Source organism: Alligator mississippiensis, chromosome 14, assembly GCF_030867095.1.
Source record: "Alligator mississippiensis isolate rAllMis1 chromosome 14, rAllMis1, whole genome shotgun sequence".
NCBI lineage: Eukaryota > Metazoa > Chordata > Crocodylia > Alligatoridae > Alligator > Alligator mississippiensis.
Genome location: NC_081837.1, coordinates 17,544,936 through 17,660,950, shown reverse-complemented (window position 1 = coordinate 17,660,950; position 116,015 = coordinate 17,544,936). Strand labels below are relative to the sequence as shown.

Sequence of the window (116,015 nt, the reverse complement as noted above, 5' to 3'; positions counted from 1 at the left end):
CTCGTAGGGCTTGGTCTGCAGGCCCTTGACCATATGAGTGGCCCTTCTCTGGACCCTCTCCAGGTTATCCGCATCCCTCTTGAATTGCGGCGCCCAGAATTGCACGCAGTACTCCAACTGCGGTCTGACCAGCGCCCGATAGAGGGGAAGTATCACCTCCTTGGACCTATTCGTCATGCATCTGCTGATGCACGATAAAGTGCCATTGGCTTTTTTGATGGCTTCGTCACACTGCCGGCTCATGTTCATCTTGGAGTCCACTAGGACTCCAAGATCCCTTTCCACTTCCGTGCCACCCAGCAGGTCATTCCCTAGGCTGTAGGTGTGCCGGACATTTTTCCTCCCTAGGTGCAGCACTTTGCATTTCTCCTTGTTGAACTGCATTCAGTTGTTTTCTGCCCACTTGTCCAACCTGTCCAGATCTGCTTGCAGCTGTTCCCTGCCCTCCGGCGTGTCTACATCTCCCCATAGCTTTGTGTCATCTGCAAACTTGGACAGAGTACATTTGACTCCCTCGTCCAAGTCACTGATGAAGACATTAAAGAGTATCGGTCCAAGGACCGAGCCCGGCGGGACCCCACTGCCCACACCCTTCCAGGTCGAAACCGACCCATCCACCACGACTCTCTGGGTGCGACCCTCCAGCCAATTCGCCACCCACCAGACTGTGTAGTCATCCAAGTCACAGCCTCTTAACTTGTTCACCAGTATGGGGTGGGATACCATATCGAAGGCCTTCCTGAAGTCTAAGTATACGACATCCACCCCTCCTCCTGTGTCCAGGCGTTTCGTAACCTGGTCATAAAAAGAAACTAGATTGGTCAGGCACGATCTGCCTGCCACGAACCCGTGCTGATTTCCCCTCAGCATAATTTGTCCTGCCAGGCTCTCACAAATGTGAGCCTTGATAATTTTTTCAAAGACTTTACCAAGGATGGAGGTGAGACTGACTGGCCTATAGTTGCGCGGGTCCTCCTTCCTCCCCTTTTTGAAAATGGGGACCACGTTGGCCCTTTTCCAGTCCTCCGGGACTTGGCCCGTGCGCCACGAGCGTTCAAATATTCCTGCCAGTGGCTCTGCAGTGATGTCGGCCAGTGCCTTCAGCACCCTCGGATGGAGCTCATCCGGGCCTGCCGACTTAAAGGCATCCAGTTCTTCCAAGTGACTCTGCACCATCTCAGGGTCTACGCATGGAAGTCTGGCGCCATGCTGCTGCCTCTCTACAACCCCAGTGAGAGACTTGTCGTGCCCCTCGCTTAGGAACACTGAGGCAAAGAACTCGTTGAGGAGTTCAGCCTTGTCCCCCCCGTCTACACATCCAGTCCATCCAAGTGACTCTGCACCACGTCAGCGTTGACAGTTGGTGGGCTGGTATCCCTCTGATCCCATCTAAGAGCCTGTTAGGAGACTGATCTTGACCCTTGTTCGAGAACACTGAGGCAAAAAACTCATTGAATAGCTCAGCCTTGTCCCCCCCGTCTGTCACTAATTGCTCCTGTTTCTTCAGTAGGGGTGCTGTGCTGCCCTGCGCCTTCCTTTTACTCCCTACATACCTAACAATAGACGTTTTGTTGTCTTTAATTTGTGTTGCCAGCCTCAGCTCTGTAGTTGCTTTGGCCTTTCTGCCTCCCTGCAAGTGCGGGCCAAGTAGATACACTCCTCCTTGGTAGCTTCCTCCTGCTTTCACCACCTATATGCCGCCTTTTTTTTTTTTTTTTTTTTTTTTCCCTTAGGCTCTTCTAGATGTCTGTGTTTAGCCAAGGAAGTTTTTTGGCCCCTTTCTCCCCTTTCCCTCGCACTGGGATCATCTCCCTCTGTGCCTGAAGGATCACTTCCTTTAGGAACGACCACCCTTCCTGGACTCCCATCTCGCCAATACTCCTATCCTGCAGTGCATCGCTGATTAAACTGAGCACGCTGAAGTTAGCCTTCCTAAAGTCAAGCACCTCCACCCTATTATTATCTTACCCACTCTACACCGTATGATGAATTTGATTGAGTGAGTGGTGGTCACTGTCCCCGAGGTGACCACGAATCTCTAGTTCCCCTTCCAGGTCATCCCCCATAGCCAACACCACGTCCAGTGGGACCATATACTTCCTGCGTTAGGTGAACGGTTGGATTTGGCTGACTGCTCTTCCCAGCAGATGTCAGGGTAGTTTAGGTCCCCCATGACAACCATGTCCCTAGACTGTACGGCCCCTGAGAGCTGCCTCAAGCATTCCCAGTCTAGCTCTCCTCCTTGATGTGGTGGTCTGTAGCAGACCCCCATCACCAGGTCCCTTTCCCCTTGACCTCCATGTGTCCTAACCCACAATGCTTTAACTTTCTCTTAAGACTCCCTTCTGTGCACTCACCTGGACACTGTCTGAAGCCAATGATGCTGATGCGCAGTTCAGACTCCTCCTGCTCTCCCCTCAACTAAACAGGGATGGGAGAAAACCCCTTCCCACTTCCCTGCAGCTGGCCCAGCTCAGCTTGCTGCTGCTGCTGGTTCCTTACCGCCGCACAGGAGCGAAGGGCGCACACATGCTTGCTTCAGCATCCCAACTAAAAGTCAAATGCTCTAGGTAAGGCTTGAACTCACAACCTTGGCATCACTTCCCCAGTGCTGTTTTATAAGTATCACATGCTAACCCACCGCACCACCAGAGCTGAGTTGAAAAGCTCTTTGTCACTATTTTAGAGCATTTGTTTAAAGTAATTGTATCTCTGCTATTGGCTTTTGGATTTAATAAAGACATTTGAACTGAATTACTGACACGCTCAATCAAATTCTAACACAACATACAGGGCGCATCTACATGTGTCACTATGGCAACTTTACTGTGCTGTATGTGTGGCACATGATTATTTTTAGCCGCTACTTCACCGTAGTGGCGCGCTATACCAGAGGAGCGTGTTGCAATGGGGACGTAGCTGCTGCTTGCGTGTAGATGCCCATGGATGCTACATCGCCAATTTTGTTTCTTATACGGCTGTTTTTCCAAATGTTTCTAATAACTCATAGAAAACTAGGGTTGAAAGGGGTTCCAGTAACTCATCTAGTCCAACCCCTTGCTAAAAGCAGGACCATCCTTAATTTGATCGTGCCAGAGATTTGTCGAGCCGGGCCTTAAAATATTCCGAGTCCACCACCCTCTAGATAAGCTGTCCCAGTACTTCACCAATCTCTTAGTCAGAAAGTTTTTCCTAATCTCCAGCTTGTTCACATCTCTTCTGTGGTAGGGGGTGTGGGCCACGATTCCCGGATGGTGCTTGGGAAGCGGCCGCAGTTGCGTGTCGAGTGGGGCACTGGGTAGCGACATCAACCCAGACACGCTCAGGGATGCCAGGTGTACGAGAGAGAGAGAGAATGAGCGCGACACTGAGACAAATGGTAGGTGAAGAAAAGTTATAAGTTTACTTACGAGCCAACAAGATGATTAACGAGTTGAAGTAACTTGGTGAATACAGGAACTAATTACAAGGACTATTTACAGTAGCAGGTGGATACAGACGATGTGGTGCGGGTAGAAAAGACGAGCAAATGATGGTGGCGGCGAGTGACAAGTAAGGTGTAGTCGTGGAGGTCGACTGCAGCCGAAAGTAATAGCAGTACAAGTAGGATGCCTGGCTGGGCAACACCCAGGGCGTTCCGGATTGCGTGTGGTCTAACTGTAAGCTGTAGCAGCCTACGCTAGAAATCTAGCTAGAAGCCGAGGGGTCTGTCCAGACCGCAAGACAGGTGATCAGGCTGTCTTTGAGATCTGATCCCAAGGACCGGAGTCTGGGAGCGTCTGGGGACCCCACGCCGAGGCGCGCAGTCCCCTTTATAAACTCCCTAGCCAATCAGGGTCCCCCCTTGATGGAACATTCTGGAGGCCTCAGCATGCTGGTCCAGCCAGCCACGCTCTAGGGGTAACTTCTGATTGGTTAGGCTATAAGCGATCACGCATTGTCCGCATGATGGTGCATATTAAGGTCACATTCCTCCGCCACTGCGTCACCGAATGTCACTCACAGGTAGCCATGTCACTTAATGTCTCAAACAGCAATCTGGTGGAGTCACATCACCTCCTGACATGCCCCCTTGACTACTGCCAGATTGTTATATGATTGAACACGAATACATCATTAATTTATCTAATACTGGTCATAGACACATACTCAAAGTCCTTGTCTTCGGAAGGATTAGGTATTTGAGCGTAGACTAAGGCTGATGGTGTTATGACTTTCTTTTTGACTGAATCAACGACACAACATCCTACGCAAACACACAATAAACAACTGAATAGAGGTATTCACAGGGTTAATAATGGGGCGAGTATGCACGTTGCTAACGAGGAAAAACTCCAACCAAAACTGGAAAAAAAGGTCCGCGAGCCAACCACTGCTTACTTTCGCTATGGCATTAGCACCTTTAGCGGCCTTTTTAATTAACTCCAGTTGAGCCGTTAGCGGTACGGTCACATTAGGAATTGAAATACAGCAATACTCATCAGATAAATTTAGGTATTTGCATGCTCCTCCATTATGAAGTAACATAGCATCGAGGGCAAGTCGATTTTGCATAGTCATCCTTGAGGTTTCTTGTAACTGCTTGTTTAGCAGGAATAGAGCTTCATTGGTGGCATTGAAGCCTATTTCTACTTCCTCTGCTAATTTTACAATGGCCTCCCGAGCTCTCATGATTCCTACATACCAAAGGAACAACCCTTCCATTGCCCATTCAAAACGTTTGCCTACTTGTTGGCTATAGGTCATTCTGGACCAAGTGGTAGCGGAGCGTTTTCCCCTGGCCTCAGTGTGTGCGAACCAGGGAGTGTATGGGTTGGAAGTGTTTGTAGCAAGAGGTGGGCGGAGTTCTACGCTGGCAATAAAGCAAGCCCCATCAAAGCGAGCAGGTAGAGCAGTATATAGTACATCGTTGTTACATGCCCACATGAGTCCTCGGGGTGCGTTGGTCGGTAGCCCCTTTCTACGACACCAAAGGGCCTGGATTTTAGGTGTGCAGTAGGGGTGTGTTAGGTTGCGGCTTTCTAAATGCCGCACTTCCGCTTGTCTCAATGGGAAGAAGGCACTTAACAGCTGATGTGTCCCGTGGAAAATAGTGAGATTTACCCCTCTGCTTACATTCCACCCTCCCTCTGGCATGGGAGTGCTATTAAGGAAAAGGAACCATGAAGGTTGGAGACTATGGGCTTGCCATGGTAGGAATTGCACTTGATCTTCATCGGTGCCCCACTTTCGAGCCCCCCAGGGGATACGATGACAATCAGTTGGCTCTGCTTTGTTACTCCCTAGTCCCCAACTCCTACAGTTTAGGCTAGAGATGTTTTTCTCCGTTATCTGACCTGACGGCCAGTAGTACGCCGCCATTTTATTCCCTCTTATGCGTGTATAGTCGGGAAAAGAAACTACTTGGCAACCTGGGCAAGGTATGGGACCATTGATTCTACAAATAGAGGTTCCGCACAATGGTCCTCGTACCTCTGAAAACCATTTTGCGATATTAAGGGGAGTAACATACGCCTCTAGAACATTGTCCTCGATTGCTGCAGGCTTCGGGATGCAAGCGGTGACCCCCTCTGGATGCGGGCCGGTGGCATTCGCCCAGATTTCAATCATCCGGAGCACAGAGTTCCGATGTAGTGGGTCCTCCTCAGCGCTCGGCTCTGGTGTTGCTTGAGTTAGGAGCAGGAACAGGTGGATGGTGGTGAAAGTTGTCACCATCCTTGCACTATTGGCGACCCCAGGCAGGCTGCTAGACGACAGGCTGGGGATGACTTGCCCATTAAAATAGGAGGTATCTGAAAAGAAAACATCACCTAATTAGTATAAATGTGTATATATATATATATATATATATATACACACAATGTTGCGCCCGATTATTAATTGGGAAACCCTCCCCCTAACTCCTTCGGCTCAACCAATTATGGTGGGCCAGGATGGTGCGTGGCGGTGTGGCTGCTGTTAGGGAAATAAAGTAAGTATTAGGATAACTTCCTGTTTTTTCAACTGTCCCAGGGAGAGGCGTCGGTCGCGTTGTTATGGCCGTGGGTACTGCTAGCCATACTCTTTCTTTTTCGTTGTAGCAAGGTTTCCAAGTAGGTGGTGTAACCGCTGGTCTTTCCTGCCATAAATCTTTGACTTTGTTTAGTGAGATTAGGACTTCATCATTGAATTTGATCCAATTTTTGTAACTACCATTGCCCCGTAGGCGTAGGTTCTCCTTATAGAGGCCGATATGCCTCTCAACTACCCCGTTGGATTGGGGATGGTATCGTAAATGGTGATGCCAACTGATATTATGTTTGGCCGCAAATTGCTCAATAACTTTAGAGGTGAAAGGCGGCCCTCCATCTGAATGTATTTCAGCTGGCACTTGCCAACGAGCGCGTGCATTTATTAAACTGTCTTGGACCTTTATTGCAGTTGTTTTTCTGAGCGGGAGGACAAGGAGCTGTCTTGTTCCTAGGTCTACTATAGCTAAGCCCTTGTTAGGTATTTTCGCCTCTGGTAGGGGGCCTAATATATCAATCTGCCAGGTTTTTCCCGGTGAGAAGTACTCGGTGTTGAAAGCTCCATATTTGTGTCTATGTTGTCTCGGTTTTTCTTTAGCGCAGGTGGGGCATGCCTGCACTATTTCTCGCCAACGTTTTGCATTAGGCCCCTTCTCCGCATCTAATTGCCATCGGATTCGGGCTCTGGCAGCACTGGGATGCCCCCAGAATTCATGAAGCCACTTTAAGAATAATTGGTCGTCCACTGTACCTTGACTATTCTTATTACTCATTTGGATTGATTGGACCGCTTCTGTACATCTCGATACTACTCTTTGTGCAAGAGCTTGATCAGTGACCTGATGTGCTGGGTCTGTGTCCCCCCGGTGCGACCGGGTGTGTTTTATCAGTGGTAATGTCTCGAGCTGTAGCAGGGTTTCTCTGATGTCCTCCCAGATTTGTAGATGCTCTGTAGCCCTAGCGGTTTTGGTCATGATTCTATAGATGTACTCGGAATCAATTGTAATTACAGGAACTGGCAAGGTGTTATCATGGCAGCCTCGAATGTGCTCGAGGGCTAGGTGGAATCCCCTCAGCTCCGTCGCCTGAACTGATTCACTGTTATGTGTGTTATAGATTTTAGTGAGTTGGCAGGGCTTACAATAAAATCCGTAAGCCCCGTTCTCTCTTGAGGTCCCATCTGATGCCACCCAACCTGGTTCCGTTGTCCCGTATAACTTAGGCATGAGGGACTCTTCGTCTTCACTCGGGGGTAAATCTCCCTCTAAAACTCTCTATCCTGACCAGTAGTAATGAAATCTCAGTACTACTGCGCACCATGTCTTCGCAGTCCCCGGATACTCTGGGATCTGCCAGACATACCCAGTGGAGCTATGATATCTGCCCCACTGGGAACAAATGTTCCCCTAGATACTGATGGTCACCCCTGATAAACTTGTAGGTGGCCATCAGATCACCCCTGAGCCTGCGCTTTTCCAGGCTAAAGAGCCCCAGGGGTCTCAGCCTGTCATCGTAGGGTCTGCTTCCCTGACCTCTGATCATGCGCGTGGCTCTTCTCTGGACTCTCTCAAGCTTCTCCACATCCTTTTTGAATTGTGGAGCCCAAAACTGGACGCAGTACTCCAGCTGCGGCCTCACTAAGGCCGAGTACAGGGGGAGAATGACGTCCCGGGATTTGCTTGAGAAGCATCTATGGATGCAAGCCAGCGTTTTGGTCGCTATACTAGCCGCAGCATCGCATTGCAGGCTCATGTTCATCTTGTGGTCAACGATGACCCCCAAGTCTCTTTCTTCCATAGTGCTAACCAACATAGCACTGCCGAGCCTATAAGGATGCTGCGGGTTTTTTTTCCCAAGGTGGAGAACCTTGCATTTATCGGCGTTGAACACCATCAGATTCTCATCCGCCCACTTGCTGAGCCTGTCCAGGTCAGCCTGGATCATCCGCCTGTCTTCTGGTGCGGATGCTTTGCCCCAAAGTTTTTTATGATAGACGTCGGGTTTAATAACATTAACTTGTGCGCCGGTGTCTAGTAAAAAGCGCACAGACGTTTCCTCTCGACTGCTTAATTTCTGTATAGTTAAAGTTATATACGGGCGCTCGTCGCTACTAAAGCGGCCGCCGGTGCCCGCCTCAGTGGCCGCTACTCGTTTTTTTGTTGGGTCCTCTTGTCTGGATCCAATTTTTTATATTTGAATCCCATGCGGGTAGCTAGTTCCTTTTGGCCTTGATCTTCTATTCTTCGTAGTTGCATCGGTGTGAGGCCAGTATTTTTAAGAAGGAACCCAAATCTAGCCTTTTCTTCCGGGGTTCTCTCCTTCCACTGAACGTTGGGGGACATCTTTAGAGATGACCTAGGGGATTGGCGTTTCTTTTCCTGCCCCTCTGCTACTTGTATGATTGGACTAGCCGTGGCCGCCTCCACTTTGCTGGTCCTTGTAAGGTCTGGTAATTCCGTAAGGATGTTCCCTATGGGGCTCCCTATCAAAGTGTGTAGCGTTACCTTTAGCAAGGGGGTTTGGTGTCCCCCGTACAGTTCTGCGCAGGCTTTCACCGCATCCGCCTCCACGGGAGCTCTGCCTGGTTCCCTGCACCAACGGTGCGGCCAGTACTCTCGCCGTTGTCGCTCATCTAGCGTCACTGGCCATACCTCTGTGTACCATATCAGGTAACTCGTGCCATCTATGGAATAAAGCAACTGCAGCGGCGTCGGATGAGATGGTGGGTTTGCATGCCGCTTGTGAATTTGTGCTAAAAGGGTCGGGACTACTACTGCGCTTATTGGTATCGGCCATACCCAGTTGTTAGCAATTTGGGTTTGGTCCGTGCGTGTTCCCCCGCTCCAGTCTCATCAGAGTAAAGGCCTCTTCCGTGTCGAGTAATTCGCCTCCATGATTTAATACGAGGCGCCCCACCCACACTACTGGGGTCTCCTCCGGGCTGATTTTTGTCTCCCTGATTAAATCTTGCATCTCCCCCCTTGTCCGGGTCCGGTAGACTGCAGCCGTCCGGGTTACCTCACCCTCCACCGTTGTTGTGACTGTGGCGATTGGATGTACTTGGAAGGTGGGGGCACTCGCGGTGTCGGCCTTCTGGGGAAGACTGGGGTATGCTGAGGGGATTTTGTATGGTGGCGGTGGGGGAGGTGGCGCTAGAGGGTCGGTGATTGATCCCTTTATTAACACCGTAGGGGGCGCCGAAGCATCATTCCCTACATTTCCCGGTAAGACGGTGGGGGGCGCTAGGGGGCCGGTGTTCTCCTCCCCTCCTGGGGTGATGTCACTTACCCCTCCCATCTTGTGAGCTGCGCCTTCCTTACCCGCTGCAACGTCCGTTAGGTTTTTTCGCGCCTTTTCTTCGCCAACCGTGTTTTTCTCCTCAGCGTCGCCGCCATTTTGAGACTTTAACCTTGCAAGTTTTGCATTCTTGTCGGCGACATCTTGGGCCAAGGCCTCGATGTCACCGGCTGGGTTCGCTGCAAGTCTTAAGAGCTCAGTTATTGTTCTAAACATTATATTGATAACTTTTCCTTTTTTCTGTTTTTCTCCTCCACATCTGCACCGGGAGGACTCTCGCCCCTGTTTCTCTAATTGTTCCCTGAGCTCCGTTAGGATTTCACTCTCTCTGCTCTCCTCACGGAGAGTGGGGCAATTGAATCTGTCCGACGGCGTGGCACGGCCGCTACTCTGTTTTACATATTTAATGCATCGCCCGTATTCTCGTCTGGGGTCTTTATCTTTGTTTTCGGCGATTTCTTTCCATGTTATAAAAGGAATTACGTCTTGTACTTTATCATAAGGTCGATACCTCACTGCTGGGCTCGGGTATTATTCCTCTCTCGCTCCTTCGGCGATCCCATCCTCGTCGCCACGTGGGCCACGATTCCCGGATGGTGCTTGGGAAGCGGCCGCAGTTGCGTGTCGAGTGGGGCACTGGGTAGCGACACCAACCCAGACACGCTCGGGGATGCCAGGTGTACGGGAGAGAGAGAGAATGAGCGCGACACTGAGACAAACGGTAGGTGAAGAAAAGTTATAAGTTTGCTTACAAGCCAACAAGACGATTAACGAGTTGAAGTAACTTGGTGAATACGGGAACTAACTACAAGGACTATTTACAGTAGCAGGTGGATACAGACGACGTGGTGCGGGTAGAAAAGACGAGCAAATGATGGTGGCGGCGAGTGACAAGTAAGGTGTAGTCGTGGAGGTCGACTGCAGCCGAAAGTAATAGCAGTACAAGTAGGATGCCTGGCTGGGCAACACCCAGGGCGTTCCGGATTGCGTGTGGTCTAACTGTAAGCTGTAGCAGCCTACGCTAGAAATCTAGCTAGAAGCCGAGGGGTCTGTCCAGACCGCAAGACAGGGGATCAGGCTGTCTTTGAGATCAGATCCCAAGGACCGGAGTCTGGGAGCGTCTGGGGACCCCACGCCGAGGCGCGCAGTCCCCTTTATAAACTCCCTAGCCAATCAGGGTCCCCCCTTGATGGAACATTCTGGAGGCCTCAGCATGCTGGTCCAGCCAGCCACGCTCTAGGGGTAACTTCTGATCGGTTAGGCTATAAGCGATCACGCATTGTCCGCATGATGGTGCCTCTTAAGGTCACATTCCTCCGCCACTGCGTCACCGAATGTCACTCACAGGTAGCCATGTCACTTAATGTCTCAAACAGCAATCTGGTGGAGTCACATCACCTCCTGACAGGGGGCACAAAACTGAACACAGCACTCCACATGTAACCTCACCAGTGCAGAAAAGTGGGGAATAGTGACTTCCCTCAGTGCTGACAACACTCCTACTAATGCAACCCAGTATGCTGTTAGCCTTCTTGGCAACAAGCGCACAGTGTTGGCACCTATTCAGCTTCTTGTCCACCGTAACCCCCAGGTCCTTTTCTGTGGAGCTGCTGCTTAGCCAGTTGGTCCCAAGCCCGTAGCGGTGCAAGAGACTGTTCTGTCCTACGTTCAGGCCTTTGCACTTCTTCTTATGGCGCTTTGCCTTCTTCCCCTGCGTGGCTGGTTTGGCGCCTGGCCATTCTTCCTTCCATGGGATTGCCATGGGGATGGGCACACCCCCAACCGGCCGCTGTGGTGGGGCCTTGTCAAGGCCCTTGGGCTCGGGTTGAGGCTGACAAAGCCCCCTGTCTGCGCCGTCTTGGGGCTGGCGTGCCCCCTGCCTCCCTCTGCACAGATGGATGGGGCCCTGGCGTGCCGTTGTTTAGAGTGATGTTTGAGCACCCCGTGGTTTGAGCACCCGTGTGTTTAGAGTTATGTTCTACCTGTGGTGATTCAGGAAGTATGCAAGAGGCAAGGATTTTTGGGTGTGATCACTTTTACTGGACCAACTGAATGGTTGGAAATAAGTTAGACAAGCTTTGAAACGCAAAACTTTCTTTGTCAGTGTTTTAGAGCATTTGCTTAAGGCAGGTGTTGCCTACCTCTGGAGGTAATTTGAAAGGTCCCAGGGAATATACAGGGGCGGGCGCAGTTGTAGCACACCTGCTGCCTCACAGGAGCACAGGGCCAGGGCAGCGTGAGAGCAGGGCCCACAGAAGCTGCACTGCCACTGCTCTGCCACTCACCGTGCCCCTGCTCTGTGTCTGGCCCTTGCCACCCCCCCGCCACGTCTGACCGCTCGCCACCCCCACCTGCTCTGCATCTGGCTGCTCCCACCCCCCTGGGGGTACACTTTTTAAAAAGGGGGCTGCCGGGGGTACACTTACTAAAAAAAAGGTTGAAAACTACCGGCTTGAAGTCACTATGTATTTGCTTTTGGCTTTTGGATTTAATAAAGACATTTTAGCTGAGTTCCTGACATACTCAATCAAACTCTAACACAACATGCAGTGTCGTTCTGGCTTTTGAAGGCTTTGCCCAGAAACTTGTGCTTTTTTATGAATTGCTGATCATTTTACAGCTTTTAGAGAAAAAGGAAATTAGTTAAGCTCTTTCTGAGTAGTAAGATACTCTTATGTTTATTAAAACCTTAGTGAAATTTGGGACAATAACCAAATACTACCTTTAAAATACTTTTTAAAAGTTATGAATTTATATTAGGGGCGCACCGATAGAGATTTCTGGGGCCGATATCGATAGCTGATATTTAAGGAGGCATATTGGCTGATACCGATCTGGTTTCCGATACAGCTACCTCCAGCTGGTTAAGTCCGGTCTGGTGGAAGGGGAAGTGGAAGGAGAAGGGGAAGGGGCGTGGCGGGGGTGCAGATCAACCCCGCCTGTGGTGAGGGAGGAGGCAGAGGGAGGTGCTGCCCAAGCAGGGTGGAGGGGACGGAGCCACAGCTTGTGATGGGGGGCCGGCTGTCACCGCTGCTTGCAACCCGGGAAGGCACCGGGGGGACATGTGCCCCCCTGGATCTGTGTGGGACGGGGCAGGCTGCAGCCAGGACCGCGTGGGGCTCTTCTCGGCAGGGGCTAGGCTTGGAGTGGGTGCCGGCAGCGCTGGGAGGATGCTGCATTCAGCCCAAATTTTGCCAGGGCTCTGCTTCCAGCGCCACCACCGCCAGCCACTCGGTGCAGCCCTGGCTCAACGCCCCACCTCCACCCACGCACCAGGAAAACCCGGGGCTGCGTTGGGCTGCTGGCAGCGGTGGCACTGGGAGCACAGCGGTGGTGAAATTTGGGGTGGATGCAGCATCCTCCCAATGCCACCGGCGCCCTCTCCGAGCCCAGCCTCCACCGAGAAGAGCTCCACGCAGCCCCGGCTGCAGCCCACCCTGCCGTGCACAGATCCAAGGGGCACCCCCTCCCCCCCGTGCCCTCCCAGAGTGCAAGTAGCAGTGGGAGCCACCTCCCCCCACCACAAGCTGCAGCTCCCCCTCTCCACCCCGCCTGGACAGCACCTGCCCCCGCCCCCTCCATCACCAGCGAGAGCCTTGATCTGCCCCCCACATGCCGCTTCCCTCCCCTTCCACCACACCGGACTTGCCAGCTGAAGGCAGCTCTCCACGCTGCCAGATGCGCTTCTTGCTTCCTGAGTGCTGTGCTGTGACTGCGCACAGCACAGGCATTTATCAGCCAAATTATCAGCCCCATTGGGCCCGATATCCGATACAGCGAATTTTCTTGGTACTGGTACCGATCCGATATGAGACCAAGGTATCAGTGCACCTCTAATTTATATGATCGCTCACAGTGCTGCTAAGTGGTGCAAATCACAAGGTCTCTTATTGTAGCTCTAGGCTTTCATATATGACTGCAAAGTTGCTAACTTTTCTTATATACAAAAAACTAGAACTCTGGGTTCCAAAATGATACCTTTTATTAGACCAACTGGAAAATGGCAAGAAAACTGTCCTTTTCTGCAGGCTTTCGGGATCAAAGTCCCTTCATTAGGCTCTGGGGAAAGTGTAGGTGGTACAAGACGGTAAAAAGTCCCCACGGGTAGGAAAGAAACTTCGTTTTTGCACAGAGGGAGCTGAAGATGGAAGGCCGTCCCTCTGGGTCCTTGTGCATGTCTTTGTGAGCTGTGCTGAGTAGCTCTTTGGTGTGTAGGAACTTTTCTTATAACCTTTCAAGTAAAAATGCGAATTAAACAGACGCTTGGCTTGCATGTTAACATCCTGTTTGTCAAAGTTGTAGTTCTTGTGCTGCTCTTTCTCCAAATTTTCCTCCTAAAGACTTTTCATAATCAGCTCTTAATTAGTACTGTGTTCCTCCGCTTTTTAGACTGAAGACCTGGCTTGGAAAATTCCAGGTCTTAGCTTCTACCTTTTTTTTTTTAACTACAGAAAAATAATGGCAATTTTTCTGTTGCAACCAACTCAGAAAAGCCAGGGCAGGTCAGAACGTCTTTAATATTGAATTCCTGCTTGAAATCTCTGACTTTACCTTATGAATGTGGGGCCTACCTCGTTCACAGGGGCTTCCCCCCGACTCTGCGATGCGAGTGCAGTGGCGGTCGCCATTTTCACGGTGGCACATGGCAGGCCCCCCCACACCTCTGGCTGAGGGGCCCTGGGAGTCCCAACCCATGGCCCTCTCTCAATCTCCAGCGAGGGGCAGGGCTTCCAGGGCCCCTCAGCCAACTGGAGACGTGGGAGGGGCCTGTCATGCTCTGCAGAGAAACTCTCAGTCCAGCCTGCCCCTGCTTCCCCCCTCACTCCCCCCAGGACCAGGGTGTCGCAGGGCACCTCGGTGCCTGCTCCTAGAGAGGGGAAACTGCCAGGGAGAGAGCCCTGGCAGAGCCAGTTGAGCACAGCTGCGGGTTGCCGGAGCAACTAAGGGGAGCCAGCTGGCCAGCAGGGGGCAGGGCCTGGCCCTTATAAAGCCCAGGGCCGAAGCCAGGCTAGCAGTTCTCTGCCAGCAGCCAGAGAGGCAGGAGCTCCCGAGGCTAACAGCAAGTACCGCTCGAGCGAAGGTTAAGCCACGATGTTAAGTTATAGCCGGGCGGCTTTGGGTTGTGTTTGGAGTTACAGCCGGACGGCTTGAGTTTGCGTTTGGGTTACAGCCTAGGGGCTTGTGGTTTTGCTTTGACGTTGTGATATTACACCCGGAGGCTTGGGTGAGGCTGTAGGGGTTGGAGGAGGCCTCAATACTAGGTACCGTATAGGTACCTCATATAGGGACCCCAGAGAGTGTGGGGAGCCCTAGCGCAGGAGGGTGCATTGCCCTCATAAGAGGGCGCAGTGTCCTCATAGGGACCCCAGAGAGTGTGGGGTGCCCTAGCGCCAAGAGGGCGCATTATTTTCACAGCGCCAGTGAAGAAGGCGCAGCTTGCACGCCAGTGCGGGAGCAACTGGCGGCGAGGAGCGCGGCCAGCGGGTCGCGGGCGCGACCAGTAGGTTGCAGACGGGGGACATAGACCCCGGATCGCGTGCGGGGTACATAGACCCCAGCCCCAGAGCGAGGGGCGATTTTCATTGAGAAGCCCCGTGGGGGCACGGCGAGCCCCAAAGAGGGGGAGCGCCATATTAGGGAGCCCAGGACAGGCACAGCGGAGGCCAGCAAGGGCATCACTTGCGGGGTGCATAGACCCCAGCCCTAGAGCGGGGCCGTAGTGAGGAGCCCGAGACGGGCATAGCGAGCCCGGCCGCAGGCTAGTGCGGCAACACCCCTCAGACAGAGGCAAGGCGCTGCGGTTGCCCCCGCGACGACGGGGAGTAGCAGCGCGGTGAGCCCGTATCGGAGAGGGTACCCGTGCGGTTGGCGGGAAGGACCGGGGGCCCGCTAGGGAGTCCCTGAGCGGGACCACGCCGTCAGGGGAGGCCCAGAGTGGGCTGGACGAGAGTCCCAGTGAGAGGCTGGGTACTAGAGAAAGCCCAGAGTGGGCTAGATCATAGAGGAGGCCCGGGAAGCGGGCCTGCAGACATACCGACGTCTATTACATCTGCGAGGCTTGGGGCGTGGTATTAGGGGCTGGTAGGAGCCACGCATAGCCCATAAGGCTGGGGTGCCTAGGAAGCACCCGTTGTATCAGGAGACCCCCAGGGGGTCCGGGAGAACCGCGGGGACAGAGGTCCCGAGTAGCTGTGCCCAGGGAGTCATAGGCAGCCTCCCTATTACATTTTCCAGCAAGATGTGGCGGGCGAGAATTAGAGGGTGCCTTGGGCCGGCCTGACACGGAGCGAGGGACCTTAAGGAGGTCACGGCCCTCCGCGAGGACCCCGCCGTGACACGGGGCTTCCAGCCCGTTTTCAGCTCCCTCCGTCCCCTCCCCACAGCCCTGCTTGCTGCCAGGTTTTCAGCTTGGGCTTTTTCACAAGACGCCTACCAGAGTCATGGTTTCTGCGAAAATCTTGAATTTGGTAGACCCCTACTTCTGAATCCTATTTTCCTGTCTGCCGGCACTAAGGGTGATTGTGTGGCACCCTATGGCTGCCTTCAGAGGAGCTCAAGTCACCTTGGTGGAGAGTCACTGAATTAGAAGTTTTGGTATTTTGGCTTGCTTTAGCTATGGAGCTGTTGGGTTTCTCCCCCACAAAGTAAAGCTGGCATAATGTATTTCAGGATCGCTGCACAGTTTACCACTGAACCATATTTTTGTTTCATAGTATTCCCCCCAACTAGAAACCTGAAATGGTATAGTATACCAAGATAATTCTGATCAGGAATCAAGGACATTTTTAGTGACGATTAGGGAATATTTTTAGGCCTTGTGTTTGGGGAAAGAAAAACAGTCTATCTTATAAGATGCAGTTTTTCATTGGGACCTGAAGTGTCAGTTGTGGAAGTTTTAATTGAAATAAAATGTTAACTGCCTTAATGTCCCCTTCGTATTTGCCAGTATAAGCTGATTACCCTTCTAATTGGCTATTGCAGCACATTGGCCAGTTCACTGCCTCTAATTCTCTGTCAGTCTCCTCATCTCAGACTGTAATTTAAAACTGGAAATAACATGTTCTGAGGCTGCGGTAATGTCTAATAGTTAACTGTTCTGTATTGGGTCTAATTCCTACCTTTGTCTTTATCACAGAAGGGAATGCAGTAATTGTCCTCTTCAGCCTGCTAGTGCTTTTGTCTTGTCTGGAAAAACTGTATTAAATAGAAGTTGGTACTTTTCATGTAGCCTGCAGTGTGCTAATGAACATCTTTTGATAGTGCTAGTGGGCCTATTCCCTCTGCAGAGGACTGTATATTTTACCATGTAGAACTATTTTGCGCTTTTGTTTGCCATGGCAATAAACTTGTGATTAGTAGGAACCAGGCTTTGGTGTTCATCTTTTGAGCTTCATATTCAAATAGCAGGTATTGCAGTATGTGAAAAATGTTGATGTCTCTGGGTAAGCCTGCATGGTGCTTGAACTATTTTACTGCATTTCTTGCATCCTATAATGATCATTCCTCTTCACACCTAGTTCACAGTTTTCCTCTGTGCCTCCAAGCAGACTGTTTGCATTTACATGGAGTCGGAGGCAAGGATTTCTTGTGCTCTCTTTAGTATAGTTGGGAGAGCTGTTGGGCAAGGTTTTTTGGACTTGAGGAAAGACACTTGATGTCTGAAAGCTTATCTAACAGCTCTCACAGCTATAGAGTTGGTCTGATGAAAGACATCACCAAAAAAATCATTGGTTCTCCTGCTGTTGGAATGATGTTGTAGCTGTGATGATCCAGGAGGTATGTGAGAGACAAGGGTTTTTGTGGGTGATATCTTGAAGGATGCATTGCATTTGAAAGCTTGACTAATCTATTCCAACCATGCCGTTGGTCTAATAAAAGATATCACCCACACCAATCCTTGCCTCTTGTACACTTCCTGGACCTCACAACTACCTTAAGTATATCGGGTTTGGGTGTGTCTGCTTACTCTTATGAAGACAAGAATGTATACCTACTAGTGTATGCTTAACTGTTAGTAATTAGTCACGTTCACTTTTGCTTTCAAGTAACAGTTCAAAAAAAAAATCAGAATGTATTAGCTGAGTGACTAGCTAAAAACAAGTCTGTTTTTTAGCTAGTCACTATGCGCCACACACCAACTACGTGGTGAGTGCATGCATAGTTTTGTCGTCGCGTGGCCTTTGAGCAGGGGAAGATGGACGGTGCAGTGGGAGGAAGGAGTGCCCTCCGTGGGCAGGGGAGATGCACAAACCCCACCTCCTGGCCAAAGGCTCATATTCAAGACTGCCCCCTACAACAGCGTGCCTGGCGCCTCATGGCTGGTGGCCATATGCAAAAGCGTTGTTCTAGTTGTTGGGTGTGAACTAGCTGTGAACAACTGAGAGGTGTTGTTGCCTGTGAAGGAGTCGAGGACAATTTAAATGGAGCCAAGCCTTTTCAGTTCCGGGTGTGGAGCCTCTCAGTTGTTCACACCCAACCACTAGAACAGTGCTTTTGGTGTGTAGCGCATAGTGCTCCAGAAGCCTCGCCTTGGTTTTGTGGCGGCCTCTGGCTCTTCCCAGGCCTTCCAGCTTTCAGTTCTGGCTCGCATCTGATCTCTGAGACGTACCGTACCGCCTGTGTTCAGTTTAGTTCGTTTTGCTTCATAACAGCGTGATGACAACATCCACAGCTTTCTGGCATCCTAAAGCCCACAATTTCTGCTGTGACAGAGGATTTCCGCTGCAACAGAGCTGTTCGCAGGGGGTCACCAAGCAGGCTGCCCCTGACACCCTCCTCAGCTGCACGCTGCTGCCCGCATTCTCCATCCAGGTACAGGCAGAGGGACCGCTTCCCTCCAGACAGACAGCCAACCCGCCCTCTTGAAAGCTTCGGACAAGTAGTAGCTCGCCTGCCAGACTACTAGGGGTCCCTGCCTAGCACCAGCCCCCCCCCAAACGTCTCTGAAGAAGCGACAAGATCTACTTTTTGACAGCAGCAAGTTCTCCCCGAGGGGAGGTGCACCGCTCCTGGAGGCACTGCAATACCAGGCCGATGCGTGGAGTGGATGGAGCAAGCTCCGAGTCCATCTCCCAATTCCAAAAATCCATTTAATATAAAGTCCTCACATCGAGGACATATCAGATATTAAACTGATAAGAACAGATTTTTTTTTTTTTTTTTTTTTTTTTTTTTTTTTTTTTTTATTAAAAGCATCCTTCGTTCACCACCACCAGGAAAAACCTCTCTCCTTCACATCACAGCACAACAAACCTTCCCGTACAAAACTGGAAAGCGCTTGTCTCTTTGTTACAGGTTCAGACTACAAAAACCATTTTAGCTCTCCCGTAAGTAACAACGCTGAACATAAAATAACATCACATAACATAACATCTATCCAAACAGTTGTTTACTCTACCTTTCCCACCCCTTTCCTGCCCTCTCACTCAAACAGTTTCTGCCACTCAATATCTTCCCACTCTCCTTCTCCTTTCCGTCGATAGTACCCCAACTCTGCGTACGCTAAATACACACATTCCCGTGGCGCGAAATAAAGCCCCTTCTGTACCAATAAACATCGCGTTTTCCACAGTGCCATCCTTGTACACAACAGTAAAACCCGAATCTCCCATTCCCACGCTTTATGCCTCGCCAGTCCGTACATCGCTCCCTCGTAGCTCACGCAGTCCCCCCACCCTATCTCTTTACAAAACTTCGCCACCTTCTGCCAAACCTTCTGTGCATATGAGCATTCCCATAGCACGTGGAACACCGTTTCCTCCCTGCTGCACAGTTCCCTCGGACACTCCCCTGACCTTAGCAGACCCCATTTCCGCTGCTCTGCCCTCACCGGTAGCACTTTCCTGACCGCTCGCCACGCAAAATCCTCGTGCTCCCCCTTCCATCTTTTCCCCACTATCCCCTTCCAGGCCCTTCCCACCTGCCCTTCTGACAACTCTCCTATATCAGCCATCTCATCCTTCGCTCTGATTCCTCTCAGCACCTTCTTTGCTTCTCTCAGTCCCTCGCACCCTAACTCCTCCAGCCCCTTCGCTCTCAAAAAGGCCCAGGCCCGTGCATACCACTTGGGCGGTCTCTCGGCCCACAAGCCCGTCCACCTCTCTCCGTATAATCCCAACCTCCTTAAAAACCTTCCCGCCCAATATCTGCACAACGCCGCCGCTTTCCTTCCCTCCAAACCCGCAATTCGCACCACCCCTTTCCAAAAGTGCACGTACAGGAACACCTCTAGTTCCGGCACGCCCCAGCCTCCCAAGTTCTCCCCCTTATATATCTCCCTCCTCGCCACCTTCTCCGTCTGCCCACCCCAGAAAAAGAGACATATCTCCCTTTGCACCCGCCTCACCTGCAACCAGGTAGGCGGGTATACCGTTGCCACAAACAAAATTGTTGGCAGCAGAAACTGTTTCATAATCCCCACCTTTCCCCGAAACGTCAACTTCCTCGTTCGCCATAGCCCTACCACCTTCCTCACCTGCCCTCGAAGCGCCTCCCACGCCCGTTCCCCCTTCCCCTTCACATCCATATAGACTCCCAACACCTTCAAACCCTCCTTCTCTACCTGCCACCCCACCTCCTCCAGCCCGGCCCATTCCCCCACCGCTAACAAACTGCTTTTCCCTGTGTTCACTCGTGGCCCCGCTGCTTCTCCATATTCCTTAATGCTTTCCACCACCCTCTCCAAGGACCCCCTATCCCGCACCATAAACATCACGTCATCCATATACAGAGTCACTCTCACTTCTCCTCCCCCCGGTACCGGTATTCCTCTCACTCTCCCATCTCTCCTCACTCTCTGTGCCAACGGCTCTATGCCGCACACAAACAGCTCCGGAGATAGGGGGCACCCCTGGCGCACCCCTCTCTCCACCCTGAATTCCTCTCCCAAACAGCCCTTCACCGAGATCCTGCTCCTCGCCCCTCTATACAGGGCTCTCACCCACCCCACAAATTTCCCAGGGAAGCCCATCCGGTCCAACACCTTAAACAGGAAACCGTGCTCCAAACTGTCATATGCCTTCTCTAGATCTACACTACCCAGCACCACTTTCCACCCCCTTTCTCCCACGTACTCCAAAGTATCTCTCCATACCCACTGCGTATCCCCCAGCCTCCTACCCTTCACTGCACACGTCTGGTCTTCCCCCACCACCTTTCCCATCACCTTCCCCATCCTTGTTGCCAGCACCTTTGAGAACAACTTGTAATCCACATTCAATAAAGTAATCGGTCTCCAGTTCTTCAACACTTCCTTGTCCCCTTTCTTATGCAACAACACCACCACCCCCACCGCAAAGCCCTCCCCGACCACCCCTGATTCCATTACCTCCCGAAACATCTCCACCACATCCTCCCCCACCACCCCCCAGAAACGCTCGTAAAATTCAGCCGGCAACCCATCCAAACCCGGCGTCTTCCCCTTCTTCATCTGCCCCAACACCTCCTTCACTTCTTCCTCCGTGACGTCCCTCTCCAAATCCACCCTCTCCCTTTCTTCTACCCTCTTTTCCAGCTCCCCCAAAAACCTCTCCCCCGCCATCCCATCCACCTCTCGCTTTTTATACAGCTCCGCGTAGAAACCTGTCACCTCCTTTAACACCTCCCTTTGCGACTCGACCCGCACTCCCTTCCCTGTCACCACCGCCCCCACTTCCTTGCTCCCTTTTCTAACTCTGCCTGCAAAATACTTCCCCCATTCCTCCCCCTCCCCCATCCACGGAGCCCGTGCTAAAAACATCCTTTCCTGTTCCTTCCCCCGAAACCATTCCTCTACCTCCCGTTTCGCCTCCCCCAGCTCCCGCTTCACTTCCTTTCCCCCCATCGCTTCTCGAATCAGCCCCTGAACCTTCCCCTGCAATCTCCCCAGCTCCTTCCTCTTCTCCCACGCTTGCCGTTTTCCAACTCTACTAAACCACCCCTTGATCTTCTCCTTCATAACCCTCCACCAATCCCAATGTGATTTAAACAGCACTCTTGTTGTTCTCCACCTCTCATATTCCCTCCCAAAGGCTTTACACACCCGTTCGTCGTCCAGCACCCTCGTGTTCAGCTTCCACACCCCCTTCCCTCTCCCTCCCCCGACCCGTAACTGTACCCTCAACATCTTGTGATCACTAAAACCCACTTCCACCACCTCCTTCCTTTCCACCCCCACTCCTTCCGAAACCAACACAAAATCAATTCTCGAAACCTTCTGTCCCCTGGGGTCAATCCTCGTTCCCACCCGCTCTCCCTTCCAGACATCCACCAGCCCCTCTTCCCGAATCCAATTCCCCAAACACCTCCCTGTACTATCCAAACTTCCCCCGCCAACCCCCCCTTCCCTATCTCCTCCCTCGAGAATGCAGTTGAAATCTCCGACAAAAACTTTCTTCCCTCCCCCTCCCCCACATATCGCCAATCTCCGAAAGAATTCCCTCCGTTCCTCCTTCACCGCCGGGGCGTAGACATTGAAAACCCCCACCTCCTCCCCCCCCACCTCCACCTTCATGTGTTGCAGGCGCCCCTCAACTAAGACCTCCACCCCGGTTACTGTTACCCGTGTTTCATCCACTAAGATTCCCACCCCCGCCGCTTTATTTCCACCCGCCCCCGCCCACCACGATCTTCCCTTGTCCCATCTTCTCCGTAGCACCCCGTAATCTTCTTCCCACCCGATCCCACACTCTTGTAAACAAATAATATCAGCCCTCACCGCCCTCAAAAACCCTCCCATCCTTTCCCACCGTTTCTTAGACGCTAGACTCCTCACATTTAAGGAGACAACACACAATGCCCCTGCCATGGCGAGTAGCAACAACAAAAACTTCCCCTTTTTCACACTTCTTCCCCACTCTCACTCTCCGATGTCTCCAGCACGGATTCCACCCCTTTCCGCCATTTCCCTGAAGTTTTCAAACGCTCCCCCACTGCTTTTGGGTTCAAAAATCCCAAAATGTCTGCCGTTTCCCTTTCCCCCTCTCCCTTTTCTTTCTTCTTCCCTTTCCCTCTTTCCTTTCCACCGTCGGTTTGTACCCCCGGCTTCTTCGTCTCCTTTTCCTCCCCGCCGGAGTTCTTCCTTTTCTTGAGACTCCCGTCTCGCCCTTGCTCAATGGCCTCCATCTCCTCCAGTTGTTCTACCCACGCTTTCTCTTTTATACGACTCGGCTTTTGTCCCTTTCCATGTTGCCTTTCCAAATCTGCTACCATACCCCTCAAGTGTTGCAATCCCTCAGCCTCCCTTCCTTCCTCCTCTGTTTTCTGTGTCCACTTCTCCACATTTTCCTCCTCCACCAGCTCTTTGGCTGCCTCTTCGATCCCCTCGTAAACCTTCTCCTCGTTCTCGAATCTTTCCTCAACCTGCGTTTCCTCCACGCACATCTCGTCCCCTTGCTCTGGCACCAACCTCTGTGCCTCCTCCTCCTCCTCCTCCAGTATTCTCGTTTCCTCCCGGGCCTCCTCACGACTCCCCGCCATCCGTACGCGGTTAGCGTAGGACGAGGGGCACGCCTGCTGCGTGTGTCCCTCCTGCCCGCACCCTGGACACACAATGCTCCCCTTACAGAATTGGGCTGTGTGCCCCAGGCCCCGACAGCGGTAACACACAGTAAGGCGACAGAACGCCGCCAAATGCCCCTCTTGCCCGCACCGGTTACACAACTTGGGCTGATCGTGATATACCACGTAACCTCTGCATGGCCCAATTTGCACCGCCGAAGCTAAGTGCTTGACTGCCCCGGGCTTTCCCACCACCTCGCAGAGCGTCACCTTTGCTTTCCATGCCCCGGTCCACACCCCCCAGCGATCACACTCTCTCTCGACAACAGCCACCCGTTCCACCCTCTGCTCCAGCCATCTTTTAACTTCTTCTTTTTGGTCCACCTCAGTAAACATCTTGATGTAGAGAATTCTCTCTCGTGCTCTCCGCCCCATGTCAAAAACCAGGCCCTCCAAATCCCCTCTGTTCTGGGCCTCCTCATGTGCCTTCCAAAATGCTGCATAACTGCTCCCATTTTCGAACGTGACATTCCAAACTTTTCTGTTATCGAAAGCAATTACACAGTACAAGTCTCTCGGGTTCACTTTGAGAAGCTTCAGGAGCACCTCTGCCATGAACTCCCCACGCCTCAGTGTCTTACTTCCTTTGTAGCCCTCAGGGCTGAGGGTTATTTTCACCCTCCATTTTGTGCCCTGGCCACCATTTCCTGCTTCTTCAGGCTCTGCTTCTGCTTCTGGCCCTGGTGTCTCCCGACGACTTCCTGCCGCCGGCGAGGCTCCTCCTCCATCTTCAGGGGTCTTCTGCCCCCCCGCTCCCACGTGGGCCTTCCCTTTCCGTTGAACGCGGGTCCACCCCTCCTCCTCCTTCTCCTCCTCCATCGCCATTTGCTCACCATCTCTGGTCTCCGCCCAGTCACCGATATGGTTCGCCAACCGACGTCTCTGCTCCCGGACTCTCTCCGCCTCGGTTCCTGCCTCCGCCGTAATCTGCATACTCATCTGCATATTCATCTGCATATCCGACCTCGCCTTCGAAGCAGCCATTCCACTCTGTGTCACTGTCTCCTCCGTCTCGTGCGCTGCGCTGCTCATGGGTGTCTAAAGACCCCGCATGCCTAGCACGTCAGTTTTTCCACTGAAAACAGCCGAGACTACACTTGATCTGAGCCTTCAAGAGGCCGAGAAGCGACAATACCAGGCCGATGCGTGGAGTGGATGGAGCAAGCTCCGAGTCCATCTCCCAATTCCAAAAATCCATTTAATATAAAGTCCTCACATCGAGGACATATCAGATATTAAACTGATAAGAACAGATTGACTTTTATCAGTAAATGGTAAGGATGGTAAATCCAAAAAAAGATGACAAAGCCGATAGGGAAATACAGAACGCCCGGGCGAGGGACTAACAATAGAAGGATGGGGGTGAGGTTGGGAACGCACCTAGGTTACATGCGATACAAAGTTAGCCAACTAAGCCCGGGGGTAAGGGGAGAGGGGAGTGGGGAGGGGACTACACTTGATCTTAGCCAAAAGGCCGAGAAGCGATACCCTGAACCCCGTGGAAACCTCGGGGCCCCCACGGGCAGCCTCCCCAAACACACCGCAAGCTGCCATGGAGGCCCCTCCGCTCACAAGCGTCACCTGCAGCTTCTGGCGCCACAAACCCACACGGAAAAGTCCTTCCGCAATATCTCGTGCCCAACAGGCCCGAAGCGCCCCCCTCCCACCCCCCCCCATAGCCCAAAGGCCCCCCCATTCATGCCCTCTCAACACTGCCCTGCCTCTCGCCTCTTCCTCGCTGGCCATGAGGTGAGAGATGATTTGCTCAAAGCCCGAGCGAGCGCGATGACGACAGCGTCTCGCTTTAACCCTCTCCTGTTTCGCGGGGCGTTCCTCCAGCCCTGCTCTTGCCAGCAGCAGCAACCCCCTGAGCAGACACGGGTACACTGGGAGCCCTTGTCAAAGGGGCAGGGATCAAAAGGGCAGCTGCTGATCCCTGAGGGGGAACAGGCTCTAATCCCTGAGGGGCAATGCGCTTCACTGGTCGGTGCCACCGTGCTTAGTGGATGTTCGTCACATTCATGCATCAGTGTGAATGTACTTCAGTTGTGGTTGAACACCCTTCATCACTGAGTGTGAGCCCACCCGGTTGTATTCGAACAGGAACACCCTTAATTGTTGCCTGTGAGAGTGTGAATGTCTGCAGTTGTGCTTGAACACCCGTTAATCACTGAGTGTGAGCCCACCCACTGGTATTTGAACAGGAACACCCTTAATTGTTGCCTGTGAGAGTGTGATTGTGCTTCAGTTGTGCTTGAACTCCCGTTAATCACTGAGTGTGAGCCCACCCGGTTGTATTTGAACAGGAACACCCTTAATTGTTGCCTGTGAGAGTGTGATGGTGCTTCAGTTGTGCTTGAACACCCGTTAATCACTGAGTGCGAGCCCACCCACCGGTATTTGAACAGGAACACCTTTAATCGTTGCCTGTGAAGGAGCTGCGGGCGACTGAAACAGACAGAGCAAAACTTTTCTTTCCAGTTTCGGCTGCGGCGCCTCTCCTTTGCTTCGTCTTAGTTGTTCTCAGCTAGCTTACAGCTAACAACAAGAACAGGGTTGCAAGTGATTGCGCTTCTCTGTTTCTGTGCACACACTGTGCGATTAAGTGCACTTGCACGCAACAGGGATGTCCACTGACACACAATTTGTGTCAGTGGACATCCCTGTTGCGTGCAAATGCACTTAATCGCACAGAGCGAGCGCTGAGCGAACACGCTTAACAGTTGTGCAGGCACGAGCCGAGAACAACTTGAAGGTGGCAGCTCCGTTCCAGTTTGGGGCGCGGAGCCTCTGCTTTGCCTCATTTGAGGCGTTCTCAGCATGCTCACACCCCACCGTCCCGACGGAGCTGCTGCTCCCCTTTGGAAAAGGCCCCTTGTCTCTCGGCTGTCACGAGCAGCCTCTGGGCCCAGCAACCTGGGGAGAAATCCCTCTCGCAACACCGCCCTCGGCACTGGCGTCTCCCTCGCTCGTGTATCCCAAAGATTCCTACCCCCTCAACGCTTCCCCGCCTCTCGCCTCCTGGCTGGCTGCGTGAGGAGAAGAGACGAGACGGAGACAGAGACACGGAGGATCTGAATGAAGGCAGCGCAACGCCCCAACGTGATGACGACATCCTGACTTGAACCCTCCCCTGGCAAGGGGACGTGCCTCTGGCCGCCCGCCCTCTCCTCTGCCCGGCCCTACTTCCTCCAGGAGCACGCGCGACTCGAGCAAGGGACCGACCCCACACAGGGACCCTGCGCTTGCTGGAAGGCGGTGTCAACAAAGTGCACGTTAAATACACGGCTGAAACTGACAGTCAGAAGTCTTCAACAGAACGCGAGCCTGTCAGTCTCCCTGTATGCTGCAAATACCGTAGCATTGCCAGCACGGTAAGCGGGGCCCGTGAAATGCTCAGCGCTGTCGGCGATAACGCCAGTTCAGAAACTGACTTTTGGGGGCCTCGAAGCTTCGCAGAACTCGTCAGTTCAGGACCTGCCAGCAAACGTCACAACCACAGCAACAAAAATAACAACAGTTCATAGATTCATAGATGTTCGGGTCGGAAGGGACCTCAATAGATCGAGTCCAACCCCCTGCATAGGCAGGAAAGCGTGCTGGGTTCAGATGACCCCAGCTAGATGCCCATCTAACCTCCTCTTGAAGACCCCCAGGGTAGGGGAGAGCACCACCTCCCTTGGGAGCCCGTTCCAGACCTTGGCCACTCGAACTGTGAAGAAATTCTTCCTGATGTCCAATCTAAATCTGCTCTCTGCTACCTTGTGGCCATTGTTTCTTGTAACCCCTGGGGGCGCCTTGGTGAATAAATCCTCACCAATTCCCTTCTGTGCCCCCGTGGTGAACTTACAGGCAGCCACAAGGTCGCCTCTCAACCTTCTCTTGCAGAGGCTGAAAAGGTCCAGGTTCTCTAGTCTCTCCTCGTAGGGCTTGGTCCGCAAGCCCTTAACCATACGAGTGGCCCATCTCTGGACTCTCCAGGTTATCCGCATCCCTCTTGAAGTGTGGCGCCCAGAATTGCACGCAGTACTCCAACTGCGGTCTGACCAGCGCCCGATAGAGGGGAAGTATCACCTCCTTGGACCTATTCGTCATGCATCTGCTGATGCACGATAAAGTGCCATTGGCTTTTCTAATGGCTCCGTCACACTGCCGACTCATGTTCATCTTGGAGTCTACTAGGACTCCGAGATCCCTTTCCGCTTCCGTGCCACCAAGCAGGTCATTTCCCAGGCAGTAGGTATGCTGGAGATTTTTCCTCCCTAGGCGCAGCACTTTGCATTTCCCCTTGTTGAACTGCATTCTGTTGTTTTCTGCCCATTTGTCCAACCTGTCCAGGTCTGCTTGTAGTTGTTCCCTGCCCTCCGGCGTGTCCACTCCTCCCCACAGTTTTGTGTTATCTGCAAACTTGGACAGAGTACACTTCACTCCCTCGTCCAAGTCGCTGATGAAGACATTGAAGAGTAATTTAATTCCAACCATGCAGTTGGTCCAGTAAAAGTCACCACACCCAAAAAATCCTTGCCTTTTGCATACTTCCTGGATCATCACAGCTAAAACACCACTCTTAACAAAGAGTGCTCAACCTTTTTGTCTGGTGAGACGGATGGACAGTGCCCAATCCATATGCAAGCAGTACGCAGGTATCATAGCTCCACAGGCTGCAATTGGCTCAAGGACCAGAGGTTGAGCACCCGTGCTCTAACGCTATCATCAAAACGCTATAACAATATTATGCTTGCAAGCATTGAATCCGAACACTTGCAGCAGGGCTAGCAGGAAGATTCTAGCTATCCCACGCTGCCTGACTCCCAGGAAAGCTCACTAGCAAAGAATCCACCTCTTCCCCTCCACCCCCGATCTCTCCCAACGTCATCTTCTTCCGAGCTAGCCCTTAATTCCACACACATCTAGCTTGTCATTCCCCATACACATAACCTTCATTCCAGCCTGCCTGCAAGTCACTGCTTTGGGTGACTGGAGGTAGCAGGCACACGTGTCTCTGCACACACATCCACATGGCCTGCATGCACCCAGGCAGGGTCCTGGGAGAAGCACCAATAGCTGGATGCAGTTAAGTGTATGATCAGTGGGGGTTGGAGGTCCGGGACTTGGGGACTCTCTCTCTCTCAATCTGTGTGTGTGTGTGTGTGTGTGGGGGGCAGGGGGGATGGGTACCTGCCAGATATGGGGGAAGATAGCCGGGCGCCGAGGCTGCATCAGGGCAGGGGGGACGGGAGGGGTAGGCGCCTGCCCCTTCAGCAAGAGAGGGAGGCATCGGGGGAGCTGCATAGCTGGGCTGGTGGCACTTGAGCTGGTGCTCATACTTGTACGGGCACAGCAACTGGGAGACGCTGCTGGGGGACGGGCTGGAAGGACCGCGACCAGGCTGCCTGGTGAGGCATGGCAGCCCCAGACCAGGGCAGGGGGGGCTGCCACAGCGGACTCTCTCCGCTGAAATCCGCATGAACTGCGGGACTTTGGCCCGGATGGCACAGGGGCAGCTGGGGGCTCCCTTTAGCAGGGCTGGGGGAAAGCAGGTCAGCACTGGCCACTGATCTTCATAAATAGGTCCCGGTACAAAAAAAGTTGAGAACCGCTGTCCTAGACCTCCCACCTCTTTAACGGGTATTTATTTCCTTGCCATTGTACACCCACCTTTTCTCTTACATTAGCATATCACTTCATCCTGCCAACTGAAGCATTTGGATTGTCTGTCTGGCTGCCTCTCTCAAGTCATACATTCCTGAAACTGTCCTGCTTGAACCTGAGATGATAAAATAACACACTACCTATTACTTTACAGTTCTTAATTCCTAGATGTTTAATTTTTTTTTAAGTTACAGTAATCAAATATTCAAATAAGTTAAGAGCTATGATGCTATGCGATTGCCAGGTCAAGGTTAAGTGCAGTTTTAGTAAAAACAAAACCCTTCTTTCTCTAAATCAAATTTGCTTAGTACATAAGGGAACAGGTGTCAGAAATGGGGTGTTTTTTTTCATCCCAGACCTACACACTGCTCCTGAATTTAAAAGCCAAACTGACCTCTTGCCTATTTATACATCATGACAGGTGGTAAAAGAAGATATTCTTACAGAATCGTTTTTCAGATTTTGTTCTCTTCAATCACTTCCTCAAAGTCCACCCCCCCCCCCCCCCCCCCCCCGTGTTTTTCCTTTTTGGTCCAAATCCTCCAACCGAGAGAGAGAGAGAGAGAACGGTCCCAAGGCTTAAAATTGTAATTTATCAGCATGAAGCTCATGTGTGTTTGCACAACCACCAGTGCAATCAGTGGGCTAATGCGGCCTACAAACTGTTCCAAAATAAAACTAAGCTGTAAAAACTCCAATATCCCATGCTGTATCTATTAAGTCTCATTTCCTTTGTTTGGTTTACTCTAGCTAAGCAAATGAAGTCATAATACTAGACTGATTAGCTGCTTTAAAGGTAAGACCTGCCTTAGCTTTGCTGTGTATTTGTAAAACTACAGTTTCACACCCCACTTCTGCAAATGATTATGCATACATTTAGCCTCATGCGCTAATAGTCCTACTGAGTTTAACAGCTCATTTGTTGAAAACTATGCACACACAGACTTGGCCTTCGAATACAAATGGAGCTTTTTCAGACTATATCTTTTCAGGATAAGAAGTAACAAACAGGCCATAGTGACAAATGCAGTTGCGTCGACATAAACGGGAATTTTCATTTCATCTACACGCACCCTAAGTCTTTATTTGCATTTGTACAGCATCTGCTACAACAGAACTTTAGTCAGGATAGTCACCTCTCCTCATCGAAGGACATACAAATAATTAACACAGTAATCATCTATCATGGTTATCTAGTATACAGAATATGTAGCAGGGCACTGGGATGTGCCTGATCCTTTAGGAGAGCAAGCAGCCTGAGAGGCTGCTTTTAGGGGGCAGGGGGGAGCTAATGAGGGCCTCACCTGGCTGGAAGAGGGCTCAGGCTGGAGCTATATGAGCCCAGAGTCTGCACCAGTCTGTTCGTTTCTCCCCAGCTACTGCACAGTGCAGAACTCCTGGCTCCAGGGTCCCTGAAGGGAACTGGATTTTGGCTGAACAACTCTACAGGTCTGGAAACAGAGGCAAGTTCCTTGGACTGAGGAAGACTGGGTTTACAGGCAAGTGGTCTTTATGTTACACCTCTAAAGACTGAGGTGTCTGCCAGACGGCGGTGATGTTTCTTATTGATTTATGTTTAGCCTTGAACCCTGGGGGTACAGACTCAAGGCTTGCTTAGAGAGCCAGTATCCCAGGAGCCCTCACGCTGAGGGTGGGACCCAGGGAGGGGTCCCAGAACTGAAAAAAGGCCGAGACCCAGATCACGAGGTCCAAGAGGCCCAGAGCCACCTGTGTCCAGGGCTGGGCGGGGGAGGGGTCTGAGAGCTCAAGGGGCCAGAGTGTATAAGGAGGAAAATCAAAGGGAGAACATCTCTGAGGCTTAGGGCGTGGAGTAGGGGAGGAAAAGGAACCACACAGTTTGCCCTTAAGGCTAGGTCCCTGTAGGGCACCTGTAGTCAGGCCGAGAGGAACCTACCAAGGTTGGATGTCTGGACAGAGGCCAATGGGGCCTCAGACCCAGTGGAAATTTACTGGATTCGGGCTCGCTCTAAGGCCTGCTGGCAGCCTCCTTGAATCAACCTGTACTATTAAGAGCGAGGCACGGCTGGTGAACAATGAAGAGAGAGTGACATTAGAGCTGGAGCCAGGCAGGAGCAGCAAGGCCGCTAGGGGTGTCATGGCAGCCCCTGTGGCTGTGAGCCTGTCACAGAGTACTTCTATTTTTTCCTTTGAAAGGAAAATATAAATTAGTGATAAAATTATGATCACATAATCTGTGATTCCATGACTTGTTTGTTTAAAATTGGTTTAATGGACCACCGATAGTACAGTGCAGCCCCAACAGTTTTACACAGCAGGCCAGACTGTCAGTGGCCAGTACATTCATGGGCTGGATCCAGGTGTTCCTGCTCTGGCACGTGGGTGGGCACCATCTGGCCAGGTGGGGGACAAACTGGCTTCAACACAGCCCTGATGGGGAAAGGAGCTTGACCCATCCTTGTGAAGAGGGAAAGAAGGCTAGCCAGGTGACCCTGTAGGGAGGGAAAGAGTGCATGGCCTGGCCCAACCCGGCCCTGCAGGAAAGGAAGGGGACACGGTCCAACCCTGATCCCAAAGTGGGGGAACGTGGCCCAGGCCCACGGGGGAAAGAGGCATAGCTTGGCTCAGACCAGCCATGCAGGTATTGGGGCTTGGGGATTTGGCAGGGGAAAGTGGGGGGGAGGCTGTGTTCATGGCCACCACTCGCTTGCTGCCAATTCCCCAGACCCATGGGGAGCCCCACAAGCCATGGGGCTGCATTTGGCCCCGGGGCTGGAAATTGAGCAACCCTTGTCTAGTAGATGCATAATACAGCAATTTATATTTGCTTACAGAGATAATTAATAAAACATAAATAAGAATGAAATGTTAGTTAAAATCTCAAAAGATTAAGAAATACCTGTCAGCATTTTCATTTTTACACTCAGCCTTGTATGGATAGCCATTTTAATAATATAACGTGAGGTGTCGTCTTCAAAAGATCCTGCCTGTTTGAAAATATGCACAAGTGGAGCAGCTGGAAATGCTTCACAACAAGTTGTAGCGCTGAAAGAAGAAGGAAAAAACAGTTAATTTCTCAATTAGTGAATCAGTTCACATTTTGGACTCTAAAAATACCCACGGTTAGTTCTGTAGACAATACATTTAGAAATCCTTTCCAAGAGTTACAAAAGTTCCATGTCCAATACAAATCACCATTTCCAAAGATATTAACAGAGCCAACAAACAGTCTTCAAAGCAACCTTGAAAACAGCACAAGAAAAGCTGGAAAGTAGGGTTTGATGCTTTTCCACCACAAATCATACTAGCCTATCTTCAAAAAGGCCAAAAGGTTCCCAAACAGTTACGACTTTTATTCCCTACCAGCCTTTACTAGACCTGAACTAGCAGCTTAAAAGTCAAAACTTTTCATTCTATTTTTAAGCCGTCTTGTTTTTTGTTTTTAATCTATTTTTAAACTTTCTTGTTTCCCCAAGAAAAGCCATTTTAAGGATCCAATCCAATTGACACTGAGATGAATGGGAGTCTTTTCATTGACTTTGCTTTGGGCTTGATTCAGTACTCTGTATTCATAGTGGATGATTTCCTCTTTGGAACCCCACCCCCCACTCCACAAGGGAAATCACCTACCACTTATGATACCACGTACCAATGTAAAAGCAGAGACTCGCCAAAACAAAAGCAAAACACCCAACCTCCATCAATCAGTGTTAAAACAGAAACACATTTCTAAGTATGTAAATCAGGAAGAAGAGGGGCTTTTTCCAGCATTGAGGAAATCAGGACTGTTAGTCTTAACTTTACACAGAAGAGCAATTTTTAAAATCTCCCATACTAAATCCTAAGATTAATGTAAAAAGATGATACTATCTCACCAGAGGAAAGCGTTTAGACAGGTGAGAAACAGAATCTAGTATTCATGGAAGGGTAATTATTGGTTTGGCTAGACACTTTTGCTTCTATTTGCTCTAATATAATTTCCCAACCTTAAAATACATTGTACTTTCTCTTTGGGTGTGCATCATACAGTATTTCATGACAATACTTTACCCATTTAAAGGTAAAAATCCCAGTGATACAACATTCAGATTGGAAGACTTAAAATTATAGCAAAAACTGGAATAAATATCCCCCACCACAATTCTGCCTAGATAAGTCTTTTGGTTTCTATTTAACAAAAGAAGATTGACAAATATAATTCTTCCTACACGTTCAAGTTCACAGGAACACAATGATTCATATACACTACAGTACTAAAATAACTGCCTTACTGGACTCATTTTTGGCATCTAAACCTATTACTTATGTTCACCTGGAAATGTTAAAAGCCTTGGTGGGGTGATGTAGTTGGGGGTAGTCCTGCTTCAAGCAGGGCATTAGACTAGGTGACCTCCTGGGGTCCCTTCCAACCCTAGTTTTCAATAATTCTGTTTAGCTTTGAAGCACGGAAAGTTTCATTCAAGAAGTGAGACTTTCTAGTCAAGATTTTTCCCCTCCCCCCAAAATGCAGGAGCATGTGAAATCAGATTTTACTGTAAGTATTTTTAAAGCATAATTATAACTGCTATTGCTAAATGAATAGATCCTACTAGAAAGGTAAGCCAAGCAACTTCCTATGTCAGGGAGCAGATATGTAGTAAATTAACCGAAATCAAAGTGGTTCCGTAACTTCATCAAGCACTTTCTCCTTTCTTTTCCTATGTGCATGCATGACTATGCAAAGGGCGTGGGAAATAATGTTTCAGGCCTCACCTAGCCAGATATTGTGCCTATTTAATTAAAATTGGTTTTAAAAAGTTATCAACACAAGCTACACCAAGAAAACCACCTGTGAATTGGTGTGCACTAGCTTGAATTGACCAGATTGAGTAAACCAGAGGTAAACTGGTTCAATTTTTTGTGTAAGCAAAGCCAGAGGCATAACCAGGAACTTTAGTGCCCTGGGGAAGACGGCGCAGAGCGCTGGAGAGGGAAGTGAGGAGTGTCAAGCGCTGGAGAAACAAGGAGACAATTCCAGTCCTACTTAATGTCTTCACTGGAGCATTTCTGAAATCAGTCCCCATTAACAGGCATGAAAAATATATCCAGTTCTGTCTGGATCTATATATCTGTCCCCCGCACACCCTGCTCTGGGAATCGAGCGCTCAGATCCACCCGGTGCTCGCCTCACGCTCACTCACTCGATATGTGAGCCCATGCAGCCACATACATGCGTGTACATGTGTGTGTATGTACATGCATGCTCACGCATCTGCATGTGTAGGTGTATACACACAGTGCACCTGTAGCATATAGGGTACAGTGTGCGTGCATGTGCATACTGTGTGTGCAGTGTGCCGTGTGTGTGTGTGTGTGTGTATGTGTGCACGTGCAGGTGTGTGCAAACAGGCAGAAGTGTATGTGCACTGCCACACGCACTCTTTCCATGTATGTATACCGACATGCACACACGTGCACATACGTGTGCAAGTGTATATGTGGATCTCCACACCCCGGCCTCCCCCGTACAAACACCCGTGGGCAATCCCTCGCAGCCGAGGACGACCCTCTCTCACGAGGCCAGTCCCGGGTCCGGACTCTAGCGCAGCCGGGGCGCGTGTCTGCGCGGGGGGCGGGCGGCTCTGGAGTGCGCACCCGGACACAACGCCTGCTCCTGCCCCTCCGGCTCCCCCGCTCCGGCGCCTGTGCAGAGACCCGGCCTCCACCGGGCCGGGGCCGGCGCTGCCCCAGCGCTCGTGTCGGTGCCGCCGCAGGGTGTCGAAGCGGGCCTGACACGCTTCTTCCACCCTCCTCCTCCTCCTCCGCCTGCTGCTGCCGAGCGCGCGTGCGCGCGACACCCCCCCCGCTCCTGCCGCGTGTCCCGGCTCCGGCCCGCGGGGCGACGGACGCAGTCCCGGCCCCACCGCCAGCGGGGCGGGGCTGGGCGTGGGCACGTGACTACCGCCTCCGCTCCTGCCGCCTAGCCTGCGCTGCACTGCGCACGCGCCAACCCCCTGCTCCTCCCCCGCCGTTGTGACGCACGAGCTCCCCATTGGCCGCGGCTGCTCGGACCCCTGCGTGCAACCGCGATGGCGCCCTTGAGTGGCGGGGGCGGCGGTGCGGGACGCTGCTCGGCTCCGTGTCGCTGCGGGCTGTGATGGGCGTTGCCCCCCCCTCCCCCACCCCGGCAGTGCGGGCGAGCGGCGGCCGGCAGGGCTTGTGCGGCGTTTGAGCCGGGCGGGGCGGGGCGGGGCGCGCAGAGACGGGCTCCTCACTCGGCGTGCTTGGTGCGGATGAAGGCTGGCCAGTAGGACTTGGGATTCTTGGCTATCAACTCCGTTCGTGTCTGCAAGGGGCGCTTTAAAAACCTCCAAGTCGGTGTCCTGTTTTGCACACTTGGCTTCTGCCATCGATGCTGGCATTTTACTTCCAAGCCAGTGGGTTTGGCACACTTGCTGTCAGGCTTTGTCACTTCCGTTTAGAGGAGTAGCAATAGTCCGGTTTTCTGACGGGTTCGAATAGATTTGAGATGTAAGTTTTGACTTCGTAGCTTTAAGCGTGCACACTTCTGAAACCCCTTCGTTTCCTTTCAGTGATTAAAACGCAGGGTCTCTGGATAAGCGTGGGGGGGCAGGAGTAGTTGTAGGACCAGGGTTGCCAGAGGGGTGCCCGTCCCCGTGCTGGGTAGGAGAGGACAGGGCACAGGGGATTGCAAAGCTGGCCCGCAGGCTCTACAAATATCCCATGTAGGTTTCTTTCATTTCAGCCTTGCCTCAGACTGCGGGGTGAGAGATCCTGTGTGTTAGACTATAGCAGGGCTTCGGTAGTCTTCCCCCGTGGCTGCTGCGGAGTACGAAGCTCTTGCAGCACAATGACACCGAGACACGGGCAGCAAGTCACAAAGAGACCTCTCTGACCTTGCAAAGACACGCATGCCCGAACAGTTCAGCGGGGGCCACTTTCCCGCGTTTTGTTTTGCCCCCTGTGAGGAGCAAAAGCACTGCTGTCTCTGGGATCCCGCTTGGTGGTTTATTCTGTCTATTCTGCACGAAAGGAGCCGTCACTGAATGTTTTCAGCTAAAATGTATTGTACTCTTACAAGCGTAATAAAATATGGACATACATGGCTGCGGAGACTGTTATTGTAGGTAAGTGGTTGTGATTTACTTGGATGTCACAAATAGCCTCTCAGGAAGGACGGCGGGGCCACAGCACAAGGTGGTGCGTTCTGTCCTGTCCAAGTGTTTCCCTTTGTACAAGTAGATGGTAAAAGGATTGTGACTTGAGCTGAGACGTAATCCATTCTGGTCCCCTGCTGCTCTGCCGCAGCGGTTCTCAGTTCGTGGGTTGTGTCTCAAAAGGGGGTCACAAGTACCTATGAAGGAGTCACGAACAAATTTAAGAAATGGATCAACAAACTTTTAAAGTGGATTGTCTTTTAATGGAGAAAAACGTGGGCAAAGGTGGTTTCTCCCTTGCAGGCTGGCAGAAGTCCAGGGATGCTGGGGGACTATGTGTTAATATGAATGTGGAGAGGGTCTGGGTCAGAAGTACAATAAACCAATTTAATCTAAATCAGTTCAGTCTAATACTACATCCATCCAGGCTTATCTTAAACCCGTTTCGGCAATCTTGAAAGTGGCTTATGCGCACCATCCTTCTGCTGTGTTCCAGATCTGAACCTGTTTCCAATCTCTTAGACCAGCTTATGTGTCATTTCTGCCGCAAGCCTAACAGCCGAGTCAAGAATTTAAATAGCTAACGACACTACTTGTTTAAAGAACATACCAAATGCATCCAGCAAATGTACTCGTGCAAAGCATGTGCACGTAACAATATACGTTTATATTTCATGTCTTTGAATGGACACGTTCCTTAGGGGACCTGTGCACATTTGATTTTTCAGCAATGAAGTTATTCAGAACTAAGATGGGAGCCAGGTTGCTCCCTCCAGTCTGTGCAAAGTGGAGGATGAATGCCCCGATCTCTCTGCCAGGGGCCACAGAAGGGTAAATCTAGTATTAAGTAACATCAGCATCAACCACTCTTCAGCCAACTGACTACCAAACAAGGAAGCTGCTCAGACCTAACCCACTTGTTTCTCAAAATCATTTCAATTTGTTGCAATTTACCTGCGGGGAACAGGCTAGAGAATCATCCTTCCTCCATGCACGAACTGCCCAGGAGCTCATCCACTGGGAAAAGACAGGGAGACACACACTACTCCTGCCATGCCTCGAGGGGAATTCCCTTTGGCTAAAAACAGACCCAGGACTCTTCCTCCCCCTCTTCGCTCCCTCAAGAGTCTTTCATTTGGGGATCCTAGAGGTCAAGTTCCCCACTCCCTACCATAAGTACCTGTGAACTGAGATAACAGGACTCCTGGGACAACTGTGACTAATCCATGCTAATTTTCATTCAAGCCTCATGTTTAAATGACTTCTCCCTCGCTCCCCTTTTGATAGGAGTTAAAGACCAGTGATAAAGCCCTTGTTTGCTTCCTGCCTTAGGTACTTACTAGTGCTCCTCTCTCACTGCACCTTTGAAGAGCCTGGAGCATTAGCTAACAGAAGAGGTTCTGCAGACTAAACGAAGTGTAGGATTTTGCATGCAGCATGTGTGGACGCACGCACGCACGCACGCACACACGCACACGCAAGCTTGCAAGGTTTTCCAGCATAGCTCCAGCAGAATGACACTGTCAAAAAGTGGGATGCAAGAAGGGGGAGGAAATACAGAGCATTACACGGTCTGTGGGTTCCACAAGCTCAAAATGCATGATATTACTTTACTATAATTGAGCCGGTATTGCTCCAAGGACTAACTTAGGAAAAACAGGTGCAAAGGAAAGGGACCGATTCCTAAAGTGAACTGAAATTATTTCCTCCTCTGTAAGTTAACAAAAATAAAAGGACAGAAGAAATACCTTTCAACTGCGGTTTTGACTGTAGCATAACAAACTTCACAGGTGGCTGTGATGTTTTAGCCTAGAGAGAGTGAGGACTATTTTTACAAAGAATGATGTTATGTCTGAAATATAACTGCCTCATGATTGCTGCAGATATAGACTGCTCCTTGTGATGCCTACTGTAGCACTGCTATATGTCAAAATGGCGAAATATGCCCCCCAGATTTAATGAGAATATTTACATACTGTATTAGCAGGGGTGCAATACCTCAGCTTTGCATAATATTTCAGAAAGTTTTAACCTCTACAGACTAAAAGAAACAGACATAAGGACAGTTCTTAAAAAGCCACTCCTGTGCCCCTAGCTCTGGCACAAACTCTTCTAGTTTCTATGCGATGCTCTGTGCAAGCACGTAGATTGTAACGTTTGTGTCATTGCATACTCTACCCAGGGTCTCAGATGTTTGTGTATAACAAAGTACAGTCCTCAATCTGCATATCCCGCACAGACAGAACTTGAAGTAAACAGCCCATTTTTCAAAAGTACATAAAATATGGTACCGAGAGTTCTTTGCTTTAATGTCAAAAGCTACTTAAAGAGGAAAATTGCTCTTTACCAGACAAGCTTTCTTTTTGCAGAGATCACATCCCCTATTCTTTCCTTGGAAGAAATCTGGGCAGGGTGGCACACTGAGACTAACTGGTTCAATGACACAGCAGCTTTCCTTCTTGGGATGCAACGAAGGCACTTACAGAAAGCAAGGGCTCTAAATAAAGAGAATTTAAATATAAATGTTAGACTGAGGTACATTGAAAGGCTCAGTAGAGATAAACAAGGTGAACAGGGGCAGCAAACAGGGCAAAGGAGACAAGGGAAGAGGAGCCAGGCACCTGACCCTAACTCCTGGAAGCAAAGTGAGCTGGGGCTGCCTGTAGGTCTGAGCACGTGCTCTAAGGAGCTGGGAGTGCTGCAAGCTGGGGGACTGCTACCTGTGTCTGGCAAAAGTCTTAACAAGGCCCCGGAGGGGAGAAAAGGAGACTCTGCGTGACCAGGGGCAGCGAACGGGGCAGTTTGCAAACAGTTCATAAGTCAGTTTGCAGGTTTGAATGTGACGGTGATGGGTGTGCACGCTGCACAGTACAGTCTTTGTAACAAGGACTAAGAGCGGTGTAACTGTAAAAGTGTGTTTTGGGCTGTCAGGCGAACCATAGCAGTCACAAGGCAGGCTGTCAGAGCAGTGCTTCCCAAACTTTTCCTCAGCACGATCCATTTATGGCCCCATTCCTCAGCATGACCCCTCACTCACCTCACCTGACCTCACTCACTCACCTCACCTGACCACCTGACCTCACCTCACTCACCTCACCTGACCTCACTCACTCACCTCACCTCACCTCACCTGTAGCCCCCCACCCCTGCCACCCCATCCCGCTGATGTTTCAAGCCCATTTGGGGTTGTGACCTACAGTTTGGGAACCACTGTGTTAGAGGTACAGTTATATAGATATTTATCTATTTATATATAGAAATAATATTTTTTTTTAAAGTTAGTTCACAGGTCAGTTTGCCCCCGTTCTTTAAAGGGGAGCCTTTAATGTAACTTCTTTCTTTAATTGAGAGTACCTAATCTACATCTATTTAGTGTAAGTCGCTAAAACACAGCAATTAGACCAGTTCTTGTGCTCCTTGCTTAACTGGAGTCCAGAGTGAGAGGGAAGTTGGAGGCGGCGGCGTTTGCTAGGTAATTTATCTGGAAACTCTCTCTCACCTTCCTTCACCGTAAACTTGGAGAGAGGAAGCGGGTTAGCAGGGGAAAGGGGAAGCTTTTGGGACCAAGGAGCAGCACAGAGGCCAGTTTACAAGGGAGTTTGCTAGGAAAGGTCTGCCTGGAAAGAGGGGCGAGCAGAGAGAGGTAGCAGGTTAAGAAACCCAGCGACACGGCTGGAAGACATCAAAATCCCCGAGCCACTGCCACTGGCCAGCTGTCTCTGGGCTCCCACCTGTGAGGTGTCCACCCAGGCAGGAGCGCTCACCATCTACCCCACGGGGTTTGCCGCTGGCAGGTTCCTTTCAGGACAGCGAGATGGGGGAGCCTGTGATGTGAGCCGCGCGTTCAGGTGGTGCCCCTCAGAGCTGGCAAGAGAGCTACAGGAGGAGGTGGCGAGGCTCCAAAGCATCCTCCACCACGACAACTTCATCAGTTTGATGCTTGAGGATACTTCTACTGTGGGGAAACGACTGCCAAGGGCGGCACTAGAGAAGGACGAGGACTTGAACGCCAAGGAAGGTAGAAGCTGAAAGCTTGTGACCTCTTGCAGCAAGGAGAAATATTCACGCCCACCTGCAGCGGTTTGCCTGGAGAAGAGACATGAAGCCCCAGCAGCAGAGGAGGAGCATGTTCCATCGGTGGCAGAGGCCAGGCCAAGCCTTTCCAAGAGAGGGAGGGTCGAGACCGCTGCCACCAAGAGGAAACTGAAGGGTGGGGGGTGGCTGGAGACTCTCTCCTCTAGGGGAAGGAGGCATCCGTCTGCCAGCCTGACCTGTTGTCTCAGGAGCTCTGCTGCTTCCCTGGAGCCTGGACCTGAGAGGTCACGGAGGAGTTACCCACGCTCATCCAGCCCTCTGGCTATCTCCGTGCTGCTCAGCCATGTCGGCACCCGTGATATGGGTGCATAGTGAAATGTAGCCAGCAGGCAGGGCCTGAGACTCTTCCCTGAACCCTGTGGGCTGAGGTACGACTGGAAGACACAGGCCTGTTCCTCCTCCAACACATATCTGCCCCGTCCTGTCCATGGCCTGTGCAGTGGCCTGTCCCTTCTTTGTCACTGTTGGGCCCCAGGGCCAGAGAGCTGACCCACTGCAGAGGGAGGTCGAGGGGAGGCCATGCTGTCCTCTGCCTGCTCCAGCCAGGCTGCTCTGCATACATGTTTGCCTGTGTCCATGTGGCAGGGCACTGCGTCTGCCTGTGACTTTAAGGGCCTGGAGCTGGCAGCTGCCAGGTGCCTAATGAGGGCAGCCATTTAGGCTTAGGGTTGCCCATATAAACAGGGGCAGTTCTGCTGTGCCTGGCTGGAGAGCTGCTGCTATCATCTGGAGGAAAGGGAGGAGCTGCAGGGGATGGCTAGGAGGCTCCTGGTCTTGAGCACGACCTAGAACTGCACCCTGCCAGGAGCGGGTGGCCTGGTGGGGCTCCCAGTGGTGCAGGAGCCCCCAGGAAATGCCAGGCAAGTTACCACCCCGGTGAAAGGCGGGTCAGGGCGCCTTAACCCCCTAGCCCCCACCACTGGGTAGGTAACCCCTTTGTTTGTAGGGCCCAGATGGCAGACCCAGGGGAGAGAGCAGGACTAGAGACTCTGACCTGATCAAGAGAGTACCCTCAACTGGCCCATGCTGGTGCCAGGACCAGGACAGTCAAAAGGGCCAGGGGCCCACCGTGAGGGACGCCCAGGAGCTGAGGGCCTGGGATCCCGACTGGCCTGGAGGTGGGCCAGGGCTGGTAGCCAAGGGTCCTGGGGGGGACCACACCCCAAGGGGGAAAATAGTTTCAGGGGAGCTAGATAGCTGAATGAAGGTGAGGTAGGCTGCCTGAATGGAGGGATCTTGGAGGGGTCCTGATAGAAGGATTGTGGGGCCGGTGATGATAAGAACACCGAGATGCCATCTGCGAGGCTTGGGCTGTGGTGTAGGGGAGGAAAGGAGCCGCAGATAGTGGACCCTGGCACCAGGGCAGAAAATGGACAGCCTCCCACTTATTAGCATCTCTATTAATTAACATCAAGGCATGGTGGGCGAGAACGCGGGCAGTTGGCCCAAGAACAGGTGGGCAGGCCGCAGGGAAAGTGGCCCTGAGGAGGCCCCCTGTTACAATCCACCTTTATGGTCTGGTGCGGCTGAAGTTGCATTGACACTGTTCACGGACTTTGTTCCAGTTTCACTTCCCTCTGGTCTTGCACTCTTCCCCAGCCCAGTTCAGAGTGATTGGACTGGACAGGCCACTTGTTGCCTTCGGTGGGATAAGTTGCAGTCCTTCCTTGCTGCCTCTCCCCTGAGATGAGCGCTGAGAGCATGGAGGTGCGGTGGTTTGCAGTCCTCGTTCGCTCCATACATGCACCTGTACTATGACAGCCAGGATCAGCCTGTAGAGTGGATGCAGGGTAGCCCGTGGTCTGTCGAGGGCTGGAGCACGCTGGGGCAGGACCACGGGGCTGGGGCTGAAGTTTGACAGAATTTTTTACACTTAATTTCATTAAGATGTCATATGTAATGGTGGCGGTGGAGGGATGCTGTAGCTGTGGTCCAGGGGCATAGGGAGAAGAAAGAATGTTTTTGGTTGATAACTTTCCTGGTTATATTGATCTTTATGCAATTTTGAATCTATTGGATATATTTGGATATTTGTCTGTATGTTGGATATATTGATTTTGATGTGATTTTTCAGACATTGATTTGTCTCTCGCATAACAATACAAAGCAGGGGCTTGGACTAGATGAGACCTTCTGAGGTGCCTTCCAGCCCTACTTTTTATGATTACAGGAGCCCATGTAATTCTATTTCCATTAAATCCCTAGTAATAATTATTGCCCTTACTGTGTGGTCACAACTAGAATGACATGGGGACAGCAAAGACACGGGGTCCATGCAGCACTGTTCATCTCGGGTCCTCTGGTTGCTGCAGCTGCTGAGATCAGTGCATGGTTCGCAGGGAGCACGAAGGGCCCTCACCAGTGCATTGGGCTGGAGGCTCAGAGGAGAGCCCTGGGCTCTGAGTGCCCCGACTCGCTCTGTGCAGGTCCAGAGCACTGGGAGGGGAGGGGAGGGGAGGAGAGGAGATACAAACCTGGATGCAGGACCAGGCTCCCAGGGGAGACAGGACAAGGGGCTTCCCATCAGGCCTGTGCTGTGAAAGCTTCACCCCTTGGCAGGGCTCCCAGACTTGCCCCCTCGCTCCCACAACAGAGCAGTGGCTCCCCAGGACATGGCACAGTGCGAGGGGCTCTGGGGGCTGTTCCTATTTATGGTGTGATTAACATGTACCACGAACATGTGTCAGCAGCCTTAATCCCTGGCCACTGAAACTGGTATGTCTGATGAATATTCAAAAATATGTATTACCTAGTTTGATTGTTTCAGGCAATATTTATCTTTTGACTTCATAAATTCGGATTTATGGATGACTTGACAGAGGACCAGAATGGATTACGTCTCAGCTCAAGTCACAATCCTTTTTACCATCTACTTGTACAAAGGGAAACACTTGGACAGGACAGAACGCACCACCTTGTGCTGTGGCCCCGCCGTCCTTCCTGAGAGGCTATTTGTGACATCCAAGTAAATCACAACCACTTACCTACAATAACAGTCTCCGCAGCCATGTATGTCCATATTTTATTACGCTTGTAAGAGTACAATACATTTTAGCTGAAAACATTCAGTGACGGCTCCTTTCGTGCAGAATAGACAGAATAAACCACCAAGCGGGATCCCAGAGACAGCAGTGCTTTTGCTCCTCACAGGGGGCAAAACAAAACGCGGGAAAGTGGCCCCCGCTGAACTGTTCGGGCATGCGTGTCTTTGCAAGGTCAGAGAGGTCTCTTTGTGACTTGCTGCCCGTGTCTCGGTGTCATTGTGCTGCCGCAGCAGCCACGGGGAAGACTACCGAAGCCCTGCTATAGTCTAACACACAGGATCTCTCACCCCGCAGTCTGAGGCAAGGCTGAAATGAAAGAAACCTACATGGGATATTTGTAGAGCCTGCGGGCCAGCTTTGCAATCCCCTGTGCCCTGTCCTCTCCTACCCAGCACGGGGACGGGCACCCCTCTGGCAACCCTGGTCCTACAACTACTCCTGCCCCCCCACGCTTATCCAGAGACCCTGCGTTTTAATCACTGAAAGGAAACGAAGGGGTTTCAGAAGTGTGCACGCTTAAAGCTACGAAGTCAAAACTTACATCTCAAATCTATTCGAACCCGTCAGAAAACCGGACTATTGCTACTCCTCTAAACGGAAGTGACAAAGCCTGACAGCAAGTGTGCCAAACCCACTGGCTTGGAAGTAAAATGCCAGCATCGATGGCAGAAGCCAAGTGTGCAAAACAGGACACCGACTTGGAGGTTTTTAAAGCGCCCCTTGCAGACACGAACGGAGTTGATAGCCAAGAATCCCAAGTCCTACTGGCCAGCCTTCATCCGCACCAAGCACGCCGAGTGAGGAGCCCGTCTCTGCGCGCCCCGCCCCGCCCCGCCCCGCCCGGCTCAAACGCCGCACAAGCCCTGCCGGCCGCCGCTCGCCCGCACTGCCGGGGTGGGGGAGGGGGGGGCAACGCCCATCACAGCCCGCAGCGACACGGAGCCGAGCAGCGTCCCGCACCGCCGCCCCCGCCACGCAAGGGCGCCATCGCGGTTGCACGCAGGGGTCCGAGCAGCCGCGGCCAATGGGGAGCTCGTGCGTCACAACGGCGGGGGAGGAGCAGGGGGTTGGCGCGTGCGCAGTGCAGCGCAGGCTAGGCGGCAGGAGCGGAGGCGGTAGTCACGTGCCCACGCCCAGCCCCGCCCCGCTGGCGGTGGGGCCGGGACTGCGTCCGTCGCCCCGCGGGCCGGAGCCGGGACACGCGGCAGGAGCGGGGGGGGGGGGGGGGGGGGGGGGGTGTCGCGCGCACGCGCGCTCGGCAGCAGCAGGCGGAGGAGGAGGAGGAGGGTGGAAGAAGCGTGTCAGGCCCGCTTCGACACCCTGCGGCGGCACCGACACGAGCGCTGGGGCAGCGCCGGCCCCGGCCCGGTGGAGGCCGGGTCTCTGCACAGGCGCCGGAGCGGGGGAGCCGGAGGGGCAGGAGCAGGCGTTGTGTCCGGGTGCGCACTCCAGAGCCGCCCGCCCCCCGCGCAGACACGCGCCCCGGCTGCGCTAGAGTCCGGACCCGGGACTGGCCTCGTGAGAGAGGGTCGTCCTCGGCTGCGAGGGATTGCCCACGGGTGTTTGTACGGGGGAGGCCGGGGTGTGGAGATCCACATATACACTTGCACACGTATGTGCACGTGTGTGCATGTCGGTATACATACATGGAAAGAGTGCGTGTGGCAGTGCACATACACTTCTGCCTGTTTGCACACACCTGCACGTGCACACATACACACACACACACACACACGGCACACTGCACACACAGTATGCACATGCACGCACACTGTACCCTATATGCTACAGGTGCACTGTGTGTATACACCTACACATGCAGATGCGTGAGCATGCATGTACATACACACACATGTACACGCATGTATGTGGCTGCATGGGCTCACATATCGAGTGAGTGAGCGTGAGGCGAGCACCGGGTGGATCTGAGCGCTCGATTCCCAGAGCAGGGTGTGCGGGGGACAGATATATAGATCCAGACAGAACTGGATATATTTTTCATGCCTGTTAATGGGACTGATTTCAGAAATGCTCCAGTGAAGACATTAAGTAGGACTGGAATTGTCTCCTTGTTTCTCCAGCGCTTGACACTCCTCACTTCCCTCTCCAGCGCTCTGCGCCGTCTTCCCCAGGGCACTAAAGTTCCTGGTTATGCCTCTGGCTTTGCTTACACAAAAAATTGAACCAGTTTACCTCTGGTTTACTCAATCTGGTCAATTCAAGCTAGTGCACACCAATTCACAGGTGGTTTTCTTGGTGTAGCTTGTGTTGATAACTTTTTAAAACCAATTTTAATTAAATAGGCACAATATCTGGCTAGGTGAGGCCTGAAACATTATTTCCCACGCCCTTTGCATAGTCATGCATGCACATAGGAAAAGAAAGGAGAAAGTGCTTGATGAAGTTACGGAACCACTTTGATTTCGGTTAATTTACTACATATCTGCTCCCTGACATAGGAAGTTGCTTGGCTTACCTTTCTAGTAGGATCTATTCATTTAGCAATAGCAGTTATAATTATGCTTTAAAAATACTTACAGTAAAATCTGATTTCACATGCTCCTGCATTTTGGGGGGAGGGGAAAAATCTTGACTAGAAAGTCTCACTTCTTGAATGAAACTTTCCGTGCTTCAAAGCTAAACAGAATTATTGAAAACTAGGGTTGGAAGGGACCCCAGGAGGTCACCTAGTCTAATGCCCTGCTTGAAGCAGGACTACCCCCAACTACATCACCCCACCAAGGCTTTTAACATTTCCAGGTGAACATAAGTAATAGGTTTAGATGCCAAAAATGAGTCCAGTAAGGCAGTTATTTTAGTACTGTAGTGTATATGAATCATTGTGTTCCTGTGAACTTGAACGTGTAGGAAGAATTATATTTGTCAATCTTCTTTTGTTAAATAGAAACCAAAAGACTTATCTAGGCAGAATTGTGGTGGGGGATATTTATTCCAGTTTTTGCTATAATTTTAAGTCTTCCAATCTGAATGTTGTATCACTGGGATTTTTACCTTTAAATGGGTAAAGTATTGTCATGAAATACTGTATGATGCACACCCAAAGAGAAAGTACAATGTATTTTAAGGTTGGGAAATTATATTAGAGCAAATAGAAGCAAAAGTGTCTAGCCAAACCAATAATTACCCTTCCATGAATACTAGATTCTGTTTCTCACCTGTCTAAACGCTTTCCTCTGGTGAGATAGTATCATCTTTTTACATTAATCTTAGGATTTAGTATGGGAGATTTTAAAAATTGCTCTTCTGTGTAAAGTTAAGACTAACAGTCCTGATTTCCTCAATGCTGGAAAAAGCCCCTCTTCTTCCTGATTTACATACTTAGAAATGTGTTTCTGTTTTAACACTGATTGATGGAGGTTGGGTGTTTTGCTTTTGTTTTGGCGAGTCTCTGCTTTTACATTGGTACGTGGTATCATAAGTGGTAGGTGATTTCCCTTGTGGAGTGGGGGGTGGGGTTCCAAAGAGGAAATCATCCACTATGAATACAGAGTACTGAATCAAGCCCAAAGCAAAGTCAATGAAAAGACTCCCATTCATCTCAGTGTCAATTGGATTGGATCCTTAAAATGGCTTTTCTTGGGGAAACAAGAAAGTTTAAAAATAGATTAAAAACAAAAAACAAGACGGCTTAAAAATAGAATGAAAAGTTTTGACTTTTAAGCTGCTAGTTCAGGTCTAGTAAAGGCTGGTAGGGAATAAAAGTCGTAACTGTTTGGGAACCTTTTGGCCTTTTTGAAGATAGGCTAGTATGATTTGTGGTGGAAAAGCATCAAACCCTACTTTCCAGCTTTTCTTGTGCTGTTTTCAAGGTTGCTTTGAAGACTGTTTGTTGGCTCTGTTAATATCTTTGGAAATGGTGATTTGTATTGGACATGGAACTTTTGTAACTCTTGGAAAGGATTTCTAAATGTATTGTCTACAGAACTAACCGTGGGTATTTTTAGAGTCCAAAATGTGAACTGATTCACTAATTGAGAAATTAACTGTTTTTTCCTTCTTCTTTCAGCGCTACAACTTGTTGTGAAGCAATTCCAGCTGCTCCACTTGTGCATATTTTCAAACAGGCAGGATCTTTTGAAGACGACACCTCACGTTATATTATTAAAATGGCTATCCATACAAGGCTGAGTGTAAAAATGAAAATGCTGACAGGTATTTCTTAATCTTTTGAGATTTTAACTAACATTTCATTCTTATTTATGTTTTATTAATTATCTCTGTAAGCAAATATAAATTGCTGTATTATGCATCTACTAGACAAGGGTTGCTCAATTTCCAGCCCCGGGGCCAAATGCAGCCCCATGGCTTGTGGGGCTCCCCATGGGTCTGGGGAATTGGCAGCAAGCGAGTGGTGGCCATGAACACAGCCTCCCCCCCACTTTCCCCTGCCAAATCCCCAAGCCCCAATACCTGCATGGCTGGTCTGAGCCAAGCTATGCCTCTTTCCCCCGTGGGCCTGGGCCACGTTCCCCCACTTTGGGATCAGGGTTGGACCGTGTCCCCTTCCTTTCCTGCAGGGCCGGGTTGGGCCAGGCCATGCACTCTTTCCCTCCCTACAGGGTCACCTGGCTAGCCTTCTTTCCCTCTTCACAAGGATGGGTCAAGCTCCTTTCCCCATCAGGGCTGTGTTGAAGCCAGTTTGTCCCCCACCTGGCCAGATGGTGCCCACCCACGTGCCAGAGCAGGAACACCTGGATCCAGCCCATGAATGTACTGGCCACTGACAGTCTGGCCTGCTGTGTAAAACTGTTGGGGCTGCACTGTACTATCGGTGGTCCATTAAACCAATTTTAAACAAACAAGTCATGGAATCACAGATTATGTGATCATAATTTTATCACTAATTTATATTTTCCTTTCAAAGGAAAAAATAGAAGTACTCTGTGACAGGCTCACAGCCACAGGGGCTGCCATGACACCCCTAGCGGCCTTGCTGCTCCTGCCTGGCTCCAGCTCTAATGTCACTCTCTCTTCATTGTTCACCAGCCGTGCCTCGCTCTTAATAGTACAGGTTGATTCAAGGAGGCTGCCAGCAGGCCTTAGAGCGAGCCCGAATCCAGTAAATTTCCACTGGGTCTGAGGCCCCATTGGCCTCTGTCCAGACATCCAACCTTGGTAGGTTCCTCTCGGCCTGACTACAGGTGCCCTACAGGGACCTAGCCTTAAGGGCAAACTGTGTGGTTCCTTTTCCTCCCCTACTCCACGCCCTAAGCCTCAGAGATGTTCTCCCTTTGATTTTCCTCCTTATACACTCTGGCCCCTTGAGCTCTCAGACCCCTCCCCCGCCCAGCCCTGGACACAGGTGGCTCTGGGCCTCTTGGACCTCGTGATCTGGGTCTCGGCCTTTTTTCAGTTCTGGGACCCCTCCCTGGGTCCCACCCTCAGCGTGAGGGCTCCTGGGATACTGGCTCTCTAAGCAAGCCTTGAGTCTGTACCCCCAGGGTTCAAGGCTAAACATAAATCAATAAGAAACATCACCGCCGTCTGGCAGACACCTCAGTCTTTAGAGGTGTAACATAAAGACCACTTGCCTGTAAACCCAGTCTTCCTCAGTCCAAGGAACTTGCCTCTGTTTCCAGACCTGTAGAGTTGTTCAGCCAAAATCCAGTTCCCTTCAGGGACCCTGGAGCCAGGAGTTCTGCACTGTGCAGTAGCTGGGGAGAAACGAACAGACTGGTGCAGACTCTGGGCTCATATAGCTCCAGCCTGAGCCCTCTTCCAGCCAGGTGAGGCCCTCATTAGCTCCCCCCTGCCCCCTAAAAGCAGCCTCTCAGGCTGCTTGCTCTCCTAAAGGATCAGGCACATCCCAGTGCCCTGCTACATATTCTGTATACTAGATAACCATGATAGATGATTACTGTGTTAATTATTTGTATGTCCTTCGATGAGGAGAGGTGACTATCCTGACTAAAGTTCTGTTGTAGCAGATGCTGTACAAATGCAAATAAAGACTTAGGGTGCGTGTAGATGAAATGAAAATTCCCGTTTATGTCGACGCAACTGCATTTGTCACTATGGCCTGTTTGTTACTTCTTATCCTGAAAAGATATAGTCTGAAAAAGCTCCATTTGTATTCGAAGGCCAAGTCTGTGTGTGCATAGTTTTCAACAAATGAGCTGTTAAACTCAGTAGGACTATTAGCGCATGAGGCTAAATGTATGCATAATCATTTGCAGAAGTGGGGTGTGAAACTGTAGTTTTACAAATACACAGCAAAGCTAAGGCAGGTCTTACCTTTAAAGCAGCTAATCAGTCTAGTATTATGACTTCATTTGCTTAGCTAGAGTAAACCAAACAAAGGAAATGAGACTTAATAGATACAGCATGGGATATTGGAGTTTTTACAGCTTAGTTTTATTTTGGAACAGTTTGTAGGCCGCATTAGCCCACTGATTGCACTGGTGGTTGTGCAAACACACATGAGCTTCATGCTGATAAATTACAATTTTAAGCCTTGGGACCGTTCTCTCTCTCTCTCTCTCGGTTGGAGGATTTGGACCAAAAAGGAAAAACACGGGGGGGGGGGGGGGGGGGGGGTGGACTTTGAGGAAGTGATTGAAGAGAACAAAATCTGAAAAACGATTCTGTAAGAATATCTTCTTTTACCACCTGTCATGATGTATAAATAGGCAAGAGGTCAGTTTGGCTTTTAAATTCAGGAGCAGTGTGTAGGTCTGGGATGAAAAAAAACACCCCATTTCTGACACCTGTTCCCTTATGTACTAAGCAAATTTGATTTAGAGAAAGAAGGGTTTTGTTTTTACTAAAACTGCACTTAACCTTGACCTGGCAATCGCATAGCATCATAGCTCTTAACTTATTTGAATATTTGATTACTGTAACTTAAAAAAAAATTAAACATCTAGGAATTAAGAACTGTAAAGTAATAGGTAGTGTGTTATTTTATCATCTCAGGTTCAAGCAGGACAGTTTCAGGAATGTATGACTTGAGAGAGGCAGCCAGACAGACAATCCAAATGCTTCAGTTGGCAGGATGAAGTGATATGCTAATGTAAGAGAAAAGGTGGGTGTACAATGGCAAGGAAATAAATACCCGTTAAAGAGGTGGGAGGTCTAGGACAGCGGTTCTCAACTTTTTTTGTACCGGGACCTATTTATGAAGATCAGTGGCCAGTGCTGACCTGCTTTCCCCCAGCCCTGCTAAAGGGAGCCCCCAGCTGCCCCTGTGCCATCCGGGCCAAAGTCCCGCAGTTCATGCGGATTTCAGCGGAGAGAGTCCGCTGTGGCAGCCCCCCCTGCCCTGGTCTGGGGCTGCCATGCCTCACCAGGCAGCCTGGTCGCGGTCCTTCCAGCCCGTCCCCCAGCAGCGTCTCCCAGTTGCTGTGCCCGTACAAGTATGAGCACCAGCTCAAGTGCCACCAGCCCAGCTATGCAGCTCCCCCGATGCCTCCCTCTCTTGCTGAAGGGGCAGGCGCCTACCCCTCCCGTCCCCCCTGCCCTGATGCAGCCTCGGCGCCCGGCTATCTTCCCCCATATCTGGCAGGTACCCATCCCCCCTGCCCCCCACACACACACACACACACACACAGATTGAGAGAGAGAGAGTCCCCAAGTCCCGGACCTCCAACCCCCACTGATCATACACTTAACTGCATCCAGCTATTGGTGCTTCTCCCAGGACCCTGCCTGGGTGCATGCAGGCCATGTGGATGTGTGTGCAGAGACACGTGTGCCTGCTACCTCCAGTCACCCAAAGCAGTGACTTGCAGGCAGGCTGGAATGAAGGTTATGTGTATGGGGAATGACAAGCTAGATGTGTGTGGAATTAAGGGCTAGCTCGGAAGAAGATGACGTTGGGAGAGATCGGGGGTGGAGGGGAAGAGGTGGATTCTTTGCTAGTGAGCTTTCCTGGGAGTCAGGCAGCGTGGGATAGCTAGAATCTTCCTGCTAGCCCTGCTGCAAGTGTTCGGATTCAATGCTTGCAAGCATAATATTGTTATAGCGTTTTGATGATAGCGTTAGAGCACGGGTGCTCAACCTCTGGTCCTTGAGCCAATTGCAGCCTGTGGAGCTATGATACCTGCGTACTGCTTGCATATGGATTGGGCACTGTCCATCCGTCTCACCAGACAAAAAGGTTGAGCACTCTTTGTTAAGAGTGGTGTTTTAGCTGTGATGATCCAGGAAGTATGCAAAAGGCAAGGATTTTTTGGGTGTGGTGACTTTTACTGGACCAACTGCATGGTTGGAATTAAATTACTCTTCAATGTCTTCATCAGCGACTTGGACGAGGGAGTGAAGTGTACTCTGTCCAAGTTTGCAGATAACACAAAACTGTGGGGAGGAGTGGACACGCCGGAGGGCAGGGAACAACTACAAGCAGACCTGGACAGGTTGGACAAATGGGCAGAAAACAACAGAATGCAGTTCAACAAGGGGAAATGCAAAGTGCTGCGCCTAGGGAGGAAAAATCTCCAGCATACCTACTGCCTGGGAAATGACCTGCTTGGTGGCACGGAAGCGGAAAGGGATCTCGGAGTCCTAGTAGACTCCAAGATGAACATGAGTCGGCAGTGTGACGGAGCCATTAGAAAAGCCAATGGCACTTTATCGTGCATCAGCAGATGCATGACGAATAGGTCCAAGGAGGTGATACTTCCCCTCTATCGGGCGCTGGTCAGACCGCAGTTGGAGTACTGCGTGCAATTCTGGGCGCCACACTTCAAGAGGGATGCGGATAACCTGGAGAGTCCAGAGATGGGCCACTCGTATGGTTAAGGGCTTGCGGACCAAGCCCTACGAGGAGAGACTAGAGAACCTGGACCTTTTCAGCCTCTGCAAGAGAAGGTTGAGAGGCGACCTTGTGGCTGCCTGTAAGTTCACCACGGGGGCACAGAAGGGAATTGGTGAGGATTTATTCACCAAGGCGCCCCCAGGGGTTACAAGAAACAATGGCCACAAGGTAGCAGAGAGCAGATTTAGATTGGACATCAGGAAGAATTTCTTCACAGTTCGAGTGGCCAAGGTCTGGAACGGGCTCCCAAGGGAGGTGGTGCTCTCCCCTACCCTGGGGGTCTTCAAGAGGAGGTTAGATGGGCATCTAGCTGGGGTCATCTGAACCCAGCACGCTTTCCTGCCTATGCAGGGGGTTGGACTCGATCTATTGAGGTCCCTTCCGACCCGAACATCTATGAATCTATGAACTGTTGTTATTTTTGTTGCTGTGGTTGTGACGTTTGCTGGCAGGTCCTGAACTGACGAGTTCTGCGAAGCTTCGAGGCCCCCAAAAGTCAGTTTCTGAACTGGCGTTATCGCCGACAGCGCTGAGCATTTCACGGGCCCCGCTTACCGTGCTGGCAATGCTACGGTATTTGCAGCATACAGGGAGACTGACAGGCTCGCGTTCTGTTGAAGACTTCTGACTGTCAGTTTCAGCCGTGTATTTAACGTGCACTTTGTTGACACCGCCTTCCAGCAAGCGCAGGGTCCCTGTGTGGGGTCGGTCCCTTGCTCGAGTCGCGCGTGCTCCTGGAGGAAGTAGGGCCGGGCAGAGGAGAGGGCGGGCGGCCAGAGGCACGTCCCCTTGCCAGGGGAGGGTTCAAGTCAGGATGTCGTCATCACGTTGGGGCGTTGCGCTGCCTTCATTCAGATCCTCCGTGTCTCTGTCTCCGTCTCGTCTCTTCTCCTCACGCAGCCAGCCAGGAGGCGAGAGGCGGGGAAGCGTTGAGGGGGTAGGAATCTTTGGGATACACGAGCGAGGGAGACGCCAGTGCCGAGGGCGGTGTTGCGAGAGGGATTTCTCCCCAGGTTGCTGGGCCCAGAGGCTGCTCGTGACAGCCGAGAGACAAGGGGCCTTTTCCAAAGGGGAGCAGCAGCTCCGTCGGGACGGTGGGGTGTGAGCATGCTGAGAACGCCTCAAATGAGGCAAAGCAGAGGCTCCGCGCCCCAAACTGGAACGGAGCTGCCACCTTCAAGTTGTTCTCGGCTCGTGCCTGCACAACTGTTAAGCGTGTTCGCTCAGCGCTCGCTCTGTGCGATTAAGTGCATTTGCACGCAACAGGGATGTCCACTGACACAAATTGTGTGTCAGTGGACATCCCTGTTGCGTGCAAGTGCACTTAATCGCACAGTGTGTGCACAGAAACAGAGAAGCGCAATCACTTGCAACCCTGTTCTTGTTGTTAGCTGTAAGCTAGCTGAGAACAACTAAGACGAAGCAAAGGAGAGGCGCCGCAGCCGAAACTGGAAAGAAAAGTTTTGCTCTGTCTGTTTCAGTCGCCCGCAGCTCCTTCACAGGCAACGATTAAAGGTGTTCCTGTTCAAATACCGGTGGGTGGGCTCGCACTCAGTGATTAACGGGTGTTCAAGCACAACTGAAGCACCATCACACTCTCACAGGCAACAATTAAGGGTGTTCCTGTTCAAATACAACCGGGTGGGCTCACACTCAGTGATTAACGGGAGTTCAAGCACAACTGAAGCACAATCACACTCTCACAGGCAACAATTAAGGGTGTTCCTGTTCAAATACCAGTGGGTGGGCTCACACTCAGTGATTAACGGGTGTTCAAGCACAACTGCAGACATTCACACTCTCACAGGCAACAATTAAGGGTGTTCCTGTTCGAATACAACCGGGTGGGCTCACACTCAGTGATGAAGGGTGTTCAACCACAACTGAAGTACATTCACACTGATGCATGAATGTGACGAACATCCACTAAGCACGGTGGCACCGACCAGTGAAGCGCATTGCCCCTCAGGGATTAGAGCCTGTTCCCCCTCAGGGATCAGCAGCTGCCCTTTTGATCCCTGCCCCTTTGACAAGGGCTCCCAGTGTACCCGTGTCTGCTCAGGGGGTTGCTGCTGCTGGCAAGAGCAGGGCTGGAGGAACGCCCCGCGAAACAGGAGAGGGTTAAAGCGAGACGCTGTCGTCATCGCGCTCGCTCGGGCTTTGAGCAAATCATCTCTCACCTCATGGCCAGCGAGGAAGAGGCGAGAGGCAGGGCAGTGTTGAGAGGGCATGAATGGGGGGGCCTTTGGGCTATGGGGGGGGGTGGGAGGGGGGCGCTTCGGGCCTGTTGGGCACGAGATATTGCGGAAGGACTTTTCCGTGTGGGTTTGTGGCGCCAGAAGCTGCAGGTGACGCTTGTGAGCGGAGGGGCCTCCATGGCAGCTTGCGGTGTGTTTGGGGAGGCTGCCCGTGGGGGCCCCGAGGTTTCCACGGGGTTCAGGGTATCGCTTCTTGGCCTTTTGGCTAAGATCAAGTGTAGTCCCCTCCCCACTCCCCTCTCCCCTTACCCCCGGGCTTAGTTGGCTAACTTTGTATCGCATGTAACCTAGGTGCGTTCCCAACCTCACCCCCATCCTTCTATTGTTAGTCCCTCGCCCGGGCGTTCTGTATTTCCCTATCGGCTTTGTCATCTTTTTTTGGATTTACCATCCTTACCATTTACTGATAAAAGTCAATCTGTTCTTATCAGTTTAATATCTGATATGTCCTCGATGTGAGGACTTTATATTAAATGGATTTTTGGAATTGGGAGATGGACTCGGAGCTTGCTCCATCCACTCCACGCATCGGCCTGGTATTGCAGTGCCTCCAGGAGCGGTGCACCTCCCCTCGGGGAGAACTTGCTGCTGTCAAAAAGTAGATCTTGTCGCTTCTTCAGAGACGTTTGGGGGGGGGCTGGTGCTAGGCAGGGACCCCTAGTAGTCTGGCAGGCGAGCTACTACTTGTCCGAAGCTTTCAAGAGGGCGGGTTGGCTGTCTGTCTGGAGGGAAGCGGTCCCTCTGCCTGTACCTGGATGGAGAATGCGGGCAGCAGCGTGCAGCTGAGGAGGGTGTCAGGGGCAGCCTGCTTGGTGACCCCCTGCGAACAGCTCTGTTGCAGCGGAAATCCTCTGTCACAGCAGAAATTGTGGGCTTTAGGATGCCAGAAAGCTGTGGATGTTGTCATCACGCTGTTATGAAGCAAAACGAACTAAACTGAACACAGGCGGTACGGTACGTCTCAGAGATCAGATGCGAGCCAGAACTGAAAGCTGGAAGGCCTGGGAAGAGCCAGAGGCCGCCACAAAACCAAGGCGAGGCTTCTGGAGCACTATGCGCTACACACCAAAAGCACTGTTCTAGTGGTTGGGTGTGAACAACTGAGAGGCTCCACACCCGGAACTGAAAAGGCTTGGCTCCATTTAAATTGTCCTCGACTCCTTCACAGGCAACAACACCTCTCAGTTGTTCACAGCTAGTTCACACCCAACAACTAGAACAACGCTTTTGCATATGGCCACCAGCCATGAGGCGCCAGGCACGCTGTTGTAGGGGGCAGTCTTGAATATGAGCCTTTGGCCAGGAGGTGGGGTTTGTGCATCTCCCCTGCCCACGGAGGGCACTCCTTCCTCCCACTGCACCGTCCATCTTCCCCTGCTCAAAGGCCACGCGACGACAAAACTATGCATGCACTCACCACGTAGTTGGTGTGTGGCGCATAGTGACTAGCTAAAAAACAGACTTGTTTTTAGCTAGTCACTCAGCTAATACATTCTGATTTTTTTTTTGAACTGTTACTTGAAAGCAAAAGTGAACGTGACTAATTACTAACAGTTAAGCATACACTAGTAGGTATACATTCTTGTCTTCATAAGAGTAAGCAGACACACCCAAACCCGATATACTTAAGGTAGTTGTGAGGTCCAGGAAGTGTACAAGAGGCAAGGATTGGTGTGGGTGATATCTTTTATTAGACCAACGGCATGGTTGGAATAGATTAGTCAAGCTTTCAAATGCAATGCATCCTTCAAGATATCACCCACAAAAACCCTTGTCTCTCACATACCTCCTGGATCATCACAGCTACAACATCATTCCAACAGCAGGAGAACCAATGATTTTTTTGGTGATGTCTTTCATCAGACCAACTCTATAGCTGTGAGAGCTGTTAGATAAGCTTTCAGACATCAAGTGTCTTTCCTCAAGTCCAAAAAACCTTGCCCAACAGCTCTCCCAACTATACTAAAGAGAGCACAAGAAATCCTTGCCTCCGACTCCATGTAAATGCAAACAGTCTGCTTGGAGGCACAGAGGAAAACTGTGAACTAGGTGTGAAGAGGAATGATCATTATAGGATGCAAGAAATGCAGTAAAATAGTTCAAGCACCATGCAGGCTTACCCAGAGACATCAACATTTTTCACATACTGCAATACCTGCTATTTGAATATGAAGCTCAAAAGATGAACACCAAAGCCTGGTTCCTACTAATCACAAGTTTATTGCCATGGCAAACAAAAGCGCAAAATAGTTCTACATGGTAAAATATACAGTCCTCTGCAGAGGGAATAGGCCCACTAGCACTATCAAAAGATGTTCATTAGCACACTGCAGGCTACATGAAAAGTACCAACTTCTATTTAATACAGTTTTTCCAGACAAGACAAAAGCACTAGCAGGCTGAAGAGGACAATTACTGCATTCCCTTCTGTGATAAAGACAAAGGTAGGAATTAGACCCAATACAGAACAGTTAACTATTAGACATTACCGCAGCCTCAGAACATGTTATTTCCAGTTTTAAATTACAGTCTGAGATGAGGAGACTGACAGAGAATTAGAGGCAGTGAACTGGCCAATGTGCTGCAATAGCCAATTAGAAGGGTAATCAGCTTATACTGGCAAATACGAAGGGGACATTAAGGCAGTTAACATTTTATTTCAATTAAAACTTCCACAACTGACACTTCAGGTCCCAATGAAAAACTGCATCTTATAAGATAGACTGTTTTTCTTTCCCCAAACACAAGGCCTAAAAATATTCCCTAATCGTCACTAAAAATGTCCTTGATTCCTGATCAGAATTATCTTGGTATACTATACCATTTCAGGTTTCTAGTTGGGGGGAATACTATGAAACAAAAATATGGTTCAGTGGTAAACTGTGCAGCGATCCTGAAATACATTATGCCAGCTTTACTTTGTGGGGGAGAAACCCAACAGCTCCATAGCTAAAGCAAGCCAAAATACCAAAACTTCTAATTCAGTGACTCTCCACCAAGGTGACTTGAGCTCCTCTGAAGGCAGCCATAGGGTGCCACACAATCACCCTTAGTGCCGGCAGACAGGAAAATAGGATTCAGAAGTAGGGGTCTACCAAATTCAAGATTTTCGCAGAAACCATGACTCTGGTAGGCGTCTTGTGAAAAAGCCCAAGCTGAAAACCTGGCAGCAAGCAGGGCTGTGGGGAGGGGACGGAGGGAGCTGAAAACGGGCTGGAAGCCCCGTGTCACGGCGGGGTCCTCGCGGAGGGCCGTGACCTCCTTAAGGTCCCTCGCTCCGTGTCAGGCCGGCCCAAGGCACCCTCTAATTCTCGCCCGCCACATCTTGCTGGAAAATGTAATAGGGAGGCTGCCTATGACTCCCTGGGCACAGCTACTCGGGACCTCTGTCCCCGCGGTTCTCCCGGACCCCCTGGGGGTCTCCTGATACAACGGGTGCTTCCTAGGCACCCCAGCCTTATGGGCTATGCGTGGCTCCTACCAGCCCCTAATACCACGCCCCAAGCCTCGCAGATGTAATAGACGTCGGTATGTCTGCAGGCCCGCTTCCCGGGCCTCCTCTATGATCTAGCCCACTCTGGGCTTTCTCTAGTACCCAGCCTCTCACTGGGACTCTCGTCCAGCCCACTCTGGGCCTCCCCTGACGGCGTGGTCCCGCTCAGGGACTCCCTAGCGGGCCCCCGGTCCTTCCCGCCAACCGCACGGGTACCCTCTCCGATACGGGCTCACCGCGCTGCTACTCCCCGTCGTCGCGGGGGCAACCGCAGCGCCTTGCCTCTGTCTGAGGGGTGTTGCCGCACTAGCCTGCGGCCGGGCTCGCTATGCCCGTCTCGGGCTCCTCACTACGGCCCCGCTCTAGGGCTGGGGTCTATGCACCCCGCAAGTGATGCCCTTGCTGGCCTCCGCTGTGCCTGTCCTGGGCTCCCTAATATGGCGCTCCCCCTCTTTGGGGCTCGCCGTGCCCCCACGGGGCTTCTCAATGAAAATCGCCCCTCGCTCTGGGGCTGGGGTCTATGTACCCCGCACGCGATCCGGGGTCTATGTCCCCCGTCTGCAACCTACTGGTCGCGCCCGCGACCCGCTGGCCGCGCTCCTCGCCGCCAGTTGCTCCCGCACTGGCGTGCAAGCTGCGCCTTCTTCACTGGCGCTGTGAAAATAATGCGCCCTCTTGGCGCTAGGGCACCCCACACTCTCTGGGGTCCCTATGAGGACACTGCGCCCTCTTATGAGGGCAATGCACCCTCCTGCGCTAGGGCTCCCCACACTCTCTGGGGTCCCTATATGAGGTACCTATACGGTACCTAGTATTGAGGCCTCCTCCAACCCCTACAGCCTCACCCAAGCCTCCGGGTGTAATATCACAACGTCAAAGCAAAACCACAAGCCCCTAGGCTGTAACCCAAACGCAAACTCAAGCCGTCCGGCTGTAACTCCAAACACAACCCAAAGCCGCCCGGCTATAACTTAACATCGTGGCTTAACCTTCGCTCGAGCGGTACTTGCTGTTAGCCTCGGGAGCTCCTGCCTCTCTGGCTGCTGGCAGAGAACTGCTAGCCTGGCTTCGGCCCTGGGCTTTATAAGGGCCAGGCCCTGCCCCCTGCTGGCCAGCTGGCTCCCCTTAGTTGCTCCGGCAACCCGCAGCTGTGCTCAACTGGCTCTGCCAGGGCTCTCTCCCTGGCAGTTTCCCCTCTCTAGGAGCAGGCACCGAGGTGCCCTGCGACACCCTGGTCCTGGGGGGAGTGAGGGGGGAAGCAGGGGCAGGCTGGACTGAGAGTTTCTCTGCAGAGCATGACAGGCCCCTCCCACGTCTCCAGTTGGCTGAGGGGCCCTGGAAGCCCTGCCCCTCGCTGGAGATTGAGAGAGGGCCATGGGTTGGGACTCCCAGGGCCCCTCAGCCAGAGGTGTGGGGGGGCCTGCCATGTGCCACCGTGAAAATGGCGACCGCCACTGCACTCGCATCGCAGAGTCGGGGGGAAGCCCCTGTGAACGAGGTAGGCCCCACATTCATAAGGTAAAGTCAGAGATTTCAAGCAGGAATTCAATATTAAAGACGTTCTGACCTGCCCTGGCTTTTCTGAGTTGGTTGCAACAGAAAAATTGCCATTATTTTTCTGTAGTTAAAAAAAAAAAGGTAGAAGCTAAGACCTGGAATTTTCCAAGCCAGGTCTTCAGTCTAAAAAGCGGAGGAACACAGTACTAATTAAGAGCTGATTATGAAAAGTCTTTAGGAGGAAAATTTGGAGAAAGAGCAGCACAAGAACTACAACTTTGACAAACAGGATGTTAACATGCAAGCCAAGCGTCTGTTTAATTCGCATTTTTACTTGAAAGGTTATAAGAAAAGTTCCTACACACCAAAGAGCTACTCAGCACAGCTCACAAAGACATGCACAAGGACCCAGAGGGACGGCCTTCCATCTTCAGCTCCCTCTGTGCAAAAACGAAGTTTCTTTCCTACCCGTGGGGACTTTTTACCGTCTTGTACCACCTACACTTTCCCCAGAGCCTAATGAAGGGACTTTGATCCCGAAAGCCTGCAGAAAAGGACAGTTTTCTTGCCATTTTCCAGTTGGTCTAATAAAAGGTATCATTTTGGAACCCAGAGTTCTAGTTTTTTGTATATAAGAAAAGTTAGCAACTTTGCAGTCATATATGAAAGCCTAGAGCTACAATAAGAGACCTTGTGATTTGCACCACTTAGCAGCACTGTGAGCGATCATATAAATTAGAGGTGCACTGATACCTTGGTCTCATATCGGATCGGTACCAGTACCAAGAAAATTCGCTGTATCGGATATCGGGCCCAATGGGGCTGATAATTTGGCTGATAAATGCCTGTGCTGTGCGCAGTCACAGCACAGCACTCAGGAAGCAAGAAGCGCATCTGGCAGCGTGGAGAGCTGCCTTCAGCTGGCAAGTCCGGTGTGGTGGAAGGGGAGGGAAGCGGCATGTGGGGGGCAGATCAAGGCTCTCGCTGGTGATGGAGGGGGCGGGGGCAGGTGCTGTCCAGGCGGGGTGGAGAGGGGGAGCTGCAGCTTGTGGTGGGGGGAGGTGGCTCCCACTGCTACTTGCACTCTGGGAGGGCACGGGGGGGAGGGGGTGCCCCTTGGATCTGTGCACGGCAGGGTGGGCTGCAGCCGGGGCTGCGTGGAGCTCTTCTCGGTGGAGGCTGGGCTCGGAGAGGGCGCCGGTGGCATTGGGAGGATGCTGCATCCACCCCAAATTTCACCACCGCTGTGCTCCCAGTGCCACCGCTGCCAGCAGCCCAACGCAGCCCCGGGTTTTCCTGGTGCGTGGGTGGAGGTGGGGCGTTGAGCCAGGGCTGCACCGAGTGGCTGGCGGTGGTGGCGCTGGAAGCAGAGCCCTGGCAAAATTTGGGCTGAATGCAGCATCCTCCCAGCGCTGCCGGCACCCACTCCAAGCCTAGCCCCTGCCGAGAAGAGCCCCACGCGGTCCTGGCTGCAGCCTGCCCCGTCCCACACAGATCCAGGGGGGCACATGTCCCCCCGGTGCCTTCCCGGGTTGCAAGCAGCGGTGACAGCCGGCCCCCCATCACAAGCTGTGGCTCCGTCCCCTCCACCCTGCTTGGGCAGCACCTCCCTCTGCCTCCTCCCTCACCACAGGCGGGGTTGATCTGCACCCCCGCCACGCCCCTTCCCCTTCTCCTTCCACTTCCCCTTCCACCAGACCGGACTTAACCAGCTGGAGGTAGCTGTATCGGAAACCAGATCGGTATCAGCCAATATGCCTCCTTAAATATCAGCTATCGATATCGGCCCCAGAAATCTCTATCGGTGCGCCCCTAATATAAATTCATAACTTTTAAAAAGTATTTTAAAGGTAGTATTTGGTTATTGTCCCAAATTTCACTAAGGTTTTAATAAACATAAGAGTATCTTACTACTCAGAAAGAGCTTAACTAATTTCCTTTTTCTCTAAAAGCTGTAAAATGATCAGCAATTCATAAAAAAGCACAAGTTTCTGGGCAAAGCCTTCAAAAGCCAGAACGACACTGCATGTTGTGTTAGAGTTTGATTGAGTATGTCAGGAACTCAGCTAAAATGTCTTTATTAAATCCAAAAGCCAAAAGCAAATACATAGTGACTTCAAGCCGGTAGTTTTCAACCTTTTTTTTAGTAAGTGTACCCCCGGCAGCCCCCTTTTTAAAAAGTGTACCCCCAGGGGGGTGGGAGCAGCCAGATGCAGAGCAGGTGGGGGTGGCGAGCGGTCAGACGTGGCGGGGGGGTGGCAAGGGCCAGACACAGAGCAGGGGCACGGTGAGTGGCAGAGCAGCGGCAGTGCAGCTTCTGTGGGCCCTGCTCTCACGCTGCCCTGGCCCTGTGCTCCTGTGAGGCAGCAGGTGTGCTACAACTGCGCCCGCCCCTGTATATTCCCTGGGACCTTTCAAATTACCTCCAGAGGTAGGCAACACCTGCCTTAAGCAAATGCTCTAAAACACTGACAAAGAAAGTTTTGCGTTTCAAAGCTTGTCTAACTTATTTCCAACCATTCAGTTGGTCCAGTAAAAGTGATCACACCCAAAAATCCTTGCCTCTTGCATACTTCCTGAATCACCACAGGTAGAACATAACTCTAAACACACGGGTGCTCAAACCACGGGGTGCTCAAACATCACTCTAAACAACGGCACGCCAGGGCCCCATCCATCTGTGCAGAGGGAGGCAGGGGGCACGCCAGCCCCAAGACGGCGCAGACAGGGGGCTTTGTCAGCCTCAACCCGAGCCCAAGGGCCTTGACAAGGCCCCACCACAGCGGCCGGTTGGGGGTGTGCCCATCCCCATGGCAATCCCATGGAAGGAAGAATGGCCAGGCGCCAAACCAGCCACGCAGGGGAAGAAGGCAAAGCGCCATAAGAAGAAGTGCAAAGGCCTGAACGTAGGACAGAACAGTCTCTTGCACCGCTACGGGCTTGGGACCAACTGGCTAAGCAGCAGCTCCACAGAAAAGGACCTGGGGGTTACGGTGGACAAGAAGCTGAATAGGTGCCAACACTGTGCGCTTGTTGCCAAGAAGGCTAACAGCATACTGGGTTGCATTAGTAGGAGTGTTGTCAGCACTGAGGGAAGTCACTATTCCCCACTTTTCTGCACTGGTGAGGTTACATGTGGAGTGCTGTGTTCAGTTTTGTGCCCCCTGTCAGGAGGTGATGTGACTCCACCAGATTGCTGTTTGAGACATTAAGTGACATGGCTACCTGTGAGTGACATTCGGTGACGCAGTGGCGGAGGAATGTGACCTTAAGAGGCACCATCATGCGGACAATGCGTGATCGCTTATAGCCTAACCGATCAGAAGTTACCCCTAGAGCGTGGCTGGCTGGACCAGCATGCTGAGGCCTCCAGAATGTTCCATCAAGGGGGGACCCTGATTGGCTAGGGAGTTTATAAAGGGGACTGCGCGCCTCGGCGTGGGGTCCCCAGACGCTCCCAGACTCCGGTCCTTGGGATCTGATCTCAAAGACAGCCTGATCCCCTGTCTTGCGGTCTGGACAGACCCCTCGGCTTCTAGCTAGATTTCTAGCGTAGGCTGCTGCAGCTTACAGTTAGACCACACGCAATCCGGAACGCCCTGGGTGTTGCCCAGCCAGGCATCCTACTTGTACTGCTATTACTTTCGGCTGCAGTCGACCTCCACGACTACACCTTACTTGTCACTCGCCGCCACCATCATTTGCTCGTCTTTTCTACCCGCACCACGTCGTCTGTATCCACCTGCTACTGTAAATAGTCCTTGTAGTTAGTTCCCGTATTCACCAAGTTACTTCAACTCGTTAATCGTCTTGTTGGCTTGTAAGCAAACTTATAACTTTTCTTCACCTACCGTTTGTCTCAGTGTCGCGCTCATTCTCTCTCTCTCCCGTACACCTGGCATCCCCGAGCGTGTCTGGGTTGGTGTCGCTACCCAGTGCCCCACTCGACACGCAACTGCGGCCGCTTCCCAAGCACCATCCGGGAATCGTGGCCCACGTGGCGACGAGGATGGGATCGCCGAAGGAGCGAGAGAGGAATAATACCCGAGCCCAGCAGTGAGGTATCGACCTTATGATAAAGTACAAGACGTAATTCCTTTTATAACGTGGAAAGAAATCGCCGAAAACAAAGATAAAGACCCCAGACGAGAGAATACGGGCGATGCATTAAATATGTAAAACAGAGTAGCGGCCGTGCCACGCCGTCGGACAGATTCAATTGCCCCACTCTCCGTGAGGAGAGCAGAGAGAGTGAAATCCTAACGGAGCTCAGGGAACAATTAGAGAAACAGGGGCGAGAGTCCTCCCGGTGCAGATGTGGAGGAGAAAAACAGAAAAAAGGAAAAGTTATCAATATAATGTTTAGAACAATAACTGAGCTCTTAAGACTTGCAGCGAACCCAGCCGGTGACATCGAGGCCTTGGCCCAAGATGTCGCCGACAAGAATGCAAAACTTGCAAGGTTAAAGTCTCAAAATGGCGGCGACGCTGAGGAGAAAAACACGGTTGGCGAAGAAAAGGCGCGAAAAAACCTAACGGACGTTGCAGCCGGTAAGGAAGGCGCAGCTCACAAGATGGGAGGGGTAAGTGACATCACCCCAGGAGGGGAGGAGAACACCGGCCCCCTAGCGCCCCCCACCGTCTTACCGGGAAACGTAGGGAATGATGCTTCGGCGCCCCCTACGGTGTTAATAAAGGGATCAATCACCGACCCTCTAGCGCCACCTCCCCCACCGCCACCATACAAAATCCCCTCAGCATACCCCAGTCTTCCCCAGAAGGCCGACACCGCGAGTGCCCCCACCTTCCAAGTACATCCAATCGCCACAGTCACAACAACGGTGGAGGGTGAGGTAACCCGGACGGTTGCAGTCTACCGGACCCGGACAAGGGGGGAGATGCAAGATTTAATCAGGGAGACAAAAATCAGCCCGGAGGAGACCCCAGTAGTGTGGGTGGGGCGCCTCGTATTAAATCACGGAGGCGAATTACTCGACACGGAAGAGGCCTTTACTCTGATGAGACTGGAGCGGGGGAACACGCACGGACCAAACCCAAATTGCTAACAACTGGGTATGGCCGATACCAATAAGCGCAGTAGTAGTCCCGACCCTTTTAGCACAAATTCACAAGCGGCATGCAAACCCACCATCTCATCCGACGCCGCTGCAGTTGCTTTATTCCATAGCTGGCACGAGTTACCCGATATGGTACACAGAGGTACGGCCAGTGACGCTAGATGAGCGACAACGGCGAGAGTACTGGCCGCACCGTTGGTGCAGGGAACCAGGCAGAGCTCCCGTGGAGGCGGATGCGGTGAAAGCCTGCGCAGAACTGTACGGGGGACACCAAACCCCCTTGCTAAAGGTAACGCTACACACTTTGATAGGGAGCCCCATAGGGAACATCCTTACGGAATTACCAGACCTTACAAGGACCAGCAAAGTGGAGGCGGCCACGGCTAGTCCAATCATACAAGTAGCAGAGGGGCAGGAAAAGAAACGCCAATCCCCTAGGTCATCTCTAAAGATGTCCCCCAACGTTCAGTGGAAGGAGAGAACCCCGGAAGAAAAGGCTAGATTTGGGTTCCTTCTTAAAAATACTGGCCTCACACCGATACAACTACGAAAAATAGGAGATCAAGGCCAAAAGGAACTAGCTACCCGCATGGGATTCAAATATAAAAAATTGGATCCAGACAAGAGGACCCAACAAAAAAACGAGTAGCGGCCACTGAGGCGGGCACCGGCGGCCGCTTTAGTAGCGACGAGCGCCCGTATATAACTTTAACTATACAGAAATTAAGCAGTCGAGAGGAAACGTCTGTGCGCTTTTTACTAGACACCGGCGCACAAGTTAATGTTATTAAACCCGACGTCTATCATAAAAAAATGTCAAAAATAACATTCGTACAGGGGCTCCCTGCAGTTGCCAGTACTCCTGTGATAAGGTTTAAAGTCAATGGCAAGACCCTATCCGGGACCCTAGGGGGCATAAATATCTTAGGGGTCCCCGGAATTAAATCTTTGCGACTACAACAACATCTTATCTCAGCCCTACCATTAGAAATCCTGGAGACAGAGAGACACCGACCAATCGTTAAGAACCCGACGTCGTGGCGATACGAGCCGATAGCGACAAAAGAGCATCTACGGGCATCCATTGAGAAGCTGCTACAGAGCCTTATTAAACCCGACGTCTATCATAAAAAACTTTGGGGCAAAGCATCCACACCTGAGGACAGGCGGGTGATCCAGGCTGACCTGGACAGGCTCAGCAAGTGGGCGGATGAGAATCTGATGGTGTTCAACGCCGATAAATGCAAGGTTCTCCACCTTGGGAAAAAAAACCCGCAGCATCCTTATAGGCTCGGCAGTGCTATGTTGGTTAGCACTATGGAAGAAAGAGACTTGGGGGTCATCATTGACCACAAGATGAACATGAGCCTGCAATGCGATGCTGCGGCTAGTATAGCGACCAAAACGCTGGCTTGCATCCATAGATGCTTCTCAAGCAAATCCCGGGACGTCATTCTCCCCCTGTACTCGGCCTTAGTGAGGCTGCAGCTGGAGTACTGCGTCCAGTTTTGGGCTTCACAATTCAAAAAGGATGTGGAGAAGCTTGAGAGAGTCCAGAGAAGAGCCACGCGCATGATCAGAGGTCAGGGAAGCAGACCCTACGATGACAGGCTGAGAGCCCTGGGGCTCTTTAGCCTGGAAAAGCGCAGGCTCAGGGGTGATCTGATGGCCATCTACAAGTTTATCGGGGTGACCATCAGTATCTAGGGGAACATTTGTTCACCAGAGCACCCCAAGGGATGACGAGGACAAATGGTCACAAACTACTACAAGATCGTTTCAGGCTGGACATAAGGAAGAATTTCTTTACTGTCCGAGCCCCCAAGGTCTGGAACAGCCTGCCACCGGAGGTTGTTCAAGCGCCTTCACTGAACGCCTTCAAGATGAAACTGGATGCTTATCTTGCTGGGATCCTATGACCCCAGCTGACGTCCTGCCCTTTGGGCGGGGGGCTGGACTCGATGATCTTCCGAGGTCCCTTCCAGCCCTAAGGTCTATGAAATCTATGAAAAAATGTCAAAAATAATATTCGTACAGGGGCTCCCTGCAGTTGCCAGTACTCCTGTGATAAGGTTTAAAGTCAATGGCAAGACCCTATCTGGGACCCTAGGGGGCATAAATATCTTAGGGGTCCCCGGAATTAAATCTTTGCGACTACAACAACATCTTATCTCAGCCCTACCATTAGAAATCCTGGAGATGGAGAGACACCGACCAATCGTTAAGAACCCGACGTCGTGGCGATACGAGCCGATAGCGACAAAAGAGCATCTACGGGCATCCATTGAGAAGCTGCTACAGAGCCTTCAACATCACGGCTGTATAACAGAGGTGAAATCTTCCACTTACCTCTCACCCGGGTGGGGCATACCAAAGCCCGGGAGGCCATCAGAGGCCCGGCTAGTGGTTGATTACCGGCAGGCCAACCGCCGATGCGCCTTACTGCAAATGCCTGCAAATCATAGGATCAAAGAAATCATAAAAGACATTACAAAGGCCCAGGCGGGGGGTGAATGGTGGGCAGTAACATTAGATTTAAAAGATATGTTTTATTCAGTCCCAATGACAGACGACCAAGGAATATTAAATATGTGTGTCGGTGGCAAGATATACGGATGGAATGTATGCCCACAAGGATACCAAAACTCCCCAGCTCTTGCAACTGCTATGATGAATAACAGCATCCACTCTTTCAGAAACATCTATGCAGGCACACAAGAAATCAACATCTGGACCCATGTAGACGATGTAGCAATAATGGGACGTCCCCGGGAAGCCGTACACCAAGCAGCCACGAACCTAAGGGCCCATCTGTGGAGGGAAGGTTGGAAGATAAACGACGAGAAGTCTATGAACGAACCAGCTAACAGCTTCACGTTCCTGGGGACTCATTTTGAAGGTCAGTACCGTTCGGGTACTACACATAACACTATGCTTACATATACAAAACGACCAAAGACCAAGGCTGATTTTCAAGCCCGGCTGGGACACCTAAATTGGCTCCGAAATTATGTAACACCTCCACATCTTAAAGTGGTACAGCGTATTCAACAACAGCTCCGGAAAAAGCCTAGGAATTGAAAGCCATGGACGAATTATGACCAGAGGGCTCTAGAATCAGTACTAACTGAGGTGACTAACACTCGCCTGACGGTGCCGTCAGAAAACGCTCCTCTAAACGTCTACGTAGGGTTCACAGAAGAACACATTTGGGCCACTGCTAGAAACACCGAGGCCGAACACCCAGCGTACACGGGTCGCCGCACCCTGCAAGAGCATCAGCATAGATATGGGTGCCTAGCAAAGGCCATGTTGGCTACCCAACTGGTAGAACACTTAGCTCCATACACGGGAACTCTGATTGCACCGGGAGGGTCACTCTTAACATCGTTAAACCCTGGCAAAATCCACCCAGAGTATCCGGGGACTGCGAAGACATGGTGCGCAGTAGTACTGAGATTTCATTACTACTGGTCAGGATGGAGAGTTTTAGAGGGAGATTTACCCCCGAGTGAAGACGAAGAGTCCCTCATGCCTAAGTTATACGGGACAACGGAACCAGGTTGGGTGGCATCAGATGGGACCTCAAGAGAAAACGGGGCTTACGGATTTTATTGTAAGCCCTGCCAACTCACTAAAATCTATAACACACATAACAGTGAATCAGTTCAGGCGACGGAGCCGAGGGGATTCCACCTAGCCCTCGAGCACATTCGAGGCTGCCGTGATAACACCTTGCCAGTTCCTGTAATTACAGTTGATTCCGAGTACATCTATAGAATCATGACCAAAACCGCTAGGGCTACAGAGCATCTACAAATCTGGGAGGACATCAGAGAAACCCTGCTACAGCTCGAGACATTACCACTGATAAAACACACCCGGTCGCACCGGGGGGACACAGACCCAGCACATCAGGTCACTGATCAAGCTCTTGCACAAAGAGTAGTATCGAGATGTACAGAAGCGGTCCAATCAATCCAAATGAGTAATAAGAATAGTCAAGGTACAGTGGACGACCAATTATTCTTAAAGTGGCTTCATGAATTCTGGGGGCATCCCAGTGCTGCCAGAGCCCGAATCCGATGGCAATTAGATGCGGAGAAGGGGCCTAATACAAAACGTTGGCGAGAAATAGTGCAGGCATGCCCCACCTGCGCTAAAGAAAAACCGAGACAACATAGACACAAATATGGAGCTTTCAACACCGAGTACTTCTCACCGGGAAAAACCTGGCAGATTGATATATTAGGCCCCCTACCAGAGGCGAAAATACCTAACAAGGGCTTAGCTATAGTAGACCTAGGAACAAGACAGCTCCTTGTCCTCCCGCTCACAAAAACAACTGCAATAAAGGTCCAAGACAGTTTAATAAATGCACGCGCTCGTTGGCAAGTGCCAGCTGAAATACATTCAGATGGAGGGCCGCCTTTCACCTCTAAAGTTATTGAGCAATTTGCGGCCAAACATAATATCAGTTGGCATCACCATTTACGATACCATCCCCAATCCAACGGGGTAGTTGAGAGGCATATCGGCCTCTATAAGGAGAACCTACGCCTACGGGGCAATGGTAGTTACAAAAATTGGATCAAATTCAATGATGAAGTCCTAATCTCACTAAACAAAGTCAAAGATTTATGGCAGGAAAGACCAGCGGTTACACCACCTACTTGGAAACCTTGCTACAACGAAAAAGAAAGAGTATGGCTAGCAGTACCCACGGCCATAACAACGCGACCGACGCCTCTCCCTGGGACAGTTGAAAAAACAGGAAGTTATCCTAATACTTACTTTATTTCCCTAACAGCAGCCACACCGCCACGCACCATCCTGGCCCACCATAATTGGTTGAGCCGAAGGAGTTAGGGGGAGGGTTTCCCAATTAATAATCGGGCGCAACATTGTGTATATATATATATATATATATATATACACATTTATACTAATTAGGTGATGTTTTCTTTTCAGATACCTCCTATTTTAATGGGCAAGTCATCCCCAGCCTGTCGTCTAGCAGCCTGCCTGGGGTCGCCAATAGTGCAAGGATGGTGACAACTTTCACCACCATCCACCTGTTCCTGCTCCTAACTCAAGCAACACCAGAGCCGAGCGCTGAGGAGGACCCGCTACATCGGAACTCTGTGCTCCGGATGATTGAAATCTGGGCGAATGCCACCGGCCCGCATCCAGAGGGGGTAACCGCTTGCATCCCGAAGCCTGCAGCAATCGAGGACAATGTTCTAGAGGCGTATGTTACTCCCCTTAATATCGCAAAATGGTTTTCAGAGGTACGAGGACCATTGTGCGGAACCTCTATTTGTAGAGTCAGTGGTCCCATACCTTGCCCAGGTTGCCAAGTAGTTTCTTTTCCCGACTATACACGCATAAGAGGGAATAAAATGGCGGCGTACTACTGGCCGTCAGGTCAGATAACGGAGAAAAACATCTCTAGCCTAAACTGTAGGAGTTGGGGACTAGGGAGTAACAAAGCAGAGCCAACTGATTGTCATCGTATCCCCTGGGGGGCTCGAAAGTGGGGCACCGACGAAGATCAAGTGCAATTCCTACCATGGCAAGCCCATAGTCTCCAACCTTCATGGTTCCTTTTCCTTAATAGCACTCCCATGCCAGAGGGAGGGTGGAATGTAAGCAGAGGGGTAAATCTCACTATTTTCCACGGGACACATCAGCTGTTAAGTGCCTTCTTCCCATTGAGACAAGCGGAAGTGCGGCATTTAGAAAGCCGCAACCTAACGCACCCCTACTGCACACCTAAAATCCAGGCCCTTTGGTGCCGTAGAAAGGGGCTACCGACCAACGCACCCCGAGGACTCACGTGGGCATGTAACAACGATGTACTATATACTGCTCTACCTGCTCGCTTTGATGGGGCTTGCTTTATTGCCAGCGTAGAACTCCGCCCACCTCTTGCTACAAACACTTCCAACCCATACCCTCCCTGGTTCGCACACACTGAGGCCAGGGGAAAACGCTCCGCTACCACTTGGTCCAGAATGACCTATAGCCAACAAGTAGGCAAACGTTTTGAATGGGCAATGGAAGGGTTGTTCCTTTGGTATGTAGGAATCATGAGAGCTCGGGAGGCCATTGTAAAATTAGCAGAGGAAGTAGAAATAGGCTTCAATGCCACCAATGAAGCTCTATTCCTGCTAAACAAGCAGTTACAAGAAACCTCAGGGATGACTACGCAAAATCGACTTGCCCTCGATGCTATGTTACTTCATAATGGAGGAGCATGCAAATACCTAAATTTATCTGATGAGTATCGCTGTATTTCAATTCCTAATGTGACCGTACCGCTTACGGCTCAACTGGAGTTAATTAAAAAGGCCGCTAAAGGTGCTAATGCCATAGCGAAAGTAAGCAGTGGTTGGCCCGCGGACCTTTTTTTCCAGTTTTGGTGGGAGTTTTTCCTCGTTAGCAATGTGCATACTCGCCCCATTATTAACCCTGTGAATACCTCTATTCAGTTGTTTATTGTGTGTTTGCGTAGGATGTTGTGTCGTTGATTCAGTCAAAAAGAAAGCCACAACAATATCAGCCTTAGTCTACGCTCAAATACCTAATCCTTCCGAAGACAAGGACTTTGAGTATGTGTCTATGACCAGTATTAAATAAATTAATGATGTATTCGTGTTCAATCATATAACAATCTGGCAGTAGTCAAGGGGGCATGTCAGGAGGTGATGTGACTCCACCAGATTGCTGTTTGAGACATTAAGTGACATGGCTACCTGTGAGTGACATTCGGTGACGCAGTGGCGGAGGAATGTGACCTTAAGAGGCACCATCATGCGGACAATGCGTGATCGCTTATAGCCTAACCGATCAGAAGTTACCCCTAGAGCGTGGCTGGCTGGACCAGCATGCTGAGGCCTCCAGAATGTTCCATCAAGGGGGGACCCTGATTGGCTAGGGAGTTTATAAAGGGGACTGCGCGCCTCGGCGTGGGGTCCCCAGACGCTCCCAGACTCCGGTCCTTGGGATCTGATCTCAAAGACAGCCTGATCCCCTGTCTTGCGGTCTGGACAGACCCCTCGGCTTCTAGCTAGATTTCTAGCGTAGGCTGCTGCAGCTTATAGTTAGACCACACGCAATCCGGAACGCCCTGGGTGTTGCCCAGCCAGGCATCCTACTTGTACTGCTATTACTTTCGGCTGCAGTCGACCTCCACGACTACACCTTACTTGTCACTCGCCGCTACCATCATTTGTTCGTCTTTTCTACCCGCACCACATCGTCTGTATCCACCTGCTACTGTAAATAGTCCTTGTAATTAGTTCCTGTATTCACCAAGTTACTTCAACTCGTTAATCATCTTGTTGGCTTGTAAGTAAACTTATAACTTTTCTTCACCTACCATTTGTCTCAGTGTCGCGCTCATTCTCTCTCTCTCTCCCGTACACCTGGCATCCCTGAGCGTGTCTGGGTTGATGTCGCTACCCAGTGCCCCACTCGACACGCAACTGCGGCCGCTTCCCAAGCACCATCCGGGAATCGTGGCCCACACCCCCATACCGCAGAAGAGATGTGAACAAGCTGGAGATTAGGAAAAACTTTCTGACTAAGAGATTGGTGAAGTACTGGGACAGCTTATCTAGAGGGTGGTGGACTCGGAGGATTTTAAGGCCCGGCTCGACAAATCTCTGGCACGATCAAATTAAGGATGGTCCTGCTTTTAGCAAGGGGTTGGACTAGATGAGTTACTGGAACCCCTTTCAACCCTAGTTTTCTATGAGTTATTAGAAACATTTGGAAAAACAGCCGTATAAGAAACAAAATTGGCGATGTACCATCCATGGGCATCTACACGCAAGCAGCAGCTACGTCCCCATTGCAACACGCTCCTCTGGTATAGCACGCCACTACGGTGAAGTAGCGGCTAAAAATAATCATGTGCCACACATACAGCACAGTAAAGTTGCCATAGTGACACATGTAGATGCGCCCTGTATGTTGTGTTAGTATTTGATTGAGCGTGTCAGTAATTCAGTTCAAATGTCTTTATTAAATCCAAAAGCCAATAGCAGAGATACAATTACTTTAAACAAATGCTCTAAAATAGTGACAAAGAGCTTTTCAACTCAGCTCTGGTGGTGCGGTGGGTTAGCATGTGATACTTATAAAACAGCACTGGGGAAGTGATGCCAAGGTTGTGAGTTCAAGCCTTACCTAGAGCATTTGACTTTTAGTTGGGATGCTGAAGCAAGCATGTGTGCGCCCTTCGCTCCTATGCGGCGGTAAGGAACCAGCAGCAGCAGCAAGCTGAGCTGGGCCAGCTGCAGGGAAGTGGGAAGGGGTTTTCTCCCATCCCTGTTTAGTTGAGGGGAGAGCAGGAGGAGTCTGAACTGCGCATCAGCATCATTGGCTTCAGACAGTGTTCCAGGTGAGTGCACAGAAGGGAGTCTTAAGAGAAAGTTAAAGCATTGTGGGTTAGGACACATGGAGGTCAAGGGGAAAGGGACCTGGTGATGGGGGTCTGCTACAGACCACCACATCAAGGAGGAGAGCTAGACTGGGAATGCTTGAGGCAGCTCTCAGGGGCCGTACAGTCTAGGGACATGGTTGTCATGGGGGACCTAAACTACCCTGACATCTGCTGGGAAGAGCAGTCAGCCAAATCCAACCGTTCACCTAACGCAGGAAGTATATGGTCCCACTGGACGTGGTGTTGGCTATGGGGGATGACCTGGAAGGGGAACTAGAGATTCGTGGTCACCTCGGGGACAGTGACCACCACTCACTCAATCAAATTCATCATACGGTGTAGAGTGGGTAAGATAATAATAGGGTGGAGGTGCTTGACTTTAGGAAGGCTAACTTCAGCGTGCTCAGTTTAATCAGCGATGCACTGCAGGATAGGAGTATTGGCGAGATGGGAGTCCAGGAAGGGTGGTCGTTCCTAAAGGAAGTGATCCTTCAGGCACAGAGGGAGATGATCCCAGTGCGAGGGAAAGGGGAGAAAGGGGCCAAAAAACTTCCTTGGCTAAACACAGACATCTAGAAGAGCCTAAGGGCAAAAAAAAAAAGGCGGCATATAGGTGGTGAAAGCAGGAGGAAGCTACCAAGGAGGAGTGTATCTACTTGGCCCGCACTTGCAGGGAGGCAGAAAGGCCAAAGCAACTACAGAGCTGAGGCTGGCAACACAAATTAAAGACAACAAAACGTCTATTGTTAGGTATGTAGGGAGTAAAAGGAAGGCGCAGGGCAGCACAGCACCCCTACTGAAGAAACAGGAGCAATTAGTGACAGACGGGGGGGACAAGGCTGAGCTATTCAATGAGTTTTTTGCCTCAGTGTTCTCGAACAAGGGTCAAGATCAGTCTCCTAACAGGCTCTTAGATGGGATCAGAGGGATACCAGCCCACCAACTGTCAACGCTGACGTGGTGCAGAGTCACTTGGATGGACTGGATGTGTAGACAGGGGGGACAAGGCTGAACTCCTCAACGAGTTCTTTGCCTCAGTGTTCCTAAGCGAGGGGCACGACAAGTCTCTCACTGGGGTTGTAGAGAGGCAGCAGCATGGCGCCAGACTTCCATGCGTAGACCCTGAGATGGTGCAGAGTCACTTGGAAGAACTGGATGCCTTTAAGTCGGCAGGCCCGGATGAGCTCCATCCGAGGGTGCTGAAGGCACTGGCCGACATCACTGCAGAGCCACTGGCGGGAATATTTGAACGCTCGTGGCGCATGGGCCAAGTCCCGGAGGACTGGAAAAGGGCCAACGTGGTCCCCATTTTCAAAAAGGGGAGGAAGGAGGACCCGGGCAACTATAGGCCAGTCAGTCTCACCTCCATCCTTGGTAAAGTCTTTGAAAAAATTATCAAGGCTCACATTTGTGAGAGCCTGGCAGGACAAATTATGCTGAGGGGAAATCAGCACGGGTTCGTGGCAGGCAGATCGTGCCTGACCAATCTAGTTTCTTTTTATGACCAGGTTACGAAACGCCTGGACACAGGAGGAGGGGTGGATGTCGTATACTTAGACTTCAGGAAGGCCTTCGATACGGTATCCCACCCCATACTGGTGAACAAGTTAAGAGGCTGTGACTTGGATGACTACACAGTCTGGTGGGTGGCGAATTGGCTGGAGGGTCGCACCCAGAGAGTCGTGGTGGATGGGTCGGTTTCGACCTGGAAGGGTGTGGGCAGTGGGGTCCCGCAGGGCTCGGTCCTTGGACCGATACTCTTTAATGTCTTCATCAGTGACTTGGACGAGGGAGTCAAATGTACTCTGTCCAAGTTTGCAGATGACACAAAGCTATGGGGAGATGTAGACACGCCGGAGGGCAGGGAACAGCTGCAAGCAGATCTGGACAGGTTGGACAAGTGGGCAGAAAACAACTGAATGCAGTTCAACAAGGAGAAATGCAAAGTGCTGCACCTAGGGAGGAAAAATGTCCGGCACACCTACAGCCTAGGGAATGACCTGCTGGGTGGCACGGAAGTGGAAAGGGATCTTGGAGTCCTAGTGGACTCCAAGATGAACATGAGCCGGCAGTGTGACGAAGCCATCAAAAAAGCCAATGGCACTTTATCGTGCATCAGCAGATGCATGACGAATAGGTCCAAGGAGGTGATACTTCCCCTCTATCGGGCGCTGGTCAGACCGCAGTTGGAGTACTGCGTGCAATTCTGGGCGCCGCAATTCAAGAGGGATGCGGATAACCTGGAGAGGGTCCAGAGAAGGGCCACTCGTATGGTCAAGGGCCTGCAGACCAAGCCCTACGAGGAGAGACTAGAGAAACTGGATCTTTTCAGCCTCCGCAAGAGAAGGTTGAGAGGCGACCTTGTGGCCGCCTATAAGTTCATCACAGGGGCACAGAAGAGTATTGGTGAGTATTTATTCACCAAGGCGCCCCCGGGGGTTACAAGAAATAATGGCCACAAGCTAGCAGAAAGCAGATTTAGACTGGACATTAGGAAGAACTTCTTCACAGTTCGAGTGGCCAGGGTCTGGAACGGGCTCCCAAGGGAGGTGGTGCTCTCCCCTACCCTGGGGGTCTTCAAGCGGAGGTTAGATGAGCATCTAGCTGGGGTCATCTAGACCCAGCACTCTTTCCTGCTTATGCAGGGGGTCGGACTCGATGATCTATTGAGGTCCCTTCCGACCCTAACATCTACGAATCTATGTTTAAGTTAGCAGGCCCAGATGCGCTGCATCCGCGAGTACTGAAGGCATTTGCCGGTGTCATAGCAGAACCACTGGCACGGCTGTTTGAGCACTCGTGGCACTCGGGTCAGGTCCCAGAGGACTGGAAAAGGGCCAATGTGGTCCCCATTTTCAAGAAGGGGAGGAAAGAGGATACAAGTCATTATAGGTCAGTCAGCCTCACCTCCATCCTTGGAAAAGTCTTTGAAAAGATTATTAAGGATCATATTTGTGGGAGTCCAGCGGGAAAAATAATCATAGAATCATAGAAGTCGGGTTGGAAGGGACCTTGGAGATCTTCAAGTCCCACCCCCTTCCTGGGCAGGAAGAAAACTAGGCTCAAATGGCCCCAGCCAGGTAGGCATCAAGCCGCTTTTTAAAGACCCCCAGGGTAGGAGCCAGCACCACTTCCCTTGGAAGCTGGTTCCAGATCCTAGCCGCCCTAACCGCAAAGTAGTTCCTACGGAGGTCTAATTTAAACCTACTCTCCAACAACTTGTGGCCGTTATTCCTTGTTATCCCGGGGGGCGCTAGGGGAAACAAGGTCTCCCACAAACCCTTCTGGTCCCCCCGAGTGAGTTTATAGACAGTCACCAGGTCCCCCCTCAGCCTTCTCTTGTGAAGGCTGAAGAGGTTCAGGTCCCGTAACCTATGGTTGTAGGGTCTGCCCTGCTGTCCCCGGATCATGCGGGTGGCCCTCCTCTGGACCCTCTCGATGTTGTCCACATCCCTCTTGAAGTGGGGTGCCCAGAACTGGACACACTACTCCAGCTGCGGCCTGACCAGTGTCGCGTAGAGGGAGAGGATCACCTCCTTGGACCTACTTGAGATGCACCTGCGGTTGCACGATACAGTCTGGTTAGCCCTGCCGACTGTGACCTCGCATTGTCGGCCCGTGTTCATCTTGGAGTCAATAATGACTACAAGATCCCTTTCTGCCTCCGTGCTCTCAAGAAGGGAGTTTCCCATCTTATAAGTGTGCTGCTGGTTACTACTGCCCAAGTACAGCACCCTGCACTTGTCACTATTGAAACGCATCCTGTTTTTGTTAGCCCACCCCTGCAACCTATCCAGGTCTTTCTGCAGTCTCTCCCTCCCTGCTAACGTGCCCACCTCTCCCCATATTTTGGTATCATCAGCAAATTTGAACAGACTGCTTTTCACCCCCGTCTTCCAAATCGTTGATAAAGCAGGGCAACCAGCATTGATCTGCAGCAGGTAGATCATGCCTGACTAATCTGGTTTCATTTTATAACCAGGTCACAAAATGCTGATGCAGAAGTAGAGGTGGATGTTGTTTTTTGGGATTTTAGGAAGACCTCCGATACGGTATCTCATCCCATTCTCTTAAATAAATTAAGAGGCTGTGACTTAGATGTTTAAACGGTCTGGTGGGTGGCAAATTGGCTTGCGGGTCGCACCCAGAGAGTGGTAGTAGACGGGTCGGTATTGACCTGGAAGGATCCGGGTAGTGGGGTCCCACCGAGCTCAGTCCTCAGACCTGTACTCTTCAGTGTCTTCATCAGTGACTTGGATGTGGGCGTGAAGTGTCCTGTGTCCAAGTCTGCAGATGATACTAAATTGTGGGGTGAAGTAAGCACTCTGGAGGGTAGGGAATGACTGCAGGCAGACCTGGACAGGTTGGAAAAGCGGGCTGAACACAACAGGACGCAGTACAACAAGGACAAATGCAGAGTACTGCACCTAGGACGTAAAAATATCCAGCGCACCTACTGGCTAGCGTGGAATCAGAAAAAATATATGCCTTAAACTTTGATTATTTTAGTTATAAGATGACATAACCGCTTTGTGTAGAATTGCTGGCTCGGTACAGTAGAACAGATAAGGGCAAGTGTTTCTTCTTTGTAACTCTTCTGCAAATGCTTCGCTCACCGCGGCCTTGAAGGTAGAAAAAAAAAAAAAGTATGTACAAAGTAGATTTCCAGGTGCAAGAAGGAGGTTTGTGAACTAACCCTATCTCCCCCATAATTCCCATCCTGATAACAGCAAAGAAATAATGAAGTAATATTATAGCCGCTTTTCATGCTAATTTCACTATATGATCACGTGAGTTGTAAGCGACTGTTAAAAAGTATATAAGCCTCCTGATTTTGCTCTTGGGGGGGGACCCCTTCCAAGTGCTTGGGAAATCCATGTCACTTTGGAACTCCCCCTACAGCTGTAGTTTCTTTTGAATAAAAGCTTCTGCTGACCTGACCCAAAAGTACTCTGTGTGTGTTTCCACGACACTAGGAAATGACCCTCTCAGCAGCACAGAAGCGGAAAGGGATCTCGGAGTCCTAGTGGACTCCAAGATGAGCATGAGTCGTCAGTGTGACGAAATCATCAGCAAAGCTAACTGCACTCTATCGTGCATCAGCAGATGCATGACAACTAGAACCAAGGAGGTGACACTTCCCCTCTATGCGGCACTGGTCAGACTCCAGATGGAGTACTGCGTCCAGTGTTGGGCACCATACTTTAAGAAGGATGTGGACAGCTTCAAGAGGGTCCAGAGGAGAGCCACTTGTATGGTTAACGGTTTACAGCATAAGCCCTATGAGGAGAGACTAAGGGACCTGGACCTCTTCAGCCTCCACAAGAGAAGGCCGAGAGGTGATCTTGTGGCCAACTACAAATTCATTAGGGGGGCGCAGCAAGGAACCGGAGATGCTCTGTTCACCAGAACGCCTCTTGGGGTAACAAGGAACAATGGTCACAAACTGACAAAGAGCAGATTTAGGCTAGATATCAGGAAAAATTTCTTCACTGTAAGGGTGGCCAAAATTTGGAATGGGCTTCCAAGGGAGGTGGTGCTCTCCCCTACCTTAGGAGTCTTTAAGAGAAGGCTGGATAGGCATCTGGCTGGGGTCATCTGACCCCAGCGCTCTTTCCTGCCTAGGCAGGGGGTCGGACTCAATGATCTGTTGAGGTCCCTTCCAACCCTAGCATATATGAATCTATTAATTTATGAATCTTGCGTTTGAAAGCTTATCTAACTTAATTCCAACCACGCAGTTGGTCCAATAAAAGTCACCACACCCAAAAAATCCTTTCCTTTTGCATACTTCCTGGATCATCTCAGTGAGAACACTACTCTAAACAAAGAGTGCTCAACCTTTTTGTCCGGTGAGACGGATGGGCAGTGCCCAATCCGCATGCAAGCAGTACGCAATCGAAGCCCATGGAGGGAGGAAAGGTAGGGGCAGAACAAGAACCCAATCCATCGACAAATGGGGGGGAGGGGAGTGCCTCACCGAAGGAAAGAGTTTAGACAGGTGAGAAACGCCAAATTTCCCAACTGTGGGGAGTCCAGTGGGGCAGATATCATAGCTCCACAGGCTGCAATTGGCCCAAGGACCAGAGGTTGAGCACCCGTGCTCTAACACTATCATCAAAACGCTATAACAATATTTATTATGCTTGCAAGCATTGAATCCGAACACTTACAACAGGGCTAGCAGGAAGATTCTAGCTATCCCACGCTGCCTGACTCCCAGGAAAGCTCACTAGCAAAGAATCCACCTCTCCCCCTCCACCCCCAATCTCTCCCAACGTCATCTTCTTCAGAGCTAGCCCTTAATTCCACACACATCTAGCTTGTCATTCCCCATACACGTAACCTTCATTCCAGCCTGCCTGCAAGTCACTGCTTGGGTGACTGGAGCCAGCAGGCACACGTGTGTCTCTGCACACACATCCACATGGCCTGCATGCACCCAGGCAGGGTCCTGGGAGAAGCACCAATAGCTGGATGCAGATAAGTGTATGATCAGTGGGGGTTGGAGGTCCGGGACTTGGGGACTGTGTGTGTGTGTGGGCAGGGGGGATGGGTACCTGCCAGATATGGGGAAGATAGCCGGGCGCCAAGGCTGCATCAGGGCAGGGGGGACGGGAGGGGTAGGCGCCTGCCCCTTCAGCAAGAGAGGGAGGCATCGGGGGGAGCTGCATAGCAGGGCTGGTGGCACTTGAGCTGGTGCTCATACTTGTACGGGCAGAGCAACTGGGAGACGCTGCTGGGGGACGGGCTGGAGGGACCGCGACCAGGCTGCCTGGTGAGGCATGGCAGCCCCAGACCAGGGCAGGGGGGGCTGCCACAGCGGACTCACTCCACTGAAATCCGCATGAACTGCGGGACTTCGGCCCGAATGGCACAGGGGCAGCTGGGGGCTCCCTTTAGCAGGGCTGGGGGAAAGCAGGTCAGCACTGGCCACTGATCTTCATAAACAGGTCCTGGTACAAAAAAAGTTGAGAACCACTGTCCTAGACCTCCCACCTCTTTAACGGGTATTTATTTCCTTGCCATTGTACACCCACCTTTTCTCTTACATTAGCATATCACTTCATCCTGCCAACTGAAGCATTTGGATTGTCTGTCTGGCTGCCTCTCTCAAGTCATACATTCCTGAAACTGTCCTGCTTGAACCTGAGATGATAAAATAACACACTACCTATTACTTTACAGTTCTTAATTCCTAGATGTTTAATTTTTTTTTAAGTTACAGTAATCAAATATTCAAATAAGTTAAGAGCTATGATGCTATGCGATTGCCAGGTCAAGGTTAAGTGCAGTTTTAGTAAAAACAAAACCCTTCTTTCTCTAAATCAAATTTGCTTAGTATATAAGGGAACAGGTGGAAGAAATGGGGTGTTTTTTTTCATCCCAGACCTACACACTGCTCCTGAATTTAAAAGCCAAACTGACCTCTTGCCTATTTATACATCATGACAGGTGGTAAAAGAAGATATTCTTACAGAATCGTTTTTCAGATTTTGTTCTCTTCAATCACTTCCCCAAAGTCCCCCCCCCCCCAATTTATATTTGCTTATAGAGATAATTAATAAAACATAAATAAGAATGAAATGTTAGTTAAAATCTCAAAAGATTAAGAAATACCTGTCAGCATTTTCATTTTTACACTCAGCCTTGTATGGATAGCCATTTTAATAATATAACATGAGGTATCGTTTTCAAAAGATCCTGCCTGTTTGAAAATATGCACAAGTGGAGCAGCTGTAAATGCTTCACAACAAGTTGTAGCGCTGAAAGAAGAAGAAAAAACAGTTAATTTCTCAATTAGTGAATCAGTTCACATTTTGGACTCTAAAAATACCCACGGTTAGTTCTGTAGACAATACATTTAGAAATCCTTTCCAAGAGTTACAAAAGTTCCATGTCCAATACAAATCACCATTTCCAAAGATATTAACAGAGCCAACAAACAGTCTTCAAAGCAACCTTGAAAACAGCACAAGAAAAGCTGGAAAGTAGGGTTTGATGCTTTTCCACCACAAATCATACTAGCCTATCTTCAAAAAGGCCAAAAGGTTCCCAAACAGTTACGACTTTTATTCCCTACCAGCCTTTACTAGACCTGAACTAGCAGCTTAAAAGTCAAAACTTTTCATTCTATTTTTAAGCCGTCTTGTTTTTTTATTTATTTTTTAAATCTATTTTTAATCTTTCTTGTTTCCCCAAGAAAAGCCATTTTAAGGATCCAATCCAATTGACACTGAGATGAATGGGAGTCTTTTCATTGACTTTACAGAGTACTGAATCAAGCCCAAAGCATTCATAGTGGATGATTTCCTCTTTGGAACCCCACCCCCCACTCCACAAGGGAAATCACCTACCACTTATGATACCACATACCAGTGTAAAAGCAAAGACTCGCCAAAACAAAAGCAAAACGCCCAACCTCCATCAATCATTGTTAAAATAGAAACATGTTTCTAAGTATGTAAATCAGGAAAAAGAGGGGCTTTTTCCAGCATTGAGGAAATCAGGACTGTTAGTCTTAACTTTACACAGAAGAGCAATTTTTAAAATATCCCATACTAAATCCTAAGATTAATGTAAAAAGATGATACTATCTCACCAGAGGAAAGCGTTTAGACAGGTGAGAAACAGAATCTAGTATTCATGGAAGGGTAATTATTGGTTTGGCTAGACACTTTTGCTTCTATTTGCTCTAATATAATTTCCCAACCTTAAAATACATTGTACTTTCTCTTTGGGTGTGCATCATACAGTATTTCATGACAATACTTTACCCATTTAAAGGTAAAAATCCCAGTGATACAACATTCAAATTGGAAGATTTAAAATTATAGCAAAAACTGGAATAAATATCCCCCACCACAATTCTGCCTAGATAAGTCTTTTGGTTTCTATTTAACAAAAGAAGATTGACAAATATAATTCTTCCTACACGTTCAAGTTCACAGGAACACAATGATTCATATACACTACAGTACTAAAATAACTGCCTTACTGGACTCATTTTTGGCATCTAAACCTATTACTTATGTTCACTTGGAAATTTTAAAAGCCTTGGTGGGGTGATGTAGTTGGGGGTAGTCCTGCTTCAAGCAGGGCATTAGACTAGGTGACCTCCTGAGGTCCCTTCCAACCCTAGTTTTCAATAATTCTGTTTAGCTTTGAGAGCTTTGAAGCACGGAAAGTTTCATTCAAGAAGTGAGACTTTCTAGTCAAGATTTTTCCCCTCCCCCCAAAATGCAGGAGCATGTGAAATCAGATTTTACTGTAAGTATTTTTAAAGCATAATTATAACTGCTATTGCTAAATGAATAGATCCTACTAGAAAGGTAAGCCAAGCAACTTCCTATGTCAGGGAGCAGATATGTAGTAAATTAACTGAGATCAAAGTGGTTCCGTAACTTCATCAAGCACTTTCTCCTTTCTTTTCCTATGTGCATGCATGACTATGCAAAGGGTGTGGGAAATAATGTTTCAGGCCTCACCGAGCCAGATATTGTGCCTATTTAATTAAAATTGGTTTAAAAAAGTTATCAACACAAGCTACACCAAGAAAACCACCTGTGAATTGGTGTGCACTACTTAAATTGGCCAGATTGAGTAAACCAGAGGTAAACTGGGTCAATTTTTTGTGTAAGCAAAGCCAGAGGCATAACCAGGAACTTTAGTGCCCTGGGGAAGACGGCGCAGAGCGCTGGAGAGGGAAGTGAGGAGTGTCAAGCGCTGGAGAGTCCCTGAAAACTGGCAGGTACAGTAATGAACAAACTGCAACTTGAGGCCTTTAGGCCTAAGGTGAATAAAACGAGGAGACAATTCCAGTCCTACTTAATGTCTTCACCGGAGCATTTCTGAAATCAGTCCCCATTAACAGGCATGAAAAATATATCCAGTTGCTATTTAAGATGCTGTAGAGAAAGCTATCATCATGGCTTCCTGTACCTAGTACACTGGTTTCTCAGCCTTTTTCAGCTCCAGGTGCCCTTCTGTAACTTGCCTGAATTTTGTGGCACCTGCATTTCAAAAATTTCACTCATTTTTTCATTATGAAAAATAGTAGACTGACTCCCACCCCTACCTCTTGCCAAGAGCTTAGACCACAGCAGATACGAACGGCTTCTGAAGCTATGGCTTCCTACCTGAAATCTCGAGGTTTGTCCTGTGAATCACATACAGGTGTTTACATGCCTAATAGAGCTAATATCACAAAGGAGCCCAGCTGAGACTGACATTTCATGTACCGAGACAATCTTGTAAGGTTTCTTTATTTGGGATGTTGCTGGAAAAAAAAGTTGATTTTTGCCAGATGCTTACAAAAGCTGATGCATCTCTGGTTCAGTGAGTCTACGTGGTGCATACGACAACCAACACCACTCCTAAGGTTACTGCAGAAATCTAAGTATTGAACCAGCCTTAACTCTTACACCTGGGCCACGTCCAGCTGGGCAGGCAGCATGGGCTAGGAAAAACAAGAACAGCACCAGCAAGGGCTGCACGTGCCCATGAGCTTCCAGTGAAAGGGGTCGCCCGGATTCACCTCCCTGGGCTAAAAGGGATCTCATTGTAAAGGGCGACTCCACCAAACTCTGTCCCCCGCACCCACTGCTCTGGGAATCGAGTGCTCAAATCCACCCAGTGCTCGCCTCACGCTCACTCACTCTGTATGTGAGCCCATGCAGCCACATACATGCGTGTGTGTGTGTGTGTACGTACATGCATGCACACGCATATGTATGTGTAGGTGTATACACACAGTGCAGCGCATGGGGTGCATGTGCATACCGTGTGTGCAGTGTGCACGTGTTTGTGTGCGTGCATGCAGGTGTACACAAACAGGCAGACGTGTATGTGCACTGCCACACGCACTCTTTCCAAGTATGTATACTGACGTGCACACGTATGTGTATACATGTACAAGTGTATATGTGGATATCCACACCCCGCCCTACCCCCTACAAACACTGGGTGCGGACTCTAGCGCAGCCGGGGCGCGTGTCTGCGCGGGGGGCGGGCGGCTCTGGAGTGCGCACCCGGACACAACGCCTGCTCCTGCCCCTCCGGCTCCCCCCGCCCCCCGCCCTCCGGCTGTGCAGAGACCCGGCCTCCATCGGGGCGGTGCCGGGCCGGGGCCGGCGCTGCCCCAGCGCTCATGTCGGTGCCGCAGGGTGTCAAAGCGGGCCTGAGGCGGCCTCGACACGCTTCCTCCGCCGCCTGCTGCTGCCGAGCGCGCGTGCCCGCGACACCCCCCCGCCGCTCCTGCCGCGTTTCCGGGGCGACGGACGGACGCAGTCCCGGCCCTACCGGCAGCGGCGCGGGGCGTGGGGGACGGGGCCTAGGCGCGGGCACGTGACTCCCGCCGCCCAGCCTGCGCTGCATTGCGCACGCGCAAACCCTCTGCTCCTTCCCCCCCCCCCGCCCCGCTGTTGTGACGCATAAGCTCTCCATTGGCCGCGGCGCAGGTGGGCGGGCTGAGGGCGGGCAGGGGGGGGCGGGGCGGAGAGACTTGAACCCGTTCGTGTCCTGTCTGCACCCACCCTGGGCACCGGGTCACACCTGCGTCTACCTCCAGGCTTCCAGTTGCACCCCTTCTCCCCCAGCACCCAGCTGCCCCGCTTTTCTCCCCATCATGGTGGTGTGCATGTGATGGGAGGCAGCAGACATGGGCGTGGGAGAGGGGGCTGTCCCCAGAGCAGAGGGGAGCACATGCATGCAGAACCGCGTATCCATGGACGGGGGGCAAAGGACACGTGCATTGGGCAGGAGGGGTGCAAGGGGAGGGGTGGTGAGCACAGACTGCCCCCCCAAGCCCCTGCTGCCCCCCAGCTCCAGCTAGTGACTCCCTGAGGGAAGTGGGTGGTGGGGGGTTCTCATGCCTCTCTGTGAGCCTCCCACTGCTGCCCCCCAGGTGTGGATGAGCTCAGGACCCCCAGCCAACTGCATCTGGGAGGTAACCGGGAGCCATCAGCTACTCCAGGCTGTGGCCCAAGGGGGGCAAATCCACTCCCCAAAGTGGAACTGCCCCCCCCCGCCCCCCACACACACACACTGGAGCCCTCCACAGTGCCAGCAGGCCCAGGGCTGGGGTCCATTAACACAAGAGAGTGGAGGCTGGATGTGGAGCTGGATCCTGAGCAGGACAGAAGTAAAGTTTTGTGTTAAAGTGTGTGAACTTTTGGCAAGGCAGGAGTTGAGAGTCCCAGGGGGCGAGGACCAGACCCCCAGGCATGAGGGCTGGGTGGGCAGTGACTGCAGGGACTCAGATGTCCATGTGGGGAGAGTCATGGGGTGCAGGGACCAGGCCCTGTCCCCCCCCTGGTGCAGGCAGGGTTTGGGCTGACTGGGGCACAGCGCTGGTGGCACCTCTGGGGCTGCAGTGGGGTCGCTGCTCTGGGCAGCTGCAGCATCCCCTGCTCGGGCTCTGCTCCCGGGCCTCACTGCCCCATGGGTAGGCTGCCCAGTGCCGCGCTGCTCCCGCACAGAGAAGCACCACTCTGGGTAGCAGGAACAACGCAGACCCAGGTCACCCAGCGCAGGTGGAATGAGAACAAGGCCATTCTTTAGCATGCAGGAGCCTACCTGCAGGAGACCTGCATGGAGAGGCTGCGGCAGTACCTGCAGCACGGGGAGGCAGCGCTGCAGAGCAGTGAGTCCCAGTGTCATCGCCCAGGACAGCACTGACCGGGCACCCCCTCACCCCAGGGAATGCCTGCCCCATCCCCCTGTGTCCAGGATGGCGACCACTGCTTCTTGGTCTTGCTGCTGGGTGAGACCCCAGCACAGCTGTAGGACACGGTGCCTCTGTCCCTGCCCTGGTCAGGCCTCCCAGCTGGGCAGAGCCCACGTGGTGTCTGTGCCCTGGCCACGTGTCTGAGAACCAGAGATCAGCTGTGTTGAACCCTTTTCTGCAGCCCTGAGCCCAGCGCATCCGTGTCTCCCGTCCCCCACACTCCTTCCCCAACACTGCCTGCTCCTGCCTCAAATGGGCGCTGGAGCCAGTTTGTGTGGCCCGGTGCAGGGCCCAGACCGGGCTCCTGGCAGGAGTGCTGAGGGCCCAACAGGGCAGTCACTCTAGCAGGTGTCTCCTCCCTCCCAGAGCATCCCGTGGCACAGGTGAGCGAGAAGCCATCATCCTGGGGCGGACGCACCACCCTAGCCTGCCAGGTCCATGACTTCTGCCCCAAGGACGTGGCTGCTGTCTGGCTGAAAAATGAGGAGGTGCAACCCCAGGAGACGAGCCATGCAGGGGTCCTTCCCAGCAGAGGTGAGACCTACCAGACCTGGGCCACCATCGAGATTGACCCGAGCAGCAACCACAACTACGCCTGCAGCGTGAGGCACGAGAGCCTGGGGGCAGCTCTGAGAGTGGCCTGGGACAAGGGCCAGACGGGTGAGTGACCCCCCGCACGGGGAGGGAGAAGAAACGTGGTGCTCAGGAGGGAGGAGCTGACTGACCCTACTGAGCAGGGAGGAATTGGGGGGTCAGAGGATGCAGGGGTACTGATGGGGAGGGGGCACTGGGCCCATGCAGCATTGGGAACAAGTCTGGGGGTTTGCCTCACTCACAGACCCCTTCCCTCTTCCAGAGTCCAACCCAGTGCTGACTGTGGGCATCATTATTGGTGTTGTGTGGGTCATTGCAGGTGTTTACTGCCACAGTAAGTGCTAGGAAGAGCCCTTGGAGCCAGGCCGTGCCCAGGCCTTGGTGCAGGGGAGCAGGAAGGGCTCATCACTGCTGTGCCTGGGACCTGGGAGGACAGTGGATTCTCCAGCTGCTCTGGGCTCCCAGGCCCACATGACCCGGGGGTGGCAGCAGCTGGGGCTGGGGACAGGTCTCACCCTTGCTCCCGTGGAGCTAGCAGCTCTGGCTGGGCGTGGGGCCACGGAGCTCCTTGGTGTGAGCTCTGGGTGAGAGGCAGGACCAGGCCAACTTCAGCTAATACACAATCACCACTTCTCAACACATCTGGAGGGCACAGACCCCGGCCAGGCTCAGGAGCACAGTCCCATGCATGGTCCTGAGGTTGCTTGATGTTCACCCAGGGATGCACACGCTGGACAGCCTCTGCCTGCTGTGGCTCACAACTCCCCAGCGTGCAGCTTGTGCAGCATCCACATTACTGAGGAGTGTTTGGCCTCTCCCTCACCCTGCCCAGATCCTGGGTTCCCCTGCCACCATCACCCTCCAGGCACCCACCTTCCATCTCCTTTGGGCACAGCCCTGAGATGTTGGCAGATATGATGTCCTGCAGTAACCCGACATGGGAGAGAGGCAGAGATGACCGGAGTCCCGTGGCTGCACCAGCCTCAGGCTCAGATGCCCACGGCCCGCTCATCCCCTGGTCTGGGCAGGGCCTGGAGGACCTGGAGGAGGGAGCAGGGGGTGTGCACTGGGCCAGCACCTGGTTCTGGGCACTGGGCACCAGCTACACAGCAAATAGCCAAGAAAAAGGGGCAGGAGCCACAGTGTCAGGTCCAGCAGGTCAGCGACAGAGGCGATACCCAGGAACCACTACTTAGCGGACCAAAGGACTGTGGCAGGGGCAGTCCTGGGCATCTGGAGGGCCATGGAGACCTCTTCAGATGGCCAAGCGGACACACCGTAGGTAGAGCCATGGGGCAGGAGGGGAGGGACTCACCCGCTCTGTCTCCAGTGCACAACGCAGGCATCCAGCTCACTGCTTCAGGCGCAGGCTGGGTCACAACTCAGGATGCAGCCGTGGCAGCTGCTGTACTGCTCACAGGCCACGGTGTTGGCCTGGGTCACATCCATGGAGGAGCCCACGTACAGCCAGCTCTGCACTGGGGATGCACAGGCAGGGAGGGACTGGTGTGAGGGGGAAGCCACATCGGAGGCAATGTGCACGTGCACATGATGGGAAGGAGAGGGAGCAAGGCCTGCCTGTGCTGGGCTTGCTGAGAGCTTGTTTGGCGGGCTGGGTGTGTGGGTCCTGTGCTCTGAGCAGTTTTGCGTGCTGCTAGCTGAGTGGTTGCTGAGCTAAGCACAGACAGCCAAAGAGCCTGAGGATGAAACAACGCAGTCAGTGCTCACCTGTCAGTCGAAGCTGCATGGACTGAACTGAGAAGCAAGTGAACAGGCATTCAGTTTTTTTCAGGAAAGGCAGCCACATCCCCACAGTGGCGCAGGGGGGCACTAGAGCTGGGGGGCGCTAGAGCATGGCTTCCTGCCTGCCAGCCACTGCCAAAAGAAGGGACTGAAGCTCCAGCGGAGGGCACGGGCACCAGCCTGAGGAGGACTGCCCCACAGGCAAACCCTGGCTGTGGGCTGGGCCGGGAAGGGGATTGGTGGGATGGGCGGAGCCTGGGGGCAGGGCTTGTGCAGGCGGCAGGGCATGGAACTTTGGGGCGTCCTCATTGTGCGGGGGGCCCCTTAGGGTTGGGGGTCTGCAAGGGGGGCTCTGGGGGTGCCTGGCCTGGCTGGGGTTGCTAAGAGGGGGTCTGCCCCCTCAGCCCTGCACTTACCCTAGTGACCCCGTGCAGGCAACGCTATCCTGGAGCTGTTGAAGGAGAAGGTGAACAAGCAGGCGTGGAGTGTACATACTTTTTCCTATCTTCAAGGCCGCGGTGAGTGAAGCAGTTGCAGAGGAGTTACAAAGAACAAACATTTTCCCTTATCTGTTCTACTGTACAGAGCCAGCAATTCTCCACAAAGCGGTTATGTCATCTTATAACTCAAATGATCAAAGTTTAAGGCATTTATTTTTTTTCTGATTCCACAGTCCCCCCCTTTGAGACTATTTAGTCTCACTTTAGCCTTAAACTTCCATTCTCATGAGCCCCTCTATTTCATCATGCAGCCTTTCATGTTTTCTTTCAATCTGCTCACACTTTTGTAACACCATTATTCTAGACTCTGCCGTGGGTTTTCTTGCCTTGCTAAAGTTTCTATTGTGGCTGAAATGTTAATTATGGCTAATTCCAATTCTCTTATTTCAAGCCACGGTATGAAGGCTCTCACAAATTGATGGAACCCTGTGTTTCTGGTAGCTAAGAGATTAACCGCCCTTTTCATGTGATGGTTGAAATTTTTTACTTGTTCCAGATATATTGCACTATGCAGTTCGAAACCAGGGATAACACGTCCACGACTGCATGCCCCCACTCAATTCCAGGGCAAGATTTTATGAGCCCTGTTTCCGCAGATCCAGTAAAGGCCCGGGATAAAAAGGGTACTCAAATCTGGACAGCTGTTGTGCCATATACAACACTTTCGATTGATATGCATCGTATAGGACGGACCACGTTCGGTTGCTATCCTGCTGGACCGAGATATATTACAAGAAGTAAAATTGGAGTGAATGTCAAATTCCGATCTGTTTGCAATGAGAGCAACATGAGGTTCCTTAGAAAAGTTGTAGACCATGAATCCTGTACAACTGAGAGAGGGTACTTTACCCAACAGGATTCCACTGGTGCTATTAGGGCTATAATCTAGAGTAGTTAGGCAATGAGGGTAGTGTCCTACAGGTGTGGCTTTATTGTAAGCTCCGGTGTTGTTGGATCTGTAACAGAAAGGCGCCTCTACTCTTGGGGAGATTATCCATTTAGCAGGGGCGGCCCTCCTTTCCTTAGGAGCGGACCGATGGGCAGCTAACGAGTATTGTCTAAGGCAGCCGCCGTTAAATTTTCCCCATTGCTGGAGGGATATTGGCACTCCGATCATTGGGATTCGTTGGTGTAGGTGCGCTGGGCTGTGAGAGCATATCCAGCAGTCACTTTTATTTCCAGCTTGAGCCACCGTAAGGGAGATCTGCAAGTACAAATTTTTCTCCCACCTGCCTTGGGTGATACTAAGATACCCAAGTGTGATGTATCAGGATATCAGTGCCATTTTTAGAGACAGGAGGGACAAAGAATTTCAACAACAAACATAACCAGCACCAGTAAGAGAAAGAACACTACCAGCCAAACCCAGGATGGCAGCCAAAGCCTTTCTTCGTCCTCTGGGCTCAGGTTACCTAAAGGACTGAGAACGTCGGCTATTGGTCTTGATCGAGGTGGTGATCTTCCTAGTGGGAGCGTTCACTTTCTTCGAGGCCGGAGATGATATCTTTGTTCTTCAACTGATGAATCTGGCTGGGCTGAGGTGCTGGGTTCAGGGGAGAGGTTACTAGCACTTGCACCCTGATGCTCCTCACTTGCCTGAGTGAGGTCCTGAGGGTCTTTGTCCTTGGCCTCAGGGAAAGGTCCCAACCTTGGTTGGAATTCAGCTGCTTCGGGTTCCAGTGGAGGTGATACCTTCTTGCAGTGTGAGGCGTGAGTCTACATTTGGTGACCTTGGCAACGAACAGCAGAATTAGCGGTCAGAAGTACCTGGAAAGGTCCCTTCCATCTGGGTTGAAGTGCGTTTTTCCATTGATAGACCTTTACGTAGACCCAATCTCCTGCTTTAAGGTTGTGACAGGGAACATCCGGTGGTTGAGGTAAGGCTCCTTGGACCTGGGCTGCAGCCTGATGTTGAACCGGTTGTTGCTGATGTGGGAGTCTCAGGAGAGCAGGGTTCGAACAAAGGTCCAGGATATCCTCTGCTGGCTCCGGTGGTGGGGGCGCCACGGGCAATGCTGGATACATCGGAGCGGTGGCCGGCGTGTAATTTGGGGGAGCAGCCAATTTCTCCCGAACAGCTTTGAACTGCTGTTTTAATTTTTCTTGAGAGTCTTTTAGACTTCTAGTTTGAGATTCTGTCCGCCTTTTGGACATTTCATCATACCAATAAAAGTACATGTCCCACTGGTATTGTGGTGTTTTGGATCCACGGGACTCTAAAGCCCCTCTTAAGTGCACTATTTTATCCCGATCCAATGTTCCTTCCTGTGGAAAATGCTTTACGGGATCATCCCTAGTATACCAGTTCCACTTATCCAGGTACTTGCAAGCCTCGGGAGAATAGTGTGTGTACATGAAGTACGCCGGAGTCCCCTTAGGGGGGACGGGAACTTTTTTAGACTGACTTGTTCCCATTTTCAGTCACACAGGGAGACGTAGGAGAGGCTTATTTAGGATGTCCGGGCCGCTCAGTGCCTTGCCCCGCAGTTTTTCACCGCCCAGACAAAAGGCTTCTGACCTGACACCGGCTCATAAAATGGAAATGGGGAGGGAAACACAAGAGGGATCCTTTCACTCCTGCTCTCAGCAGAAGCTACTGGGACAAGGGGTTTGGAAAAGACAAAATCACTCAGACGCCCTGTCCACTGGGTCACGAGGTTCCAGCTGGGCCCCTTGCTTTCAACGCTACCTTTTTAGGCAGAATCGGGGTGGGTAGACCCAGCCTTAGTCCCAGACCTGGTCAGTGGCTCATTTTTCTAAATGCACACACACACATTCATTCAATAGCCAGAGAGAAAAAGACCAAATCACTGGGAAGCCCTGTCCACTGGGTCACGAGGTTCCAGTTGGGCCCCCTTGCTTTCAAAAGTGCCCTGTCAGGCAGAATTGGGGCGGCTGAACCCAACCGTAGTCTCAGACCTGGTCAGTGGCTCATATCTCTAAATACACACACACGTGCATTCTTTCAGTCAGCCAGACCTCCTCCCCCACACCGCCTGAGTTAATTAACTACAAGCCCGATGTGCTGTTGGATGAAGGTGCTTCAAACAGTTTCTCCCTGAATAAAATGTACGTTACCAGACACAAAATTGGATCCTTTACCAGACAGAAAAGTTTAGCCGGCAGTAAGGTTCAGACTGACCTGGGTCTTGTCATTACCCCTGGTGACACGTCGGCATGACGACCTTGTCTTTTCTTCTCTCTTAGGTGTCTGGTGAGACTTGAGACCCCAAGCATTCTGCTTCTGCCTTTTATGTTCAACTTCACAGCTCAACAGGTAATGGAAGTTAAATGGCTCATACTGGGCAGCCAAGTAAGGCAACGATGCTGCAGAAGCCAGATGGGTGTGAACTGCTTCCCTGGGCATGTTGGCCTTGGGGAAAACCACCAGATCCCTCCTGGCTGGGAGGAGAGCATCTAACAAGTTGACAGTGTCCCAGTAGAAGCTCCCGGGGGTGCCTCCATCTGCAAGTCCACTTTTCACCCGTTGCAGCCAAGCCCTTGGCCAATGGGCGAGGCTCCACTGTTCGCCATGACACTGGATGCTTGAATGTAGTCGGGACACCTGAGTGGCAGTGCTGAGGTGAGTCGGGCGGGGGCCTGTGACAAGGTTACATGAGAGTGAGGGGGCAATCTCAACATGAGGACTACGAAGCGCCTCTGTTGGAGTGCACGGGCCCAAGGCAAGGACACAAGAGAAGAGACTTCAGAAAACTACAATTAGTGAGAAGCCACTTACATGCTCAGACAGGCAGAGGCAGCAAGCCTGTCATCTCGTGGACCCATCCCGGCAGATCGGGCAGGGGAGGACGAAGGGAGGGGATGACGGGGGTGGAAGGGGAGGGGAGGAGTGCAGGGTTTCACCTCCTCAGGGTGAAGCAGCACGGGAGCAGCCAGGTGAGCTGGAACCTGTGGGAGAAGGGCAGAGTCAGGGCACGCTCAGTGTGGGGTCCTTCCGCTCAACCCCGGGAACAACCACGGGGTAAAGGAGCGTCTCCCCAGCAGGGAGCAGGACGTGGCTCTCACACATGGCTCAGTGGGGCTTTCTGTCCCAGCAGGCCTGGCCTGGGCCAGAAGCTCTGATTCCCGGGATGAACCCCTGGCAACAGGGTCCTGAGGCCCAGAGTTGGGCAATGAGAGGCCAACCCAGGAGATAGCTGGTCCATGCAGGGCACTAGGGCCCTGGCAGACAGGTGGCACGGGTCATCCTGAGTGGCCTGGAGGCAGAGGGCACCCAATTATCATGTGGGCTGGTGGAGGGGCAGCCCCTCAGGCCTGGGTCTGGTTGGGGTGCAGGGGGGAAACTCACCTCCTTGCTGCCCCCGACCTTCTCCTCCTCCCCTTTGCCACAGTGTGTGCAGGTGGGAGGCAGAGACACTGGTCACCTCCCATTCACCCCAAGCCCCCAGGCTCCGGCCACTGCCACCACCCCATGCCCAGGCCTCCCCTCTCTCCATCACTGCCTTTGTACCAGGGACCGGCCCTGGGTGTCCTGCCAGACCCACCTCCCTTCCTCCCGCTGTGCTGCCTGCGCCTAGGTCTGGTTCCTGGCTGCCGTCTGGACATACACAACAGGGACGGCTCCCAGCACAGAGAGCCCAGGCCTGCAGCGCCCCTGTCCCAGCCTTGCCCCACCTAGACACTCAGGAGGCTGGAGGGAGTTGTGGGCAAGGCACTTACTGAAGACACACTAGTCATATCCCTTCATTCACCTCTTCCCTTCCTGGGCTCCTGGCCCCCACCCCGTCCTTCTCCCAACCTGTGAGACCCTTCCCAGGTCCAGGAACGGGCTCCTGGCTCCAGCCCTCCTTCAGCTCCCCTACTGATCCCACGCTCACAACCTAACGCTAGAGAAAGCATCATGTTTGCTGGCTGTAGGGCCACTTATGGTTCTGGACTGACTCACGGAGCTGGCTGATTTGGCTTGGAGCATGAAACATTTCTTTAGAAAAAACCTCCAAAAACTAGGCACATCATCATACCTTTCCCCCTGTCTTGTCATCTTTGGACCCTGCAAGGCTTTGGTCCACAGGGGCAGGGGGTCACAGCCCACGTCTACCAGGCAGAGGGCCCTTGTCTGTGTGGAGGCGTCCTGATTTTGGAGGCCCTCTGCCTGGGTGCTGGCTTCCACAGTGTGGGGAGCACTTGTCTGCGTCCCGGCCTCAACCACCTGGGAGGGGCTTTTCTGCCTGATTGCACAAGAAGCAACTGGTCAGAGATGGATCGTGGACTGAATTCAAGCCCAACAGGCCCTTTGACAGAACTCCCTGACCTGCAAAGACCCCTGCTCCCAGCCCCGCCAGCCTGCCCTGCAGCGGGAACGCTGCACGTGACACCCCCAGCACCCCCACACACTAGCAGTATAAAAAGCATCAAATCTTTCCCTGTGCCCCAGTCCTTTTGGACAGAGGCGAGCCTCTGTGTGCTCGCCGCTGTCCTGGCCAGGGGTTCCCCCTGGCAGCCCGTATTGGCCAGGCAGAGGACCCTGGTCTGGTACCGGCGTGTTCGTGGCAGGGGCCCTCTGCCTGGGTGCTGGCCTCCACGGTAACGGGTGGGCACTCCTCCACGACCCCCTCCACAGGACACTGTTGCAAATGAAAAAACAGTGGCAGTGAGGACAAAATGCAAGCCCCTGGCGCAGTGCTGGCAACCTGGCGGAGTATGGGGGAGGGGAGAGCCATCCACGAAGCAAGGGAGGTCGGTGCAGCACAGACCCACACCTGTCACCCCACCGGTCCCACAGTGTGACACCCACAAGGCTCACGTAATGCCCAGCACCGCAGACACATGCCCTCCCCCCATAGAGCCGGGGCAGCACCCAGCCCCTTGAGTGCAGGGCCTGGCACAGCGGGGCACAGCCTTGCCCTGGGCACACACGGGGCCACACACACTCCCCATCTCCCTGGGCAGGGGCATGCAGAGCAACTCACCTCTGTGGGCTGTCCTCCAAAGCCTGGCCCTGCTCCCTGTGTGCCTGGAGGGCCAGCACCAGGGCGCGATTCTCCTGTTGCAGCTCCTCCACTTGAGTCTGCACCACAATCACCCCAGCCCGTCAGACCATGCCCACGGCTGAACCGAGCATATCAGGCACCCAAAAGAGGCACCTCCCGAGGCACCTGTCAGGCCCCACCTGCCCCAACACGCAAGGTGTCAGGACTCTGTTTCCCGCTTTCATGTCCTCTGGGATATACCCAACTGGCCAAGCTCGGCCTAAGCCTGCTCCCTCCCCTGCCCCACACCGCTGCTGGCCTTGCCCCCCCGCCCCGCCCCCAGCTCACCAGGAGCTGCTCTTCCCTTTGCCGAGTTCTGTGGGGACAAAGCACATTTGTGGGCTCAGGGAGACTGACGGCGCCATCCCACAAAACAGCCCTTCCCGAATGAGAGACTTGTGCAGAAGCAGGGACGGGCCCTGGGCTGCAGCCCCGAGCCCTGCGCGGCACCCCGGGAACAGCCCGGTGCTCCCCAGCCCCACACCTACCGGGACAGGAGGACTGCTGCGTCCTGCTCCTGTTGAGCCAGGCAGGCCCTTAGTGCCTTCAGCTCCAGCTGCAGGAAACGAGAGCGTGTGGGTTAGAGAGGCCTCATGCCACTGCCCGTCTGTCTGCGCACGGAGCCACCTCTTGCACCATGTGTCCTTCTGGCCCTGCTTTTGCCCTCCATCCCGCAGCCCAGGCCCAGGCTTGTCCCTCTGGTCCACGCCTCCGTGCAGCCATTAGCCAGCGCACTTGGTCTCCTCACAGCCCCCAGCCCCGCTGGGACCCGTTCACCTGCTGCTGGTGGTACCGGCAGCGGGGTTTGTGCTTCTGGAGAAAGAAAGAGCGTCTGGGGCAATGGGCTAACTTAGGCAGCAAGGTCCCATCTCCCCGTGATGCAGGGTTGGTGGCCCCCCGAGCCCTGGGGCCAGGCACGGCTCCTAGAGCTGGGCCCGGGGATCCCAGGGGCTGGTTGTTACCCTGTGTCCCAGGTGAGTCCCCAGCTTCAGGTCCCCCCGGACACTCGTATTCGGGAAGGACTGTCCCTGTGATTGGGGGATGAGCCCATGACCCTCCCTTAGTCTTGGAGGGCCCGTGGAGTTGGTGGGAGACAGAGACTGTCCCCCGGGGTCCCATGTGCTGCATGGAGCTGGGAGGGGCACAGGTCACCTGGGGAGAGACCCCCACCCTCACAGCCCCAGAGCCCATATGAGCGCCGCCTTGCAAGGGAGCAGAGGGCAGCAGGGCCATGGCCAGGAGGAAGGCTCCCAGGGCTGGGGCATGGGCAGGGGCTGCAGGGCCAGGACCTGGCCCAGCGTGTGGAGCCCATGGGGGCCAGTCCTGTTCCCCTTCCCCAGGGAACTTGCTGGTGAAGAGCAGGGGGTGACAGCTGGTGGGGGGTGGCACAGGGCGGGGGCTGTCCAGATTACACCATGGACAGCGTGGGCTTAGCCTGCTAGCCAAACCCTGACGGGAGGGGAAGCCACACAGCCCTGTGGACTCTCGTGCTGCCCAGCCCTTCTTGCTCCCATGGCGGGGCACATGCCCAGGTCTCACCCAGGTTGCTGGAGCGCAGGCGCACGGGGGGCAGCTTCTCCCGCTGGAGCATCTGCAAAGAAACACAGCCCTGAGCTGAAGGAAGGAAAGAGGAGCCGGACTGCCGAGAGCAGGGACGAGGCATGGGGCCGAGTGCTGGGCCCTTGCCCACCCTCAGCCCCCGCTCACAGCTTGTCACATCTCCCAAAAGTCCCCGGGATGGACCCGTGCCATGTCCCCAGGGCTGCCCCCAGGGCTGAGGGAGAAAGGGCGCTCATGTCTGCAACTGGTGCTCGCCTTTGACGCCCGGATAGGAACTACTAATCTAACTAAGAAACAAACAAACAACTAACTAACGAACTAATGAAATAACTAACTATTGAACTATCTAATGAACTAACAAACAACCTATCAACTACAAACTACCTACCTAACGAACTAAGAAGCTACCTAAAGAACTAACAAACTACCCAACAAACTGCTAAAGTAAGGAACTAACTAACCAACAGGCACAAGGACGAGGAAGGGCAAGTGGCGCGGGCGAAGTGCAGGACAGCACTGGGAGGAGCCGGTACCTGAGAGTGAGGCTGGGCATTGTGATGTCACTGGGCACAACAGCTCTTTTGCCATGGCAACCAGGGGTCTCCCTCCGACCTGGGCAAGGTGCTGAGTGCGGGGGCTGTGGGCGCCTTTGGCCTGGCCTGGCCTGGGGGTGCTCCCGCCCCAGATGACCTGAGCCCCTGAACTCTTTGGGCGCATTGTCTGTCCTTGTCCGTGTGGCCCAAGCAGTGACCGCCCTGGCTGGTCACAGCAGTGACCGCCCTGGTGCAGGGAGTCCCGGTTAAACAGTAGCCCCCTTTGATCACTGCCCCGTGGGGTGGGGCTGGGAACACAGAGCCCAGCTCGGCCTCAGCCCCATCTGCAAATCCAGAGTTACAATGGCCTCCGAACCCTGCACCCCTGCTTCTGTCGGAGAGAAATAGCTCCCATTCCTCTTGCCCCTGCTCAGATACAGCTCAGCTCCCCAGCACGGTGCGGTCACTAGGAGTGGACTTTCCTGATGGTCCTCTTGCCCCACACTCACCCCCGCCACCAGCAAGGGGACGGGGCGAACTCGTGCAGCTCAGGGGGACACTCCCTGGGTCTGTTACTCCACATGGGGAAGGGGGAGCAGGGACGGGCATGCTCATAGTTGTGGCACAACCAAAACACCAACAGGACACTTGTGGGCTTCTCACATGAACCCAAGTGCCAGGGATGGGCCCATGGACAGTGCTTGCTCTATGGCATGGGTCCCAGGGATGAGGCACTCACTCAGACCTCCATGCCTTTGGGGTCTGTCTACGAGTCACCATTTGGCTGAGACCGGGGGCGTGGCAAACAGCTTGATCTTTATTAGGAACAGCATTCAGCAACTCACAAGCTCACAGCTTGCAGGGAGAACAACTACCCACCAGCACAAACCACACCTGCAGGGCATCACGGGGAGAGACTGGGTCATCCCACTGCTGGCCCCTTCAAGGGACCTCCCATATACCACATCCCCGTCCTTTACTCGGGCAGCTCCCTCTTAGCTACTTGGATGTTCATCGGGCGCTACTTTAACTGGTGTGGAAGAAATCAAACTTCACGTTGTGGTTGTATTAGAATTGGCAGAGCCATCTAGGTTTATTTAAAACTGTACTAGTGATCACAGGGAGAGTTCTCAAAGGAACTCTGACCTCTACGAATTTACAAGCGTATTTATACTTCAGACAGCGAGAAAAAAACACTATGTTTTGGGAACAGTTATCAGCTTCTGGTTCGGCGGAAAGGAGGAGGTTAACATCTGCACACAGACAAAACAAGGCATGAAGGTTTCTCCTTATCTTAGAACATTTTAAAACACATAGCATCAGCATCAGCACCTTTTTTCTTCTCTTTCTCTCTCTTCTTAGTCAACTAAGAGGCCTGGTTAAACTTATTTCCACTTTCCCCCTCTTTTGGGCCTTTTTGGCCCAACATATTAGATATTTATAGCCATGAGCCTTTTAACTTCTAATTTTTCTTTCTTTTTACCTTTTCACTATTTTAACATACGTATCACAAAAGTCGTCTAATTAAGGGAGAAAGCAATCATGGGCACCCCTGTCATTGTACTAGGAGGCAAGTGGGGACATACCCAACATTTAGAAACATTTAAATCCTTTGCATATGGGTAAGACAGCTGAAGAAAAGCACTTTGGTGAGCATGCCAGTGTGGGAGTGATCTTTTTGACCTGTTTTGAAGTCTAGTCTGATTTACAAAGTTTCTTTTAGCTACTGAGTCTTTAAGTTCATATAAGATGATCCAAAAGGAAAGACTGAGAAGTACCCAAGTCACGACTAACCAACCCCACCTCGGGAACCAGGAACTAGGCAGAGGCCTTTTTCCTTTCCCGAAAGGCATAGTGGTGTCGTTGGGGTACATTTTCTTCATTCTGTAGTGGTAAATCCTCTTCTCTCTGTAGTGGCAATCCTCTTTGCCAGTAGGCGCTTGGCTCACTACTGGTCTTGAGCTCTCCTGTTGGCAGGCGCTAGGCTCACTACCGGTCTGTGGAGGCTGATTACAAGGTTGATATGGAGGAGACTCTAAGTCTAGCAGGGCTGATGTTTTCTTAGTGTGTGAAGCATGGATCCATGGTTGGAGTCCTTGACACTTAATTGCAGTGTTGGCTGTCAGGAGTCCCTGGAATGGGCCTTTCCAGCGGGGTTCCACCGATGACTTCTGTTGATGGACTTTTACATGGACCCAGTCAGCAGGCAGGATGGAATGGCAGGGCTCATCTGCTTCCTTGGGGACAGTTGCTTGTACCTGTGAATGAAAAGCCTTAACACACTTCATTAGTGCCGTACAGTAGTCTAGAATAATATCATCAAGTAAATGTATATTGCAAAAGTGGGAGGCAACAGGTGGTGAGGCAGGGAGTCTCATGGGTCTTCCCATCAGGATTTCATGTGGGCTAAGTTTGGTGTTTCGATTGACAGTAGATCTCATACTCATAAGGGCTATGGGAAGTGCATCTGGCCATTTCAAGTGAGTCTGAGCACAAATTTTGGCCAGTTAATTTTTTAAATGCCATTTTGGCGTTCCACTTGGCCCGAGGCCTGTGGATGGTACGGGCAACGAAAGTTCTGCTGGATTTGCAGGACTTTGCAGACTTCTTTCATTACCTGCCCAGTAAAATGAGTTCCTCTATCGGAGTTTATGGATAAAGGAATACCAAACCTTGGAATAAAGTCTCTGAGCAACTTTTTGCTCACAGTGATGGTATCAGCTTTTGCACATGGGTAGGCTTCTACCCATCCAGAGAACATACATACAATAACAAGACCATATTCATAAGAACAACATTGCTGCATTTGAATAAAATCTATTTGTAAATTTACAAATGGCCCCGAAGGTGGGGGATGTGCTGCTTTTTTTGTTTTTACAGGTTTTCCCTAATTTGGGGCTTGACAAACAGGGCAGGTATAACAGTATTGTTGAGCCACAGATGAACAAGTTGGAGCAAACCAGTCAAGCTTAACAGCTTCTATCATCTCCCCTTTGCTCATGTGTGCTATGCCGTGGTGTATGCGAGCAAGATAGGGAAGAAGGACCGCTGGGGGCAACCAGGCGGCCGTCCGGGCAGCGCCACAAATGGTCAGGGTGTAACAAACACCCAGCCAGTCTCCACGTATATTTTTCTGGTTCTGGAGCCTGATCTTGGAGGAGGGCAATGTCATGAAGACTTGCCAATGGAGACTGGTTAATTGAGATAGACAAAAACACAGGTGTAGCCTGAGGAGTGGAAATTGCCACAGCTTTGGCAGCGGAGTCTGCCAGAGCATTTTTACATGTAACATTATCATAAGGTTTGTGGTGAGCTTGGCGTTTAATAATAGCAACAGCAGAAGGTAACTGTAAAGCATTTAACAAGGCATTTACATATGGCCCATTACTAATTTTGGCACTTCTTGACATGAGGAAGCCTCGTTGCTTCCAAAGTTGACCATTATTATGTACAATACCAAAGGCATAGCGAGAATCAGTGTCAATATTAACAGAGGTACCAGAGGCTAGGGTGCAAGTCCTGGTAAGGGCCACAAGCTCAGCAACTTGAGCTGAATACACATTGGGCAAGTGATGGCTTTCTATAACATCACATTGGGAACATACTGCATATCCTGCAACAAGAGAACCTTTTGAGTTTCTTTGATGTGACCCATCAACATAAAATACTAGATTTGGGTTTTGCAAGGGGGTGTCCTTTAGATCAGTGCAGGGCATTGTTAGGTGGGCAGTAACAACAATACAATCGTGGGGTTCACCATCTAAAGGAGTAGGCAACAGGGAGGCAGGGTTTAAAACAGGGCATCTAGTGAAAGTAATATTTTCAGCAGAAAAAGCAAAAGGTCATACTTAGTCAATCTAGCATTTGAAAGGTGTTGAGTTTTAGTTTTTAGTAAAAGAGCTGCTACAGCATGTGGGATAGGAACAGTAAGGGGAGAACCTAATACAAGGGTACAGAACAGTTCAACAGTAATAGCAGCTACAGCACGAAGACATGGAGGAAGTCTGGCTGCAACTGGGTCAAGAGCAGAGCTATAATAAGCAATGGGACGGTGCTTGTCTCCATGTGCACAGCAAGTGCAAATCCGTCTTTTTCATGACAAAAAAGAATAAATGGTTTAGTATAATCAGGAAGGCCTGGGGGATGAGGTTGCGACAGAGCTTGTTTAATAGAGGCAAAAGCGGCTTCGGCTTTTGAAGTCCAGGGCAAAGGCTCAGAGGTATTAACAAGAGTCAGGTTTTGCAGTGGCTTGACTATAGAGGCATAGCAGAAATATCATGACCCAAATAGTGGACACGAGGGAGACAAAGTTGTAGCTTTTCTTTAGATGCTTTATGGCCTTTTAGGCCAAGAGAGGTGAGAAGAGTTAAAGAATCAGCTTTACAGGCTTTAAGGGAGGTAGATGCTAAGAGCAGATCATCAACGTACTGCACAAGCACAGAATTGTCTTTAAATATTATGTATTCTAAATCCTTCTTCAGAATTTGAGGAAAAAGACAAGGGGATTCAGTCTAGCCTTGGGGCAATCGAGTTCAGGTACACTGAAGTCTCTGCTAGGTAAATGCAAAGAGAAACCGGCTATCAGGATGTATAGGGATAGAGAAAAATGCAGAACACAAGTCAACAACAGTAAAATAACAGGCATTAAGATGAATACAGGACAAGATAGCGGCTGGATTTGGTACAACAGGAAAAGTAGGTAAAACTGCAGAATTTACTGCACGGAGGTCTTGTACAAAGCAATAGGTATTCTTTCCAGGTTTCTTTCCAGGAAGAATAGCTGTATTACAAGGACTCTTAGTCAAGACAATGAATGATACCTTGCTTCAAAAGAGCTGTTATAACAGGACGTATCCCTTCTTCGGCTTCTGGGCATAAAGTGTATTGAGCAACTTTAGGTAATGGCTTAGCTGGGTTTAATCTAATTTTTACAGGCTGGGCAGTATGAATTTGCCCTACTTCATTAGCATGTTGGGACCAGAGAAACGGAGGGACAGCCTTTATGATTTCCTCTTGCAACAGAAAGATTAGGGGACTCAGGCTCAGGAGGTGAGCTAGCTAGCTAGGGTAGCAAGTACAGCCATTTCATTAACACAGGGAACATCCACATAAACACCATGAGGAGAACAATAAATAGTACAGCTGAGTTGACAAAGCAAATCTCTGCCTAACAAATTAACAGGAGAACAAGGACTGAGGAGAAAAGCATGTTGATCAGAAACAGGGCCGAGAGAAACATGTAAGCGTTGGGAAACAGGATGAGAAACTATCTGATTTGAAATTCCTACAGAGTTTACAACAGCAGAGGAGAGGGGGGGAGGGAAAATTTGTCACACAACCCTGATCTCCTCCAGTCTAAGAGTTTCCACCTTGCACCCTTGCTTTCGAAGAGCACACAGTCTGGTGTCCTGGGGGCAGCTGCACAAGGTTTCCACTCCTAGCTTCAGAAAGACCTCATAGTTCTTTGCAGAACTGAACTCAATGCACACGGGGAAATGAAATACATTCACTGACCACAGCAACACAGTTTCTTTACTCTTTTCTTTAACCTTCATTCACAGTTCCTACTTACATAGTGGGTCTGACAATTCTGGCAGCAAAAGGGTCGGATAGGGTAAGCCTCAAGCGGCGAACAGGAAGACACACAGGCAGTCTCTCACTGAAAAGCCCCAGTAGAGATTTCAAACGGTCTCTTACCTTAGTTTGGCTAGCCGGGGCATCGGTGAGGAGATGGTCTGTATCTCAACCGATCACTCCGGGCGTCTCTATCCGAGTCACGGCACCAAATTGTGGAAGAAATCAAACTTCGCGTTGTGGTTGTATTAGAATTGGCAGAGTCATCTAGGTTTATTTAAAACTATACAAGTGATCACAGGGAGAGTTCTCAAAGGAACTCTGACCTCTACAAATTTACAAGCGTATTTATACTTTAGACAGCGAGAAAAGATGCAGGGTTCAGACAAAGCAACCTGGGGAGAAACAGAAAGGTGTTGATCATTCGTTTGTCGCACGTAAGCAGTTTACTTATTTAGAAAAAAACACTATGTTTTGGGAACAGTTCTCAGCTTCTGGTTCAGCGGAAAGGAGGAGGTTAACATCTGCACACAGACAAAACAAGGCATGAAGGTTTTTCCTTATCTTAGAACATCTAAAAACACATGGCATCAGCATCAGCACCTTTTTCTCTTCTCTTTCTCTCTCTTCTTAGTCAAGTAACAGGCCTGGTGAAACTTATTTCCACACTGGGAACGTTTCAGGATCGTGGAGCCAGAAGTTGCTAGTACTCGGCTCACCAGTGGGCTCTAGCCTTTACCGCTATCCCATTATGGTCCTTGTTCTTCACATGCAATCTCACCACACGTCCACTCTTAGTTGGCGTGGTGGCATCAGGTTCCTCTGGGCAACAGGTGGATTGTCTGCAATGTGATGAAACTCTTGCTCATGGTGGTCTGGTTCATCTTCTGAAGTTTGCTCTGCTGCCATTTCTTGAGGTACACCAACTTGTCGTGCTGGGACTGACGAGCAATCCTATCCTAAGTGTCTTCTGTTCCTCCTGATTACCGCTGGGGGCTGTCGCACGGTTCATCCCTTTTTGCCGTGATGGATGCTGGTGTCCAACTTGTACTTGTTTGCATCCCTACTTCTCCCCGTGTGGTAGAGGCAGCAGGAAACCAGCTGGGCAGTCTTAGCGCTCCTTCTGGTTCCTTTGAAGGTCCCGCAAGTAGTGGGAGGCGATCGACGGTCGTCTGGGTGTCAGCATCGCCGTTGTAGCAGGGAGGGGACTGCGGAGGAGTCTCCCCATCAGAAGCTGCGCTGGACCTTACTCAAGACCGGAAATGGGCATGTTGCTCAGATTGATTAAAGTAGATCAGAGCCATCCTGCAATGTCGTCTTAAGAGTTGATTTGATGGTCTGAACTGTGCTGTCAGCCTGGCCATTGGATTGTGGGTACCCGGGGCTAGAATGGGTGATGGTTATGCCCCAGTCGGTTGCAAATTGTTTCATCGTGTGACTTGCAAATGGCACGTGATCACAGACAATTTCTCTAGGTATGAAATGGTGAGCAAACACAGACTTTGTTTTGCCTACTATCATGCCAGCTGTTTTGTCTGGCAGGTGCAAAACTTCAGGGTACTTGGAGTAATAGTTGACTAGGATCAAATGAGACTGTCCCTGTTGGTCAAAAATGTCTGCTGTCAGTTTTAGCCAAGGCAGGTCTGGGATCTCATGTGAGATCGTGGGCTCTTTCTGATTCCTGGGTTGGAGCTCTTGAGAAGGTGCACAATTCGCAATCCATCACTCGATGTGGGCATTCGTTTTAGGCTCACTTTTCGTCTTGAGGGCGGGCTTCAACTCACCTGAGGTTGCATAGGGAATTTTTCTACAACCATGCACAACTGGTGGTACCGCTGAGTCGACATCGGTGTGGTGGGTACCAGGAAACTGGCCCAAACCTTCAAAAACGTCCAGGTATATTTTGAGACGGTCCGCCTTGGTTGCAGGTGCTGTCCGAGCCATTCCATGGACATGTCGGAGAAGGTCTAAGGTGGTGCATGCCACCCTACCACATATTGGTGGGTCACTATTGTTTGTTATATAAAAAGTTAAATCACGTTCATTAGCACCAGATTTGCAGCGTGCAAGGATTGCACTTTTTGGTTGGATGTGTGCACTGCTGAAGGCAATCAATGTAACATGAGCTGGAGTCTTCCGCACTTTCCCTTTCAAAGGCTTTGCTACATCTGCTGGGATAATGTTTGCTTCTGCTCCAGGATCTCATTTCAAAGCGACTGGCAAGCCAGCGATCACGACTGTGCTATACCAGGCATTCTGGCTATGAAAGGTCTGTGAAAGCTGCCTTGCAGCCATTGGGACCATATATAGGGCACTGGCTCCTTTTCCAGATTTTGGACCCTCTGCCTTTGATTTGCACATTTTTGCAAAGTGGTTCACTCCCAAGCATTTGTAACAACTTTCTCCAAAAGCTGGGCAGGACCCAGGCTTGTGTGTGTTTCCACACCTTCTGCAGGCTCTGCCTTTGTTTGCTTCATTGCTCACCTGTGGAGCAAGCTTCGCTGGTGGCTTGCTTTGCTTTTGCAAAGTGCTCTGGCAGCTTGGCTTTTGCTCCCCTGTATGCACGCTTGCTTCTGCAGACATAACTCGGGCCTGAGCACTTGTGAGAGCCTTTGCTCTGCAGATATCCACAGGCTGCGCTAGGGTGAGGGAGGGATTTAGCTGAAGCCTTTCTTTCAGGTTGCAGGCAGTTATGCTGAAGACAATTTTGTCCTGCAGCATAACATCCTCAGCGAGTGCAAATTCACAATGCTGTGCTCTGCTTCTGAGCTCCCTTACACAGTCAGCTATGCCTGCAGCCTCACATTGTAGCTAAGCTGCCAGAACTGCTACCTTTCAGAGACAGGGTTTTTCCTGGGTTTGCAGTACTTTTTGAATTCTGCAAACACCTCAGGAAGGGTTTTGACACCCCTTGCATGTTGGTGTCAACTTCTAGGGCTTTATCCCCAGTGCAGTGAAGCATGACTGCAATTTTATAATCCTCTGCCTCTTCCGCAGCCTTTGTGACTGCAAGGTGTAATCGAAGCCTCTGTTCCCATCTCCTCCAATCTCCCCAAGATTTCCAGTGAAGGAGGATGCTGGTGGAATTTTGAAATGCTCCATGTTTTTCTTGGAATGAATGCTGCAACCCCCTTAATCAGGATGCCGGTGACTCGACCGAGAGACGGGTCACTTGTGACACCGTACAGTGTTTGCTGTATGCCACCGGATCCCAGGGACGGGGACTCGCTCAAACCTCCGCGCCTTTGGGGCCCCATCCTCCAGTCACCGTTCAGCAGAGACCAGTGGAGTGGTAGAGAGCTTTATCTTGATTGGGAACAGGATTCATCAACTCACATGCTCACACCATGCAGGGAGAACTACAACTCCCCACCACTACAAACTGCACCCGCAGGGCATCACGGGGAGAGACTGGGTGGTCCCGCTATTGGCCCCTTGAAGGTACACATCATATAGCACAAACAATGCTCGCATACAAAGGGGTGTGATGGTGAAGCCTAAAGAGCTTGCCCAGGCTTCCCCAGCAGAGATGGGGAGGCCTGGCCAGGGACAGAGGAGTGCACATGCCCTCTCATCTGTCCCGGCCTCCCCTGGCACACTACCTCTATGCTAATCACAATTTGATCCTGCTCAAGGACCTGGCCTTGGGTGCTGGGGACCACGGCCCCAGGAGCTGAGCTTCCATGCTGGGCTCTGGGCTCCCTTCCTGCAGCACCATGACTGCCCTGGTCGTCCTGGCCCTGCTCCCCCACGAGTGCTTGGGGCAGGGCTGGGGCTGGCAGCAGGGGTAGAGTCAGGGCCCTGGTGCCCAGCACCAGGTTGGGGCAGGTGAGGGGGGCTCCTGGAGGCTGTGGGGAGAGATGTGCATCTCACGGACAACCCCCTGCTCCCCACAAGCAGTCCAACCCCAGCCCTGACCCTCCAGCCTCAGCTCAGGCCACACCAGCCCTCTGGGCCACCTCTAGCCCCAGCTCCTTCTCCCACGGCCCAGCCCCTGCAGCTTCCCTGCCACCAGCACCCTCTGCCACTGAGACTCTTTCCCGGGCCTGTTTCCAGGAGCGGGAGGTGCTGGACTGTGAGGGGACCTTGTGAAGGTCAAGTGAGGCAAACAAAAAATCACTTCAGATTCAGATGATTTGGAGGACAGTGATTCAATTTGGTGATTTGACTCACTGTCCTGGATTAATTCAGCCAGCCCCAGGTCCCAACTCTGACAAAAATGAAGAAAAGCCCCCAGGTCACCAAGTACTGCCAGGTAGTGGGGTGGATCCCCGCTGCCGCCTGCTGCATGGGGGGCTCTGCCATGAGCCCCCGAACCCGCATGCCACTGCAGAAGCTGGTGAGTGGGGGGCTTAACTTTTTTTAAAGAACTGGGAACTGGGGCCAGGTTGGACAGCCATGGTTCAGGGTGCAGGGTGGGGCTGGGGCATTGGGCATGGGTCAGGGGCAACTCAGGGTGGCTGGGAGAGCAGGCAGGGGATGCGGCCTGCTGGGGTACCCCCATTGGTGCCTTTCCCCCTCCTCCAGTGCCTCCTGCCCATACCCACTACTTTCATAGTTTCATAGTGTGGCAAAAATGTCTCATGATCTCACTACACAAAAGGCCTCACAGCTGAGAACTGCAAATTGTTTCTTTTTCTTTTCTTTCTTCCTGCATTAGATAATCAGTAGCATAATAAGGAACAGTCCGAACAAATGTTCGGTTTGCGATAAGGCTGATTCCTGTGGGAACACAAAGTTTAGTTACTGCCTGCTTTGCACATAAATTTTGCAACCCTTGTTACTTGCCCATTTTAGGACTACGCATGTACTAAACTTTGCAGAAAACTGTAGCCAATCACAGATTACCACAATGGAATCTTGTTCACGAGAGGTATAAAAATGTAACTTCGGGCGTGGCTAGGGGTCAACTCGGCTTTGAGGATTGAACTCCCTTGTCGATCTGTTTGCAAACAATAAACTCGAGTTGGACCTGGCCTGAGTGTGTGTGTGACTCTCTCCTTGAGGTAAATTGGACAAGCCTCCAGGGGCACGAAACTAGCCGTTTGTGCAACAATTTGGTGAGCCAGCCAGGAGAAGCCCTTGGACTACCCTGAGGTTGGACGACAAGACCGGAAAAGGTGTCCATGAAGTGGCCACCAGACCGCTTTTGGAGTCTGCCACGGCACTGGAACCGTGAGTCGGGACACCCGGGACTGGAACCGTGAGTCGGGACACCCGGGAGGTTAAAGGCTCTCCCTTAAATGAGTCAACCAGGCTAAGTGGGTCCAAAGAGACGGCGCCAGGGTGTTGACGGAGTAAGTATTCGTTTGCCTTGTGTCATTTGGGTAGTCTTTCGAGGACTTTGTTGAGTAATCTTTCGGGGAATTTGGAATTTTGGAACGATCAGTATATAAGTCTGAACATTAGCCCCAGGGACTTTGTTTTGAGTGATTTTGTTTTAGTGTTCAGCATATAGGTCTGAATATTAGTTGACACAATGGGTTCGGGTAGCTCCCGAGAAGAAAACACCACAACCCCATTAGGATGCACGCTAAGAAACTTTAGTAAGTTCAAAGGGGATTACGGGGTAGAAATGTCAAAAGATAGATTGATTACTCTCTGTCAGTTAGAGTGGCCATCATTTGGAATGGGGTGGCCGGATGCAGGTTCTTTTGATGTGAATCTGGCTAAGGCGGTGTTGGGGAGGAGGTAGGTCTGACTGAATTAATGTGCATCTGTGTATTTAGAAAAATGAGCCATGGACCAGGTCTGGGACTAAGGCTGAGTCTAGCCACCCCGATTCTGCCTGATAAGGTAGTGTCGAACGCAAGGGGGCTCAGCCAGAACCTCGTGACCCAGTGGACAGATGTCTGAGTGATTTTGTCTTTTCCAAATCCGTTGTCCCAGTATCTTCTGTCAAGGGCAGGAGTGAAAGAATCCCTTTTGTGTTTCCCTCCCTCCTTCTACTGTATGAGCCAGTGTCGAGTTAGTGGCCTTGGGTCTGGGCAGTAAAGACTGCGGGGCAAGGCACTGAGCAGCCCGGACGTCCTACATAAGCCTTTCCTGTGTCTTTTTGTGTGTTCAAAATCATGGTGACTGGATCCGAACTTTATTAAATACAGGTTAGTTTAAAACCTTACTGCCGGCTAGAATTTTGTCTGGTAAAGGATCCTATTTTTGTGTCTGATAACATACATTGTATTCGGGGAAAAACTGCTCAAAGCGCCCTCATCCGACAGCACGTCGGGCTTGTCGTAAATTAACTAGGACGCTGGGAGAAAGCCCCGGGTCCTCTTTAATTCTGATAGTGAGGGAAGATCTGACTCAAGGGTTAAGGCGCAGGGATGAGGCTAAAACGCCACCGGACACAGACCAAACGGATCGGGAAGAGATAGCTGACGCAAGCCGTTCTAAAACACCTCCCCCATATGAGGAAAAAGCTGCAAAAGACTGAGGGGGCAGCGGGTAAACCGCTTTCAGAACTCATAGAGATTGTGCATAAAGTTTATGGGAATCGTGATCAGGTGGCAGAGAGGAGAGAGGAAAAGCGTGGACAAAAACAGATGGCAATGCTGACAGCTGCCTTGGGCAAAAGCACAAATACCGGTGGGGGATGGAAGGAAAAACCTGAGGGGGGGCAGAAGAAAGGAAAAGGCCGACCTAAGCCTGATAAGTGTGCATATTGTCGAGAGAAGGAACACTGGAAGAGGGATTGCCCTAAGCTGAAGGAGAAACAGAAGGAAAGTCAGCGGGGGGGCCGCCAGATGCGGGCAGACTCCTCGGGGGAAGATTCAAGCTGAAGGGGACCGGGAAGCCCCCTTTAGCTAAAGAAAGCAGAAAGCATGTAACTGTAGAAGGCATTAAAGGAAGGCGAATTAAATTACCTGTGTGTAAGCCTCTCCTCACGAAAGTTGGGAATAACATGTTGGAGCATGCCTTTGTAGTCTCCCCTGCCTGCCCAGTAGCCCTCCTGGGGCGGGATTTACTAACAAAGCTACAAGCTGAAATCTTCTTCCGTGAAAACCTGATTGTAATGCAGCTGTCAGTAAAACAGGGCTCTAATTACCAAACGGCCCTCTGGGCAGCCGAGACTGTGCCAGAAGCCAAAGGAATTGAGATTTTAGAGAATGTTGATTCATGTATATGGGCAGATGGCACCTCCTTCAGGTTGGTATAAGACCTGAGAGCTGTAAACAAAAAGATTTTAGTGGATCATCCTATGGTTCCAAATCCCCACACCATTCTAACCCAAGTTCCAGCAGATGCCAAGGTGTTTTCCATGCTAGATCTGAAAGATGCTTTCTTCTCTATTCCGCTACATAAAGATAGTCAGAAATTGTTTGCCTTTGAATGGGAGGACCCAGATACGTATCATAAGACTCAATTGTTATGGACAGTGTTACCACAGGGATTTGTCTCATCCCCCCATATCTTTGGAACAGATATGCAAAAAGACCTGGAGCATTGGAAAGGGAGACACCCTGAGGTGGCACTGCTGCAGTATGTTGATGATTTATTGGTAGTAAGTCCCGATGTGCAGATGGGAAAAAGAGCGACAGAATCCTTGCTGAATACCCTGGGAAAGAAAGGGTATAAAGTGTCACGGGAGAAGGCTCAAATTTGCCAGCCAAAGGTCACCTTTTTGGGTTATGAGATTGAAGAGGGGGCTCGGGCTCTGAGTAGAGATCGAATTCACGCAATACAGGATATGCCCGCTCCCAAAAACCCCAAAGAGCTGCGAGCTTTCCTGGGCCTAACCGGGTTTTGTAGACTGTGGATTCCCGATTATGGGGGAAAAGCCAAACCCCTATATGAATCCCTCACAAAGGAAGGTCTCACAAATTGGAAATGGACTAAGGAAAACCAACATGCATTTGAGTTATTGAAAGCTGCCCTCTTGCGACCCCCAGTGTTGATGATTCCAAATGGGCGCAAGCCCTATAAACTGTATGTGCATGAGAATAAGGGGGTGGCCTCAGGGGTCTTAACTCAACCAGTGGGCCCAACTTGGAAGCCCGTGGGCTACTACTCCAAGGTCCTAGACCCGGTGGCGAAGGGGTGGCCTGCATGTTTGAGGGCTGTCGCTGCCACAGCTACTCTTGTGGAGGAGGCTCAAAAGATTGTTATGGGAGCTGATATGGAAATACATACCCCACATGGAGTTCCCCAAATCCTTGGAGGAGAGGGAGGAAAATTTTTAAACCCCTCCAGACAATCCAGATATGGAATCTTTCTCCTATCTAATCCAGGCCTTACCTTCAAACACACCACTGCTTTGAACCCAGCCACCCTGATGCCAGAACCGGGACCCCCGTGCCATGATTGCTTAGAAGTATTGACTCAGACAGTACTGATTCATCCTGACTTGGCAGATGACCCACTTGAGAACCCAGAGGAGGAATTCTTCGTAGACGGTTCAAGTAGTGTAATACATGGCGTGCAGCATACAGGGTGTGCTGTGGTAACATTGACTGAGACTGTGTGGAAAGAAAAACTCCCTGCAAATTGGTCAGCACAGGCAGCGGAGCTCACTGCCCTGACACACGCGTTGGAATTAGGTAAAGATAAAAGTGTGAACATTTTTACAGATTCGAGCTATGCTTTTGCCACTGTACATGCCCATGGGTTATTGTGGAAAGAACGTGGGTTCATCACGGCCTCTGGACAAAAGATTGCAAATGGACCACAGATTGTAATGCTATTGGAAGCCCTCCAGCTACCGAAGGAAGTGGCCGTGGTGCACGTAAAAACCCATGGCAAGGCTGCAGACGAGCGCCAGAGAAGAGGAAACGCGAGAGCCGACGTGGCAGCTAAAGAGGCAGCACAGACGGGAGGAGAGGCAGTGTTTCAGGGTTTGGCCCACGGGGTGCCTTTTTGTTTAGAAGACTGTAAAATAAAATATGGCCCAGGCTCAGATCAGCTAGCCGCAGAGCTTAAAGCCATCAAGAATCCTCAGGGATGGTGGGTCGTACCCGGAGGAAAGGTATTAGTACCCCGATGCATATTAGGAGATGTACTCCACCGATTACATTATTCCACCCACATGGGAGGCACTGCAATGGGAGACCTGTTAATTCGTCAGATAGTGGCTCCAGGACTTTATTTGGAAGCCCAGAGAGTGGCCTCTCAGTGCCTGACCTGCCAGAAGGTGAACCCAAAACCCGCAAGACCACCAGTCCCCATGGGAGGAAGACAGTGGGCCCATTATCCTGGACAAGCCTGGCAGATTGACTTCGCTGAACTTCCAAAGTCCGGTCATTACCGTTATCCGCTGGTATTGGTTAATCAACTCACTGGATGGGTGGAAGCATACCCCACAAGAATGGCTACCGCATCCACAGTGACACGAGTATTGCTCCACGAGATAATACCCCGATTTCTGTTGCCTGAGTCTATTGAGTCAGATCAAGGAAGTCATTTTGTGGGGAGAATAGTACAGGAAGTGTCCAAAGCTTTAGACATCAAATGGAAACTCCATGCCCCATGGAGACCCCAGAGTTCAGGTCAGGTGGAGCGCATGAATAGAACACTGAAAGCTATGTTAACGAAAATCTGTATTGAGACTCATTTGAAATGGCCGCAGGCACTCCCGCTGGCTTTAACTCGTATTCGTAGCACACCACGTAGGGGGATAAAATTGTCACCTTTTGAATTAAAGTTTGGTATGCCTCCCAGAGTCCTGCCAGCGGGGTGGAGGGAACAAGTTACTGTAGACTTGGGGAAATCCGAAATTTAGGAACATGTTATTGCCTTGCAGTCTGTTTTGTCTTCCCTACACAGGTTTGCTGCACCCTTCCAGAGCCTCCCACTTGATGCGCCGATCCACAACTTTAAACCGGGTGACCAGGTCCTGGTACAGAAGTGGAGAAAGAATCCTCTTGTGGAAAGGTGGGAGGGACCCTACCAGGTGCTGTTGACTACACACACGGCTGTTCGCTTATCAAACAACCACAAGTGGACCCATTGCTCGAGGGTGAAGCCTTTTCATCAGGAGGACACCAACTCCCAGGGTGTGGTCACTCCGGAAGCTGATAACACCCGGGAACAAGAGGCCAGCAAGTGGAAAAGTGAACCAATAAGGGGTTTGAAGTTACGGTTACAAAGATGTGGACACTATTCTATCTGTTGAAGCTCTTGTCCCTTTTAAGCACATCAAACCAAGGGCCTGATTGTTGTGAGTGTTCCCAAAACTCGCGTGCAATCCTTAGCAAGGACAAATATGAAACCTTTAAGTCTGCTGTAATCAATGCCCACCTATTTCCCGTTTCCCCATGTTGCTCGCGTCAAGAAATTATACTAGTACTGGTATTCAGTGTTGGTAAGATGGCAAGGTGTATAAAGCCAGACTCAGAACTTTGGGGTACAATCCTCAAAGATCAGTTTTCAAGCCTCACAACTGTCAGTGGCCCCTTACTTACTACTATCTGGAAACCTAAGGACCCACCTACAAATACATGGGTGGGAAATTCATGGGTGGCCCTTCTCAAGGACTCAGCCCGGGCGCTAGCTAACCAGAGTTGTCTTTTGTGTGCGCTCACTCCTGTCTCTAGTGATGAGGGAGTCCCTTTCTTGCCAATCCCCCTCAATAGGACAGGCACAGTCTCAGATTGTGGCTTTAATCAAAACTTTTCTTTGAGATATAATGGTTCCGGAAGGGTTATGGTAGTAAAGATAAGTGGATCTATTTGCATTTCCCAAAACGGAGGGGGGGTTAAAGTGGGACGGTCAAGGTGTAATGAAACATGGATTTCTAATGAAATCGCCCCTTGGGAGGGTGCATGGATCTGCACCAATGTCTCATACCACAAGTTTGACGATTGCAGCTGTCTATTGGGTAAAGAATGGATTTCAGCTTGGGGCGTTAATTGTACTCACTACCGAAATGGTACCATGGTAAGTGGGAGTACAACAAAGAGATCACTAACCCTAACTTTAACGAGCTCCCGCACCACCGCCGCAGATGGAGCCTGTGGGCTATGGTGGATTTGCGGACGATGGGCGTACAGGCAGCTTCCCACCAATTGGGCCTGAACTTGTTATTTGGGGGCTTTAATTCCCGGTGTTTGGATAGCACAGCCTAAAACTCATCGAGCCCAGTGCAGCACAGATATTTCCTTTGAGGGCATTGCAGCAAGGGGAAGCCAGAAGTGGGGAAATGATGAATGGCCCGCGGAGAGAATAATTCAGTATTATGGCCCAGCAACTTGGGAGCCATACGTGGTTGGGAGAGAGCCCACATATTTGACAAATCATATTATTAGGCTCCAGGCCGTAGTAGAAATTATTACCAATAAGACCGCCGCAGCCCTACGCCTGATTGGCAATCAGCTCACCCAATTACGTACCACGGTACTGCAAAATCACTTAGCCCTTGATTATTTACTTGCAACTGAAGGAGGGGTGTGCAAAAAGCTGAACTTGTTGAATTGTTGTGTTGAGATTGATGATAATGGTGAGTTAATAAAGGCCTTAGCAGATGAAATGGAAGAGGTAGCACATGTCCCAGTCCAAACATGGAATGGGTGGAATTTTGATTGGTTTACATCCTGGCTCCCCAATTTCGGATGGTTAAAAGGAGCTTTCCTAGTCTTTTGCCTGATAATGTTAATACTTTGTTTGCTCCCCTGTGTTATACCCTGTCTCATAGCCCTCGTGAGGTGCATAGTACAGTCAGTTATCAACTGAGAAATGTTTGTGCATTATCAAAGATTAGCACTGGCTGAAACCTATTAAAATTAGAGTTAGAAAGCATCTTGAGGGGGGAATTGTGGTAAAAATGTCTCATGATCTCTTATGCAAGCTGCACAAGGCCTTACGGCCTTGTGTGGGCTGCTTTTTCTTTTTCTCCTCCTGTAGTAGATAAGCAGTGTCATAATAAGAAACAGTCCAGGCAACGCTCGCTTTGTGATAAGGTTCAAAGCTTCTTGTTAGAACACCTAAATTTTGTAATCATCATACTTGCTCATTATCCTAGAGTTACACCAAAACACAAGGTTACTAAGGGGCCCACAGGTCGGGACTGCGCATGTGGCAGGCCTTTTTGCCGCAGTTCTGTTTTAGGACTACGCGTGTACTAAACTTTGCAGAAAAATATAACCAATCACATATTACCACGTTGGAATCTTTTGTCTAGGTTAGCTATAAAAATGAAACCTCGGGCACGGCTCGGGGTTGACTTTGCTTTGAGCATTGAGCTCCACTGTTGATCTGTTTTCGCAAACAATAAAATGGAGTTGGACCCAGCCTGAGTGTATGACTCTCTCCTTGAGGTAAATTGGATTAGCCTCCAGGGGCACGAAACTAGCAACTTGTGCAACAAGTAGGTGTGTAACATGTAATAAAAAGACAGGAGAATTTATTAGTGCTGCAAATCCTTCTGAGATTTGCTGTGGACTCACGTAAGGGCTTCATTGCAAAGAAGCTGCTCGGGTTTGGTTTAGCACATCCTTCTGCCCATTTACCTAGTCATTGCTTTCCATTTTCCCTGAGGTTTTTTCCCCCTCTACTTTACAGAGGAGGCTGAGCCCTTCCTCAAACTGGAACAGGCTCAGGTTTCAGATGGCAGATCCCATTCCTCTTTCTACGCAGGTACTGTCCATGTGGGAGCTTTCCCCACTGAGGTCCAGCTCCCTGGCCTGAGACAGGCAGAGATCCCAGGAATGGGGAGCACATGGGGTGCTGCAGCAGGCTGCAGAGAGACTGCTCCTGGCAGGGGAAACACCATGGATCTGGGGCCATGCAGGCAGTTTTCTTTAAGCGTTCCTGGGGATAACTGTTCTTCTGGTATGGTTTAGTACCCACCAAGGTGTTGGGGCTTAAAGCCCACTTTATGGACATGGGAGGCTCCTCCCCCGCTTGCTTCTGCGGCCATATGGCTGAGGGCAGGCAAAACTTGGGGCCATCTGAACCCCAAGCCTCCATGCTTGGGCCTGCTGGTTGTAGGGCCACTTATGGTTCTGGACTGACTCACTGATTTGGATTTCATTGGGCTGATTTGGCTTGGAACACGAAAAATTTCGTTAAGAAATAAAACGTGCCTCAAAGAATGATAAAGCGGTTTCACTTTCATGGCTTTTTGCCACTATTTGCCAGCGCTGCTGTGGCTTGTCTCATGCTAAAGGCTTCTGGCCATTTTTGTTGGGATCTTTCTGCTCTGTAAAGACATGGACCACACCTACATTCTAAATTAGGCCTGGGGCTATGGAACTAAGGTGCTGAGGAACTGTCCAAATATATACAGGCCCCCAACCCTAAAATATTGAAACAGATTTGTCCTGGAGAAGGCAGGCAGCCCGAGTCTCATTTCCTCCCTTACTGTGTTCCCTGTATCATGGAGCCATACAGGTCCTTTCCCTAGCCTTGGTGTAAGGCAGCGCAATATCAAAGCTATATAAGTGAATGTGCTGCTTTTAAGGGCTCCCCTAGACTTGGGAAAGAAGGTCTTGTCCACAGCACAGGAGATTCGGTGGCAGCATCTACACGTGCCTTTAGGGGGCAAAGCGCCTGGGTGCATGTGTGCAAGTGCATCCAGATCACAGCACACTGAGCCAAGTCACAGCAGCACTAGCTGGCAGGGAAACCAGGGGGTCAACTGGGCTCAATGTGCCGCAGATGGGTTGGATGGGGCATGAGGGTGCTTTGGCACAGGGCTAGCTGGCAGACAGCCCCAGCTCAGGAGCACCCTCATGCCACAGCCAGCTGGACGGGTCTACTTGTGTGCTGTTGTGCACAAAAAAACTCTGCAGCCATGTATTTACAAGGCCTACCCTGCTGCAGAGTTCAGTAGTTTTGTGCTCTTTAACAGACACATGTACATGGTTCATTAGGTAAGTACGCACTAAACGTCTCTTGTAGATGTGCCTGGCACTCCCAAAATACCCCCATATGGGGAGCAGGGCCAGTGCTGAATTATGATGACCTCCTGATGGCTGCCAGGAAGACCCTCTGTCTGCTGCTCTCAGGCTACTCGTGTCCAGCCGCTTCCCAGACACCTGATGGAGCTGGTTTCTTAAGTTGCTGCAAAAGGTGAATCCAGAGGCTTTGCGGAGAGGTGCAAAGACCGTCTCCACCCCATGCCCCAAACCCTAACCCACCGTTGGGCACCTGAACTCCCCCTCCAGATCTGAGACCGGGCTTCTATAACAAAGGAAGGGTAAGACTAAGCCTTGTGCCAGTCCTTCCCTGGGCACATGGGAAGATGTTGGGACTCCCTGAGGATCCCCCAGTCAGGCTCACCATGTGCTGAGGTCTCTGGGATCTCAACACTTTGGGATATTTCAGGGCAGTGAGATGTGGACTCACCTGGCAGGGTGGTGAGAAGGAAGAGCAGCTTCTCCCAGGACTGCACAGTACTGGTCTGCAGGGGTGGTGGATGCCCAAACTCCTGGACAACCCCTGCCAACCCCAGCCTCGGAGGGGCCAGAAGATGACAGCATTTATCAGGTGTTTGTGGCTCTGAATTTGCTTCACTTGGCCTTCACAACGCCCCCT

General features: G+C 51.3%; 2 protein-coding genes, 3 long non-coding RNA genes, 1 other non-coding gene and 2 pseudogenes across 15 annotated transcripts; 4 read left to right on the top strand and 4 right to left on the bottom strand.

The window, feature by feature from the left end:
- Positions 1-3,379: 3,379 nt before the first annotated feature.
- On the bottom strand, positions 3,380-42,987 carry LOC132244758 (uncharacterized). 9 transcript variants are annotated; one of them, XM_059717179.1, is made up of 4 exons: positions 34,107-34,409; positions 31,372-31,517; positions 28,500-28,608; positions 3,380-5,792 (listed from the first exon to the last, which is right to left on the bottom strand). In XM_059717179.1, the coding sequence occupies exon 4, from the start codon at positions 5,713-5,715 to the stop codon at positions 4,231-4,233; it is 1,485 nt and encodes a 494-aa protein (XP_059573162.1). In that variant the 5' UTR covers positions 5,716-5,792; positions 28,500-28,608; positions 31,372-31,517; positions 34,107-34,409; the 3' UTR covers positions 3,380-4,230. The 9 variants fall into 9 exon arrangements, 6 of the variants coding, with proteins under 6 accessions (XP_059573162.1, XP_059573163.1, XP_059573159.1 ...); XM_059717180.1 differs by having other exon boundaries at positions 28,512-28,608; XR_009456503.1 differs by lacking the exon at positions 3,380-5,792 and adding an exon at positions 12,860-13,536 and having other exon boundaries at positions 28,512-28,608; positions 34,107-34,416.
- Positions 18,298-18,500, bottom strand: LOC132245253 (U2 spliceosomal RNA; annotated as a pseudogene).
- LOC132245255 (U2 spliceosomal RNA) lies at positions 23,979-24,128 on the bottom strand (annotated as a pseudogene).
- LOC132244759 (uncharacterized) lies at positions 34,448-35,575 on the top strand. The gene is made up of 2 exons (XR_009456505.1): positions 34,448-34,982; positions 35,218-35,575. It is a non-coding gene; the product is annotated as an uncharacterized LOC132244759 (long non-coding RNA).
- A 1,799-nt stretch (positions 42,988-44,786) lies between the features above and the next one.
- Positions 44,787-71,254, top strand: LOC132244756 (uncharacterized). Of its 2 annotated transcripts, none has more exons than XM_059717174.1 (3): positions 44,787-46,941; positions 49,705-49,801; positions 68,842-71,254. In XM_059717174.1, the coding sequence occupies exon 3, from the start codon at positions 68,919-68,921 to the stop codon at positions 70,401-70,403; it is 1,485 nt and encodes a 494-aa protein (XP_059573157.1). In that variant the 5' UTR covers positions 44,787-46,941; positions 49,705-49,801; positions 68,842-68,918; the 3' UTR covers positions 70,404-71,254. The 2 variants fall into 2 exon arrangements, with proteins under 2 accessions (XP_059573157.1, XP_059573156.1); XM_059717173.1 differs by having other exon boundaries at positions 49,705-49,813.
- On the top strand, positions 54,187-54,372 carry LOC132245250 (U2 spliceosomal RNA). Its single transcript, XR_009457079.1, has one exon. It is a non-coding gene; the product is annotated as a U2 spliceosomal RNA (small nuclear RNA).
- Positions 71,255-71,882: 628 nt separating the features above from the next.
- LOC132244757 (uncharacterized) lies at positions 71,883-83,697 on the bottom strand. Its single transcript, XR_009456501.1, has 3 exons — positions 79,943-83,697; positions 79,363-79,471; positions 71,883-76,944 (listed from the first exon to the last, which is right to left on the bottom strand). It is a non-coding gene; the product is annotated as an uncharacterized LOC132244757 (long non-coding RNA).
- A 4,051-nt stretch (positions 83,698-87,748) lies between these two features.
- LOC132244732 (uncharacterized) lies at positions 87,749-105,988 on the top strand. The gene is made up of 3 exons (XR_009456475.1): positions 87,749-87,904; positions 89,521-91,163; positions 102,461-105,988. It is a non-coding gene; the product is annotated as an uncharacterized LOC132244732 (long non-coding RNA).
- The last annotated feature ends 10,027 nt before the right edge of the window (positions 105,989-116,015 follow it).

Excerpts from the sequence above, each read along its gene's own strand:
- LOC132244758 (XM_059717176.1), bottom strand. The coding sequence starts at position 42,743 with ATGGACATACATGGCTGCGGAGACTGTTATTGTAG. Across the intron at positions 31,518-42,708 it reads TGCGGAGACTGTTATTGTAG|CGCTACAACTTGTTGTGAAG; the intron begins GTAAGTGGTTGT and ends TTCTTCTTTCAG. Across the intron at positions 5,793-31,371 it reads AAAAATGAAAATGCTGACAG|ATACCTCCTATTTTAATGGG; the intron begins GTATTTCTTAAT and ends TTTTCTTTTCAG.
- LOC132244756 (XM_059717174.1), top strand. The coding sequence starts at position 68,919 with ATGGTGACAACTTTCACCACCATCCACCTGTTCCTGCTCCTAACTCAA.